The following is a 144179-nucleotide window of genomic DNA, read 5'->3' as shown; positions in this document are numbered from 1 at the left end:
GTTGTCACAGCCAGTCTTAGTACTCATAGTTATGGTTTCCTGTGTCTTCATAGTTTTTCCTAGTTTTACTTTCCCAGTTTAGTCATAGTTTAGTTTGTCACTGCGTTTCTTCCTTGTCTGCACTCCTTGTCACCAGCCACAATAAAGGCTCGCTTTCAGTTAAGTTTACTCCAGTCTACTCTCGTGTGTTCGCACCTGGGTCCACCACACACACCACCGCACGGTCTGCCTCCGCAGATCGTGACATCAGCTAATCCAAAATGCTGCAGCAAGAGTCCTGACAGGGACTAGAAAGAGAGAGCATATTTCTCCTGTTTTGGCTTCCCTTCATTGGCTTCCTGTTAAATCCAGAATTGAATTCAAATCCTGCTCCTCACATACAAGGTCTTAAATAATCAGGCCCCATCTTATCTTAATGACCTTGTAGTACCATATCACCCTATTAGAGCACTTCGCTCTCGCTCTGCAGGCCTACTTGTTGTTCCTAGAGTATTTAAAAGTAGAATGGGAGGGAGAGCCTTCAGTTTGAGTTTTCTGTAAAGTAACCAGCTTACAGTTTCATTTCCTCCACAGCTTCCATCATTCCCATGATGCATTGACTGTTTTTTCTTCAGTCATTTTTTTCACCAAATATGACTCTGCATGGAATCATTACTTGACAGGTGGCATTGAGCAACACTCCACAGAAACCATTAATTTCATTTTGACACTTGAGGACGACTTTATCATTGTCAGTCTCAGCAAACTGACACATATCAAAAGACTATCACGCTGTGATTTGTTGCTAGATTTTTACTTCAAGTTCGATATCTATCCACTATCTCAGCTTTAGTTAAGCACTGATTCACCAAAACTGTGTTATTAATCCAGGTTATGAATTTTGATGAGGTTTAGTTACAAGGAATTAAAATACAGGTATTTTACTGTGATCAATTTTAAACCCATTAAATGTAACTGTATTTTTAAAAAAAGTGTAAAAAGCCAGAATAGATGCAACACAGCTGTATTATAGTGGTTAAAGTTGGATGGCACAAGCCCAAAATAGATCCAACCTGGCTAAAGCTATAATGTGTAAAGACATTTGTAATGTCTCATTTTACAGTATGAGAGCATCTTTTCAGCATGTTGTAACAGCCACTATGGTGTGGTGTCCCTTTAAGACACCCAAGTCGAGGGTTGATGGTGTCATCAGTGTGTGCCACTGGTCTCTCTGCTCTCTCTCTCTGTGATTGTGCGGACATGTGCTTGCACGCTAGTACATGAGGAGGGACGGATTTTATGTTTTACCTCTCCAGACACCTTTGTTTGTAACGTTATGGGTTGTACGAACACTGTGCGCTATGTTTGTTAAGCTGCAGCCGTTCAACCGGGCTTATATGGTTGATGAAGAGAAGGTATATTAAAGAACACACTGTGGAATCCCCAACGCCAGCGTGAGTGTGTATTCTTTTGGCTACCCTGCTAGGTGTTTTGCCGCCTCCTCTCAACCACTAAACGCAACCCGACGTTACAAAATGGCGCCCGAACATCATCTCTTGGACCTCAGTATGCAGTATCTTCGAGCAGTTGATGATTGGTACATAAAAAGGTACGACGCGGCAAAGTGGCTGTCCGCCATGTTTCGCGGGAACGGACCAGGCTGGCCTGGACGAGGACGTCGGGAGGATCAAAGGGTCGCGGCGGTGCATTTCCATGGCAGCGGCTGGAGCTGCCCCAGCATGGTTTGTGGACTGTGGCGCCGTTCTCTGTTTGGCCTCTTCGTCGTGGCTCCATTGGATGCGCGTGGACCTGCGTTTCCTGGGCGTGGGTTCGATGCAGCTTTGCCATAGTTCCTGAATTTGAATTTTTTTTTCTTATGTATTTCGTGTTGGTTACTGTTGTAACATGACTGTTGTTTGGGTTTTCTACAGTACTTTCTGGTACTGTTTTCACATATTATGCTGTCTGTTGCAAGTTTGTGAAGTAGAAGAAACGCAATGAAAGAAAAAGGGAATTTCATTCTGCAATTGTCCTGGCTATCCTAAGTTTATTTTATTTCTATAACATTTATTTAAATGGACATTCACCATGTGGGACACTGTCATGTATGCCAGTTTGTCAATATTGCACTGTACATTTCCCTGTTTTGGTTTTAACTTCTTATCCTGCTGACCATGTATGGAGGCTGGTTAAGTCTGGACTGTACCAATGCTGTACAGGTGTGTAACAATTCCTCCACGACCTGCTTACTACCTAAAGTAGCTATGTGTGGTGAAAGGGGGTAGCGGGAGGAGGGTCGCCTGGGTCCGGCTGAGGGCAGCCTTTGTTTAACCCGGGGGGAATATGTAACAGCCACTATGGTGTGGTGTCCCTTTAAGACACCCAAGTCGAGGGTTGATGGTGTCATCAGTGTGTGCCACTGGTCTCTCTGCTCTCTCTCTCTGTGATTGTGCGGACATGTGCTTGCACGCTAGTACATGAGGAGGGACGGATTTTATGTTTTACCTCTCCAGACACCTTTGTTTGTAACGTTATGGGTTGTACGAACACTGTGCGCTATGTTTGTTAAGCTGCAGCCGTTCAACCGGGCTTATATGGTTGATGAAGAGAAGGTATATTAAAGAACACACTGTGGAATCCCCAACGCCAGCGTGAGTGTGTATTCTTTTGGCTACCCTGCTAGGTGTTTTGCCGCCTCCTCTCAACCACTAAACGCAACCCGACGTTACAATGTAATCGGTAAGAAAGTTTCAGTCCTTTTCAAAAACACAGTCTACTCACTCATCAGAAGTTCATCTTTCAGTCTCAGCACTTACCAAAGTACCTGATAGCTCTGATTAAATCCAGTCCCAGTGGTATACTCATCCAGCCCTCTCCTCTCCTTCCTCTTCTGAGCACTTTCTTTTTTACTTTGGTTACTAAGCCTCAACTAAAAGGTCGCTGCCCTGACAAACTCCTCTATAAGACGCTCGCAGGAGACAAACGGGTGCATAGTTGATGCCAACTGGTTCTCCATTTTACACATATGACATGAAGCAAGGTCTGGAAATTACTGTAATATATTTCCCAGCAAGGCTTTTCAACAACGGTATCTATTTTAATCAGTGTAGGTCAAATGAAATATGCAGTGTATTGTAGGCATGATGTCTCCCTAATAGTCATTGTGACTGGGATACTCTTGAATCGTGAATCATTTTGCTGTGCTGTTGAATATTACGCCTGTGGATCAGAGTAAGTTAATTATTCTTTTTTTCCTCCTTCACTCACAGTCTAATTGTATTGTTGTCAAACGGTAAAGTTGGTGGTTTGTGTGTTTGCCATCACATGCTCTGTAGTCGGTTTCTCCCTCAGTGTCATAGTCATAACAAACTATCATATATTTGAAGATATATTATATTCATTATACAGTTTGGAATTTTATTGACTTACAGTCTAATTATGTGGCTGGAGGAGTCATGAGGATTATTGTGTGCTTTTTAGTCCATTTCCAAATAAAAAGCTCTCCCTTTTGACTCAGAAGATAAACTAAATACACAGAGGTTCTGACTGTTATCAGTCATTTATTGATTTATAGAAGAGAAAATCATAACTGTAGCTAATAATGAAACAAAAAATGCATGTTTGCTCTGAAGGGGAATTCAGGTCTCATTTGGCCAGATTCCTGAAAGACAGCAGAGGAAACAAAGTGAAGGACTGGAGTGAAGTTTTTTGTAGTTTGAAGTGAATTCAGCTACATCTCCCACACCACATTCTAAATCAGAACATCTTTTAACCGTCTTTTTTTGTCTATATCTTTTTCATTCTGATTAGTCGTCGTCCCTGATTCAGACTCTTACATTTACAAAATGAGTGAGAGAGCTGCTTTGGACTTTAAAAGGCTTTTTCCAACCAGCCTGAGTGTACAGCTTCATCTTTCACACTTGGAAGTTTTACAGATGTTTTACACAGTTAGACAGAATACAAAAGACGCTTATCGTGTTGACCTCAGAAAATGTTGTATTGTGAGAACTTGAATTTGATACTTTTCATACATGGGTAACGCAGAGATGGTTGCAAAAGTTCTATTCAGCAAAGTGACCACACTGCTTTTATTACAATATGAGAGCAATACGCTTTGCCAGGTGATGAACTCCATGACCGTGTGATGGAAATGTATTTTATTTTATTTTTTGTATTGGTGATATGTTTTTATTACAGTTTTTTCTGAATGCTTAAACCCTAACTGTGATTCCTGTAGCACAATCTCTAAAACTATTCAGACTTATAGCAAAACCACTCACTGAGTTTGCAAAACTAAAAGCACAAAAACTGCTTTGCACTCAGTTTGCAATTTTGTAACACACACTTTGCAAGACTGTAGGCACAATTCACTGCACAACACTCAATTACCAAATTTCCAACACACTCCTAGCAAAAGTATACACATGTATGGCTATCATTAACACTAATTTGCCAACTGTCTGGCACACTTTCACATGTGAAAACTTTTTTAGATAATTAGTTCACTTTGCAATCAGCCTAAGCACTATAATACAGGTAAGCTGTGTGTGCGGAGTACAATGGAGGGAGCAGAAAGAGTGAGAAGTAGAGGAGGCCGAGGAAGAGGACGTGGAGGTGAAGAAGTAGGATGAAGAGGACGACAAGGACAAGGAGGAGCAAGAGGAAGACGAGGAGGGGGGAGAGGAAGGGTAGGAAGAGTAAGAAATAGAATTGCTGATGACATCAGAGCTACAATAGTGGACCATGTAATCAACCGTGGAATGACCCTGAGGGTAGCTGGCCAACGGGTCCAGCCTAACTCGAGCCGCTACACTGTAGCAAGCATCATAAGGACATCTTGAAATGAGAATCGGTGAGTATAGTCACTTCGCACAAAGATTTGTAGCACTGCCATATGCCAACGAGAAACACACCAATACCATTGATGTAAAAATACTGAAATTGTTACTTTACAGAATTGCTAGATGACCAGATGCTGGGGGCAGAGGAAGCATGTTCACTGCAGACCAAGTAACCCATATAGTCATTATGGCGATTGCAAATAATCCTATACTTGGAAATAAACACTTGTGTTTGTTTTGATGTGTTTGAATAAACACCAGTACTTGAAGTTTGGATCCCTCTATGCTTATGGATCTATGACAGCAGTATGAGCTCAAACTGACATAGCCTACCTTGTGCACAGAGAAAGCAAAAGCCAGATGTGTTTTGTATTCATACCATCAGTGTGCAGTTGGCGCATTGTGTGCTTAGTAGATGATGGCTTGTGTGTACTGTTTGATACGGAAACACCATTTTTACGAAGGTGTGAAGAGTTAATCCAGCTGTGTTTGCTTTTGCAAGAGAACTACAATGTTTTGATGATTGGGTGACGGGTTTTCTTATTTGTGTGAAGAGTTTTGCAAAATTAGCCAATAGTTGCAAAAAAAGGGCTTAAGCAATCAGAAAAAACTGTAATATCAGCTTAGGCATCCACAGGTAATGATGCCCTTTGTTTCATGTCTTTAGGGATGGAAAAAGACATGACGTGTTATATGTGTCACCCCCCTCCCACACACACACACACACACACACACACACACACACACACACACACACACACACACACACACACCACCCTCCGTCTGGAGGGGTCAAATGTGTAAACAACAGCTGTGGAATGTGTATCTGCCAGCTCTGACTAAAAGGCTTAAAGACTACCCTATGATTTGTCCTGTCTCGAACCAGAGTGTTTTCTTTGTAAGAAAAAGGTGGCTGGGAAGGCTTTGGGAGGAAGACATTTGTCAGCTGGATGAATTTACTAATTTACTTCACCTCAGGGTTTTTTTTTTAAATTTTATTTATTTTTTCTTAACTGTGCCTATGTACTGGAGTGCCTAGGGGGGCAGTAGCTTAGAGCCTAAACATCCTGTAAAACAGAATATAAAGAATCTTCTTAGTTGGACTGAGTCACCAGTTATTCCTGCACTAGAAGTCTGTGCTCTCTGTCTAAGAGTATTTTAGTTTACTCACACATGTGTTTGAAGCTTTACAATTAAATAAAAACGAAAAAATTGGACTTTGATTGCAGGTTTATTTTAAGATTTTAGCAGGTGACAAGAGAGCAGCTCAGACAACAGAACAATTCATAAAAAAAAGAAATGGTATAAATCACTTCATTTGAGATGACGGTTGCTGGGCACTGGTTAATCCTCTGGTGTAATTTGCACAAAAATCTGTAAACTCCAGCTTTTCTTCCTGTTATTCCTGCTTCATGGCGACTCATAGAAAAACCCTAAATCCATAGCCGGCTCTGCGCTGGGCAAGAGGGGAAAACAAACTTTTAGAAGTCGAGAAAGAAAAAAATAGATTACTAAAAACTGCACATGGACAAAATGTACTGCAATCCACTGGAAAAGGCCCAAATGAGATGGTTTCATTTTTTCATTTCATTTTTCATCTCTTGTTCGCTCTTTCCCTCTGTACTCTCTTTGTGCGCAGGCTCACACAGCACACACTGCTGGTAACTTTGAGCCTGTCTGATGAATAGAGCCAACTCGAGGACGCGTGTCCGTCAGACCCGAGGCTTTCAACTCTCAACTCAGATTCCTCGTTTCATATATTGATGTATTCACAGTGATTATTCACTTTTAAATACGGCTTTCAGCAGCTCACAAAGGGAAAGTTAATAGTGTGTGACGCATCCTTTTTTTCAAGCTTTTAAATAGTGTGGTGTTGTGCCGTCTGCCTTGTGTCCAAAAAATGATGTGGGCTTTATAGTTTATTGGGAAATTGGGAAACTTTCTGTTGGAAACCAAAAGTAGTCTTGTTGTCCATCCCACTTTGGATGGAGCAGCTCTCATTTTTAGAAATATGGACAAATTTATTAAACCCCCCAAAATATGACTATCCAGAGTTGGGACCAGGAAGCAGCGTTGCAGTCTCACACGCCTCTCTGCAGCTTCTCACGTCCTGTTATCCCCCCAAAACCCATCTCCATTGAGAATGTGTCAGCTCCAAAACCGACAAAAAACTAACTAACAATCAACAAAAAAGACTTACACATAAAAAAAAATCACAAAGAAAGAACAATACAACATCCACATCTGAACCAAAGAGTAAAAACAGTGAGATGTAGTTATTATGTTATTAAACATTAGGTCTCTCCCTTCCAAGTCTCTGTTAGTACATGACTTAATAATTGATCAACAACTTCCTTGTACCAAGACAGAGCAGAAGCTACCTGAATGCTGCTCCAAGTGAGGTTGATTATCTTGTTAATAATTTTACATTTTCAGTACATATGTAATGTATGAATTAGTTAGAAACATCAGCTTTTAAATAAGAGATATGTAAGACATTATGAATGTGCATGTTGCATGGCAGCTTCACGCAAAATGCTACAGGACTGATTAGGGCATAGGTTTTAAGGGTTAAATACAATTGTGAGGTTTTGTGCCTAATGGAACATACTTGATGGTGAGCCATACTTTCTGTTGTGGTCGGTACTGGGGTTCAGGAGTTAAGCTGGGCAGAACCCCCCCTCCTGAACTCAGAAAGCACCAATTATGCAGAAAAAATCTTTGCTTACCTTATTTTTGCAGCTGCTTAGTGCTTTCTGGGTTTCATAGATTGGCAATCCCCACAGGCCCCCGGTTGTCGCCTCAGACTCCTTGTCCCTTCGTCCAGTCGCCAATTGTTGAGTTGCAAATTTTGAAGTCAATATGATAACCTTATCCCACCAACGCTGTGGAGGTCCAGCTTTTCAGATCTAATTAGAATCAAATCACTCAAAAAGATCCTCTGGAAAAGTGAACAATGTTTAGAACTGAGTCTATTAAACAATGTCATATGAATAGCAGAAAAGTACATTTACAGCAGAAATAAGACAAAGAAAGAAAGCAAAACGAACAAAAGTGAAGCAACCTTGGGGTGTAGAGCCTTAAAGCACAAACAGGAAAAAACACACAAAAGACTGACAGGAATGAAGCAGCAGTCCGGGGCATATCGACCCTTCTCTTAAATAGTATCAGCGACCTCTCCTCCTGCCACTGGGTACTCTTTCATGCTTTGTTCTTTCTTTTCATCTTCCACTTCCGATACATACAACCCTACACCATAACGTCTTGCAAATCAGTCTTTCATCCATCATTTAATTGTGTCCTTTTGTCGTTTTGATGGCCAAACTGAGTCCGAAAGTTTGCAAAAAGGCAGTTGATTCGACAATCTTGTTGGGTGTGCATGCCAGATGTAAACTGTTATTTATGCTTAGTAAGAGTTTTTTTTTTGCCTTCTGGCATTTGAGGCGAGAAACAGAATCCCAGACACCTGCCCTGCGAAGGCCAGGTGTTTTTGCTGTACAGCCATTGAAAGGGCCGTACACGTCACGTGAAGCGGTACAGCTAAATACAGCTAAATGCTGAGAAGGGGTCCTATGCACATATTTTAGCAGTACCAGCTGAATTAACCCGATGTTGGACTAGTCACCGTTGGCCATAATACTATCAAATGTTAATTACTGACCCTATCGTTACATTTTCAACCAGCATGTGTTCATACAACAAGTGACACAAACTTTTTCATTAATATAATGGTAGATATTTTTGACCTAAATATATGGGTCATGTGATTTGAACATGCAGGTTAAACGCTTAACACAATGACCTCACTATTTAAGACACTTCATTTTTTTATGTGAGTAATTATGATTGCACGTGTATACAGGTATATATGTCATAATAAAATCCACAACAAAGTGAGCTGTCTTAGAAAAATGATCCACAATGGTTAATATCACAGTGTCACCTGCCAAGGGGGGAAGACCAGTGATGAAATCCAAAGCTATATGGGACCGAGGTTGCCAGGGAGTTGGTAGCAGTCGGAATAGTCCTCCAGGCCGAGAAGTAACAGATTGATTCTAGTCATATACTTGACAGGCTGACACATATCAAGTGCGTCTTTAATGAGCTTAGGCCACCAGAACAATCAATAAAAAAATTCTTTACCAGGATGGCAGGCGAATTTGGCTGTATGTCCCCAATTTGGGACTGAACTGAAGAAGGTACAAACAAAGAGTTAGGGTTAGGTTTGTCTCGCTGCACATTGCAGACCAGTGACTCAATCTCCCAGGTCAGCGAACCAATGGATGCAGGAGGGCAGCAGAATAGTGGTTTTCTCCACTGTGGTGTAATAGCTATACCTCTGAATAGGTGGGACAAAGCATTGGATTTCATGTTCCGAGAGCTGGGTCTGTAAGTGATTAAAAAGTTTACCGTAACCATGCAAAGACGAGAGCCCACCTGGCTTGTCTTGAGTTCAGCTGTTTGGCCACTTTGAGATATGTGATATTCTTGATGTCGGTAAAAGTCAGCAAACCAATAGAAGTGTTGAAACTGCTTCTGAGTAGTTGGCATGGGCCAGTCAATTACCATTTGGATTTTGTCTGGGTCTGTTGTGATCTGCCTCTTCTCTGTGATGTAGCTGAAGAAGGAAATAGAATGACAGTGAAACTCCTATTCTCCCCTTTAACAGCTTACACTCCAGCAGTTGTTGGAACAACACACAGACGTCAGATATGTGTTTTAAAAGAGATTAAAATCAGAATGCCATTCAAGTATATGAAAAAACTCCTGTTGAGGTAGTACCGTCGAATGTCATTTACCAAGGCTTGGAAGACAGCAGAATGACACAGATGAGTGTTAAATGGGGTTTTCCATTCATCTCTATCCTTTTTACACACTAGACGATATGTGCTGCTAAAGTCCAGCTTTGTAAAAATGGTGGCTGTCTGCAAAAGCTCAGAGTCAGAGGAGAGGAGATCCAAAAGATACTTATTCTCTACAGTAATGCAATGCAAACAACAATAGTCTCTGGAGAAAAAAGATAAGACCTCATGATCCTGCACTAAGAAAAACCCTGCAGCTGATGCCAGCAAGCAAAGGAGTCAGCTTCATGCTCACGTTTTGATGAGCTGTACAACCTGCTGGTGGGGAGTGGAGCAGTAGGAAAAAAGTTGATCACGCAGTCATACAGCCGGTAAGGAGGAAGAGACGAGACAAAATTCTTATGAAAAACCTCTGACAAGTAATGGTAGACAGATCAGGTGGTTTGAGTGGTTTTTCTTTTGGAGGCATGGTTCCAGGAGGAAAAGAAGATCTGCTGTTTTTGACTTCGGGCTCATTCAGGGTAACTCCTCTGGAACTGGAAGAGGCTTGGTGCGATGTAATATATCTACATATATTTTATTCACTTACTCACTGACAGAAAAAACACCATAATTTCAATAAAAATAGGTACAAAAGCTAAATGTACCTATTTAACAACCTCCACCTATCCAGGCCCGAACACACCAGACACACACCCCTCTACATTCAATACACACTCCCATACATGAACATAGAGCAAGCATAGGCTTTCAATTGCTGACATGAGAAAGGAAAGCAAAAGTAAACATTCACGTACAGCATTCAGATTGTACATGTGATACGTGCGACCTGTGAACACTGTGGTGGCTGCATGTTCAGGCATATACCATATTTGGGCAAAGGCAGCTTTCCCATTATGACGGACCTTTAAGCATTACCAGATGTGCAGTTGCCCCATATAAACAAGCAGGACAAAGCCCTTTGTTCAGCATGCGACATCTGAACAAACAGCCTATGCCCACGTGCATCAGACAGGTCAAACTGACTGAGAAAAAGTGAGTTTGGAGACCAAGACATTGATTTCTCTCTATATTAGAGTGGATGCTCATATGCTGGACTACCACTCAAAAAAGAACTACAAATCCCAGGGATCCATGTATGCGTGTGTGAATGTTGCTGTGTCTGAACCGTGATGCACTCATACCTAATTAAGATTAAAAATCCTTGTCTTTTACTCATCACTTCTGCAATGATTTATTTGCTTCATCTTATTTTTATCAATGGAATGGGTGTTGTTGATTTACTGTTTAATGCTGTTTCTGCCTTGTTTTCTGCAGATTTAAAAAGAGCAGCAAAGCTTCTGTTCATTCCTCTGAGGCTCATATGATTTTCTTCATGTCATTAAAATGTTCAGAGTCATAGAATAAATGTTAGAAATGTTGCATCTGATAGGTAGCAAGTTTCACTACATCCCACCCTGATTAAATAAAACTGTTTAGCACGAAGGCCTCTGTAGAAACCTTCTCAGTACCAGAAATACCAGGAAGGAAGAAAATACCAGGGTAATGAGTTACTGAGGCAGTTAAACTGAGAAGCATCAGTTTACCACTAGCTCTTGAAATTTTAAGAAATAATATTAATTATGGAATAAATGCTCACACAGTAATGCAGTATTTCAGATATTTCTATGCAAATGTGTATTTTTCTAATCAGAGAAGTTAGGTGAGCTTTGTTGTTTAACAGCCATATCGTCATTATATGTCAAGCAAATTTAGGAAATATTGATTTTCTGTCCTTTTTAAAATAGTTTTTTTTAAAACATCCATCTATCCACACTTTCATCAATCCATCTTCCTGTAACAGCTGTTAATGTGTGATTAAAGAGGTTTAGTATGGTGAAATAAATAATAATAATTAAGTGACAATCTATCAGTAACGTTCTTTTTTTAAATGGATTGTTATTTTTATGTGTTTATTTTAAAGAGGGGGAGGAGATAGAAACAAAACCTGAGCTTGAAAAAGTCAACTATCAGTAACCACCAAAGTCATTATCAAAACCACTACTCTGATTTTATGTTTTCTAAATATAGCGGCTCGGAGGAGCTTCTGCTTGTAAAGAGTAGAGCTGGAGCTGAGAGGGAGGATGACCACTGCTGGGACTGCATCACTCTGCTGCAGGACTCTCCTCTGCATGTGTCTCCTCGTGGTTTGTGCCGCCGAAGGTGAGCTCAGAATTTACACACACGGAGTAAATGCATGGCCATTTGTTTTTTCTTTCTGTGGGTTGGTCAAAAGCACTATTTTTGACTTACCCGCTATCATATGTACTAACTCGTGTGCTGGAAGACAAAATTACAGTTTTCCTCTTTGAAAAGGGAGAAAAAGCTCTTCTTTGGGGGCTATTGGGTTTGGAGATTCCAACATTCACACAGAAGTTTGAATCCTAAACGTGGCACTTTCTTTTGCTTCATTTATATTATTTTTACATGTTATAATACCTCATGAACTTAAAATTTGTGATTAATTATCATTAAAAAAGTGTCTTGGTTGCAGTTTAACAAAAACTGTGAAAGCAAATAGTTAAAACTAAGAGAAATGATCAGAGTATAACAGCTCAGAAACGATGTGGGCTTCATAGATAATTGGCAAACCTTCTGGAGGAAACCTGGTCTTGTTAGGAGAGACGGCATCCATTACACTTTGGATGGAGCAGCTCTCATTTCTAGAAATATGGACAAATTTATTAAACCCCCAAAATATGACTATCCAGAGTTGGGACCAGGAAGCAGAGTTGCAGTTTTACACGCCTCTCTGCAGCTTCTCTCCTCCTGCTACCCCCCCAAAAACCCATCTCCATAGAGACTGTGTCAGCTTCCAAACAGACAAAAAACAAACTAAAAACCAGCAACAAACAACTTAAACATAAACAATTACAAAGAAAGAACAATACAGTATCCACATCTGAACCAAAGAGTAAAACAGTGAAATGTGGATTATTAAATATTAGGTCTCTCTCCTCCAAGTCTCTGTTAGTACATGACTTAATAATTGATCAACAAATTGATTTCCTTTGCCTTACAGAAACCTGGTTGCAGCAGGATGATTATGTTAGTTTAAATGAATCAACACCCCCGAGTCATTCTAACTACCAGAAACCTCGAAGCACAGGCCGAGGGGGCGGTGTGGCAGCAATTTTTCACACCAGCCTATTAATTAATGAAAGACCAAGACAGACTTTTAATTCATTTGAAAGCCTGATGCTTAACATTGTCCACCCCAGCTGTGAAACTCAGAAACCAGTCTTACTTGTTATCATCTATCGTCCACCTGGGCCTTACAGAGTTTCTGTCTGATTTCTCAGACTTTATATCTAATTTAGTTCTGAGCTCAGATAAAATAATTATTGTGGGTGATTTTAACATCCATGTAGATGCTAAAAATGACAGCCTCAACATGGCATTTAATCTGTTATTAGACTCAATTGGTTTCTCTCAAAATGTAAAAGAACCCACTTTAATCACACTCTAGATCTTGTTTTAACATATGGCATAGAAACTGAACATTTAACAGTGTTTCCTGAAAACCCTCTCCTGTCTGATCATTTCCTGATAACATTTACATTTACAATAATTGATTACACAGCAGTGGAGAGTAGACTTTATCAAAGTAGATGTCTTTCTGAAAGCGCTGTAACTAAGTTTAAGAATATAATCCACCCACTGTTATCATCTCCAATGCCCTGTACCAACACAGAGCAGAGCAGCTATCTGAACGCTACCCCAACAGAGGTCGATTATCTTGTTAATAATTTCACCTCCTCACTTCGTACGACTCTGGATACTGTAGCTCCTGTGAAAACTAAGGTCTCTAATCAGAAGTACCTGACTCCGTGGTATAATTCTCAAACACGTAGCCTAAAGCAGATGACTCGTAAGCTGGAGAGGAAATGGCGTGTCACAAATCTAGAGGATCATCATTTAGCCTGGAGAAATAGTTTGCTGCTTTATAAGAAAGCCCTCCGCAAAGCCAGAACATCTTACTATTTATCACTGATTGAAGAAAATAAGAACAACCCCAGGTTTCTCTTCAGCACTGTAGCCAGGCTGACAAAAAGTCAGAGCTCTTTTGAGCCAACCATCCCTTTAACGTTAACTAGTAATGACTTCATGAACTTCTTCACAAATAAAATTTTTATCATTAGAGAAAAAAATACCAATAATCATCCCACAGATGTAATATTATCTACAGCTACTCTTAGTACCATCGATGTTAAGTTAGACTATTTTTCTCCAGTTGATCTTTCTGAGTTAACTTCAATAATTACTTCCTCCAAACCATCAACGTGTCTTTTAGACCCCATTCCTACAAAACTGCTCAAAGAAGTCCTGCCATTAATTAATGCTTCGATCTTAAATATGATCAACCTATCTCTAATAATCGGCTATGTACCACAGGCCTTCAAGCTGGCTGTAGTTAAACCTTTACTCAAAAAGAATCTCTAGACCCAGCAGTCTTAGCTAATTATAGGCCAATCTCCAACTTTCCTTTCATATCAAAAATCCTTGAAAGAGTAGTTGTCAAACAGCCAACAGATCATCTGCAGAGGAATGGTTTATTTGAAGAGTTTCAGTCAGGTTTCAGAGCTCATCACAGCACAGAAACAGCTTTAGTGAAGGTTACAAATGATCTTCTTATGGCCTCTGACAGTGGACTCATCTCTGTGCTTGTCCTGCTACACCTCAGTGTAGCGTTCGATGTTGTTGACCATAATATCCTATTAGAGCGATTAGAACACTCTGTAGGTATTACAGGTACTGCACTGCAGTGGTTTGTATCATATCTATCTAATAGACTCCAATTTGTGCATGTAAATGGAGAGTCCTCTTCACACACTGAGGTTAATTATGGAGTTCCACAGGGTTCAGTGCTAGGACCAATTCTGTTTACATTATACATGCTTCCCTTAGGCAGCATCATTAGAAGACATAGCATAAATTTTCACTGCTATGCAGATGACACCCAGCTCTATCTGTCCATGAAGCCAGATAACACACACCAATTAGTTAAACTGCAGGACTGTCTTAAAGACATAAAGACCTGGATGACCGCTAACTTTCTGCTTCTGAATTCAGATAAAACTGAGGTTATTGTACTCGGCCCTGAAAATCTTAGAAATATGGTATCTAACCAGATTCTTACTCTGGATGGCATTACCTTGGCCTAACGCTGTGAGGAACCTTGGAGTCATCTTTGACCGGGACATGTCCTTCAACGCACATATTAAACAAATATGTAAGGCTGCTTTCTTCCATTTGCGCAACATCTCTAAAAATAGAAATATCCTGTCTCAGAGTGACGCTGAAAAACTAGTTCATGCATTTATTACTTCCAGGCTTGACTACTGTAATTCATTATTATCAGGATGTCCAAAAAACCTGCTGAAAAGCCTTCAGCTGATCCAAAATGCTGCAGCAAGAGTCCTGACAGGGACTAGAAAGAGAGAGCATATTTCTCCTGTTTTGGCTTCCCTTCATTGGCTTCCTGTTAAGTCCAGAATCAAATTCAAAATCCTGCTCCTCACATACAAGGTCTTAAATAATCAGGCCCCATCTTATCTTAATGACCTTGTAGTACCATATCACCCTATTAGAGCACTTCACTCTCGCTCTGCAGGCCTACTTGTTGTTCCTAGAGTATTTAAAAGTAGAATGGGAGGGAGAGCCTTCAGTTTTCAGGCACCTCTTCTGTGGAACCAGCTTCCAGTTTGGATTTGGGAGACAGACACTATCTCTACTTTTAAGATTAGGCTTAAAACTTTCCTTTTTGCTAAAGCATATAGTTAGGACTGGACCAGGTGACCCTGAATCCTCCCTTAGTTATGCTGCAATAGACAATGGCTGCCGGGGATTCCCATGATGCATTGAGTTTTTCCTTTCCAGTCACCTTTCTCACTCACTATGTGTTAATAGACCTCTCTGCATTGAATCATATCTGTTATTAACCTCTGTCTCTCTTCCACAGCATGTCTTTTATCCTGTCTTCCTTCTCTCACCCCAACCGGTCGCAGCAGATGGCCCCGCCCCTCCCTGAGCCTGGTTCTGCCGGAGGTTTCTTCCTGTTAAAAGGGAGTTTTTCCTTCCCACTGTCGCCAAAGTGCTTGCTCATAGGGGGTCATATGATTGTTGGATTTTTCTCTGTATCTATGAAGCGCCTTGAGGCGACTTTTGTTGTGATTTGGCGCTATATAAATAAAATTGAATTGAATTGAATAATAACCTCTAATACTTAAAGTACACTGTAATAAATAACTGCTAAACGTTGAGGTGTTGCTTTTTCTGGTAGTGAGTTAGGTCCAGATTCGAGTCTGTTTTTGTAAAATTGATCTTGCAAAGTCCATCCGCCATCATGGAGTATCCGTAGCACAGATGCCAGGAAACACCAGCAGGCATGTGCACAACGGGATCGCACAACTTGAAGGCTACCAGCCAATTGAGGGAGACCATGGAATAAAAAAACGTTAAGATTATTTAAAATGTCCTATATTATATGGCTATTCTGCCCTCCCCGTACCTTAATGTAGATGCCTGGTTTAGCAGATAGGCAGTTCCTCAAATGGAGAGGCAAAAGCTTTCAGTTGTCATTGCAGGGTTTATTTGTCTCCCTAATGAAAGCACTGTAAAACTACAAACATAATGTGGTGGCGTGAATGCGGGATAACCGATCCCGAGTGTTCCCTAGCTACCAAAGCCCACAGACTCGTTATTAACAGCAGACGTGAGACATGGATGTTACAAATCAAAATTTATTAGGAAGAACTACTAACTTTTTTTCCCTCTTCCTTTCTCCCTTTTCTTTTCCTCATTCAAGTCTGTCCCGTATCTAGCAAGTGAAAATAAAAAATAAGATAAACAATAAAAGGTGAATCAAATAGACCATTACGGCAAGGCTGGGATGGTCTATTTGGTAAAGTAAATCCGTTGGGCATCTTTCTTCGCCTTTAGACAATAATTCTGATGGCAAAAGAGCCAAACGGGACAGGCAAAAAAAGAAAAAAAAAATGAAGAACTAAAAGCAGGGTTGAGACGGCAAGACCGTTAATTAAAACACTTTATGAACAACAGTTGATTAAAATGACCTGACTCACTACCACAGTGCTACCCTAGAACAATCACAGCTTGGTAAAAATAACTAAACAAAATAGTGGAGACTGGCCACTTGAGGAGGCAACCTACAGAGAGGAGTGCCACCAATTACTCACCCGTGTAGTTCCACTGCATGAACGTCATGCTTTGCTTCTTCTAGGCGTTAAATGGATAAGCATGTGTAAGTTTAACTGCCAGCAGGTGGTGCTAATCTATTCAAATCCAACAAATCACTATGAAGTACAATCCAGACTCCTGCTATACCAGGTTGGAAATTTCAGCACTGAGTGCCTAGTGTACCGTGTCTGCTTTTTCACAGTCTCTTTTTGTAGCTCATCATGACGGTTCTGTGCAAATGACACATTTAATGTTGACCTTTTTAACTCTCTGCTGCATATCGGCTCTTCTCTTTCAGTCAAAATAACCATCACAGTGGGACAGACTGTCATTCTGCCGTGTCAAACTCCTATCAACAAAAGCGATCCCATGATAGTTTTAGAGTGGAGCAGACCTGAGCTTGGGACAGAATATGTCCTCTTTTACCGAGACAAGAACTTTGATTTGGACAACCAACATCCATCTTTTAAGAATCGAGTGGATCTACAAGACAGACAGATGAAGGACGGAGATGTCTCTCTGATCCTGAAGGATGTGATGATTAACGACACTGGAACATACGAGTGTCGTGTCGTCCAGGGAAGAACAAATCGCAGGAAGAGATCTAATCTGGATGGTGACCCCATCAGCGTCATCTACCTTCATGTTGATCCTCCAGGTGAGTGAGTAGAGTTGAGTGTGTGTGTGATCAGAGGTGAAGCTGCTTCCTGGTTGTTGATGTTTGTTTCTAAAGATGTTGTTGATGAGACTTTGTAGAAAGCAGCTGGTCTGAGTGATGTGATCAGAGTGCAGTAGATAATGTCTGACAGCAGTTTGAAGAGGAAATGGATTCTGTTCTGTTCTTCACTCATCACCTACCTGACAGCTGACACCTCACACCTGTTTCTCACCTGCAGGTCAGACAGGAGGAGACACAGAGGATGGATCTGTTGGACTGATAGTTAGTCTGAGTGTTTTTATTGTGCTTGTTGCTGCTGTTGTTGGTTTTGTGATCTACAAAAAACACAAACAGAGTCAGGATTCAGAGCATCCAGAGCTTTCTCAAATTTCTAAGAGCTTTTTCCAGATGAAGTCTCCTCCTGCTGAGCAGAGAAGGATGACCTGCGGACAGATAGATAACCTGACTACAAGTGGCATTCAGCAACACTCACTTTGACACTTGAGGAATGACTTCATCAGCCTCAGGAAACAACTGGACTCCATTCAGTGAGGAACCAGAAATCCACCTTAATTGTGTTGTTGTTGTTTTTTGTTTGTTTGTTTGTTTGTTTGTTTGGGGGGGGGGTATATTTTTTATTTTCTGAGGGCGATGGTACATATTTGGGATGAAATTCAACCATTTGTGAAACAGAAAATAATGAGAACATCAGTTGAATAATCAGAACATGGAACAGTTGTCCAACAATCAAGTTTTTTGTCTGCACTAGTGTACACATGACGCACAGAGAGTGTGTGAGAGCGTGAGGGTCAGCACTCTCATTCTCGTCAGATGAGAATTCCTTAAAATCAGGGTCCTCCTCAACACAATCCTCTCTCTCTGACACTTTCTCCTCAATGTCACTTTCACTGTCAAAGAGTTGTGCCAAAACCTCAGTGACAGTGAAGCTTTTCCCAGAGGGCGTTTTTTTGCTTTCTTTACAGGTTTCTTTTACTTTTCTGTTTGTTTGTAAAGACATGGATGCTTGCTGGAGGGCGCCAGCATACCTGGTAAGGTTCCCTGTTATATGTGTGAGTGCAAACACTAAGATTTGAGTATAAAGTCCCATTTAAGTTGCAGTAAGAATTGCAATGCGACATCATGGGTGAGTAACTGGTAGCACTCTATGGGCACTCCTCCCTGTAGATTGCCTCCCCAAGTGGCCTGTCTTCAACCACATTAGCCATTTTGTTCAGATGCATTTTACATTAGTAAAACAGTAAAAATTAAAATACATTTAAAATTAATTCAAATAAAATGTCCTGCTACTTAATTTGCTGTTTTCTATGCTTGCTCTCCGTATTGTTTTCAGTTATTTTATTTAATAGACTTATTTGAATTGACTCACCACACCTCTGCCTTGTCAATAATGAGCATGTGTGCTTTTGCAACTATACAACTTTTTGCACTGGATAATGTAATATTTTTTGGGGTGGAACCGCCCCCTCCCAGGTGGCATTGCCCATTTAGTTGTCTTCTAAGTTTCCTAAGTTCATTCATTAGAGTTAGAATTTAAATTTGAATAATTTTTGTATTTTTTTTAAATTTTTTCCTTATGTACTAATCTTATAATAATATAGCACAACGTATAGTTGCTATTCAAATGCTTAGAATTTTTCTTCAAGGAGCAACTTTTTACTTTGAGTACGTTTCAGAGCCTTCACTTTTTCTTGAGTAAAAGAAGTTGCTTCACTTCTTCAACCTTTACTAGAGTGGGGTAGTTTCTCTTCATCAAACCCAGGTGTAGGCACCATATGAGTTGTTCCTTTTTGACTAAGTGACTTGGTTTAAATGGACTCACTGTATTGGTGCACGGGTGTGGGGCGTGTCTCGTGGGTGTGGTAGATGATAAATGTGGTTGCACTCACCTGTTCACAGTACCTGATGTTGATGAGCAGAAAGGTAGGGTGAGCATGAGGCAAAACTTTCTGTTGACCGCAGCTTGAGCGCAGCTTGAATGATTTTGATGTATTTTGACTGTAACTTGATGGTTTTTGTATATTTATGCACTAACTGATACCATAGGCCAAATTGTAAGTTGGCATAGTAGTTAGTGCAGTTATTGGTGAGTTGCAGTTATTTGTTTGTGCAGTCTGTGCATTTGTTTAATAGTTAATCCCATGTGCTGATTTATATATTGGACATTTGCATGTGGAAATAAAGAAGCAAATGGTACAGAAGTGTATTTTATACGTTTATTGTTGCGCGTCATCTGTGTCCTCATGTTTAGCCGCGGCCATAGGTTGGAAGAGCCGCAACACCAGGTTTAATGAAAATGTTACTTACTTAAAGGTTACTTAAATACTTACACACCACATTCTGAAATCTACTGCACCAAATTCATATTTTCAAAATAGTCAAAATGTGTGTTTTACCCTTGATTAATCCTTTTTGTACTGACTAGAATTTCCAAGGTGGGTTCTCAGTCACCTTTGTGGAAATGTTCTCAGCATTAATCTTATATATGAGGGACAGCCTGATTTTAAGAAAGGGAAAGTAAAAACCCAATTCTTATGTTTGTTTTCACTCCTTCAGGTAACAGAGTGCAATAAAGTTTAATTTTCAGTGTCACATGCAACTGCCTTCCACTAGCGCTTTAATGTAAACAGACGGGGCTCTGAGGCATTTCCTCTCAGGTTTCACTTTCTTGGGCTCATTCTATATCAATCCATGCTTTACAGCATTCAGGGAACAGAACACAATATTTGTCTAAATATATCTAGGAGTTGTGCTCAATAGAAGCTTTTCATACAGTTACAGCTGGATATTACATGCTATACACATACAGCTACTGCAGACTGTTAAAACATCCTTTGTATAAAATGGATCAAATGCAGCAGCAAAATTAGTGCTGCAGATAAATGTTTCCGCAGCTACGGCATTTTTCTTCATTTTTCCGCGTTTTTATTTATTTTTTTTGCTGTGAGAGAATCAAACATTGATGCAGACATGATGATTACAGAGATTTTATCAGCTGGTTAATGTCAGAATCAGTGAAAAAACAAAAGAAACAAACAAAAAAAAACCAAATGTTGAGTTTATCAAAATAAAAGTACAGTTTTATTACAAATGTCAATACTGATGCTAAAGTTAAGACAGCAAAAAGTAAGTTGAGGAGAACTCTCATTAAAGGTGAAGGATGTTTTCTTGTTACGGAGTCAAACTTAAAAAAAAAAAAAGTACCTGTTCAATCATTTTAGATTTTATCATGTGTGAAACCCCCACAGCTTCACTTTCAGCTGACTCTTTTTCACCAGAAACAGGAAACTCAAGAACATGCGAGGTGTTCGCTTTTATTAACCACAGGCTAAAAAAAAGACGATCCTGCTCGCGAACAACAACACCCACCATTACCTGTCATCCACAAACACAGTCCAGCTGTGGTGTTATCTTTTATTGCCTGAAATAATAAAAAATAACTGATTCATATGGGCGAGAGATGGTCTGTACTAAGGATCACAACTAGACTGTTTCTGTTTTTTAAAGAATTAATTCTAAACTTTACTGTCTGTGATATGAAAAAAGAAGTGTTTATATGCTGTTCCAAACAAACCAAACCTGATATTTAATTAGAGTCCCATTCTGCATTTACATTTTATTGAATAAGAGAAACCATGAATGTTAGCAGTACAAAAGTGCAGAGTAATGAAACACACACACAGTTGGCAAATGTAAAATAGAAAGCATTTTTTGGATTACTTCAGCTTTATATTAAAGCAGTGACTTCATGCATTGTTCAGTCACAGCGAACTAATAACAGCTGTCTGACTGATGGAACAGGAACTGTCTGTCATGGCTGTCAACCCTTAGCCAGTCTCTGCTCATCAAGGGTTTGTTGTGCTGCTGTCATGAAGATGAGATTATTTACTGTCAGATGAAGCAATCATAATTTTTTTTGTAATGGAGTCAAAAAGAAAGACGCTTAATAGGTAATTGGGGAGGGTTAGCATCAGAATGTTACCTGTGCCTCTGCTTCTGTATGAAGACACCATGAGGAGAGTGGAGATGAAGTACAGGCAGAACATCACCGGATAAAAGAGCTGCAGGAATGCAACCCGGAGAGAGGTGGAGATAAGGGGAGGAGCTGAGGAGGTGGGCAGGATTTGAGAGTTGGTGGGCATGGCTGTAGCTTGACCTGCAGAGAGAATTCCAACTGCTCAGGTGAACATGTGGATGGAAATAAGAATATAAGGCGAAATCAGAGTGAAGCTCCTCACCTGTGACAGTGATCCAGCTGGATGGAGACTCTCCATGACCGCTGATGTCACACTTGTAGAGGCCTTCATCAGACCTGGAAACATGCTGGATGGTCATGTGACCTGTAGGCTGCTTCCTGATGAGGGAGCCATCTTTATAGAAAGCAGCTGGGAGGTTGGAGGGAGTGGTCTTTGTTTTACAGAGCAGAGTGACGTCATCTCCCTCCATCACAGGGAGGACAGGACTCTGCAGGATCACTGATCCACCTCAACACAGAGACAAACTACAGCATTTCATCCATTTACACACAGCTTCATCAACACTAACTCCACACACTCAGCTTACCAGTGACTGTCAGGTTAACCATGTTACTGATGGGACCCTCTCTGGACTCACACCAGTAAACTCCACTGTCCCACGTGGTGCTGTAGCTGATACTACAGGAAGAATTAGTCAATATTCCCCACCCAGAACCGCACTCTGTCATTTGTTTTCTGCTTGTGTTTCTCTTTACAGTCCATCCAGCAGAGCTGTCGTCCTCCTCACAGCTCAGCAACATAAAGTCTCCTTTAAAGAACTGAGAGCTGCTGGGACTCACAGTCAGACGAGCTGTGAAGAGAATGTATTTTTATGATTTAGTCACTTTTAAGAGCTATGAGGAAAAACTGCCAGGGGAAGGTTTTGATTTTTGCCTAGGGCAGAAATGGTGATCCTGACTACAAGCCCATCGAGTTCAGCCAGCGATTGGAAAAATGGTGGTAAACTGGTTGGTGTAAACTACAGACTCCTATTTCCACCCTAATAACCGTAATAACTAGCCAAAACCCTGATCTGGTCTTCTGGTCTAAGTCCTGTCAGTTTGTCATCATCATTTTTAAAATGAACAGCCCTGTGCTGAAACACCTGCAGCTGAAGTGTTTTCTTTCTATCAGAAACAGGATGCTGGACGACTGCAGAGATGTTAGCTTCAGTTAACCACAGACCACAAACACACAGTCCAGCTCACAGTGAACAACAGTAAGTACAGTGTGAGACTTTAGTCAAAGGAGCTTGCAAAGAAAAGTGTCTGGACTTCTTTAAGTTGCTTGCCCAGGATGTCAGTGGGCCATCCTGGGCCATCTGACCTCAGGAATTTGCATGATAAATTCAAATTCTGTCCCACCTTATTTTGCATGATAAGGTGGGACAGATTTCACAATGAGCCGAAACTCTGGCTGATTGGGACCCACACCCATTTTCACACCTTGGCTCAGGCAATTAGAGGATCATCAGGGGGTCCTTTTGTCCCTCTTAGGGGGGACACTCCCACTAGGTTTAAATCTGGGACTCTCCACCATTTGACCGTCTTCAAGTAACTTAAAGAAGTCCAGACACTTTTCTTTGCAAACTCCTTTGACTACGACGACCTGGATGACTGAGAACCTTCACAGACAGTGTGAGACTTTACAGACAGACGGTTATATTTGACAAAACTGATCAAATTTTACATAAAGAAATAAAATTCATTTATAATCTATAAACATAAACGATTTATTGTGAAAGCATCAAATCATAAAAATCTTTATTTTACTGTTCAACAATCCACAATTTTACACAAACTGAAATAAAAAAATACATGATCACACATAATCCAGAATGTCCTCTTAACCCAACACATCATAATGACAGGCAAGTGTTCATGAACCTATATCTGATTTTATTTTCATATTAAACTAACTTTTAGATTTAAATCTGAGGAGGAAAATGTTTGCTTACACACATTGTTACATGTTTGCAGTTCCCTGACTATCTTCACTCCTACTTTCAAAACATTATCTCAGATTGTAAGGCTGCATTAAAGCCTTTCTAAAAGCAAATCTAACCACTCGGTGTCCTGCCTGGCAACGCCTCTAAACAGATATTTGGGAAGTTTTATTGAAATCTACGGCAAATAGATAGAAAATGTCATTTAAGCTGTGAAGTCTGCACATGAAAGAATGTGTGTGTAAAATCAAAAGATAAAATCTGCGTAAAAATTTGTTATGATGAAAAAAAGAGCCCACTACCTTGGATTTCTCTGGTTGGCTCTTGTTGATTTTTTGATATGTTGATTATACTGCACATGATGTCAGTGATGACTTCATCTTCTCCAGCTTTGTCTTGTTCTGCTAAGATGATCCATTAGATTAACTATCTAAACAGAGATTACATGTTAGAACGTTTGACTGTGATCATAGTGAATGTGAAATTTATTCTACTGAACAAACTCAGACATGAAAGATCAGGAAGTCTGAGTCTCACCTTCAGGTTTCCTGTGAACACATCGCCTCATCAGCAGAACCAGTAACACCAGTAGAACCCCAACACACACTGATCCAACACATGACAACACAGAGAGAGCAGGAGGAGAGAGTGATCGAGGAGGTGTGGATGTAGGTGGAGGTGTGGTGGTGTGTTTGTCTAAAATAAAGCAAACACAGTCATGAAGTTGTCGTCACATTGTGAATGTTGAAAGCTGCAGAAACACAGACAGGTGAGTGTGTCACCTGTGACAGTGATCCAGCTGGATGGAGACTCTCCATGACCGCTGATGTCACACTTGTAGAGGCCTTCATCAGACCTGGAAACATGCTGGATGGTCATGTGACCTGTAGGCTGCTTCCTGATGAGGGAGCCATCTTTATAGAAAGCAGCTGGGAGGTTGGAGGGAGTGGTCTTTGTTTTACAGAGCAGAGTGACGTCATCTCCCTCCATCACAGGGAGGACAGGACTCTGCAGGATCACTGATCCACCTCAACACAGAGACAAACTACAGCATTTCATCCATTTACACACAGCTTCATCAACACTAACTCCACACACTCAGCTTACCAGTGACTGTCAGGTTAACCATGTTACTGATGGGACCCTCTCTGGACTCACACCAGTAAACTCCACTGTCCCACGTGGTGCTGTAGCTGATACTACAGGAAGAATTAGTCAATATTCCCCACCCAGAACCGCACTCTGTCATTTGTTTTCTGCTTGTGTTTCTCTTTACAGTCCATCCAGCAGAGCTGTCGTCCTCCTCACAGCTCAGCAACATAAAGTCTCCTTTAAAGAACTGAGAGCTGCTGGGACTCACAGTCAGACGAGCTGTGAAGAGAATGTATTTTTATGATTTAGTCACTTTTAAGAGCTATGAGGAAAAACTGCCAGGGGAAGGTTTTGATTTTTGCCTAGGGCAGAAATGGTGATCCTGACTACAAGCCCATCGAGTTCAGCCAGCGATTGGAAAAATGGTGGTAAACTGGTTGGTGTAAACTACAGACTCCTATTTCCACCCTAATAACCGTAATAACTAGCCAAAACCCTGATCTGGTCTTCTGGTCTAAGTCCTGTCAGTTTGTCATCATCACTAAGCTGATAGTCCTGTGGGAGAAATGGTAAATGGCCTGTATTTGTATAGCGCTTTTACTAGTCCCACCTAGGGACCCCAAAGAGCTTTACACACCCAGTCATCCAGCCATTCACACACTGGTGGAGGCAGCTACAGTTGTAGACGCAGCTGCCCTGGGGCAGACTGACAGAAGCGAGGCTGCCATATCGCGCCATCGGCCCTTCTGGCCAACACCAGTAGGCGGTAGGTGAAATGTCTTGCCCAAGGACAGAGACTGTCCGAGCCGGGGCTCGAACCGGCAACCTTCCAGTTACAAGGCGAACTCTCAACTTTTGAGCCACGATCGCCCCACATAAGGATATCGATGAGCCATATGAAAGAAATTTAAAAAAACCTAATGATGCACAACTATTTATAAAAATGGCTTTAAGTTTATTAAAAGTTATTGCATTTTTTAATAAAGCTGGAACTCTGCACTTTATATTTTTTGATTAAACCTTCAGCAGCTCCAGGGTTAAATTGATGTAATAATTATATAATTTTACATGAAGGCATGGATCCAGAACCAGAGGACTTACAGTTCATTTTCAGGTTTAAACTGTGACAGAAGAAGGTTACTGACCTTGGTTTGTTGTGCAGCTCAGCAGTGAGATCAGAACTAAAGAGAAATGACACTCAGATCAGTACAAAGTTTAAGATTTAACAAAACAGCAGAGAAAATGCTAAACAATGAATTTGGGAAATGCATGCATGATTGGTTTGGTTGAATTATGCACTGATAAGACAGACAAAGATTGGAAGCAGTTTTCTCTTTTATCGCTTACACTGGAGCATGTCTGCTGGACATTAGGGCCTGAAACATGATTGCACCCATGCTAGTCTAAGTATTTCTATTTTTTTGCACTTTTCTGTTTCGGCTCCACCACAATCTGTATTAAAATATGGTACTGTTACTATTGTAATCTCCATCTATAACACCAAATTGATACACAAATGAATGAATGAACTATTCGCAGGATACTGAGTCCAAAGTTTTTATTCACCAGTTTCTTTTAAAAAAAAGTCCTTAAAGATCTTGTGCATCCTCATTTCATGTCACATATCTGTGTGAGAGTTACAAGTGAATCTAGAAATAATTTTTTCTGCCCTGCATGCATTTCTAATCAAATATTCAGATTTCTTGTCGACCGTCTTCCTTCTTCTTTAGGGTTAGAGTGTCTCCCCCTCTGAAAAACCCAGACTGGATGTTTGTGACATAGAAAGACCTAACAAGAAACTAGAAGAAATAGAGGGTCTCTAGTTTTTTCAGATATGTAATCATTGTACTTACAGAGCAGCCACAGCAGAGATGTTTGCTTCATCCTAACTCTCGGAGGATTTCAGATCAACACTTTGACCAGCTCACAGTTACATCAGTTCAAACCCTCCTCCTCTTTTTCCTCTGTGACAGGATGCCACTGTTGTGGTTATCATCAAAGGGAAACTTTTTTTTTCTCCTTTTTCACTTTGATTGCAACAAAGCACTGAAAATAATTTTTTAAAACAACTATAATCATGGAGGATCATCAGTACTTCACTGGCAAAAACCTGTGACAATCTCAGAATTAAGGAATCAAAGAAACTTGTGGATATTTGAAACTTTGCTTGTGGTGATCATGCTTCAGGTCAATGGAAACGAGTTATTTTTTTCCTGTACCTGACTGTGGTTTAGCTGAGGGGAAGTGAGCTGCAGGTAGTCTGCGTAAGTGAAAGATTTTCAGTTTAACTGCTATTTTAAGACTGTAGTTGTTATTTTTCTGCATGGAGAGGGGCTTTCTGTTACTGAAAGTCAACAACGTTTTTTTTTATTAAACAGACAACCACAAATAAAACAGAGTTAAACCTTTGGATAATATTGTCATGTGACTAGTTTTTTGTTTCTTTTTAAGTCCTTTGAGATCGGTTGGTATCCCGGGGGGTGAAATGTTTGCAGTTCAATGGCAGCATAAGTTTGAATGATCAGGCTCTATCATCGCACTATCATCATGTGAATGTGATCAGTTTTTGCTGCGGGTAATCATATAGGTTGTTACGAGTTCAAAATATTGGGGATGGAGACAAGAGAAAAACCACAATAACAACACTGGTCCGGTCGGGTTGAGTCAAACGATGATTTTTAATGATCACACACGTGGGAGATGGACACTGATGCAGACAGTCTCAGATCTCAAAATGGTGGAGCATTGCTCAAACTTTTATAGCCTCTGGTGCCTCCACCTTATCATAAAAAGCCTAAACATTCACATGCTTTCTCTCACACAGTGCCTAAGCTACAACCTTGGCTCCCTGTTTATCTGCTCCTGCTGAGATGGGGCAGAAAACTCCAGCATATTCTGTTCTCTTCTAATCAGACAAATAAGACAATAACCTTCTGCGAACAGTATTTCTTATAACTCAGCAGTATAATGCATCATAAAACAATATCATTCATTCACAACAAGTCAGCAGTTTAATGTAATGCAAATCAGTTTAACAGCTTCTTCTAACTCAGGAGAATAATGCAAACTAAAACTACATAATAATTCACAATCTTTAATTAGGGGTATAACATGGCATAAAATAATATTATAATCTAACAAGGTCTCACTGGAAACATGCTGATTCAGTTCTATAGAAACCAACAAAGCACCTGAATTCAGCTCCAGGTAAGAGCAGGTGAAAACTACACTGAGACAAACTTCAACACTAAAGGCTTAAAAGGAGCTGATCAGTTTTATCCTCAGGCTGATCTTTATGGAGTGGGTCAGATTTGGCAGATGTTTGGTTCATGCATGGTGTCTGTGAGCGCAACGTGAACATTTATCACCCCGTTAGTTGGTAATCCGAGGCTGGTTATAAGGAACAGCTGTGGCTTACTCCTGTCGTGGCAATTTGCACTCATTCCTGTTCAAGGTGGAGAATATTAGAGGGTTTTTTTAGTATTGCGGATCGGATTCGTGTAACTGTTAAAGGGTGGCCTACACGCTGCTGCTGTCTTGTTGCTTTGTGCATGTGGGATTGTTTCGAGTGTGTGTGTTTGTTCTTTTATTTGTCATTTACTCAGCAGTTTGGAGTATTTCATTTTGCTTTAGTGGAGGCACAGCAGCTTGTTGTGGAGTCTAGGTGGAATTCCCTCTGATGCATGTGAGTGTACACACTGGTAAATAGGTTTAATGCACCGTTTGAGTTGCAGAGAGGCTACACGGGTGAGTAACTGGTGGCCCCCTGGGCACTCCTTCCTGCAGTGGCCGATCTCCCCCATTTTTTTAAAATATTTTACTGAGCTGCTATTTCAACTAGGGCAGTATCATTGCAGCGAACCTTGTTCCTTTAATTGATGTTGGCTAACAAGGTGTCATGATTCACGTTTCTGTATTGCTGGCCCTGCTACCGAAGAAGTTTCTGTTCTGCACTCTACATTCAGTTATTTTGTCTAATAAACGCTGTTTTAATTAAACTGACCTACCTCACCTCTGCTAACGAGCCTGTGTGCCTTTTTCTAACTGTTGCAACCTTTGCACTGGCTATTGTAATCTCTCCTGGGGTGTAACTTCCTCCCCATGTTGCATTGTCAACATCAACTTCACCTGTTTTCTGCCCTCATGCTGCCACATTAAGATGTTGGCTTATTGACCCTGTGCACGAGAAAATGCTAACTTCCTGGTTTGAGACCGGATGTGGGGTTGTACATTTCCGGTAGCTTTACGTTGCGGTCAATCGCTACTGCAAAGATATCCTCCACAATCATGTCCAAAACTCAAAAACAGAAAGCTCGCGTTAAGTTACAAAGAGCAGAAGGTGGGAACACTCACCACTGTTGTGTCATAAAAAATCTAATGATCAGTTTTGACGTTTAAAGCGTTTAGAGCGATCAGTTGTTTACATCACTCAACACAAGCAGAACTGCATCATTACAGCAGACGACACATCGTCCACATTCAGAAGCACATCTCTGTATAGTGACAGTTATTATGATTTAAACAGGCAAATGTTCAGCATTCAAACTACAGGTGAAGAATAGTCAAACCAGATGTTTCCCCTGTTATGTCGAGATCAGCTATTCAAGTACACACCTACACAGCATGTTAACAAACCGTGAAAAAAAGCCACACAAAAAAATGAATGATTGCTGGTAAATGTTTCTATACATTAGTATGTATGAAGGGTATGTTGTGACTTACCTTAAAAATTACAGCGGTCCCTCGCTATAACGCGGTTCACCTTTCACCTCGCTGTTTCGCAGATTTTTTAGTGCAAGTTTGCATGCTTTTTTTTATGTCACATTGTGTCCTGCATCCTGATCGCTGCAGACGATCTCTTCTGTGACGTCTCTCCTGTACAGAATCGCTGCATCGATCGCTAGCAGTGTGACTCTGAAGTGCAGTACTGTATGTCCACGATGTCAACGTAACGTTTTGCACCGTCAAAAAATAAAATTGGCTACTTGATTTCACCTATCGCCGGTTATTTTTAGAACATAACACCCGCGATAAACGAGGGACAGCTGAGAAATATAACATTTGAATCCCTTTTCTCTTTTGCCCTAAGGCGCGGGGAAATTTATCACAAGTCGATGAACATCATTTACAGATATATTGGGTAAATGCCCAAAACATCTATAGAAATGTAAATCGCCGCTTGATTCATTCACTTGCTTAACTTGTTTTGGACCGTAAACCAGCCGCGAATAGGACACCGGAAACAAAGCTCCCCACAGGAGTTTCCGCACCGGAAGTAGCATATGCTAACGTGCACATAGTCTATTCCAACATTTCTGACATGGTTCTCATCCATCTGATGCAAAAAAAAATTCATAAAACAGACTTCACGTCCAGTGAAAGCTGATAAATATTTCCACCTCATTTAACAACAAATGGAAACATGTATTTTGAGTTTCAGTTCCACCTTCTCGAAAGTTTTAAGAGGAATTCTTTTTCCTCGGAGAAAAGACAAACTATCCACCAGGTCTTCTTCTAAAAGCAACAGTACTTTTAGGATTTTGGGAACATGTAATTTCCAAAGCGTCAGCTGAAAATGTTCAGATTTAAGTATCAGTTTGTATCTGCTCTATTCGTTTTCCGTAGTTTGGCTCTCTGAAGCAGATGGGAAATCTTTTTTGTGATCAAAATAAAGCTGCTGATGTTACCTGCATGTGCTAAAAAGAAGAAAAGTCACAAAAAATAAAATAAAACTCTGGATTAAATGGAGTTGAACCTGGAAGTAACACAACATTGTTGCCTCTAACTTTAAAAGACTGTTTCAGACTCCAAATGTGGAGGGGGGTCAGAGTCAGCCACATTCAAATATCCACATTTTAGTGGTTAAAAGCCTTAAGTGAGCTATTTAAAAAGCCTGAGTGTGTGTGTGTGTGTGTCAGAGCAACATGAGGAAATGTATCTTCCTTCTTTTTTCCAGCTTTTTCCCTTTGTCAACAATAACTCATGTGAGCCGTCTGATGTGATGAACGTAACATTTAAATGGTAAATGGCCTGCATTTGTATAGCGCTTTTCTAGTCCCTAAGGACCCCAAAGCGCTTCACACTACATTCAGTCATTCACCCATTCACACACACATTCACACACTGGCGATGGCAAGCTACATTGTAGCCACAGTTGCCCTGGGGCGCACTGACAGAGGCGAGGCTGCTGGACACTGGCGCCACCGGGCCCTCTGACCACCACATTTGAGTCACATCTGGTCCTGACAGCAGCTGTAAGTCACGTTAGACCTGGCTGATGACTTGCTGAGATGAAGATGAGACAAAATACTTTAAGATCTGATCATGAGCTCAGTCATAGCTGACTGCAGGAACCTCCCAGTTAGTATTTCCCAGTTACAACTCAGCTGCACCCTGTAACCATAATTATTGTATTCCAGTCACACTTGGTAGATAAACACTACATCCCATAGCAAAACAACTTTTATGCTTCAGCATTAAGTCAACACTGGAGGCACATAGTAACTGCAAACATAGTGTATTTCCACAGTATCATGAAGCTTAAACTTCAAACTGTTACAGTGATGCAGGATAACTCCAAGCACATGTGAGTCTGTTCATATTCTTTTCTCTGTTTCAGTTCACAGCTAAAAATCAAACTTCTCACAGGAAAACATTTCATTGGAAAAAAATGACACGATGAGTCAGTTTCTAAAGATGGCCAAAAAGGTCACAGCACACTAATAATTGTTGAAATGTTATCAGTAATGAACACAAACAAGTACAAAGTCTCACAGAGAACAAATAAAGCTCACACTGAAACCGTGCACAATGAAAGACATGATTTAACTCACTCAAGATTATTAGCTAATTTTGATCGTCAGATCCCCAGATCAGCCAACGATCTGATTATTTTATTTTTATTTTATTCCCATTATTTTGGAACTGGATTTCATTTCTTTGTTTTTTTTACAGTACAGATGCAAGTGACAAATGGAAATGATGTCACCCTTCTGTGTCCAGCAGCAGCCTGCATTCAGTCCGATTACCTTTAGTCATAAAGTGGCACATCCTAAGGAGTGGTTATCAGAAAAACCCTTTGACCAGCACACATATTTTAAGAACCCTTACTAACTTACTCTGAAAAATGTAACAACTGCAACCTTCAGAGTAACTTTTTTTTTTTTTTTTTTAGCTGAAATCCATGAAGTCCATGATGAGGCAGGAAACCAGAAATAAAACAGCCAGAGTTATACCTGTTTTATTTTGATATTCCCTCACTCCTCGTCTATTCTATTTTTATTTTTATTTTTATTTTTATTTTTTATTCCTATTTATTCTATTTATCCCCTTCGTATATTTTATTTATATTGTCTCTGTATTTATATATATGTGTGTGTGTGTGTGTGTGTGTATATGTATATGTATATATGTATATAATATTCTGTAACTCTGTAACTCTGTAACTTCTGTCGGTGCTGTGCTTTTTTGGAAATCGAATTTCCCAGAGGAACCCACCCGAGGGATTAATAAAGTTCTATCTTATCTTATCTCTTATCTTATTCCCAGGTGTCTCCTCATGTCTATCTTTGTCGTGTTCCCTTCATGCTGTCTGCCTTGTGCGTTTAAGGGGTTCCTCCTTAGCCAACACGTTCTCACTGTTAGTGAGTTTGTAGTTTCTGCATAGCCTGTGTCATTTTGTCTTATGTTTGTTTTATGTTCAAAATAAAGCTGCTGACTTTAACCGACAACAACAACAAAAAAAGTCATCAGAACCCAGAGCAAAGATCGTTCTCCATAACTCAAAAGGACTATTTAAAACTTCAAAAGTTCAACTTCAAAAGTAAGTCAGAGTCAGTCACATTTATATATCCATATTTCAGTGGTTCACAGTCTTTGTAAATGGGCTTCAGGAGGCTGACTATGTGCATCAAAGCAACAATAGAAAAGTTTTCATCCTTTTCTTTTCCCACCTTTGGCTTTGACGGACAGCTTTAACTCAAAGCAAATCTGATTGCCTCAACTTCATGTGAACCCGACATCTCATTAGTTTTAACAGTTGAGCTGCATCTGTTTCACTTGTACCAGTTGCTGTAAGTCTTCTGTGTTGCAGCAAGATTAGATGCAGATGTGGCTGACAGAGAGATTTAAAAACCACCTGCCACCATTATTGCTCTCCAGTAGCACATAAAGACTTCACCCCACAACGTAAAACTTGTGCTTCTGCATTAAATCAACACTGTAGGTACATAGTAACAGCAAGCACACCGCACTGCAATGATACCATGAAGCTTAAACTTCAAACTGGTACATGATAAAGGATGACTCAAATTGCAAAGAACTCTGTGCTCGTTCTCACCACTGTTTCACTTTGTTCACTGTCGAAAGTCAAACTTCTCACAGTAAAACATTTTATTGTATAAAACAATAAATAAAATACAAACAAAAACAAAAGTACATGACAAACACAGCAAATAAAAACCCACAAAAACATTCACACTAAGCTTTAAAACAATCACCAAACAGAGCAGAGGATTTAGCTCATCTTCATTAATTTAAATGACCTTGGTCTACATAACAACTTAACCCACATGGAAATAAAACAGGAATGTGGGCGAAAATTTTTAATAAAATTGTTGAGAAGAATAGGAAACAACTGTGACAGTAATTGTCACAGTTCCTGACTCTGTTTTTATTCTAAGTTCTGGTTCTGGAAGTTACGTGTTCAAGCCACAGTCGTAACTTTTTGGTTTATGTATCATGTTTATGTTTCCACGTCCTCATTTAGTTTTACATGTGTCTGTCTTTGGCTTCAGTCCTTCCTTTTGCCTCTTGTTCCTATGCATTCTTCCAGTTGTGTTGATTATAATTCCTTGGCTCCCCCTAGTGGGGAAACTGTGTACATTTGAATATAAGATTCACATCCTTGGATTAGATGGTTTTAACATTACTGAATCTGCTGTTCAAAAACGACGTGGTCGCTTTTGGCGCTTTCGTCTTTTTTTGTATTCTAGTAAAATCACAAAGCTAACAACAACAAGAAGTAGAACAAAAACTTGCAGAGCAACACCTCCAACCATCTTCCCTCTATCCTTTGTGTGTCCTCCTGTGTGACCTGCAGGTGAGAAACAGGTGTGAGGTGTCAGCTGTCAGGTAGGTGATGAGTGAAGAACAGAACAGAATCCATTTCCTCTTCAAACTGCTGTCAGACATTATCTACTGCACTCTGATCACATCACTCAGACCAGCTGCTTTCTACAAAGTCTCATCAACAACATCTTTAGAAACAAACATCAACAACCAGGAAGCAGCTTCACCTCTGATCACACACACACTCAACTCTACTCACTCACCTGGAGGATCAACAACATGAAGGTAGATGATGCTGATGGGTTCACCACCCAGATTAGCTCTCTTCCTGCGGTTCCCTCCCCTCACAAGGACACGACACTCGTATGTTCCAGTGTCATTAACCGTCACATCCTTCAGAATCAAAGACACGTCTCCATCCTTCATCTGTCTGTCTTGCAGATCCACCCGGTTCTTAAAAGATGGATGCTGGTTGCTTGGAATAACTTTTTCATCCCAGTGAAAAAGGACACGTTCTTGCTCTAGTTCAGGTTGGATCCACTCAACGCCTTTGATGGTTTTGTTGTTTGGAGCTTGACATGGTAGAGTGATGTCCTGTCCAGACTCAGCTGTGATGTTTTTCTGGTCTGAAAAAGGAAACAACACATAGCCGAGATGTTAAAGTAACTAAAACAGCGTCCAGTGAGACAGACACCAGAGCAGAGAGCTCAGGGGGCTGTACAAGGAACTGAAATTCATGAGTTAATGCACTGTTTTGAACTTAAAGTTCCAGTTTTCATTGGCACAGAGGTGGCTCTATTTTAATCCAACCATCCATCCATCCATTCGCTTCCGCTTATCCTTTTCAGGGTCGCGGGGGGCGCTGGAGCCTATCCCAGCTGTCATAGGGCGAAAGGCGGGGTACACCCTGGACAGGTCGCCAGTCTGTCGCAGGGCCAACACACAGGGACAGACAACCATTCACACTCACATTCACTCGCACATTCACACCTAGTGGCAATTTGGATTATCCAATTAACCTATCCCCACAATCTGCATGTCTTTGGACGGTGGGAGGAAGCCGGAGTACCCGGAGAGAACACACGCATATTTTAATCCAGTTCATTTCAATTTGATTTAATTTCATCTTTATAGCCAAAAATTCCAACAACAGTCACCTCATGGGACTTTATATTGTAAGTTAAAGATACTTTAATAATACAGAAACTCTAACAATCAGACGACCACCCTGTGAGCAAGCGCTTTGGCAACAGTGGGAAAGAAAAACTCCCTTTTAACTTGGGGAAACCTCTAGCAGAAGCAGGCTCAGGGAGGTGCGGCTAATTTGAGTTGAGGGGAGAAGGACAGGACAAAAGACATGCTACAGAAGAGAGCCAGAGATTAATAGTAACAAATGCTTAAATGCAGAGAGGTGTACAAACACATAGTAAATGAAGTAAGGAGATTGGAAAGAAAGTGAAAGGACTTCTTTGAGATTTTGAAGATGTTTGAGAAGAAGCTTCTCAGATGAGAGGGGAAACGTCTTCAAGAAACGCAAAGAGGTCCAGTCGCTTTTCTTTCTAAGCTCCTTAGATTACCATGACCTGGATGACTGAGATGCTTCATAGACATATTGAGTGAAGAAGAAACAATGAGTGATCCATAGGAAAGTTTTAAGCCTAATCTTAAAAGTAGAGATAGTGTCTGTCTCCTGAATCCAAACTGGAAGCTGGTTCCACAGAAGAGGGGCCTGAAAACTGAAGGCTCTCCCTCCCATTCTACTTTTAAATACTCTAGGAACAACAAGTAGGCCTGCAGAGCGAGAGCGAAGTGCTCTAATAGGGCTTTGGAGCGTGATGTCACGGGGGTGGGCGTGGAAAGGATTTTGGCCCGATCCGCCATTTTGGGGGTCTAAGTAAGGAGCGAAAGCATAGCCATGGTTCGTACTTGCTGTGCGGTCGGCTGCAATGTTCGATCTTATGACCGGCACGGGAATAAGTTTGGATTGTCTTTTTATGCTTTCCCAACCTGGAAGCAACATGAAGGAGCTCATGTATCGGATATTACCAAACGAAGGCGTCTAGCCTGGATAGCAGCCGTGAGACAAGCTGATATCCAGTTCTGTTACGTCTCCAGATATCAGTTGGTGTGCTCAAGACATTTTCATTCCGGTAAGTTCTAAATATGTTCACATCACACTTTATAGCTGAATAATATCATCGTTGGTGGTCTCGGAAGTTATAGAAATTGCGATCAAACATCGAATGGAGTGACTTGATTGGTTGATGTAAAGACAATAAATGAAATGAGACAGGAAGGACACAAATTGGCGTTAATAATTTGCCCGATTATCAATGTGTTAATTTGCATGTACTTTACAATTACGGGCATATAATATGATAACGATATTTTAGCAGTTCAATGATAAATGTATAACATTAATTATGGTGGGGGGTGGAAAATGGCTATTTCACTCGATGCACTCCAGCTGACTTACTTTGGTATGAATGACGACGTACTCAGAGTTTGGCGGCTTGAAAATAGCCAAATCTTGCACCCAGCTATTTGTAAATTGGATATGCGCCTCCAGTGACTTGTAATTACGAAACTGGTTCGCTGTGTAAGCACTTACTCCACAAACAAGATACGTGAAGATATCGGGGTAGGACAGTGGCGGTAAGTCGTCTGGGTCTTTACTCCACTGCCGTATTTCATATGGGTCCAGATTTGCGATGCACTCTATTTTTTTCAAGTACTGCTGCTTCGCCTCTGGACGCAATCGGTCTCTATACCGTCCGTTTTCTTTTTTAGCTGCTTTTAAGCGTGTTTCTTGTCGTCGTCGTTCCAACACAGTGTGTTTGTTTTGATTCGTAGACCCCGAAAATGGAGCTGCGCTCCCACAATGCATTGCGGCGTGACGTCAACTCCAAAGCCCTATAGGGTGATATGGTACAATGAGGTCTATAAGATGTGACACGGCATACCTTCTGTGACTAGACGAGGTTGGTATGTATGCAGTGGTATGTCACGGTATGGAAAAACAATCTCAGGTATGAGGAAATGAAAAAAAGAGGCCGCGAGAGTCAGATAAAAACCGAGTGTAGCAGGTAGAGTTTTTATTATCTATGTTCCTGGATCCTCATCTGCTGGTTAGAATGTTCTTGAAAAAAGACCTCAAATCATTTTTGATTTAGGTTTGATTCTATGTCCAGTTGAGCTCTGACTGGTCCTTAACCTTAGCTAAATAGAATAAAATAGAGGAGCTACTTTACTCATTATCAGTCAGAACATACACCAACTGATGTATTGTGATGACGCAGTACTAAAACAATATAATAAATCTAAACAAGAAAAAAGAACCAAAGATATTTGCATTATAAAAATGAGTCTTTTAACTGTGCACATAAACATAACAGTAAAACTGTACTGGATCTTAGAAACAAATATATTGAAAGCAATAGATACACAGCAACAAAACCCCATTCCAGATGTGTTTCACTGCCCTAATACAACATGATTTAGGAGAGTCCAGAAACAGAGGCTGTTTAAAACATGAGGGAATCCTGTTTGGTATAAAATGAGTTTAATCTCACCTGCAGAGACGAGTAGGAGGCAGACAGACAGTAAAGTCCAGCAGAGAGACACAGACGCTACAGCAGGCATTTCACACAGATGACCTAGAATGATGTGAATATTTCCAGAGATAAAAACCTCAGTAAACTACAACTTATCAAATAAAGTGAAAGGAACTGAGAGTTTTACCAGGTGTATGCGGGTGGGTGGATGCCTTCAGCTGCTCTCTATGAATGGATTCTGAGAAAGGTGGAGTCAGAGTGATGGAAGTGTTTCGGAGCTGAGCCCTGAGATCCTGTTTTTCAGCTTCTTCCTGGTATGCAGAGATTCCCCTGCATTCTTTGAATCTTTGAGTGACAGTTGAAGACAGAAGCATGACAGGCCATCAGTTTTTCATTGTAACCCTTACAGCTCACCTGGCTGTGACTCTCAGCACTTCTCAGTTTGTTATAATCTGTTTCGTGAAAGTTTGAACTGTTCCTTAAAATGATCAAGAAGTGTTTCAGCAACATGAGCAGGAGTCAGGGCCGGATCCAGTGTTGTGTTTGGGTGGGGAACTAGAAGTAAGAGCTGGGTGTGTTCCTTAATAAACAAAACCTGACCTAGAATAGAAGATTGGTGTGTCAAGATGTAGCAGCTGACTCATTACCTGCACATTTCTTGTTTACAACAGGAACACAGATACACACACAGGCTAATATTTACAACTCTGATTCATCAGAACAACGACAGAGTCACCACTGTACAGACATTTCTATTAAACATGCTGCTTTTTGCTGGGGTACTTTCACATTAAAAGCTCATTAATGAAGGAAGGTGAAAGATTTGTAATGTGAAAGTTCTGGAGTAAGTACTGAGTGTTGGCACTATAGTCAGTGAACTCAGTGAAGTGAGTTTAGGAAAGCCTTTGTGTAATCCTGTCATTGTGTGTTATGTAAACTGCACAGAAACTGTGTGTGTCACTTAGAAACTAACCAACACAAACAAACTAAGATGGCAGATTTTTCAACCTTTAGCTAATTGCTTGATTTAAATTAATTACATGATCACGATCTAGTTTTATGTGACTAAAAAGTCATAATTTTGACTTTTATTTCATAAAAAAAGAAAGTAACCACTTGAACATGTTAGCTTAGATTTATAATTTCATTATATTTGACAGTTGCACTAATTCCAGTCATGTGGTGTAACAGGAAGCAGAGTAAAACTATGGCTATCAGTTTAGAGATCGCTGTTTGGATGTTTGTATTTTAAATGCCCCTCCTCCACGGAGATTCACTCAGTAGTTTAACATGAACACAGAGAGCTGAGATGATTCGGTGTCTGACAAGCTTCAAAAACTCATCAGCTTGTGACTCAAACTGAGCCTGAAGATATTTTTTAAATCGTGTTTTCCTTTTTCCTGAGTCAGCACAAACCCCACACACTCTGTAAACTCCCACTGAGGCTAGTGATGCAGATTCACATTTAAAGTCTTCCGCCATCTGTTGGTAATCTTGGTGTATTACAGCAGAGCGACATATTTCTGCTACAAGAAACATGAAAGTTATTTTAAAATATCCATCCATCCATCCATTTTCAACCGCTTATCCGAGGCCGGGTCGCGGGGGCAGCAGCCTAAGCAAAGAGGCCCAGACCTCCCTCTCCCCAGCCACCTCCTCCAGCTTATCCGGGGGAATACCAAGGCGTTCCCAGGCCAGCCGAGAGATATAATCTCTCCAGCGTGTCCTGGGTCTTCCCCGGGGCCTCCTCCCGGTGGGACAATTTAAAATATATTCTATAATATTTTTAATGATCAGTTCACTGTGGAGTGACACTGATATGCATATTTTATTTTTATTGATCCTGATAATATTGTGCCACAAAGAATTTCTTTTTTCTTTTTCACCACTTAACATTTCATGGACAGATGGGAAAATACTAAACTTTAAAAACGGATACAGTCTTTTTTTAAATCAGAGTTTAGCAACAATCAGGCAACTCAACCCCCCTCATCTTTTCTGATTTTTTTTTACTAGTTTTTCATTTGGCTGGGGTCAGTGTCATTGCTGGTAGCACGAGTCTATACCTGGACCCTACACAGGTTGGCAGTTGGTTGTTGGTCAGTGATGGTCTGGCATATCCTGGATCCTGGGTTCCTCCTGGTGCACAATAATTCCCAGTGCTATGTGGCAAGAGTATGCAGGCAGTTCCTGAAGGCTGAAGAAATTGATGCCACTGACCGGTTCAAAATCCAATTGAACACCTTGGTGACATTAAATTTTCGGTCCACCTCAGATGGTCGAGGAGCTCAGTGATGCCTTATTCCAGGTCTCGGAGGAGACACCATCCATCATTAGCATGACCTGATGTTGTCAGGTAGACATACAAGCACATGGGAGCCATCCAAACTGAGCACCAGTATGAGTTACTGAAAAATGGACCAGCCTTCCACATAATCCTTTCACCTTGATGTTTGATGTTTCTTTAAGTTCAGTCTACTAGATAAGTTTCATTTCCATGAAACTATGTGGCATCCCTTTTAACACGCTACCCACTCCATATCATATACCTGTCTAGCATGAGCTTTGACGTCTGATCTATTTTTAAAGTGCTCCTTTAATTGTTTTAAGCAGTATTTTCATGCGGGAGTCCACAAAACAAGTTTGACAAAAAAAAACGGCAAAACACCTTTCTTTGTCTCTTACTCATCAACTGTAACCAGGCAGAAACAGATGTCAGATAAGATCCAGTAACTCTCTGATCTATCAGAACTGACCTAGTGGTTCAGGTTCACCTCCCCAAATACTTACTTTTTTTTTTTTTTTTTTACAGTGAACAGATTTTAATCCGACTGTGATGGAAATACTTGCATCATTTTTTTCTGCTTTAAACCTTGATCTCAAGATTGTAAACTGTAGGAATCTAAAGAATGTCTAACTGCCTAAGTGCCAGAAAGGTAACAGAGGTAGATTTTATCATTGGTGGGTTTTTCTTTTTTTCAATTTTCTTTCTTTTTGTTTCTTTGTTTTATTTTCACTGCAACTGAAAAGTGCTGACTTTGCCCCTTCATCCAGGTTCTTATCACAGGTTTTTTTTCTGTTCATGGTTTTGTGATCTGAAAGAAATGAGAGTAATAAATATATCACATAATATAATATATAAGTAATCCTAAATAAATAATTTTTTTACAATGAGTGACGAGTGTAGTTTTCATTGTGAGCCAGCATCTTCACAGACAGTCAAAAACCTCACAGCAGGACTTATGAAATCACACTCAACATTAGCACATGTTCACACTTTATTAATAATAAAATAACACAATCGATATAAACTGGGGAAAGGCACAAAAAAATGCATCAAAACTGATGAAGAAAGTTGATAAAACAGGTAACTTCACTACAGAAATGTTCTCATGATCTTCACAAACACAACTCTTTTCCTCCATAGAAAAACATTTAGGCGCTCCAAAGACATTTCCGTGTTCCCCAAAGGAAAACGATGAAAACTGTCATTTTAACTTATTATTATGATGGTTGATTTCTAACTATTTGCAGACTAGACGTATCCACTCCCAAACGCCACCAATCCGAACCAGAAAAACTCCAAAGATGGAAAAAACAAACTCAAGATAAGTTAGACATTTACAGCTGACTACTGTCTGCTGGATTCCCGTCACTGTGAACTCACATCTGTCTTGGAAGCATCTGTCTTTTTGCTACGAAAGGTGGGACGAGTGACACGAGTGGAGCGTTTCAGCTTGCTGCTCGTCTGGGAAGTGCTGTTTTTTTCTCCTTCTGTATTTTCTATCATTTTTATGTAGTATATTATAGTTGCAAAAAGAGCAATAGAAAGCACAATAACAACTGTTAGTCCAACAGCTCCATCCTCTCCGTGTCCTCCTGGCTGACCTGCAGGTGAGAAATAGGTGTGAGGTGTCAGGTATACACAAGCTTCACCTCTGATCACAGGCAACATCTTTTTATGCATTTTGAGTTATCAGTTCACAGCCAAACAACTCTGACAATAACTGAATGCGTCCAAAGCCAAAATGAATTCCACTGACATACCTGGTGAAATAACCTTTAGGTGGATGACGCTGATGGGCTCAGTCTTTAAAATGGCCAACTTTCTACCTTCTCTTACTTCATGGACGACACAACACTCATATGTTCCCCTATCAGCAGTCGTAACATCCTTCAGAATCAAAGACACGCCTCCATCCTTCATCTGTCTGTCCTGCAGATCCACCCGGTTCTTAAAAGATGGATGCTGGTAATATGGAACAAATTGTTTTTCCCAGTACCAAAGCACATATTGTGCCTTCAAGTCACGTCTGCTCCACTCTACACCTGGTATGAGGACAGTGTTTGGCGCTCGACATGTCAGAGTGACGTTCTGTCCAGACTCAGCTGTGATGTTTTTCTGGCCTGAAAGACAAAACAACACAGAGCAGAGAGGTTAAAGGTCTAACTGATCACTATAGCAGCCAAAAAAAAAATGTATCATGTTTATTTTTAACTAGTTCTTCAACATGTAGTCCTTTACCAACTTTGTCTAAGTTACTGTGGCCATCTAAGAAGAACATATGTTTGTCCACTTATGTTCTACAGGCTGCAGCCAGTAGGAAATACAAGGCACAAAGATCCAAGCTTTGGACCTCTGCTACATGTTTAACTCAAAAAACTTCAGACATCAACAACCAGGAAGCAGCTTCAACTCTACTAATAAACTAAACTCTACCAACTCACTTGGAGGAACAACAGTCAGGTAGGTGGTGCTGATGGGGTCACTATCCAGACTGGCTCTCTTCCTGCGGTTCGCTCCTCTCTGGACCACGTAACACTCGTATGCTCCCGAGTCATCAGTCGTCACATCCTTCAGAATCAGAGACATGTCTCCATCCTTCATCTGTCTGTCCTGCAGATCCACCCGGTTCTTAAAAGACGGATGCTGCTCTTCTGTATCAAGCTTATCGTCCCGGTAAAAAAGGACATATTCTTGCTCCAGGTCAGCTCTGCTCCACTCTGCAGCTATGATGGGGTTGCCGCTGTTTGGAGCTCGACATGGCAGAGTGACCGTCTGTCCCGGCACAGCTATGATGATTTTCTGGTCTGAAAGAGGAAACAACAGAGTGGTTAAAGAGATGCAAGTAAAACCAGTCACTACACAGTTGGGAGCTACTGCGAGATAAGTGAGCTTTTTACTGTAAATTGCTTCAGACAAACACAAGGGGCACATTCATTTAAATACATTTCTCTTCAATCAGGCTACCAACTAATATAATTCCCTTACCCATGTTGATCAGCCAATGGGATAGTTTTAGATTTGAAATCAGCTTTTAATGTTGTGTCATATTTCAAATATCAAGTTTCAGAGGAGGTCTACTATGCACTGGTGCACAGCACTAAGTGGTCAACCATCCATTTCTGTGTTTGGGGTCACATCCATTGTATGTGGAAGAAGAGTGAAATGATGAGTCCAACAACTCTCTTTTTTATGTGAAAAGTGAGTGCTCACTGGGCCTGATCAAGAAGAAAAGTTGATGACCTCCATCCAAATGGCCTAGCTTTGCAAGGGAATCCTAATGAATCTCGCTTGCAAAGGTAGGCAGTAAAGCTCAGAACAGCCATTTATGCTTCACTCAAACGACTGATAATGGAGCATTAATCTGGAATCTTGCAGCGAAGTCTACTAAATTCAAGTTTTACATTTTTAAATATCTGTTCTAGCTACTAATGCTGTTTGAAATTCAATGACAGTGACACTTTTCTGTGAATAGTGAAAGGTAAGGTCATGCAGTTAGTTCAAAAATAAAGATCTTTTTTGTCCCAATGAGAAGCTTTTATGAAAGATTATTTTTTTGCCAACTGATTACTGCACCCATCCTTGTGCTAATGACAGACTGCTGTGCAAGAACTGATTCAACCTGACTCGTTATGCTTGAAAAACACAAACTTGTGCAGATAAGCAGATATCAGATGTGCTCTGATGTGAACTTTGACATGACCTGTAGGTATGAGGAAACGAAGCAGGTGTAGCAGGAGGAGAGGACAAGCTCGGGTAAACAGAGTGTTAATGCTGTTAAACGACTCAACTCTCCTCCTGGAAGAAAGCCACATTTCTTTGTGAATCACAGTGTGAAACTGCTCTGGAGCAGGAACAGTCAGAATTAAGCTTTAACTCTTTAACTTTAGGCATATCTGGCAGGTCATACAGTTAAACACACTTTTTTAAACCATGAACAGAATTCTTAAAGAGGTATTATTTTATCAATCAGAAATTCAATCTCACCTGCAGAGACAAACAAGAGGCAGACAGACAGTAAAGTCAGGCAGAGAGATGCAGACGTTACAGCAGACATTGCTTCTTCATTTAAAGTGCGATAAATGTCCAAAAGATGGTGGTATTTTTCAAGAATCACAGAATCCCTGAGTTTAAAATCTGATAAATGAAGCTGAAAGTCTGTGAGTGTGATAGCAGGTATCTATGTTGTTTTTGTCATGGCCATCTGCTGTTTCTCCCTCCTCATTTCTGCCTCTGTCTCTCTCTGCAGGTGAAGAAGAGATTGAGGTTGTCTGGTTCCCTTGTTTGGCCCTGCCCAGAGGCGGAGTCTCTCCTGTTGACCTTGTTACCTGTTTGCCTTAAATTCTTTACTGCAGCGGATTTAAAGACCAGCTTTCGCCTTGTGTCCCCCTCTAGTACTTTGGCATTGCAATGGATACTTCTCCTCTTTCACTTCTACACTAAGAGAAAAAATAGTGATAACCATGTTGAGTTTTATCTCTCCTGATTAATTTTTCTGTGGTTTTACTTTTGCCAGTGTCCTCCATTATCCAGCATGGCATGCCGTTTTCCCTTTTTCATCAGCTTTTGACCTTTATGTCCTTGCGTACTGGAAAATGCATCGAAGGACCAATTTAAAATGTGGCATATTTAAGTTTCTGAAACTCTTCTTTAGCGTGTGAGTAAAATGTAACCATAATACAAAGTAGGTTGATGTTGCCTGCTTGATGTTTGGCTGTTAAACTGCTGTCATTTATAAAGCAGCTGCTCTGCTGTAAAACTTAGATTAACCAGCAGATGGCAGCAGAATTTAAAAGTTATTAGTAATTCCAAAGTTCAATGGTGAGCGGTTTAACAGGAGATTGGTGGTTCAGGAGATGTGGTCGAAAAATAAGTCGGTTCTGATTCACATGAATTCACAAATTTAGTCTGGTGTGGTTTGATGTTTATTTAAGTTTCCGTTTTAAATCTTTTTAGACTCACAGAAACACACGAGGAAAACACGCAAGACGAACACTCAAAGCACTTTCGCTTTCTATTGCAAGTCTCATTCACACATACATTATTGCAAGGATAAATATTGTAATATTCACAGACACACTCATATGCATGCATTGGGGGAAGCTCAAAGTTCAGTATCCTGCCCAAGAATCACCTGACAAACTACCAATCAAATTACCATCTGAACCACAGTCACCAGAACATTTTAACATTTACTGTTCACATTTTAAATTTTAGAGAAAATTCACATAAAAGATAAGATAAAATAATGTATACAAGTTAAATAAAAACATATTAAAAATATATATTGTTAACTTGTGGATCTCTGGTTTGAAGTGCTGGGGAGACCAACTAGAGACCAGCAGCTGGACGTCAGTGGTTGTACTGGTGGACTACTTCAGTGAAGAGTAGACAACGTCTGGCTCTGGTTTAAAGTCTGAACACAAACACACACAGTTCAAACAACAGAAAACATGATTAAAAGCTTTGTAGTTCAATCAAGACCTCGGTTGCTCTCTTATTTACACTCTTACTTACATTATTTACAATCTCCACCTCTCTGCATCACACACAGTCCCAGTTCAGACTGAGCTCGAGATATGATGCAATTATATTAGCTTAGCTTAGCATGATGGTGAGCCGGGGGAGCAGCTAGCTTGTTTAAAGTTAAAGTTAAAGAGCGGCTGTACCTGGTCCTCCTGGCTCTGATGGCTGTTCGTCCATTACTCATATCTTGAGTTTTCACTGCGGAGTAGACTGCAGCTGAGTAACTCTCTGCAAAATAAAAAACCTTTGACATTGTACAAAATCTGTATGACTGTCATATTATTGCAAAGATTGTGCAACATTATGAATAAAACCAATGTAGAGATTGAGCAATAGGTTTTATAAACTGCAGCTTCACACGCTTTTCTTATCTTAACATCTCTGCTATGAAACTGACCACATAAATCTGAAGGATGTTTCTGTGAAAGAGAAAAGAGGACAACCACAAAGCTGCAAACATCTGCTTTTAGTGCACACTGATGCACTTCACCACAGAGCAAAGACCTTCACAACATCAACGCTATTACTGGCCAAACCAAGAGACACTGTGTTGAGAAGTTTCACTATCTTCAGACTACTGTAAACTAGAATCATCAGCAGGATGACTGTATCTGGTCAACATGCCATAAAGAACAAGATAATTATAAACTTTATTATAGCCAGATTCTGATTTTCATTTTCAAGAATTAGAAAGACTGGATTTAAAATGTTAGCATCATAAAACTATAAAAAGACGTCCTTGATGAAATTATTCACTTTGAATTCATGATGGTCTGTGAGCAGAGTTTAAAGAAATCATTTTCCAGATGACGTCTCCATGTTCCTTCCTGTTTTTAAAATGAACAGCCCTGTGCTGAAACACCTGCAGCTGAAGTGTTTTCTTTCTATCAGAAACAGGATGCTGGACGACTGCAGAGATGTTAGCTTCAGTTAACCACAGACCACAAACACACAGTCCAGCTCACAGTGAACAACAGTAAGTACAGTGTGAGACTTTAGTCAAAGGAGCTTGCAAAGAAAAGTGTCTGGACTTCTTTAAGTTGCTTGCCCAGGATGTCAGTGGGCCATCCTGGGCCATCTGACCTCAGGAATTTGCATGATAAATTCAAATTCTGTCCCACCTTATTTTGCATGATAAGGTGGGGCCAGGTTTCACAATGAGCCGAAACTCTGGCTGATTGGGACCCACACCCATTTTCACACCTTGGCTCAGGCGATTAGAGGATCATCAGGGGGTCCTTTTGTCCCTCTTAGGGGGGACACTCCCACTAGGTTTAAATCTGGGACTCTCCACCATTTGACCGTCTTCAAGTAACTTAAAGAAGTCCAGACACTTTTCTTTGCAAACTCCTTTGACTACGACGACCTGGATGACTGAGAACCTTCACAGACAGTGTGAGACTTTACAGACAGACGGTTATATTTGACAAAACTGATCAAATTTTACATAAAGAAATAAAATTCATTTATAATCTATAAACATAAACGATTTATTGTGAAAGCATCAAATCATAAAAATCTTTATTTTACTGTTCAACAATCCACAATTTTACACAAACTGAAATAAAAAAATACATGATCACACATAATCCAGAATGTCCTCTTAACCCAACACATCATAATGACAGGCAAGTGTTCATGAACCTATATCTGATTTTATTTTCATATTAAACTAACTTTTAGATTTAAATCTGAGGAGGAAAATGTTTGCTTACCCACATTGTTACATGTTTGCAGTTCCCTGACTATCTTCACTCCTACTTTCAAAACATTATCTCAGATTGTAAGGCTGCATTAAAGCCTTTCTAAAAGCAAATCTAACCACTCGGTGTCCTGCCTGGCAACGCATCTAAACAGATATTTGGGAAGTTTTATTGAAATCTACGGCAAATAGATAGAAAATGTCATTTAAGCTGTGAAGTCTGCACATGAAAGAATGTGTGTGAAAAATCAAAAGATAAAATCTGCGTAAAAATTTGTTATGATGAAAAAAAGAGCCCACTACCTTGGATTTCTCTGATTGGCTCTTGTTGATTTTTTGATATGTTGATTATACTGCACATGATGTCAGTGATGACTTCATCTTCTCCAGCTTTGTCTTGTTCTGCTAAGATGATCCATTAGATTAACTATCTAAACAGAGATTACATGTTAGAACGTTTCACTGTGATCATAGTGAATGTGAAATTTATTCTACTGAACAAACTCAGACATGAAAGATCAGGAAGTCTGAGTCTCACCTTCAGGTTTCCTGTGAACACATCGTCTCACCAGCAGAACCAGTAACACCAGTAGAACCCCAACACACACTGATCCAACATATGACAACACAGAGAGAGCAGGAGGAGAGAGTGATGGTGGAGGTGTGGATGTAGGTGGAGGTGTGGATGTAGGTGGAGGTGTGGTGGTGTGCTTCTCTAAAATAAAGCAAACACAGTCATTAAGTTGTCGTCACATTGTGAATGTTGAAAGCTGCAGAAACACAGACAGGTGAGTGTGTCACCTGTGACAGTGATCCAGCTGGATGGAGACTCTCCATGGCCGCTGATGTCACACTTGTAGAGGCCTTCATCAGACCTGGAAACATGCTGGATGGTCATGTGACCTGTAGGCTGCTTCCTGATGAGGGAGCCATCTTTATAGAAAGCAGCTGGGAGGTTGGAGGGAGTGGTCTTTGTTTTACAGAGCAGAGTGACGTCATCTCCCTCCATCACAGGGAGGACAGGACTCTGCAGGATCACTGATCCACCTCAACACAGAGACAAACTACAGCATTTCATCCATTTACACACAGCTTCATCAACACTAACTCCACACACTCAGCTTACCAGTGACTGTCAGGTTAACCATGTTACTGATGGGACCCTCTCTGGACTCACACCAGTAAACTCCACTTTCTAATGAGTAGATGTGACTGATGTTACAGGAAGAACCAGCTGGTGTTCCCCATTCCTCACACTCAGCTCTGTTGTCTGTTGCTGTGTTTCTCCTCAGAGTCCATCCAGCAGAGCTGTCGTCCTCCTCACAGCTCAGAGACACAAAATCTCTTTCAAAGAACTGAGAGCTGCTGGGACTCACAGTCAGACGAGCTGTGAGGGTTAAAGTGAAAAACGATTAGATTTTATTTTTTTCTTCAGTTTTATATGTGAGCTCCATTGTGGAACATGAACCCAATCAGGTCATATCTGTGAGCATTTCTCAGGTTTAAACTGTGACAGAAGAAGGTTACTGACCTTGGTTTGTTGTGCAGCTCAGCAGTGAGATCAGAACTAAAGAGAAATGACACTCAGGTTGATTTGAGCTGAAGATAAAGAACAACTCCACACAAACAGCTGACAAACACAGATAATACACTCTTCTGGGTCTAGGGGTCTCAAAAAAACTAAACGTAGAATCTATCTTGACTAATTCAAACAGAATGAACACTGGAACCAATTCCAATAACACATGTCCTGGCACTTTGTCTCTAAATTTGGGCCAATTGTTTAGAAAGATTTGTGTCACATTCAGACCTAAAATCAGCAGTTAACCAAACATCACAACTGACTCGAACCACTGCACCACTGTGACGTGTGTACTGTTAGATATGATTTAAAAAATAAGTTCTCACCACTTTTTCAGCAAATGTGCTGTTGTGCCACTTTAGAATATAATTTACAGATCTTTATATATTGTTTTTGTTAATAATTGAATAGAACAAAAAGTTTTGTTGGTGAATTTGATTTGATTGTTAAACACTCAAAGCAGTTCACACAGGTCGGACTAATTATGTTGACTCTAAGATTATATTTTAAAAAACAACACTTAAAGTTATTGTTTTGATAGTGTGCATTGAATGTTCTAAGTATATATAAAACACTACTTTTACACAGTAAAGTCATGTGTCCACTGTGCAGCTGTGTTGATATAATGAGTGAATGATTTGATCTTTTCACTGCCTGCTGTGTTTCCTCGACTCCTGAGCAAAGATAAAGAGTCAGTTCAGACCTGCAGTTGGTCCTCGTGGTGTTTGAACTTGAATTCAGCCTGATTTGTTTTTCATGTCTTCTCCTCCATCATCAGTTATCAGGAGAGCAGACAGTCAAAGTACAAGAATTCAAACAAACACAGAGATTCTACTTACAGAGCAGACACAGCACAGATGTTTCCTTCATCGTCCTTCTCACTCATTTGAGCTTTTTTTCACTTCTGTCACTGACACCAAGTAAAGCCCGCCCTCTTCCTCTGAGTCTGTGTTTTTTCTGTTGGTACAAAGGCGGTGGTGGGTAACTCGCTTTTTTACTTGTGTACAGATGCCTATGCTAAATTATATTAAAATATAAACTCAATGTCAGTGTCAAAGATTCCCTCAGTCTGGTGTTGATGAGCTGTGATTTCGTTAATGAACAAATTCAAATAACCGTTAAGTGGTTCATTCAATTTTATAATGTGTTAGTGGTTAAAGCTTTCTTTTGGGTGTCATGTTTTTAGTATTTTTGGTTGTGAAGCACTTTTTAATATTTCCCTTTAAAGGGACTGTATAAATAAAATCTTGCTTACCTCACTGATGAGTATGATGTGAAACACAGGAATCGAACGAGGGACGCTGCTGTTATGGAGCTGAACTGGAACCATTCAGACACTGAGGCCCTCTGAACACATTTTAATTACAGCTGTGCAGAGACACACTGATGACTGACTGGAACACTATGATTCACAGATTGTTGAAATGCTACCCTTCAATGTTGCCACTTGAGCGAGATATTTGACTTTAAATCTTGACATGGATACAAGCAGATCATCAGTGAGAGTCACTTAATATTAAAATTAGTACCATCCATTCGCTTCCGCTTATCCTTTCCAGGGTCGCGGGGGGCGCTGGAGCCTATCCCAGCTGTCATAGGGCGAGAGGCGGGGTACACCCTGGACAGGTCGCCAGTCTGTCGCAGAGCCAACACACAGGGACAGACAACCATTCACACTCACATTCATTCGCACATTCACACCTAGTGACAATTTGGATTATCCAATTAACCTATCCCCACAAGCTGCATGTCTTTGGACGGTGGGAGGAAGCCGGAGTACCCGGAGGGAACCCACGCAAACACGGGGAGAACATGCAAACTCCACACAGAAAGACCCCGGCCTGATGTTGGAATTGAACTCAGGACCTTCTTGCTGTGCGGCAACAGTGCTAACCACCGGTCCACCGTGTTAAATTAGTACCATCAGCGTTAATCTTATTAAAAGGACGTTAATATCATAACCGTATTACAGTTTTTCTCAGTCGCTTTGGTGCGTTTCTCAGATCAGAATTGAAATTCTCATAACTATTAGTTCAACCTCCACAACACTCAGTCATTTGTGCACATCATAGTAGCAATTTCTCCTCTCTCTGAACAAACTGCAAATGATTTTGGACATGAATCAGTTGCTTCCATACATTTCCCTGCTGCTTTCTGACATTTCCATTTGCTTATGTCATGTCAGTCAAAAGTAATCATACCTATGGATGCTGAATAGTCATTCCCAATAAAACTAATAGTCATACATCCATTGCTTAAGTCATCACACACAAAATTGTTGAACTAGTTATCACATGCCAAATATTGGCCATCTGTCAAGCAAATCCTATACCTTTCTGTATCATTGTTCCTGGAAATGTCTCCGAAATTGAACAATTGATCTCAGGTGAATTACAGCTGTCACTCATGAGGAGGCTCTACCAAATGGGTGATTTTATGTTTACATGTATTCTACAGTGAACAAGTGACTGTAGCATATTTTTCTTTTGCACAATTCTGTAGGATTACAAACACTTCTACACAATGGAAATGTGAAACGTACGTATTCAGTGTCTCAGTTACTCCCAAGACTCCCATAACATCTACAGTGACTTTACTGCACATTTCAGATGGCTGTACAGGTAGGCCATAGTGCTGTTGTCAGCATTTTCAGGTGTCACCAATTGTTTTTGCAATGGGAAACACTGAAATTATAAACTGTCATAGTGGAAACATGACAATGCCATTTGACTATCTTGTTCATAAAGATGGTGTCAAGACTTTTCATTTTGATGGCACTGACAGTTTCATTGACATGGATACTTGCTTTTGAGGTATGGATAATCAATTCTGTGCATGTGATGTGCTTTTGCAGGCTATCCACTAGGTTTTGCAGTTTGCACTAATTGTTTTGGGAAATGCACTAACTGCTGTGCAAATGTTAATGGTGTTCTGAGAAACGCACCAAAGCGACTGAGAAAAACTGTAACGCAGCAAATCTCAGTTAGCTAGCTATCACGGATCGCCCTGCGCATGGGGCTTGTTGTATTACCTCTTTATTTCCCTTTAACTTATCTCATAATTGTAAGGTAAATAGATTTGTGGGTTAAATAGCAGAGTTGAGTATGTGGGTTGAAACCATCACAAAATTGTCAAATTTTCTCTGGCACAATGTATTGTTACAATCAAAATATAACTGATCAAACACAAATTTCCTTATTCTTTGTGACTTTTTAGGAGTTTATATGTCTATAGTGGTCCTGAAACAGGCTGTGGGCAGTCTTTGTTTAAGGGCTTCCTCATCAGGTTGTGATAAATATTTTTTGGAAATATTTTAATAACTCACACATCCTTGCATTGATATGTTGGCAACACCGAGATTTATACCTCCAGATGAGTCCAGGTGACCTTATAACCCAGGCTTCTGTTTAAACATCCTCACTGTTCTTAAATGTTGGACATCATGACATTTTCATGGCTCAGTGCTTTAAAATAAGAGAACCTGTTGTTCGGTCCCATGATCATCTGACTCATCATTTGACTCTTTGTACACAAAGGTTTCGCCTGATGGCATCTCTGTTCAGTTTGCCCTTTGCTTTGAACTTTACACATATAAAAATCACACAGTCTCATCCTTTACAGATGGCTTTAGTTGGATTCTCAATTTCAATCATCTTTTGCATAAGACCTGTTTCCACAGAGTTTCAGTTCTTTTGTAATTTGGCGTATCGCAGTGTCAAAGAGATTTAGATCCCTAATTGCATTTTATGTATACTGGTATATCATAGTACGCCAAAGCTGGAAGAGAAGAAAATTTGTAACTATTGGAAGGATATTTAAATTCATGACTGCACTTTCAGACTAAAGATATGAACATTAATACCTATGTTTTATCGTCTTTCAAAGAGTAATATTTCTACATTATCGAAGCAAGAAGAAACAATATAGAGCAACCTCATTACATGAGTTTGTGATGCAGTTTTTGCGAGCACTGTTGCATTAAGCCTACAAAGTTCTGGGTTCTAACTTCCTTCAGCTGCTATTATGGGATTGTGTGTTCTCCCACAGTTTAAAAAGATATGCTGTGTGGAAATTAACTGAAAATCTTCCACAGTTTTTACATGAAAAGCTGACATCAATAACACTGTATTATTCATATTAATGTTTTCAACTGGTGGATGTTAAGAGGTTATATTGCTGGCATTTACAAAGCAGCTGCCCTGCTGTAATGCTCAGTGTTGCCAGTAGGTAGAAGCAGACTTGAACTCTGAGTCATGTCCCTTTGTAAATTCACTGAGAAGTTTGAAAGGAGGAGCTCTGTGCTGTGATCCAGAACGAAGTCCAGCCTGGGTCATATAGGTTTGAAGGTTTTCATACAATAAAACACTTCTTTGTCTTCATGGTGAAGTCCTGAGTGTGGTACTACATTTCCATGGAAGAGGAGCATTAAATGCTACCAAATACATTTCTGTATATCCAATCCTTAATCCAAATAAACAGAGTAAAGGGAAAATTTAACTACTTTTGGAAGTTTGTTTTACAGCCACTGAATGGAGTTCCTGCTGTTTTATGTATGTGGCTACAGTTTAACTCATTTTGGGATTCATTTATTTTTCACAATAAACACAAGTGTGTATCAGCCAGAACCAAACCAGCCAAACTTTCCATTTGACTTTCTTTATTAAACCCAAAGAACTACTCAAGGAAAATATCCGACACAATGTAGAGCACTATGTCTGGATAAAACCAAACGCAGGATATCATCACAAATACATCATACTGTACTGTCCACAGTGGTGGAGGGGTGATGATTTTTGGCTTGTTTTGCAGTGACGGGAACGGGTCACCTGAAAGTAATTGAGGCTATCACAAACTTCTCTGTATATTAATATACTCTAGACTAGAGTCATAAATGAGCATCAGCGCCTAGACCTCAACCTGAATGATGCTGTGGTGGGCATAAATTAATGGGTGCAAACCTCACTACATAAACTGATTCCAGTAAATAAATAGATAGATAGATAGATAGATAGATAGATAGATAGATAGATAGATAGATAGATAGATAGATAGATAGATAGATAGATAGATAGATAGATAGATAGATAGATAGATAGATAGATAGATAGATAGATAGATAGATAGATAGAAGAGCTCTATTAGACACACTGAATGACTACAATGTCTTTCTTGCTGCTGTTACAACCAAATTTCCCTTTGTGGGACAATCAAAGGATTATTCTATTCTATTCCATTGTATTCTATTCTACTCTGTTCTGTTCTATTCTATTCTACAAAAGCATAAAGAATAAAAATATTTTTTTTAACGTGTGGTGGGGCCCAGTTAGAGACCAGCAGCTGGACGTCAGTGGCTGGACTGGTTGACAACTTCAGTGAAGAGTAGACAACGTCTGGCTCCGGTTTAAAGTCTGAACACAAACATATACAGTTAAAAAAAACAAAAAAAAACCCAACAGGAAACATGATTACAAGCTTTGTAGTTCAATCAAGACCTTGATGCCTCTCTTATTTACATTTGCATTTGAAGTGTGAACTGGGTCAGAGCTCTGAGCTTCAATCGTGTGTTGTTCTTTTTTTTTTAAGCTTAGCTAAGCATTATTGCTGGAAACAGGGTGAGTTACCTGGCCCTTCTTGTTCTGATAGTTTTTTGTCCATAACTGTCATTTTTAGTTTTCACTGCTGAGTAGACTGCATCTGAATCCGTCTCTGCAGAAGTAAACAATCAGAATTATGTGAAATTACAACAGGTATAACAACTGCACAACTTTTATACTATAGCAGAGCTGTGGGAAACTTTCTACCCTAATTTTGCATCATGAAGAGAATAAGCGACAACTTTAAAAAACCACAGCAGCATTTCATAGTTTTTTTTTAATCTTAATGCCACTGCTATGAAAAAAAAAAAAAGATTGGCCACATGAAGCTGAGGGGCGTTTCTGTGAAAAAGAAAAGCGGACGACCACAAAGCTGCTCCTGCCTTCAGTACAGATTGACTTGCTTCACCTCAGCACAAAGCAAACACTTTCTCACAGTATAACCATTATTACTGTCCAAACTAGGACAAACTGCAGTGAGAAGCAGCTTCAGACTACAGTTAACTGGAATCATCAACATGTGCTCAACGTGTCAGGATGGTACAGAAACTACTAAATTATCAACGTTATAGACGTCAGATTCGTTATAGAGACTGGGAAATGCTTTTAAATTAATTTTAAAATGAACAGTCCTGTGTTGAAACACCTGCAGCTGAAGTGTTTCTTTCTATCAGAAACAGGATGCTGGACGACTGCAGAGCTGTTAGCTTCAGTTAACCACAGACCACAAACACACAGTCCAGCTCACAGTGAACAACACTCACAGTGTGACACTTAAGGCAATTAGAACTGACTAAGCTGACCTATTTTCAGACAAAGGAAACAAGTTCATAACTACACTTAGCAAGTTTTGTTTGCTTGTTTTACTGTTACAACAGTCCACATTTTTACACTTCTGAACTTCCCTCATATGTTCCATAATGTTCCCATAATCATATCATCAAAGTCAGCAACAGTGCTAATCTTCTTCTACCTTCATATTCAACTGTGTGCCTGATACATTTGAAGAGGAAAAAATCAGAGATGTTATTCATCGTCCAAACTATGATCAAAACACACATTCTCAAACATTTCCAGTTCCTTAATTAAACATAAATTTGTTCACATTGTAAAGCTGCATGACAGTCCTTCTAAAAGGAAATCTACCCACTCAGTGGCCTTCCTGGCAATGCCTCCTAACAGATATTTGGGCAGTTTTATTAAAATCTATGACCAAATAGAAAGGAAATGCCATTTAAGCCACAAGGTCACCAGCATGTGAGAAACTGTGTGTGTAAAATCACAAGTCGAATCTGATGAAACCTGCTTAAAAACTTCCTATATTGGAAGACGAGCCCACTACCTCGGATTTCTCTGATTGGCGCTTGTTGATTTTTTGATATGTTGATTATACTGCACATGATGTCAGTAAGGATGTCATCTTCTCCAGTTTTTTCTTGATCTGCTGAAATGATTCAAAATGATCAATAATATAAATTAAAATATGTAAACAGAGATTGCATTTAAGAAAGTTGTTACTGTGATCATCATGAATGCGAACTTTATTCTACCAAATAAACTCAGACATGGAAAATCAGAAAGTCTCACCTTCAGGTTTCCTGTGAACACATCGTTTCACCAGCAGAACCAATAACACCAGTAGAACCACAACACACACTGATCCAACAGATGGCAACACAGAGAGAACAGGAGGAGAGAGTGATCGAGGAGGTGTGGATGTAGGTGGAGGTGTGGTGGTGTTTCTCTCTAAAATAAAGCAAACACAGTCATTAATTGTCGTCACATTGTGAATGTTGAAACCTGCAGAAACACAGACAGGTGAGTGTGTCACCTGTGACAGTGATCCAGCTGGATGGAGACTCTCCATGACCGCTGATGTCACACTTGTAGAGGCCTTCATCAGACCTGGAAACATGCTGGATGGTCATGTGACCTGTAGGCTGCTTCTTGATGAGGGAGCCATCTTTATAGAAAGCAGCTGGGAGGTTGGAGGGAGTGGTCTTTGTTTTACAGAGCAGAGTGACGTCATCTCCCTCCATCACAGGGAGGACAGGACTCTGCAGGATCACTGATCCACCTCAACACAGAGACAAACTACAGCATTTCATCCATTTACACACAGCTTCATCAACACTAACTCCACACACTCAGCTTACCAGTGACTGTGATAGAGATCATCTTGTTACTTGCTTTATTTTTGGATTCACACCAGTAAAGTCCACTGTCAGATGTTGAAATGGAGCTGATGTTACAGGAAGAACCAGCTGGTGTTCCCCATTCCGTTCCACAAAGAGTGATCATAGTTGTTGTTGTGCTTCTTTTCACAGTCCATCCAGCAGAGCTGTCGTCCTCCTCACAGCTCAGAGACACAAAATCTCCTTTAAAAAACTGAGAGCTGCTGGGACTTACAGTCAGACGAGCTGTGAGGGTTAAAATAACAAAACAAACAAACAAACAAACAAAAAAACTGATATATTTTTGTTAGAACTGCAAAGATGAACCCAATCAGGTCATATCAGTGAGCATTTCTCAGGTTTAAACTGTGACAGAAGAAGGTTACTGACCTTGGTTTGTTGTGCAGCTCAGCACTGAGATCAGAACTAAAGAGAAATGACACTCAGGTTGATTTGAGGTGAACATAAAGAACAACTCCACACAAACAGCTGACAAACACACAAACTCTTATCTCCGATATATGTGCTCATTTTCAGCTAAAGCTAAAAAAATCCAAAACAAAACAAAAAGGAAAAACAGCAGATCAATTTGGACTTCATGCACTTCTACTCTAATATGTATCTCAAAAAACAGCTTGTAGTACAATCTACAGGGTGGGCCATTTATATGGATACACCGTAACATGGGAATGGTTGGTGATATTAAAGTCCTGTTTGTGGCACATTAGTATATGTGAAGGGGCAAACTCCTCAAGATGGGTGGTGACCATGGTGGCCATTCAGAAGTCAGCCATCATGGATACAACTTTTGTTTTTTCAATAGGAAGAGGGCCATGTGACACATCAAACTTATTGGTAATGTCACGTCACGTTCTGGGTGGTAACCTGCATGTGCGGCCATATTGGAGGCACTCGGAGGTAACCACTGCAATGGATCAATGTCCGAAACCACAGAAAAGCTCCTCAAAATGCGTTATAGATGCAAAGGTATACAGGGAAGGACTTGGTCCACAGGTAAGGGCACGATATTTGGAAAAGTTAGGTTTTATTTGTGTGCAGATCCAAACGAGTTGGCTCCTTCATCTTGGATCAATGACGAGCCGGAGAGTCTTCCATCTATTGCGTATCTTGATATCAACTACCTGGTTTTCTTGCCCAGAAGACAGCAGACCTCAAATCTTATAAAAGTTTGGAGGCCTATAACCAGATGGTGTGTGGATGGGTGAGGGAGATGCAGTATCAAGTCATCAGTGACAGATGTGTTGTGAATGCCAAAGTAAGTAACGCAATAACATCTTTAATCAGCCAAACCTTAACTGTATGATATCATCCCTTACCAAAAAGTAGCATACTTCGAGTATATTTTATTAAGTATGCTTAACTATAGGAAAGAAATGAGTGGAACAAATTCGGATGTTGTCCAGATTTTTGCCTTGTAGATCCTGGTTTAGCTTCGCTAACCACAACCGCCTCTTTTCCTCTGATAACTTTCGGCATTATTCTCCATGATTTGTAATAACTTTTGGCTGTCTATAAAACTGCACATATTTTTCACATATCAAACGATCACTATGGCATTACTGAGAGTTGAAAAACTGTCTAAAGTCTTTCATCTTTAATAAAATGATCAGCGTTCTGCTCTACCTGTTTGTAGGGTTACTGAAGTTGGGCTAGCTGGTATATAATGATGTGCTACGTGACCGCTAGCGACACAGCTATGTTAGCATAATATAAACAAGCTAACTTTTTTTCCACTCGATAAAAGTTACCGTGAGTGTTCTCGGTGGTCAGGAACAAATGTAATCGCATGGCAGGATGCTGTAAAAGGACCAAACTTCAGCCAGGAGAACAACTGAGATAATCCATCCACAATACGAGGTTAGTCATTCATATACTGCTGCATGGGCTGGGCTGTAGTTACATCCTAAGGTTTTAAAAACTGAGCTTAAATAAATGATTAGTGGTAATAAAAGCCGAGGGAGGTCAACAGTGATCACTGACTGTTTTAGGAGCTTTTTGAGATCAAATAGAAGAAAATACATAACATTAAACATGTTAACAACACAAAAGCCATATTAAACGCAGACTACTTTAGACCCGGAAGTAGGATTCGTCGCGTCATCACTGAACAACCGGATAGGTGTTGACCGCTACTAAAGGTAAAGGCTAAGTTTTCACCCACTAGAGGGTGCTAACGTACCTCGTCATGTTTAGGCAGCGATGCAATAATTTACAAGTTTCACTGTTATATGTTATGTAAGTTCAAGATAATTAATTTGTGATTAATGAATAAGGCAAAGGTGTGTTAAAGGTAACACACTGATTTACTAATGGTCTTACGGGGTGTTCACATACACAGCTGTTTAATAAAAGTATTGTGAACCATCAGTTTGAGAGACCATCTTTTCAACCGGGGATGCTACACACGTATCTAAACAGCATCTCCTAAAAATGATCATTGAAATAATAAACATTTGACTAAACTTTTAGTATATGCAAAACATCCATTACTCTTAAATAACCCTGTAAAGTCATGTGTCCACTGTGCAGCTGTGTTGATATAATGAGTGAATGATTTGATCTTTTCACTGCCTGCTGTGTTTCCTCGACTCCTGAGCAAAGATAAAGAGTCAGTTCAGACCTGCAGTTGGTCCTCGTGGTGTTTTGAACTTGAATTCAGCCTGATTTGTTTTTCATGTCTTCTCCTCCATCATCAGTTATCAGGAGAGCAGACAGTCAAAGTACAAGAATTCAAACAAACACAGAGATTCTACTTACAGAGCAGACACAGCACAGATGTTTCCTTCATCGTCCTTCTCACTCATTTGAGCTTTTTTCATTTCTCTCACTGACACCAAGTAAAGCCCGCCCCCTTCCTCTGAGCACCAGCTTTCTATTGGTTCAAATATAGTGGTGGGAGACTACGAATAATTTTAATTCATCAAGTGAATTAAACACAATAACTATGCGCATTATTTCTTAATTTTTCTGAAGTAAAACATTTGTCAGTTCACACATATGAAAAGAAACATGGCAGAAAATCTCCTCTGCTCTCAGTGATCTGTAGTTTGGTTGATGAAAAAATCCATTTCCATGCAGTGGACGTCCCCCTCAGTGAGAGAGGCAGATATGAGCTGAAACACAGGAATCAAACCAGGGACGCTGCTGTTATGGAGCTGAACTGGAACCATTCAGACACTGAGGCCCTCTGAACACATTTTAATTACAGCTGTGCAGAGACACACTGATGACTGACTGGAACACTATGATTCACATTTTACATGAACACCATCCTCAAACATGTTCATATATGACCACTAGAGGGAGATGTTGGACTTTAAATACGGTACTAACATGGATACTGGCAGATCATTAATGCTTCCATACTCAAAAATACATTTTAACAGCGACAGTCCACAATATCAGATGAGTTTGTACAAGTGACATGATAACATCATGATAAATCATGATGACATGATTTAGTGTGGCATGATTTGTAAACATGACTAAATTGGCATGATTTTGATTATTTCTCATTTCTAATATTTTTAAGTGGCAAGGTTGATGTTTGTTTTCTTAAGACTGATTAAAATTCAGATTATTCTATTTCAGTTTTTCTTTAATTATGATTTTATTTTATTTTTTTAATTCTAAGCACCAAACACTGTAAACAAATTAGAGTAAAAAAATAAGAACATTATAAAGCATAAAATAATACAAAAAAACATTTAAGATATAGACTGAATTACAATGAGCACAAGTATCACCATCATCTTTTTTAATAAAGTCTTTAAAGCAACCACAGCTGGCGCAAAGTGCTATAGATCGGAACTAAATAATAAAAATAACATTTGATTTAATTGAAAGCAAATAAAAGAAAACTAAAATAATTAATTAAATAACACATTTAAATACAAGAGACACTAAGTCTCACTGAGGTCAAAGGCCAAAGGCGTGTTTTAATAGTGGACAGAGATGGGACCTCTCTAAACTCAGGAGCCACGATAGAGAAGGCCCTGTCCCCTCTGAGCTTCCTCCCAGATCTCGGTACTCCAACTAAGCAAGTAAGAGACCAACAGGGTGTGTAGGGATGAAGAAGCTCAGAGAGGTAAGGTGGGGTAAGATTGGGAAAACATTTAAAAACAAACATACACATTTTAAAAGAAACAGACACATATCAACACAGCAACACATGTTCAGTCATTAAAATACAATTTATATTCACAGTTAAGACTTTAAAACACTGTAAAAAGAAACCCAATAAACAGATAAAAATGCATATTGGGTTGGGCGGTGAATCAGGAACTTCAGCTTTAATTTCATTAACATTAACAATAAAATGCATATTAGAAGTAAATATATTGACAAATCCAGACATGTGCAAATACATGTAAGCAGTGCTTAAAAAATGTAATGAATAAAAGCTGCCTAGCTTTTCTTTAAAATGAGAAAACTCTAATAAATATTTAGTAACAATTGCAAGCGACTCAGTTCACAGTTAAAAAGCTCTGAGACATTTTAAATACACTGCTGTTCAACAGGAAGGACGTGTGAATCCTATTTGTGGGGTTTTCTTCTGTAGATCAGAAAACTGACCACAATAAAGACAGTGGAACCAAGTAGACAAAGTATCAGTGGGACAAATCTGCCTCCTCCTGTCTGACCTGCAGGTGAAAAACAGGTGTCAGCTGTCAGGTAGGTGATGAGTGAAGAACAGAACAGAATCCATTTCCTCTTCAAACTGCTGTCAGACATTATCTACTGCACTCTGATCACATCACTCAGACCAGCTGCTTTCTACAAAGTCTCATCAACAACATCTTTAGAAACAAACATCAACAAGCAGGAAGCAGCTTCACCTCTGATCACACACACACACAAATCTACTCACTCACCTGGAGGATCAACATGAAGGTTGATGTTGTTGATGGATTCCCACAAGCGTGTTTCTCTCATGAAGACACGACACTTGTATGTTCCAGTGTCGTTAATCATCACATCCTTCACAATCAAAGACCAGTTTCCATCCTTCATCTGTCTGTTCTGCAGATCCACCCGGTTCTTAAAAGATGGATGCTGCTCATCTGGATCAAACTGCTCGTCTCGGTACGTTAGGACATATTCTTCTCCCAGGTCAGCTCTGCTCCACTCTAAAACAATGATGCGGATGTCCTTGTTTGGAGCTCGACATGGCAGAATGACGTTCTGTCCAGACTTAGATGTTATGTTTTTCTGGTCTGAAAGAGGAAACACAAAGCAAAGAGAATGAAGTAAGTGTTCACCTCTACATCAGCCAATCACTGTGAGGATCAGGGACCACTGAGATGTATATGTTTTGATTGGCACATAAATGTAATATAAAATTTTCCATTCTAGTTTTCCTGTTTTATTACCCCTACTCTATCTCTCCTCTTTTCTACATCATTCTGGAAGAGCTTGAATCCACCTCCGGTGCACCTGGTCTTGCTTCCTTTCCATTTGGTTTGCTGCACATATATATATCTACTTTCTCTCCATTATATGAACCACCTCTCTCCCGTTACACAGTCCCTACATTAAAGTCCCTGCTCTCACCACCAAACTCCTGCTTTTCCTTCTACCTGCCATCTGGGGGCCTTTGTCTTTTAAAGAGCAAGAGAGAGTGAGAGAGCAGAAACTGAACAAATGGGAAAATGGCAAAGTTAGATGGAAAGAGAAAAAACTGTAAGGGTTTACAAATATACGGAGATAAGATAACCCTTTATTAGTCCCACACATGGGAAATTTGTTAAATAAAAAATGCAAGATAATTTAAAGATATATTTCATGGATGTTTTGTGTGCTTTCCAGTAACACCTTTGCACGGGGACATTCTAAATTGAACACATTGACTGATCTGAATGGTAACAGGATTCAAAGCACTCCAAACATGGCTTGAACAGAACGGCTGCCAATGAAATCTATATCTCCAGCCCTGGAGCAGATGTACCCTGTGTTGAGTCTGCACAATAAGAGGAGGGCTTGCATGAAAACTTTACCTTAAGCTGCTCCCCTATCAGTTTGCTTCTCGTCCAGGTGTATGGAGAGGCAGTGTGATTTTTGACTGCTTGATGATATAGTGGACTGTCTCCAAGTACTTTCAAGTCATTTGTAAATGTCACAACTTCATTTTATCATGTGCCATTTGTTGTGCGCTCGTCTTATTTATATTTCTTGTACAGTAGTCGGTTAAATATCGTTGTAGATGTACAATGGGAATTAAAGTCTATTCTGTTCTATTCTCTGTAGTTAAGTGACTGAATCAATGCTGTGCATGTTTTCCCTCTTATCTGTTTCACTACAAATAATTGTTCAAAATACTTTGGAAAATTCTGAAAAACATGACTGACTGTTAACCTGTAGGTTTAATAACTAAAGGGTTCACCTTAACCTGGAAGAGAAATCTGTGAATTGGTTAATTTAATTTTAATTGTAGGCTCTGCACTTAAATATTGATCCTAGAATCAATGATAAGTTAGTTAGATGTCAGTACATAAAAGAAAAGAATACAAAGTGGTTTAAATCAAAGGTGTAGTGAAAGGCAAGTGGTGACGCACTCTCCAAGCAACTAATATGCTGTTATACTGATATTAGATTAATCAGAGTTAGAGACAGACGTTTTCAGGGAACACTTTGTCATTTTTTAAATTTCTTACTTATTAATACTTACAGATACAGATACATTTAACAGGTCAAGTCTCACCTGCACGGACCAAAACAAGGAGGCAGAGCCACAGCTGGGTCCAGCTGAGCAGTACAGATGTTCCAGCGGACATTTCAGATGTAATTCTGAGGTGGTGCTACAGACAACTATTCTGTCTCACTACATGTAAGTTTTCACATAGAGCTGAAAGAGACTGAAAGTCCGTCTAGATGCGTCTCCCTCCCTCAGGATTTGACCCCTCATCTGACTTCTGTCACCACCCGGGACAAGCTGCTGACGTCCCTGCTGATCACGTGATTTTAGGCTAGGGTTGAGAAGAGTCTGGGGACACCCCGGATGGTTGATCATCCGACTAAATTGGCACAAAGAATGTATTTCTTTGTGTGGAGGGGCATCCATAGCATTCCAACAGAAAGGCCATTTCCGCTGTCACATTCCCAACATTTTCCAAGTATGAGTACTCTCCGCTTGTTGTATTGATCGGGATTATGTACTTGTTCCGAGGCTGAAAACAAACGTAAAGGTCACCGCCTACTTACTAGTTGGAGGGATGGGAGACTGCAGAATACAAGCAGCAGAAAGTGATGGGAGATTTCCAGTCCACAAAGAGTTTGTGCACTAATATACACACATGCTACGGTATATAATGTCATCCACAATGTCTTAGGCAAAGACACCATTTTTGTAGGTTTCCCTTTGTTGATCTCCGGAGAGTATTGCAAGTCAATCGATAAATATGTGATTAAGATGAAGTCTTTCAACTTTCATTTCGGGTTTTGCATTATATCTGAATTTTGGTAGCATTTTATAATATGGCACGCAGGCTTAGGGTGTAATTACCCCTAGAATTAAATGGACTTTAATTTACTGATATTTAATGAATAATATCGCACACTGTTTTGTGTATTTTTCCACAGAACCTAATGGAGGCTTACAGCTGTATAACTATTTCTATTCCATGCGTTGTCTTTTATCTTCTGATTTAAGCACGCTTAAAAACTCTGTTTTAAAGTATCTATATAACGTTATTATATCATGTAACTTTACTTTTATATTTTATTCATTCATTCATTCATTCATGAGTGGAACTGCTCTCAGAGCACTTCACTCTGCAGCACTGACAGTTGTGGTCATCTTATTTTCATCGATCTGTCAGTCACTGCTGGATGAAGTACTCAAACCACCAGTAACATGTCCCAGTCAAAACATCTACATATAAGCTCCTGTTGTCTAAACCACTCTGAATCATCAGTACAAAGCTCATCCACTCTTAGTACAAACCACCCTGTTTACCACCATTCCAATCAAAAGAGAAAAGAGGAGCAAACAGAGGTAATAACTGAGTGATTATGACTGAGTTTGACGCTCACAGATCTGCACAGAGACTTTAAGGAACAAGTTCCTTTCCTCTGCAGATTTCACTCAAGTTCACAGCAGCATTCATCTGCAGAGTCCTGAATGCCTCATTTCTACACGAAGACTTTAGTGATTTCTGCTGTTGCACTGAAACAAAGAGTCTCAGTGTGCTGATGACAGTATCTCTATACAGAGTAGAGCTTCTGTTCCATTTCCAGACCTAGTGGTTATGAAATCACAGTCGACTAAAATAAGAACCAGCAATTTGGCGGCTTCAGTTAGCCTTCTGCAGAGCTAACCGAAGCCTCTCTCTCTCTCTCTCTCTCTCTCTGTCTACATATATATATATATATGCATACATACACATGTATATATACACATACACATGTATATATACACATACACATGTATATATAAAAACACCCAGCACGCCCCTGCGGGCGGTTTATCCTTCAAGCTCGGGTCCTCTACCAGAGGCCTGGGAGCTTGAGGGTCCTGCGCAGTATCTTAGCTGTTCCCAGGACTGCGCTCTTCTGGACAGAGATCTCCGATGTTGTTCCCGGGATCTGCTGGAGCCACTCGCCTAGCTTGGGAGTCACCGCACCTAGTGCTCCGATTACCACGGGGACCACCGTTACCTTCATCCTCCACATCCTCTCGAGCTCTTCTCTGAGCCCTTGGTATTTCTCCAGCTTCTCGTGTTCCTTCTTCCTGATATTGCTGTCATTCGGAACCGCTACATCGATCACTACGGCCGTCTTCTTCTGTTTGTCTACCACCACTATGTCCGGTTGGTTAGCCACCACCATTTTGTCCGTCTGTATCTGGAAGTCCCACGGGATCTTAGCTCGGTCATTCTCCACCACCCTTGGGGGCATCTCCCATTTTGACCTCGGGACTTCCAGGTTATACTCGGCACAGATGTTCCTGTACACTATGCCGGCCACTTGGTTATGGCGTTCCATGTATGCCTTGCCTGCTAGCATCTTGCACCCTGCTGTTATGTGCTGGATTGTCTCTGGGGCATCTTTACACAGCCTGCACCTGGGGTCTTGCCTGGTGTGATAGACCCCAGCCTCTATGGATCTTGTACTCAGAGCTTGTTCTTGTGCTGCCATGATTAGTGCCTCTGTGCTGTCTTTCAGTCCAGCTTTGTCCAGCCACTGGTAGGATTTCTGGATATCAGCCACCTCCTCTATCTGCCGGTGGTACATACCGTGCAGGGGCCTGTCCTTCCATGATGGTTCCTCGTCTCCCTCCTCTTTCTTGGGTTTCTGCTGCCTGAGGTATTCACTGAGCACTCGGTCAGGGGCGTGCTGGGTGTTTTTTTTTTTTTTAATATATATATATATATATATGTTTTTCCCTATGTTATTACTGTCCATATGTACATAGCGATGCAGAACTGTACCCCCCCAGCATGTTTACACTGAGTAGGAGATGCTCTGTATCTCATTGTACAACTGTATAGTGACAAGAAAGGCATTCTATTCTATTCTAAAACCCTGCACTCACTTCTTAATTACCTGGAAGCACCTTAAAGACGACCGGTGTTCCAGATCAACTGGCGTTTAGATCAACTGGCGTTGGTCGAACAGATGTGTGGCAGTCTTGCATTTCAGTAGCTCCTACCGACAAACCAGCAAAAAAACGCCAAATGTGTCATCTGTGACACTTGTGAGGTTATCTCAAACACACTCCGTCAGTCTTGATGCTGTTGAACAACAAAATGTTTAAAAATGTGTACCTGGTGATATCCTCATGCGCGACGCGATCGCGAAAACAGCAAACAAGTAACACCACGCTGTTGTTGTTCACAGGACAGCAAGAGTAAACGATCGGGAGACCCTTGTCGTCGTTATCGTTCCACTCGCACGGTTTATTTCACCGAATTCAGCGTTTTTGCTCCACAACTAAAGCGAGCAGTTTGCTCTGTGCACTAACATGGAGTCGAGTCAACCAGCGCCACCTCTGGCCAAGTGCCACAGCCTACAGCCAGATCAACTGGTGACACACATCTGCAGCACGTTTGAATTCGTGTCATGCACATTTGTACCTTTCAATTGTGTGTTTGTGCGTCATGCAAATAAACCTTTGAAATGAATGAAATGATATCATGTATTTATTATCAGCCTACATTTGTACAAAATGCCAAATGACATACACATAGTCATAAGAATCACCATCCTGATATCAACACTTTTGCCCATAAGAAAAATGTCGTGAACAAATATATGACACACCAATATTTCACCAGTGTTGTAACTCACATGTCGCCAGCATAGTCTGCCTGTGTCTCCCCTCTGCAAACGAACATTTCAGAGTTGGATGTGATATACAGTCTGCATAAGTGTGGTCAATCTCATAACGATCCGTAAGGGGATGGCAGCTACGCTGAATGTACAGCAGTCACACAGTGATCAGCAATAAACAGTCCCCAAAACTTGCATATAATCCCCAATGTGGAGCCCATCTACTGACTACCACATAGCAGCTGGACCAGTCCCCAATGCAGGTCAGTCCACTGCTGCCACCTGTGGCCAAGTACCATAGCCTACCACTAGATTAACTTGTGACACACATCTGCACCTGCTGCTATGATCACATTGAGTAAAGGCTGAGTGGCTGCACTCACACGTGGTGCATCTAAATCTACCCACAAATATGTTGAAACATGCAATGCCAGCAATGTGGATTGTCAACACTACAAACAATCAGTAAGCAAAGACTACACGGGTCAATTCCTTCTGTCCATCATCCAGCCAGATATACGTATGACACACATCTGCAGCTGGTCCCATCACCACGTTTGAATATGTTACCTGCACAACACATTTGTAATTGTCAATGTTGTCTTTGCTGTCCCATAAACCATGCAACCACATGAAACACAATTGTGTATCCATTTAAATCCCATCATATACATGAAGTTGTAGACATCACAACTCCTTCTGTTTATGTTATTACCCAACAACAATATGCACTCCACACATAGATCACATAGAAATATGTCATCAGTGTGCTCACAACACACCTTGTCAGAATAGGCTGCCTATGTCTCTACTGTGATTCTGTATATTTCAATTGTGCAACTGGAGTCACATGAGGCAATCGTGTGGTGTTTGCCAGGAACACTGGTAGCCAATATAGGTGATTAAGCAGCACAGCTGGAAAGAATTGGTAGTCATATGCAGTCTATATAAGCCCAGTGAGTACAACCAACATCTGTGGGTTTCGTGAGGTGGTAGCAGTCAGTGAATTTACAGCAGTTAGATAGTGATTAGAAGGCAACTATAGCCAGTGTGGTTGGGAAGAGCTTGTGAGAGAGTGGACTCCTGAAAGTGAGTGACTGAGGTGTGCTAGTTGGTTTGTGTGGTGTGTCTGTTAGTCTGTGTGTTTGTGGTACAGTGGAGTAGGTAGATAGGTGGACAGGTGTAGGTGAGGGAAATGGATCCCAGAATTGTGAGGGAGCTTCTGGAGTTCAAGCTCCACGATCGCTATCCTGAAGGATCAACCAGCAGGGAAAGATATACAATCAAAAGAAGAGCTGAGACCTTCAGGATAAATGGTGAGTACAATGGATAATGTCATGTAAACCATCAGAGTGTAGTATTGTGCGTTAATGTGAACATTCCCTCTTGTCTGTTTGTTCTTGTCTCGCCCCACATGCCCAATGGAGATGGAGACCTGTACTATGTATGCAGGCAGAAGAAGAACAGAACGGAGAACCTGGCAAAAGTGGTCTGCACTGCCAAAGAGGCAAATGACATTTTTGAGGAATTTCATTCCAGCCACTTTGGTGGACACTGTGGATGGGAGAAGACCCACTGTGCCATCATGGCACGCTATTACTGGCCTGGCATGGAGGGTGACATTAAAAAATGGGTGAGCACATTCTGTATGAATGAGCCTCAAACGCATTGTGGAAACCCAAGAACCCCCCCCCCCCCCCCTTTGTTTTTTTTTACATTTGTTTGTTTCTCTGTTGTTCGTATGTCTTGTGTTCGTACCCTGTTGCTCCTAACTAACCCATATAACCTACAGCTCCAAGGCACTTTGCTGATCATTAACATGTAATGTTACTTAATTTGGCAATAGGTTGCTCAGTGCCCACAATGCCAGTGTAAGCAGGCCAATATTAAGGAAAGGAAAGGATACATTCCAATCGAGGTACAGTAACACAGACAGCATATTTGTTACTGTCCAAATACATCAAATGTGACATGTTCTTCTTTACCCCCCTCACAGGTCACAGAGCCCTTTGAGCTCGTTGGAATGGATCTTGTGGGTAAACTGACCTTAACGGATGGTGGTAATCAGTACATTTGTGTGATGGTTGACTATTTCACCAAATGGGCAGAGGCCTACCCACTGAAAAACAAAACTGCAGATGAGGTCACCAGTTGTATTCTGGATTTTTTCTACAAATTTGGTGCACCTAAAAGACTGCTAACAGACCAGGGCTCAGAGTTCTGCAACAAGGTGGGGTATTAGTAGCTCAAGCACATATGTAATGTCAGCTTGGATGACCAATGTGATCACCTTTTCAAGGTCAACTATGGCCTGTGTAAAACCCTGGGCATCCGAAGAAGCCTCTGCTCACCATACCATCCCCAAACCAATGGCTTGGTGGAGAGATTAAATGGCACAATCCAGAGGTACAATACTGTCATTTATATATTGTGCTGTAACTATGTCACAACGATGGCTATTTAGTATATTGTATTCATGCATTGACATTTCAGATCCCTCAATAAACTGGTGAGTGACGAGCCCAAGAACTGGGACAAATTCCTGCAGTCAACCATGTTTGGACTGAGGACAAAAAAGCAGCTGACAACAAAATACAGCCCATATTACCTCATGTTCGGCAGAGAGGCAAGGTATCCATCGGAGATCCCAAAGGCATACAAGGTAAAATGGTGTAATGTACAAGAGAGAAGATGTCTCAATCCTAATCCAGTTACTCAGTCATTGTATTTTGGCAGGTTACAGAAGGCATGGTCACTAAACTCATTTCGAATGAAGACGTGTGTGAGGGCCTAAAATCCCAGGAGGTGGTTTACGCTGACGTAACCAAAAATGTCAAAACCACCCAAGACAAGATCCACAGGGGGAAGGCAGAAAGGGGAGAGGAGGATGGCTTCCAGGTGGGACACATGGTTTTGCGCAAAAATGTGAGGCAGGAACAGAGAAAAGGTGGCAAACTGGATGCTGATATGCTGGGACCCTTGAGGATTGTGAAGCTGGAAGGCAAAAGTGCTGACTTGGTGTCAGGGAAGGGCAAGCGGACTGTGAAGGTCAACGTTGACCAACTGACGCACTACTTCCAGCCTGAGGAGAGGGTCCCAGCAAAGCTAAAGAACCTGTCACCGCCACCCTGCCAGGGGCCATCAGCACCCCCACTGTCACCGCCACCCTGCCAGGGGCCATCAGCACCCCCACTGTCACCGCCACCCTGCCAGGGGCCAGCACTGGTGCAGTCTCGCTGTGACCCCGAAAATGGTGAGTAAGCAGACAATGTACAAATGATATGTCTGACAAGTTCCTGACAATGTTGTCTTCACAGTAATAACCAGAATCTGGGCTGGTGAAAGGGGAAAGGTGCTGTGGTCCAGAATTGGGCCTTACAAGCTATTTGCGGAGAACATTGCAGATTTGGCCCCTGGGAAAGAGTTGGAAAGTGAAGTATGTAGATGTTTTCCACATGAGTGGTCACCTCATTGGACGGGAATGACAATGTACCGTGTGTGCCCCTAGATCATAAATGCATATTTGACACTGGTGGGGCGCCAACACGCTGTATTGATTATGGACTCCTATTTCATGACATCAGTTTGGCAGGGGTCCATGAAAGGTTTCAGGAAGGTGAGTTGGCTTTGACATGTAACCATCCTCATTTACGACTATTCATGATGTAATGCCACGATCTTCACTTTGTAGCTGGATCTGCTGAATTATGACGTGGCAGCTGGGGCAGTCTGTGACAACAGACACTGGACACTCATTGTAAGACGCCACACAACCATCAGAATTTGACGTGAACCTACTAGGTTTAACATGATCTCCATTTGTTTTTCAAGATAATGTATCTGAAAGAAATGCGGGCTGTCTTTGTTGACCCATTTGGGGCAACACAAGCACAACTCGATAGGTGCAGGGATGTGACAAGGTACGCACAACAGGCTAATGTTAACCACAGCAGTCATATTTCTAACTTGTACATGTGGATCACATAAGGCTGCTGCACTGGATGACATTCAGTACCTGTTCCTTTTCTTGTTTTTTGTACCCATCTGTTTTTTCTTTTTTTTAACATTTGAAAGAGCTCTGGTTAGACGGAAATGTCCAGCCATCGGCAAATGGACATGCTCAACTGTTGCCCATCCAAAACAGCAGGACCTAACATCCTGTGGCGTCTTTGTATGCAAGGTTAGTACAATGCTCATGGTGTATTGTACCTAAATGGACAGATTCTGATGAGTAGACAATGTTCAGCTTGCAGAACAAATACTGTCGGGGACAAATATATCTTTCCCTGTTGACGAGGAGGGGGTTGCCAGGCTCAGACTGGAGCTAGCGCTCTCTCTGCTCCAAAACTCAGGTATACCCGGGAAACGGCATTTGGACCTCCATTTGTGACAGTTATGTGTGTATCCACATTGTGACATATGTATTTATAGATGACATTTCCCAGCTATGTCGTGCCTGTGGTGAGGCAAGCTCAGGTGCAGAAACCGATGACTGGGTAAGATGACAGAATCAATACCTAAGATGGACGCACCTTGACTGGGTTACTTCAACATCACTGGGTGACATGTCACTTTGATGCACCAACAGTGGAATTCTAGTTCAGGTGACCTGCATGCCTCTGCACTTCAAAGACACTAGAGCACCTACAGGACGCATGGAAACAGCAAGTGATGCACAGATGAGACTGTTGCACAGAAATATGCAGTATCTGTACACTGTAACATGTTTAGTTGCTTTACTCAAGAGCCTGACTCCAGCTGAATGACACTGACAATCTACTTTTCCTTGCAGATTGAATGCACCTTCTGTGGGAAGTGGTACCACACAGTGTGTGTCGACTTCCCCTCTGCAGTAGGCGACTACAAATGTAGCGGGTGTTGAATGAACACAGAAGGAATTGACCCGTGTAGTCTTTGCTTACTGATTGTTTGTAGTGTTGACAATCCACATTGCTGGCATTGCATGTTTCAACATATTTGTGGGTAGATTTAGATGCACCACGTGTGAGTGCAGCCACTCAGCCTTTACTCAATGTGATCATAGCAGCAGGTGCAGATGTGTGTCACAAGTTAATCTAGTGGTAGGCTATGGTACTTGGCCACAGGTGGCAGCAGTGGACTGACCTGCATTGGGGACTGGTCCAGCTGCTATGTGGTAGTCAGTAGATGGGCTCCACATTGGGGATTATATGCAAGTTTTGGGGACTGTTTATTGCTGATCACTGTGTGACTGCTGTACATTCAGCGTAGCTGCCATCCCCTTACGGATCGTTATGAGATTGACCACACTTATGCAGACTGTATATCACATCCAACTCTGAAATGTTCGTTTGCAGAGGGGAGACACAGGCAGACTATGCTGGCGACATGTGAGTTACAACACTGGTGAAATATTGGTGTGTCATATATTTGTTCACGACATTTTTCTTATGGGCAAAAGTGTTGATATCAGGATGGTGATTCTTATGACTATGTGTATGTCATTTGGCATTTTGTACAAATGTAGGCTGATAATAAATACATGATATCATTTCATTCATTTCAAAGGTTTATTTGCATGACGCACAAACACACAATTGAAAGGTACAAATGTGCATGACACGAATTCAAACGTGCTGCAGATGTGTGTCACCAGTTGATCTGGCTGTAGGCTGTGGCACTTGGCCAGAGGTGGCGCTGGTTGACTCGACTCCATGTTAGTGCACAGAGCAAACTGCTCGCTTTAGTTGTGGAGCAAAAACGCTGAATTCGGTGAAATAAACCGTGCGAGTGGAACGATAACGACGACAAGGGTCTCCCGATCGTTTACTCTTGCTGTCCTGTGAACAACAACGGCGTGGTGTTACTTGTTTGCTGTTTTCGCGATCGCGTCGCGCATGAGGATATCACCAGGTAAACTCGCCACATTTTTAAACATTTTGTTGTTCAACAGCATCAAGACTGACGGAGTGTGTTTGAGATAACCTCACAAGTGTCACAGATGACACATTTGGCGTTTTTTTGCTGGTTTGTCGGTAGGAGCTACTGAAACGCAAGACTGCCACACATCTGTTCGACCAACGCCAGTTGATCTAAACGCCAGTTGATCTGGAACACCGGCCCCTCTCAACAGCTGCGACAAATCATCTGGAGAAATGGTAAGCATAGGAGACCAAACACTGAGGAACAAATCCTCATTTCATCCTATGATAACAGCATTTTCACCATTTCAGCCAATTCCTTTTGCACAATTTGTCTCTTGTGCTCAGGCAACATCTAGGGCCATGAACGCACTTTCACGGCAGACTGCGTTTCAAAGTGGTGCTCCATGAGAGTCATGCAGCCGGGCAGGGGGAAGAACACATCTGCAAACCGCTGTTGCAATGCAGGAACATCTGCTTTGTGTGAGATGTTCATCACAAAGCATCTTAAACACACTCTGTGAAAACTTCATGCCCACATCTTGTTTTTAAGAAAAATCAAACATCTTTGTCCTTGAAGATCATTTCAGAGTTTTTAATGAGCTGCAGGAACCCTGTTCAATGTTAGTGGAGAACAGCCAAGTCTCCTCCTGTGATAAAGCTCCACATGTACCACTGAAAACAGTTAAATTACTTTGAATCTGAAATCAGGGCTCAAACTACTTGTTGTGAGACCATTTCTTTATTTTTCAAAGTTCATCAAATATAGGATCAAAACAAATCACGATTTCATAATACAAACTTCAAATCAACAAGAAAAAGGCTGCAGAACATGTGGATCAAAATGAATTCATAAAAAAACAACATGTGGACTTCAAGAACACAGTAAACACACTAAAGTTAAAGGAGGAGCGAAAAATAGAGGTTTAATAGAATTTGAATTTTTGATCTTGTAACAGTTCTTTGCTGCCAATGTGAATACGAATGTGGTCTTTGCCTAACTGAATAAAGGTTACTCTGACTCACTGCTCCATCTTCTGGTACAAACTGGTATTACATGGAAGTACAGCCCAAAACCAGTTTAGCTTGAGTTTCTTTTTTCTGGACATAAAGTCACAGCAGGTGTTGTTTCAAAGCTGGTGGACAGATTTAGTTCATTTTGGAGGATTTAAGAGCAACTGCTGTGAAAATATTTGCAATTTTGGGAGAAAAGGTTCAAAAGAAGAAACAGCAAAAGTTTGAATATGAATAAAGAATTTAAATTTAACTGAGGTAACACATTAAATGAATACATTTAAAAAAAGAAGTTAATTTTGGAAACACTAAGAAAGTTCAAATGAAAGAAACTGAAATATATATCCATATCTGCAATTTTGATACAAAGTCTGTTTGGTAAAAAAGACATTCCTATAACTTTAATAATACAGTAACAAGTACAACTACTAAACACTACTGTGTCCTAAGGGAACAAAGGTTAAAATGTAACAGGGATAACATTTTAGAGAATTAAAATCCCTCAAAGGAAAAAACAAACTTGATATGCATATCTATACATGCAGCTTCCTAAATGTAACATTCAGGATTATTCACTGCAGGTCCAGAAATCAGAGCTACCTCATCAGATCCTAGTGTGACATCAGCTGACACTCTTTACAGGAGATTCCATCTGAACTCTGTGGAGCCTGATCTCAAGGTCTTTAAGTCTGAGCCTGAAACCAGAAGAGGATCTTTCTCTCTCTTCAGATTCATTGTGATCCAGTGATTTCAGTCCTGCATGATCAGGCTGATGTTTGCACAGAGCAGATAATGAAGTGAAGGCTTTTCCACATTGGTAACAGTGAAACAGTTTATTTACAGTGTGGGATAGTTTGTGTTCGGAGTATGAACTGAGATTCCTGAAACTCTTATCACACTGGTCACAGCTTAAGTTCACTTCCATGTGTGTACGTTCATGTTTGTTACGATGACCTGATTGTGAGAAGCTTTTGTCACAGTGTCTGCACTTGTATGGTGTCTCTCCTGTGTGGATTCGCTTATGGTTTTTCATTGAGGTCATGTCCAGTGGTGAAGGATGACCCACACTGGTCACAGATGTGCTTTTTGACCCCACTGTGGAAGAGTTTTTGTATTTTTAATGTACTTGTGTGTGGAAGCCTCTCCCACATTCTTTGCAGTAGTTCATTTTGTCTCCAGTGTGGATACGTTGATGTGGTTTTAGGTCCCGTTGATGATTGGAAGTTTTTCCTCAAAGGTTAAAAAGAAACTCTTTCCCACCACCACAGTGACGACAGGGTTGAGAACTGGATCCATCTGTGTTGCTCTGCTTTTTTTATTTTTATCCTCAATGTTGCCTGAAACAAAGAGCATCTCTGCCAACGTCCAATTACATTTTACTGTTTACATTATAAGACTGAGTTTACTGAACAAAAATGACTCTTCATTTTTCCCAAACAGTTCATTCAGTATAACTCCGTAAGTTTACTGATCAGACTTGTTCCAAACACTCGGGTTACAATTAAAAGAAAAAAAACGAATACAGCCTCACAGTAACTGCACTTGTAGAGTTACTTTCAGGTGTGGATCCGTCGGTGGTTTCTCATGTGATGTGGAGATTTAAAAGTCTTCTCACACAGGTCACATTTATAAGGTCTCTCCTCAGTGTGGCTAAACATGTGTAGTTGTAACTGTGCGTCTGTTGTAAACAGTTTCCCACACTGATCACAGCAAGAAACATCATTTCCAGTGTGAATCCGTAGGTGACTATTTCGGTACTGTTTGTCGCTGAAACTTTTTCCACAAAAGTTGCAGCTGTACGCCTTAATTCCAGAGTGGGTAACTAGATGCCTCTGTAAGTCCTTTTTTTCAGCAAAAGCCTTACCACACAACTCACAGCTGTGTGCTTTAACTCCACTGTGCACGATACGGTGTGATTTTAAGCTTTGATAATGGGTAAAAGACTTTCCACACAATTTGCAGCTGTAAGGTTTAACTCCACTGTGGACGTGTTGGTGTGTTTTAAAGGATTGAGCGTGGGTAAAAGACTTTCCACACAAGTGACAGTTGTACGCTTTAACTCCACTGTGGATAAGTTTGTGTGATTTTAAGCTTTCAGCCCGGGCAAAATCCTTCCCACACAAGTCACAGCTGTACGCTTTAACTCCACTGTGGATGACTTGGTGTATTTTTAAGCCTCTAGCCCGGGCAAAATCCTTCCCACACAAGTCACAGCTGTAAGGTTTAACTCCATTGTGCATGACTTGGTGTCTTTTTAAGCCTCTAGCCTCGGTAAAAGACTTTCCACACAAGTCACAGCTGTAAGGTTTAACTCCACTGTGGACGAGTTGGTGTTTTTTTAAGATTCGAGCCAGGGTAAAAGACTTTCCACACAACTCACAGCTGTAGGGTTTAACTCCACTGTGGATGAGTTGGTGTGTTTTTAGGCTGTCACTCCGGGTAAAATCCTTCCCACACTCATCACAGCTGTAGGATTTCTCTCCCTTTCTTTGACGTTTGTCAGCCTCCTGAGAGCGCTGACTTCTTGCTCCATGTTGGTCCTGCAGTGACAGAGATAAAAACAGAGGCACTGAGTGAAATGCAGTCGCGGAACGAACTGAAACTCCCTCCGTCAGTGGAAACAAACATGTCAACAAACACATTGTTGGTGTGTTAGCACCACCTTCTGGTGATAGTATCACATTACAATGATGTGACACAATGAGAGGTGTAATGAAAATTACATTATTGAAGAAATATATAAGTGGAGAAAATCTTTTACTTCATAAAATATTTTGAGTTCAACTGATGATATTGTTGTTTCAATATGTGCTGATAAAATATGATCTTTGCATTTTCTTCTAACTTCTGTGGTTTTTGGTTGTGAATGTATATTCTGTATATAAGTAGGAGCCCAGGATGCAAAAGACAAAGCTGCTGTTAATTGTGTTTTAAAAACCAACCAGTTGCACACACAGTTTCAATAACAGTGTAACTGTGATGTTTTTCTCACCTTCTGTGTTGAAGTCATTCTTTCCTCTGTAGTGGCTGAGCTGAGTCCAAATGGCTGAAATTGTCCTTCTACTGCTCCACCAGACTCCTGTTACTCAGCTGGGACACAAAAAGTATATAGACATATTTTACCCCTTACAAAAAGAAGCAGAGCAAATAAACATTACTACACTCCTCAGTGCAGGGCTTGCAAAATCTCAAAATCCCTGGTAACCCTTCGGGCAGGGAAGGGTTTTTGGTAGCCCAAAACAAATTTAAGTAGCCCAAATAAAAAAAGAGAATAATTTTTTGATTGATGTTTTGTTTCCTGTTTTGTTTGCTTTACAATATTATACATTAAAGTATAATATTGTAACAGAAACATTAATCAAAATTTAAAAAAAAAAAAATTACAACACTGTATAAAAATTACAATCATCAACTCAAATACTTGGTTCTAATTGAACAGAAATTTCTATGAACTTGTAAGAACTGTGTAGGACATGAATCAGTCTGTGTCAGATCCTGAATTTAAAATTTCCACTGAAGTCACGGGTAAGAGACAAGTGGAACCAAGATCTAGGCCATTTGCTTTTTTGAAGTTTGCAAAGACTGCTAAATCGTGCCAGTGGTAGTTCACTCTTTGCAACATAGTACGCTGTTCTAAACAGATTTTTCAGGTTTATTTTTAGTATGTTATTTGCAATTGGTGTTTGTTCTGGGAAAGATATTGCAGACTGAGCAATAATGCATTTCTTATGGGTTCTAATGGGGGCCTTTCTTAAAATGAATGGTCCCAGCAACAAAGGCACTTGTCGACTCAGAAATCAAGGGAAAACCAACAACACACCCGGCAGAACATTATGTTATTTACACGGATGCACATAAGTGGTCCGCATGTGCGCATTCGCTGTCAAAATAAAAGATGCAACGCGCGTTTGCGTCCATATAAAAGGCACTGTTTTTGTCTGCTGGAGTGGGATTCTCACGGCACATTCCACACCACATCTCTGTGCGTTCATCATTTGCTTGAAGCCAGCTCACCTCCTGCAACTACTTTTCCGAGAATACGTGCTTCTTTAGTGGTTCGGACTCCTTCTGACATTTCTTCTGCCGTGGAGGAACACGACAGTAATTGCTTAAAGGACCTTGCTTCTTCGACATCTTTAAAAGTTCTAAACAAATGTCTGGCCTCCTCCTGAAAATATTATGAACGCAAACATGCGTTGGAACTTTTCATCTGGTTTTATTTTGACAGCGAATGCGCACCTGCGGACCACTTATGTGCACCCCTGGTTATATAGCTCATCATATTGCAGCCACAGAAATTCTTTTGTCCATGAAACCATAAAGCTGCACTTTCTTTTTGCCTTATAGTCTGATTTGTCATAACTTCTCCGTTTTGTGGTAAGCTTTTCTTTGGCTGTCACTTCTTCACCCTGACCTGTCTTATTTGGCTCTGCAGAACTAAAATATATATCCTGCTGCTTTTACACACGCACTCACATAACGCTCAGCGATTCTCTGTCACTATACACAGTTCGCGCGATTGCAAAGTGAAAGCAAAAAACAAGCGCAAATTCAAACGCGATTTCAATATGTCACATATTGACAGTGGCTCACCGATGCCAATGACATAACTACCCAGCTACATTTCCGAAGGGATGCAAAAGCATTGACATATAGTTTTCCTTCCTACGATAGCCCGATGGGCAGGGCAGCGATAGATTTTGGTAGCCCGACTGGAAAAATCGCTTGCCCCGGGATGTCGGGCTAGCGATTTTGCGAGCCCTGGTATGGATTTGAACGGAACAGATCAACAGCAATAGCATTAATGAATGCTATTGAAAACATTTCATCAGAAAATATAATAATAATATATACTATAGGGGTATTCATTGATTTAAAAAAAAAGCTTTTGACACTCTGCAACACTCCATCTTGATTTCTAAGGCTACGTTCACACTGCAGGTCTTAATACTCAATTCCAATTTTTCGATCAAATCCGATTTTTTTTTGTCTGCTTGTTCACACTACAGATGAAATGTGACAGCAAACACGCTCCTGTGTGAACCCTCAAAAGCGGCCCACATGCGCAAAAGAAGACATTACACAACGCGGTTCAGGCCCAGACCAAACCGTTTGTTTGACTGATGGCCCTTAATATAAAGACTTGTTTTGGACTTTACATTTCCCCAACTTTGCCGTAAGTTATTTTGTTATTTACATATGGCCTAATAATTATCCTTATTGCCGTTTTAGAAATCTGCAGATTATACAGTATAAATAAAATGTTCACGTTGTCCTTCCAACAGTTTCACTAACATCTACACGGGATGGACAGGAAGCGTTCGCGATGTCTTCTCAGGCACTTCTCCAGCGCTGATAATTGGCGTCCATCTTCTGTCAGTGACGTAAAAGATGGATTTAATGCGACATGACCATTCAAACAGCAGTCGCTTTCTAAAACATCAGATATGTATCGGATTCAGTACCACATATGAAAGTGACCCAGATCAGATTTGAGCCGTTCACACTGTCATACCATGATCAGATATGGGTTGCATAGGGTCAAAAAAGTCGGATTTGATGCGCTTTCGCCTGCAGTGTGAACGTAGCCCAAATTAAGTACTTGTGGTGTGAGAGGAATACTATTGAACAGGTTAAGCAGTTATTTAGATAATAGGTTTCAGTATGTGCAGTGTTTAGGCAATTCATGTGATAGAATGAAAATAGAGTGTGGGGTCCCTCAAGGTTCTATTTTAGGACCAGTTTTTAATTTATATATAAACAACGTTTGTGATGTGTCAAAAATGTTCAATTTTGTTGTTTGTAGACAAAACAATTTTTTTCCTGAGAAAACTTGAAAGAAATGGCTAAAATTATGGTTATTGAAATTTAAAAAAAAAAAAATTAAAAATGATTTGATGTAAATAAGCTAACGCTGAATTTGGAAAAAAGACAGTTTATGATATTCAGAAACCATGTAAAGGAGGAAGAGATAATATTATCTATAGAGGGAGCATTAATTGAAAGAATGACAGGTTTCCATTTTCTGGGTGTAATAGTGGATGACAAGTGGAAACCTCATATTGAACATGTTAAAAAAAGTTGGCTAAAAGTATTTACAGTGGGGCAAAAAAGTATTTAGTCAGCCACCGATTGTGCAAGTTCCCCCACTTAAAATGATGACAGAGGTCAGTAATTTGCACCAGAGGTACACTGCAACTGTGAGAGACAGAATGTGAAAAAAAAATCCATGAATTCACATGGTAGGATTTGTAAAGAATTTATTCGTAAATCAGGGTGGAAAATAAGTATTTGGTCACCTTAAACAAGGAAAATCTCTGGCTCTCACAGACCTGTAACATCTTCTGTAAGAAGCTTTTCTGTCCCCCACTCGTTACCTGTATGAATGGCACCTGTTTGAACTCATCATCTGTATAAAAGACACCTGTCCACAGCCTCAAACAGTCAGACTCCAAACTCCGCCATGGCCAAGACCAAAGAGCTTTCGAAGGACACCAGGAAAAGTATTGTAGACCTGCACCAGACTGGGAAGAGTGAATCTACAATAGGCAAGCAGCTTGGTGTGAAAAAAATCAACTGTGGGAGCAATCATCAGAAAATGGAAGACATACAAGACCACTGATAATCTCCCGCGATCTGGGGCTCCACGCAAGATCTCATCCCGTGGGGTCAAAATGATCATGAGAACGGTGAGCAAAGATCCCAGAACCACACGGGGGGACCTGGTGAATGACCTGCAGAGAGCTGGCACCAAAGTAACAAAGGTCACCATCAGTAACACACTACAACGGCAGGGAATCAAATCCCGCAGTGCCAGACGTGTTCCGCAGCTGAAGCCAGTGCATGTCCAGGCCCGTCTGAAGTTTGCCAGAGAGCACATGGATGATACAGTAGAGGATTGGGAGAATGTCATGTGGTCAGATGAAACCAAAGTAGAACTTTTTGGTATAAACTCAACTCGTCGTGTTTGGAGGAAGAAGAATACTGAGTTGCATCCCAAGAACACCATACCTTCTGTGAAGCATGGGGGTGGAAACATCATGCTATGGGGCTGTTTTTCTGCCAAGGGGACAGGACGACTGATCCGTGTTAAGGACAGAATGAATGGGGCCATGTATCGTGAGATTTTGAGCCAAAACCTCCTTCCATCAGTGAGAACTTTGAAGATGAAACGAGGCTGGGTCTTCCAACATGACAATGATCCAAAACACACCGCCCGGGCAACAAAGGAGTGGCTCCGTAAGAAGCATTTGAAAGTCCTGGAGTGGCCTAGCCAGTCTCCAGACCTCAACCCCATAGAAAATCTGTGGCGGGAGTTGAAAGTCCGTGTTGCTCAGCGACAGCCCCAAAACATCACTGCTCTCGAGAAGATCTGCATGGAGGAATGGGCCAAAATACCAGCTACTGTGTGTACAAACCTGGTAAAGACCTATAGTAAACGTTTGACCTCTGTTATTGCCAACAAAGCTTATGTTACAAAGTATTGAGTTGTATTTTTGTTATTGACCAAATACTTATTTTCCACCCTGATTTACGAATAAATTCTTTACAAATCCTACCATGTAGATTCATGGATTTTTTTTTCACATTCTGTCTCTCACAGTTGCAGTGTACCTCTGGTGCAAATTACTGACCTCTGTCATCATTTTAGGTGGGGGAACTAGCACAATCGGTGGCTGACTAAATACTTTTTTGCCCCACTGTATATCCTGGGTAATGTAAGATTGTGTGTGTGTGTGTGTGTGTGTGTGTGTGTGTGTGTATTAAAAAAAAAACCACCCAGCACGCCCCTGCGGGCGGTTTATCCTTCAAGCTCGGGTCCTCTACCAGAGGCCTGGGAGCTTGAGGGTCCTGCGCAGTATCTTAGCTGTTCCCAGGACTGCGCTCTTCTGGACAGAGATCTCCGATGTTATTCCCGGGATATATATATAAATATATTAGTATAGAGAACACAGTAATAGGTTGTATATAAAATCTAAATTATTAAAACTAGAAGATATAGTGAAATTATAGACATTAATTATTATATTTAGGGCAAAAAATAAAACACTACCTCTTAAGTTACAAAGTGTATTTGTATTGTGTTCAGAACATGGGGAGGGAAGAAGGAAGTTTTATTTTAAGCATCGGTTTGCTCGAACCACACAAAGGCAAATGTGTCCAACAGTCATCGGCATAAGAAACTGGAATTCTCTCAATGATCAACTCATGTGTTGTACAAAGGTTTCTCAATTTAAAATCTGCTATAACAATAAAACGATAAACCAATATGAAGAAGTTGAAAATAACAGAATTTAACTGTAGACAAAATTATCCTTTCAGTTTGATATTTAGTGGTATTGCTCAATGTTGAGCATATTGTTCTGTTTGTTTTGTCTTGTTTTGTTTTGCGTAGAATATTGTCTGAGTATAATTTTGGTTGCCTATTTGTATCATCACAGATAGGGGGAAGGTTTTAATGAGGTTTTCCTGCTCCTTTTCCTGCATGGAAACAGTGTTACTTTAATTAACAGGAAGGTTGTGGATAAGAAATGAATTACTGCTGTACAATGTGTGAAACAAAAAATTAAATAAGTAAATATGGACTTCCATAGATCCACAAAGGAGTCCCGCTCAGACTCATCGGTAGCAGTATAAACTCAGCCAACTAAGTTTATACTGAACCTCATTATCATCCTAGGAGTTTAAAAAAAAACCCATTTCAAAAATCCCTTTGTTAATGAGGAATTGAAAAATTTTACAAATGGAGAATTTATTCTACAATTCATTATTCAAGCACAGAATTCTTTATTTCGATGTGCGTGGCTCTTGTTGTCCTCCATATGGGGGTGTCAAAAATCACATTAGAAGTGGCACACATCACACGGGGGTACCTGTTGACGGTGTTAACAACACTTTTACATTCACTTGGTGAACTTGCAAACGCTTAGGATTTAGCTGAACCTGACTTTAGATGTTTCTGAAACAAGAAGGACAAACTGATTTCCTCTCCTGATATTGAGAGTGTAGTATTGATATTTTAACCTTTAACCCTTTACAGCCGATCGGAGCGGGCATGCTCTGTTTTGCGTAACTATTTTTAAATCCCGGTAGCTCTGCAACCACGTAAGCTAGCGCAATCATTTTTTTTTTGCATATGAAACTGGAGGAGTTGTAATTACATCTTATGCCATCAGCTTGTCCTAGGTCACAGTTTCCTTCCACATATAGCTTTGCAAAAACTGCATAAAAATCACTTGCAGCAACAAGAACATGATATTCCAGAAACACGCTTCGCCGATCCGATCAGCTGTTTGTAACACTTCCTACGTCCATCAGCGCGAACTATCACATGACCGCATGACCTGCCCGAAACCGGAAGTGATGTCATTTTGCGGAAATGTAGTTTTTTTACGATCGGGGCCTTATGAGCCTATACTTGTGTTTTTAAAAGTTATGTTTGAGTTTATGACTTTCTGTGTCGTTTCTGGGATGCTCAGGACTCATATTGCACTGCTGGAAATAGTTTATTTTGATGCATATGCTGTTATTTTGCAAATTTGCATTATAATATTTATTTTCGTTTTTCCTGCAGTATATAAAAATTGGTGTATTTCAAAAATAAAACTATGAAGACACTTAAAATAAATTTCCTGTGGTGGGAAACTAGTTTGTGCAACTTTTTTGTATTTACAGTTTTGAGGGATAAGCCTCTTAAATTTCTCTAACTAGAAATATATGTTAAAAAAAACCAAAAACGATTTTCAATTTTTTTTGTAGTTTATTGCACTTTTTTGCAATTTATGTAATTACTATGCACTTAATGCAGACATATTATTAAAGTTTGGGCTATAATGGTTGTATTGATGTATAGCAACTTGAAATGCTCCCAAAAATGGCTCCACAGCATGTAAAAATATAATATAAGCTCTGGCGGACTTGGTTCTATGGTAGGTCTTAAAGGGTTAAGGAGCACAAAATGTATTAATCCTACTAACACATACACGCATGCAATGAAGCTGTGTTTCTGATTTTATGGTTCACTTAGTGGGATGAGAAGCAATATATGAACTAGTGGACTAATATTATATTAGGAAAGATGATTGAATTATAGCAGGGGTGAACAGAATGCAGCAGAGGGATTAAATGAGTGAGACTAGTAGATTCTTAGTTTCTTGTTCCTGGTGTGTGGGGGAGGTTTTACCATGACATACACCTTGTTACTTGGGATTGTTTGCCATTTTTGCAAACGATTCCTTTATCGATTCCAATGACGTCACCACGTTGCGGAGCGTCAGTTACCTGGCAGGAAACACGGCTCAAACGCTCAAAAGTTTGGTTATACTTTATGAGAATGGATGACAACAGGGCAACTTGCAATACTTGCCAAATTTATATTTCATTTAAGGGATACCCTCACCTATGGCCACGAGCTGTGGGTAGTGACCGAAAGAACAAGATCGCGGATACAAGCGGCAGAAATGAGCTTCCTCCGAAGGGTGGCTGGCCTCTCCCTTAGAGATAGGGTGAGAAGTTCGGCCATCCGGGAGGGACTCAGAGTAGAGCCGCTGCTGCTCCACATCGAAAGGAGTCAGTTGAGGTGGTTCGGGCATCTGACAAGGATGCCCCCTGGGTGAGGTGTTCCAGGCATGTCCCACCGGGAGGAGGCCCCGGGGCAGACCCAGGACACGCTGGAGAGATTATATCTCTCGGCTGGCCTGGGAACGCCTTGGTGTTCCCCCGGATAAACTGGAGGAGGTGGCTGAGGAGAGGGAGGTCTGGGCCTCTTTGCTTAGGCTGCTGCCCCCGCGACCCGGCCTCGGATAAAGCGGATGAAGATGGATGGATGGATGGATGGATGGATGGATGGATGGATGGATTAAAACACTACAAATATGCAAAAGCATTTGCTCACAAAACACACGATAACCTTAAATGAATGTCGTGTCTTTAATCCCGCTCCGGACTCGTGAATCAGCAGCAGGGACATTACTAAATATTCTTGTGTAATTGCTACAGAATAATTTATGTTATACTTTGTTATTGCTACAGAAGAATATTTATTTTATTATTTTACATTTACAATTTTTTTTCCTGGGGACCCTGTGACACCTGATTGAAGAGCCGTAGGCTGTGGATCTCTTAACATCTCACTGTTGGGTTTGTAAGGCCATGTTACTCCTAAATTTCTATCTTGTTCAAAGAGAAGATATAAAACAAAGTTCTAAGCTAATCGACCTTAATGTTCTCATTTAAAAAAAAAAAAAAAAAGAATCGATAAGAGAATCGATAAAGAATCGAATCGTTAAACAGAATCGAAACTGGAATCGGAATCGTGAAAATCTTATCAATACCCATCCCTAGATGTATGTATGTTTTTTCAGGAACAGGAAGATGACAGCGACATCCTAGGGTCGCATGAACTTGTGGGCTATGCAGACTTAATCTTGTAATTGTTCATTTCTGTGTGTATTTACCGTGTGCTATGCTATTTTCATGATGTGGTGCCAGATTTCTTTTCCTATGTATTAATAATATCACATTAGTAATAGTAATATTATTTCCTCACTTTAGTGTTCACCAGTTGTATGCATTCACATAGAATGTTATCACAAGTGGGCCCCATGTTATTGCACCTTCACAGTGGACCCATCGTAGACTGGAAGATCTCCAGAAATCCTACTTTAAGGGAGGTGACATGTGGTTGTAATTTTTCTCCGATCCATCCTTTATTTCCCTGCGTTTGAAGGATGGGTGAGATTCAACAATTGTCATAGCGCAACAAATTTCATAGCGCAGTGGTTGGCGTGGATAATTTTTTCGACCCCCCCCCCCCCCCAAAAAAAAAACAAAAACAAACAAACAGCGGATGGTTGATGTGGGGCAGCCGAATAGTAAACTTTTAAAAGTAGGGCTGGGCTATATCATGCCGCTCATGGTAATACCGGTATAATGTTGGGCAACGATAAGAAAATTAAATACCCCGATAAAATAAGGGTAAAACACGCATGCACATTTCCTTTGTTTTCATACGCACATGGCTGGAAAAAGCACAGCGGTGACAGAGAATGAGAAGGGCGAAAGCGGATCGTTGAATGAAACGGATGAACCAGAATTGGTTTGTAAAAATGTTGCAACTTCAATGGCGTGGAACTGGTTTAGCTTTCGTCCATTAGATACACAACAAAGCACTATTTTTGGTAGCGCGTGCTAGCGGGCCACCGTTATTACTGTGTTTTTTGGAAAATACAGCACAACACTAAAATCAATCCTTTGATTTTTCTGAAAATTGACAGTGAAAATAGTGAAAATACATTGACAGTTGTTTTTGGTTTTTTTGCACTAATAAAATTGTGGAGTTGTAAAGTATTTTGTCTAGCGTCAATTATATCATTATCGCAAATTTTCTAATTATATTGTGATAAATATTTTTTAATCATATAGCCCTGCTCTATTTAAAAGTACTGAATGCTATGCCGCTTATTTGATTGCAAATGTTAAAAAACAAAGAACATTAAAACATGACTGTTGGAGAGATGTCAGCAAAGTTATGTGACATTAGTGATGTTTGAACAGGGTGGGCCATTTATATACACCGTAATAAAATGGGAATGGGTGGTGTATCAAGTTACGTTGAAACCAAGCACACCATTGTTTTTTTTTGGGAGACATTACCAATAAGTTTGATGTGTCACATGGCCCTCTTCTTATTGAAAAAACAAAAGTTGTATCCAAGATGGCCGATTTCTAAATGGCCACCATGGTCACCACCCATTTTGAGGAGTTTGCCCCCTCGCATATACTAATGTGCCACAAACAGGACTTTAATATCACCAACCACCATGTACTTTCAGCATTAACATGGTTTTAAAGCCTTCACTGTAAAATATATAGTATGTAAATCTTACAGAGAATGTCTTGATTTTATGGATAATTAAAGCCAGTCATATATCCACAAACACAGCAAGCTGAAATCCACTGAAAACAGTCGACTGAAAACAGTCAACAGCTGACTGTGAGAGAAAGTACTCGGGGCCTTCAAGTTAAACACTATGAAAGGCACATCAACCACACTTATACAGACTGTATATAACAACCAACTCTAAAATGATCATTTGCAGAGGAAAAGACACAGACAGACTCTGCTTACAGGATGTGATGTGACAACACTAATGAAATATTGATGTGTCATATTTGTTCAAGACGTTTTTCTTAACAGGGGTGGTAATTCCCATGACTTTGTGTATATAATTTGGAATTTTTTTTTACAACTGTGGGTCAAAAATAAATACATGATATTATTTCATTCATTCATGGTTGATTCTAGTCCATGTTAGTGCAAACAAAGTAAACTGCACGCTTTAGTTGTGAAGCAAAAACGCTGAAATCGGAGAAATAAAACGTGCGAGGAGAACGATAACGACGACAAGAGTCTCCCGATCGTTTACTCTCGCCTTCCTGTGAACAACACCGGTGTGGTGTTAATTGTTTGACAATATCACCAACTCGCGACATTTTTAAACATTTTGTTGTTCAACAGCATCAAGACTGACGGAGTGTGTTTGAGTTAACCTCACAACTGTCACAGATTACACATTTGGTGTTTTTTTTGCTGGTTTGTCGGTAGCAGCTCCTGAAACGCAAGTCTACCACACATCTGTTCGACCAACGCCAGTTAATCTGGAACACGGGCCGATTTTTTGTCCCAGTCCAGCCCTGGATGCATCTGGAGACGGTCCTATTAAGTCCTATTCTAAAGGCTGATTGCCCTCCCCCACGCTTGTACCTGTGGCTTTCTGTCCTGGGGGTGGGGGCTGGTTGTTCTCCTGCCCTGCAGCCAATCCTTTTGTTCATATTCAAAGACCGTTTTTCTGTATGTATTCTTACCCCCTAAAACCCGTCGTATTGTAATGTTGCAAGCAATCACAAACTCTACAGTCTGTCTAACTCCAATGTATACCAAGCAATCTATTATTATCAACAGAGCTAAAAGCTTACCTTTAGATGAGCCCACAAACCGAGAGAAACTCCGTGATGAAGCTGGAAGTCTTAACAAACAGATCAGGGAGCAGAGACCCACGTGGTTCACGCTGATCTGAGCTAAGATCCAGGAAATAAGGGTGTTCAGATCGATGCAGAAATTGATCCCAACGTTGGTAGTGGTATATGTTCCTGTAAGTTTACTACTTTACTCCAGTTTCATGAAAAAGTAACTCTCTCTGCTCGACACCTCTCCTGCACACACACACAATTTCTCCGCCCCTTTTTCCCGACTCTGCCGTGATTTGTTACTCGGTTTGGTCACATGACTCACTTGCGCAACGTAACCACGCGGGGTGTAATTTCAAAATTAGCGCTTAGCGCTTTGGAGTTGACGTCACGCCGCAATGCATTGTGGGAGCGCAGCGCCATTTTCGGGGTCTACGAATCAAAACAAACACACTGGTTGTGTCCAAATTCATGGGCTGCATCCTCCTTGTCACTACCCGATCCATACCATGGCCGGGAGAGAAAGATGGCGGAATAAGCGGTTGTACAATCTGCGGGTCTGATTAAGAAACGTGATTTTGATGTCCTGTAAAATACTTTACTGACAAACTGTTACTCCAAAGGAAGTAGAACGCAAGCGAAACCCCCTGGAAGTTACTTTAACAGACCTTCAGGCAGACACAAAGATAAACTTAGAGCGATAAAAATGGCTAACCCCAAGCTAACAGGTAGCCTCTCCGACCATGATTACAACCTTGCTGCTATGCGAGAAGCATGTGAGGATGAAGATATAGAAGAGATGGAACTTCAGAAAGAGATCGGAAGACCCATAGGTGACCACACTCCGTTACCAAGTCCCAATCCCAAAAAAATGAAAAGCAAATTAACTGAGAAGCAGGTGAGCATCGAGAATGTATATGAAGTTTTACTTGGCTTCACAAAGAGATGCGAGGAAAGGTTTGATTCGCTTGAGAAGAAGTTGGAAGCCTTCGAACAACGCATTGAAGTAAATACACAGGCGACCCAAAAAAACAGAGAGGAAATTGACAAGCTGACGACGAAGGTGGAGTCGCTGGTGAAGGAAAACAAAGAATTAAAGGAGAGCTGTCGGGAGAGTGCACGTTACCGCAGAAGATGGGACCTCAGAATTTTGGGTCTGACAGAGAAGGACAACGAGAATACACGTGAAACAGTGATCGGCATTCTAACAAGAGTGGTTCCTGTATCAGTGGAAAAACTGCAGCTCATGATTGATACAGTACACCGACTGGGGAAGAAAGACAATGCAGTGAGCAACAAGGTGCCAAGACCAATCATCATACAGTTCACCATGAGGACGGCAAGGGATGAAGTATGGAGGAAATCCAAAGAGGCCAGGGTCTGCAAAGAACTGAACATAAAATTTAAAGAAGACTTCTCCAAAGAAGACCGTGAAGCTCGGATCAAGTTGTGGCCCAAGGTGCAGGAAGCTCGAAAAAACGGCAAAAGAGCATTCCTAAAGGAGGGTTATGCAATAATAGACGGTAAAAGGATCGATCTGTGAGATGCACTTGAAGAAGTCACTACAAGTTAACCATAAAATGTGGGTATGTATGTGTGTATATATATGTTTATATATACATATCTGTTAAAAATACACAAATAAAAAATAGGAGAGGGTCAAAAAGCAAAGCCGTAGTTAAACGTGGGCTATCCAGAGCTAAAATTGCCGCATATATAAAGGGGTAGTACTGTGATAGGGTCGGAGTACTGTTATGATTACATAGGTAGGACACTAGGCTTATTCCTGCTTCAAGCACCTTTTTTTTTCTTCTAGTAAGTGCCAAGGAAGCCGTTACTGTTCTTGTTTTGTATTTTGTTCTTGCGTTTTTGTTTTTTCTTTATCTTATAGATGGCTGTTCTATTAAGTTCCTTAAATGTTCGAGGCTTAAAAAACAATGTCAAACGTAAGGCCATGTTCTTATTCTGCAAGGAAATTAAGGCAAACATTTTGTTTTTACAAGAAACACATTCTGGTAAGGAAGAGGAAACATTTTGGAAACATCAATGGGGAGATAGTATTCTTTATTCACATGGTACTACTCACTCAGCAGGAGTTATGATCTTATTCAACAAATTTGCAGGGAGAGTTATTGATCATAAAAGCAACGGAATGGGGCATTGGATCATGGTGTTGGTAGAAGTCTGTGAACAGAAAATTATTCTTATTAACGTGTATGGAAACAATAACAGGTCACTAAATAGAAATATGATGTCTAACTTAAGTAAATTAATTGCAAAGTGGAGTACTACATATGGTTCTACCCAGGTGATAACTGGAGGCGATTTTAACCTGGCTCCTAACTCATGGCTTGACAGACAACCACAAAGAGGAAATCAACCAGAACACGATAGCATTATTTGTGACTTTTGTACGACAACCAATATGATCGATTATTGGAGGATGACAAACCCAAATACGAAGAAATATACTTGGTTTAGTCCATCAAATAAAAACGTATGTTCAAGATTAGATTATTGGCTTGTCTCCCAAACAGTATCATCATATGTTACGAAATGTGAGACCCAGTCAACCCCACTTACTGATCATTGTCTGATAAGTCTCTTATTATCTCTACGTAAACAACAAAGATCTGACAACATATGGAAATTTAACAATAGTTTATTACAAAACGAAGACTTCTGTAAACAAGTTAAAGAACTTAAATCAGAAATTAACAATATGAGCATGACTAATGTCAGTAAATGGGAATGGTTTAAATATAGTGTGAAACAATTAGCTATAGAAACGGGAAAGAAAGTGTCTGCCCTACGCGTATGTGAACAGAAAAATCTAATTGAACAAATTCATTTATTATGTGGTAAACCCTGTAGGACTGCGGAAGAGTCAGAACGCTTACAATCTTTACAAAATAAGCTAGATGAGGTGTACTTGATTAAAGCTAAAGGAGCGTATGTAAGGTCTAGAGCCAAGTGGATTGAACATGGAGAAAAAAATTCATCTTATTTCTATAGTCTAGAAAAGCGTAGACAAACAAAGAAAAAAATAACTAAATTGAGTAAGGATGGTACTATAATTGAGGAACCAAACAAAATAAGTGAGGAAATTAACATGTTTTATAGTAATCTGTATAAATCAAGAACTGAAAAAGAAAATGCAGATATCTTTTTTGATATGATTAAAGATCAGGTCAAAAAATTGGAAGAGGATGATAAAAATTGGTTAGAAGAAGATTTGAAAATATCCGAATTAGATACAGCTCTAAAACAAATGAAAAATGGAAAATCGCCTGGAATTGATGGTTTAACGATTGAATTTTATAAAACCTTTTGGCAAGACATTAAAGATTTGTTATTTAATGGCTTTTTGGATTGTTTAAAAAATGAAGAACTATCCCCAACAATGAAAACAGGATTAATAACCTTATTACCCAAACCAAACAAAGATTTACAAATGCTAGACAATTGGAGACCCATAACACTTTTATGTAACGACTACAAATTATTAGCCTTAGTATATGCAAATAGGCTTAAAAGCGTCTTAACCAAATTGATTGATGAGTGCCAATCAGCGTTTATTAAAGGAAGGCAGATTCATAATAACATAAGATTAATATTAGATATGATTGACTATCGATCCTTTATTAATTCAGAAAGTTTAATACTATTTATTGACTTTTTTAAAGCATTTGATTCAATAGACCATAATTTTTTATTTAGATCTTTAGAACTTTTTGGATTTGGAAACAAATTTTGCAAAGTGATCAAACTGTTCTACAAGCAAATTTATAGTTATGTTTCGCTCAATCCAGGCATAACATCTAGGATAGACATATTCTGTGGAATTCGACAGGGTTGCCCAATTTCTCCAAAATTATTTATTCTTTGCACTCAATTAATGGCTTACCTCATTGTGAACCATTCAGACATCGAAGGAATAAACATTTTTGATATTGAACTGAAAATAAGTCAGTTTGCAGATGACACAGTAATATTTTTAAAGGATAAATCAATACTCGAGAAAGCATTGAATGTCATTTCAATTTTTTCTAAAGCTTCAGGCTTGTGTCTGAACGAAATGTGAACTTTTGCCACTTTATGATTGTTTGGAAAATAGCATGAGGACGATTCCAGTGAAAAATGAAGTTAAGTATCTAGGCATCTATTTAGACAAAGACATCAACACTAGAGAATCAAAAAACCTAAAAGACAAAATTGATGGCATGTCCAAAACACTAAATCATTGGTTGACGAGAGATATTACAATTTTTGGACGCAATCTATTATCCAAATCAGAGGGCGTCTCAAAGATGGTTTATCCAGCATACTCACTATACATTACCCCGAAAAGTATTAAAAAGATTAACTCTATAATCTATCAATTCATTTGGCGCAATAAAACACATTACATTAAAAAATCACAACTTGTCAAAGATTACGCTAAAGGTGGTATAAAGTCAATTGATTTTCAATCAATGGTTGGAGTATTTAAAATACAACAACAACAACAATCTTTATTTATAGAGCACATTTAAAAGCCTTGGATAAAAATAAACTGGATAAAAGCCTTCCTCTTGAAACCTGACTCCATATGGTTCCATATCCCAAAAAATATTTTCAAAAAGGTGGGAGGGTTGGATTTTCTCCTGAAATGTGATTTTGATATATTGAAGTTGCCTGTGAAACTGTCAGAATATCATAAGCAGGTCTTGTCTTATTGGAAGATGGTGTTTGCCCATAACTTTTCACCACATTGCTCCACCTTGTGGAATAACAGGACAATTACAATTAATAAGAAGTCATTGTTTGTTGAAGAGTGGTTTGAAAAAAACATAATCTTCATAACAGACTTACTTGATGAAAGGGGTCAGTTTCTCTCAGTGGGTGTTTTTAATGCGAAGTTTAACATTCAGTGTTCCCTTAGAGAATATGACAAGGTTTGTAAGGCAATCCCCTTATCTCTGTTGAGTTTGATTCAAGGTTATTTGTATTACTCTAAGGCACAAATTAGTCTACCTTCTTTACATCTAAACCAGATTCCTTTGACGGATAAAAACTGTAATAATAAAACCATGAACAAGATATTTAAAAACAAATTATTTCACGACTTTAACAGTAACACAAAACTAAAAGGGAGTAATGTTAAAATAACGAACAAATATACGCACTTTTTAAAATGGCCTATCCCCCCCAAAGTCAAAGAAATGCAATTTAAAATAATTAATGGATATTACCCAGCAGCTGCAATGCTTAAAAAAAGGTTTGGGTTTGAGGTAGAGCCATGTGGATTTTGTTCACAAAATGCGGAAAGTATTGATCATTTGTTTTTTTCCTGCTCAGTAACAACTGACTTTCGGCAAGATCTAGTAGACTGGTTGAGTATAAGAGTAGATGGGATGACCCCACTGACTCCAACACAAGTTTTATATAATAATGGTGATCCATCTAAGGAACTGTCCATGCTACACAAGGTGGTGATAATTATGGGCAAATACCACATACACAAATGCAAATGGCAAAGTAAAAGACCTTCCCTAACTGTATTGAAAATTGAATTAAAATCTTTTTTGTCATCTTTAGAATTACTGAGGGATTCATGTAAAGAGGCTGCTTTGATATGCGACAATGGGACTCAATCTCTATCCTTTTAATGATTGTGTTTTTGGTGTACTAAGTAAGCCACATGTATGTTAAAGTGTTCGCAGAAAGGAAACTGTTATATGTCATAAAAATGGCCTTCATATATTTATGTATATGTATATATGTGTTTTTGTTTTTTTGTTTTTTTGTTTTGTTTTTTTCGTTTGGTTTCTTATTCAACCTTTTCAAGATGTTGTTGCACAAATGTTGTCTCCCAACGAGAGATTGTAATATGTGCATAAATTTAATTAAAGTATAAAAAAACAAAACAAAAAAAAAAACAATCCGTACCGGAAACCCTTTCGGTACCCCGCATGCGCAAATCTTACGTCACTTCCTCTCTTTGCCAACATTGCGACATTCAATATTTTTGAATGATACCGTTAGCGCCCAGTTAGCTCCTAGCATTTCTCAACAGCTCTGCCTCCTTTTCGACTGCCCGGGACATTTAAGCAATGGATAATCCGTATACAAAGAAATTCATGCTTTTCTCCTCAATAGAGAGCGTCCCCCGATTGAGCAACAGCGCCGTAAAATAAGAAGAATGGCGCCTAATTACAGAGTTAATAATGCAGACTTTGTAATATCTCACGTGTAGATTCATCAGCCAGATTAAGTGTTTACAGTTTGTTTACAGTTTTTTTTTTTACAGTTTCTTAATTGACAGTGACAGCGCACATCATCACTATTCCAACAATCCTCTCCTCACAGACAAGCATAAACACACTCGACTATCGCTAAATCAGATTTAACACACGTTTGTAATGACGCCAATTCAGTTTATAATAGGGTTCATTCGCTCGGTCAGCAGGTGGCGGTATCCTCGTACACTGGGGAGTAAACTGCCATTAAACGAACAGAAGAAGAAGAAAACATCTGCACATGCGCGGTACGGATCGGGTAGACCCGATTTTTTTTTTTTTTAATTAAACTTTATTTACAAACAACAGTTTAACATACAAGGCACCATCATTAATCCGATTATGTTACATCCTCGGTTGAGCATTATAGCAAAACAAACAAACAAACAAAACGAACAAAAAAAAAACCAAAAACAACAACAATAAGCACAAAGTTAAAAGAGTTAGCACAAAAATAAAGAACAGTCATTGAAGGATTCGAACCAAAGGCAAAAACTAACGTGCAAAAAAAGGGCAGTCGTGATTATAAAATAGGGAGTTTTTTGTTTTTTTTAACATAGGTTAAACTCTTTAAATAAAACAACAAGTTTATGGGCTTTCTTGTTATTCACAAGTTTCAGCGATTTAGCCCAGAGTTTAAAGTCATTCAGCCATCTGTTTATACATGGTTTAGCTTTAAAGTATCTGCATTTGTGAATAAAAAATTTTCCCATTAACAAAATCGTCCTAATCAACAGGTCAAAATCTGCATTCTCAGCAAGTATTCCAAATTTTATTACTGTCACCGTCAAATGTGGTAACTGAATTCTCCTGGACTGTAGCCAGCTCCACATGTCAGTCCAGAAGGAGTGCACTGATTCACAGTTGAAAAACAAGTGATCCAGACTTTCAATATCATTTTCACAAAATGTGCAGGCGTTCACATCTAAATTAAATTTCCGTCTTAAGAATTCATTGGTTGGATAAACCTCATTAATGATTTTAAAGTGAACCTCTTTTGCTTTAGGGGAAAGAGGAAGTGAAATATACTTTTTTCTTATCGCCTTAACCTCCATGGTCTCAAATTCTTTAAGGATATAATTTCTTTTAACCGGATTAGGGAAAATTTCGTTTATCAAAATATTCCTGATCACTTTGTTTGTAAACCTGCTGTCACCAAATTCAACTCCAGCTATGCAGAGCTGCCTCAGTCCAGGAGAAATTTTAGAGTGCACAATATCTTCTTTTATCATTGATCTCAAAGGGACTGGAATGGCTTTCACTAGGGATTTATATCTCTTAACAGTACATCTTACATCAAATTTCTCACAAAACGTCTCATGCTTTAATAAGACCCCATTATCATCCATAAAATGAGCTACAGCCCAAATCCCTTTAGATCTCCATTCATCCACGTACACAGATTTCCTACACAAACGAATATACCTGTTGTTCCATATAGGGGTATTGTGAGGACTAAAGTTATGTTTGTAGATTAATTTCCAGTAGAGAAGGACCTGCTGATGGAAAGCTGAGAGTTTAACAGGTAACGAACTGCAATCAAAGTCACAACGTAACAAAAAGTCTATTCCACCCATTTTGCCAAAAATCACACTGGGAATAATGTTCCAAAAGGAATTTTTGTTCCTAATGAAAGATCTTAACCATTTCAATTTTAGTACACCATTCATAACATCAAAGTCAATGGCATTAGCCCCACCCTCTTCATAATTCTTAATCATATCATTTTCCTTTATATAATGACATTTGTTCCTCCATATGAACCTAAAATTAAGATTATTTATAGATTTAATTAGTTTTGGAGATATGGGCAGAGAAAAGGCTGGATAGATTAGTCTGGATAGACTGTCCATTTTGGTTAGCAAAATTCTCCCAAACAGAGTTATGTCCCTTTGCAGCCACCTGTTTAAAATAGACTTACACTTTTCTATATTGGTGCAGATATTCTTATTTTCAGTTGATGTCTTATCCTTGCAAATTACAATGCCCAGATACTTAACCTCTTTTTTAATCTGTATATTATCTATTGCTTTCAGGGTACACTCATGCAGAGCTAGAATTTCGCATTTATTAATATTCAGCTGTAGGCTGATCGCCTGTAAGGCTAAAGGAATCTGGTCTTCATTTTTTAGAAACAGGGTGGTATCATCTGCGAGCTGACTGATTATTATCTGTTCACCCATCACAGTTAACCCCTCAATGTGACTGTTTTTAATCAAAATAGACAACAGCTCAGCAACCATGATGAACAGAAGTGGTGAGCTGCTACATCCCTGCCTTATCCCTCTACCACGCGGGGTGTAATTTCAAAATGAGCGCTTAGCGCTTTGGAGTTGACGTCACGCCGCAATGCATTGTGGGAGCGCAACGTCATTTTCGGGGTCTACGAATCAAAACATACACACGACGATTACAAGATGCTTAAAAGCAGCTCAAAAGAGAATGGATTGTATAGAGACTGATTTCGTTCAGAGGCGAAGCAGCGGTACTTGCAGAAAATGGCGTGCATTGGAAATGTGGACCCGTATGAAATACGGCCGTGGAGTGGAAACCAGGGATGATTTTAGCCCATTTTTGGGGGTGCTTCAACACCCCCAGAAATGAATCAAAGCACCCCCAAAGATTTCTTACTTTGTTGACAATATTTGCTGTTTGTGTGACACACTACTAAAAATATAAAAGCATACAGTACTTGGCTGAGACGTAACACTTTAACAACAAAAATATAGATAACCTCCCCCCTCCCAAAGTGGTTTGTTCCAGCTCGTCTCTCCTACTCTGACTCTAGCGTCCTTTCTGCCAGAGCGATGGTGGCTGAGAGGCAGCGGAGCTGCGGTGTGAGTGCCTGGCTTAAAACAGGACATGTTGGCTGCATTTAACCTTCAGTTACTCTTTATATAGTTAGGTAAGAGTCCGACCATGTTTCTTTTTAGCTGAAAAACATTATAGGTAACCTGCAGTGTTGAAAACGTGTTTTCCGACGATGTTTGCTACCCTGCAATCCGTCCTGCTCTGTAGTAAAATCAGCGACATTTGACCGTCCTGTTGCTAACATTGAAATTTATACAGACTATTTAAAATCTAAAACGTATAATTGTCTGTAGCCTACTGTTGTTACCACTGTCCTGTTTGAAATGGATACTAACTAGCTAACTGACTGAATGCCCATTAACCTTATAACTCCTGTTGTGTGTGTGTGTGTGTGTACAGAGAGACAGCCAGGTTCATAATGGATATAAGGAAGTTTTTTCAAAAAAAGGAGCCACATTCAGGTAAAAGTGTAAAATCAAATGATTCGTTAATCAAGAATAATGTTGGATCAGTGTTTCAATGTTTATATCTTTTATTAGGTGTACATGTGGTTTGGTTATTTCCCTTTTGGTTGAAAGTACACTGAGACAGGACTTTTTTGTTAGTGATCTTAATAGTATTTTTTTATATTAATGTCATTTTTTCATCTAATTGAATACAATCTATTTGTGTATGATTGCCAGTCCAAAGAGGGAGAGAGGAAAGAGGGAACGTGAGGAGAAAGTACAAGGTCAGGATGAACTGTCATTTAATTTCGTTGTCTGTTTAATGTATGGTTTATAACTTATATCACTGTTTTTTACTGGAAAGCACTTTGGTTACCCATGTTGTTTTAAAGTGCTCTATAAATAAAACTGGATTAGATTTGAATGAGGAAGATAACAGAGAGAAAAAAGAATGGAATATGGTGGTGAAGTTAGATGGAAAAACTGTTTATTCAAAAATAACTAAATGAATGTATTGCAAGATACTTTTCTGATAGATTTCATGGATGCTTTGTGTGCTTTTAAAAATGCAGATTGATACATGACTTTATGACTAAGGTACCTGTAAAAGTGTGATCTCAGAATAGCCTGTAATAATTTTTTTAGATATTTTTATATATAGAGATTGAAAATGTGACGTCACTCAGGGGTAAAACCGCAAAGAATTCTGGGAACTCGTGGCAAGAGGTACTAGCGCACGCAGGCTTTCAATTGAAATCAGTTATACAGCGATAAAAAGAAACACAAAAAATGGCAAGAAGCTGTTGTATTATTAACTGCAATAGCCGGTCGCATGACAGCCACGGAAAGCCGACGGGTAAAGAGATCGGCTGTTATCGGATTACGTCGTTGAAGAGAAATTGTTCGAGCCATGTTTCCGAAGTAACAAAGAGGCGACTAGATTGCAGCCATTCAAAGACAAAATATAACATCCCAGAACACTCCAGCTCACAGGTTAGTCTGCTCTAAGCATTTCCACAAAGGTCAGTCTGCTGTTGTAGTTAATGCGTCATTTTTCTTAACATAATTGGTGATGTAGGTTACAACCAAGTCTGGCGCTGAACAGAAATTATTGCGCTATGCTCCTTTGTTTATTGTGCATAAATAGTAAATTGTCCTGACACAATGTTGCGTTTCGCTTCTGTTATTACCATGGTACATTGACAAAAACATATACTTTTATTCACAGGATAAAATAGTTGTTTTGTATCACTAATTGCCCAGTACGATTACAACATACAATATTATTGTCACTGCTACATTTCTGTGATGCGTACCAGAAATTATTTCCACTACTAATTAACCCTTTAAGACCTACCATAGAACCAAGTCCGCCAGAGCTTATATTATATTTTTACATGCTGTAGTGCCATTTTTGGGAGCATTTCAAGTTGCTATACATCAATACAACAATTATAGCCCAGATTTTAATAATATGTATTCATTAAGTGCATAGTAATTACATAAATTGCAAAAAAGTGCAATAAACTACAAAAAAATTGAAAATCGTTTTTGCTTTTTTAACATATATTTCTAGTTAGAGAAATTTAAGAGGCTTATCCCTCAAAACTGTAAATACAAAAAAGTTGCACAAAATAGTTTCCTACCACAGGAAATTTATTTTGAGTGTCTTCATAGTTTTATTTTTGAAATACACCAATTTTTATACACTGCAGGAAAAACGAAAATAAATATTATACTGCAAATTTGCAAAAAAGCAGCATATGCATCAAAATAAACTATTTCCAGCAGTGCAATATGAGTCCTAAGCATCCCAGAAACGACACAGAAAGTCATAAAGTCAAAGATAACTTTTAAAAAAGACCAGTATAGGCCCTGAGGCCCTGATGGTAAAAAAGACTACATTTCCGCAAAAATGACGTCACTTCCGGTTTCGGGCAGGTAATGGCGGACATGCAAAAGTTCGCGCTGACGTCTATTCCAACGTAGGAAGTGTTATGAACAGCTGATCGGATCGGCAAAGCGTGTTTCTGGAATATTATGTTTTTGTTACTGCAAGCGCTTTTTATGCAGTTTTTGCAAAGCTTTATGTGGAAGGAAACCGTGACCTAGGACAAGCTGATGGCATAAGATGTAAGTACAACTCCTCCGGTTTCATATGCAAAAAAATTATTGCGCTAGCTTACGTGGTTGCAGTGCTACCGGGATTTAAAAATAGTTACGTAAAACAGAGCATGCCCGCTCCGACCGGCTCTAAAGGGTTAATTACCGTTGAGCTCAAAGGTCCTATTAATAAACGGTTAACGAATGTGTATTTATGAAGACGATTTGTGAGACTGGTAAACTTATGATATGTACGATGGTCTTTACTTTCTACACGGTGCATTTCAAGGTCCTGCACCCATCCGTCGGTAAACTGTACCTGGGCTTGGTGCAGTGACCTGAAGTTACTAAACTTCACGAGTGTATGCACTCACTCCAAGAACCGTATAATTATAAATCTGAGCGTGGTGAAAGTTGGGCAGCACGCTAACGTATTTTGTCCACTCTGTGTGCTCGTAAGGGTCTGACCCTTTCACTGGTTTGATTTTTTCCTCGTATCTTTTCTTTGACTTTTCATCAAATCTGTCTTTGTACGGACCGGCATTGTTCTCCTTCGTTTTGTACATACCTTTTTGGGGGGCAAAGAAAAAGCAAGAATTTATTGGAACCGAAGAATGAACGTTTTGCGGTGCTGCAAATGCTTTCATTTGATGCAGGTACTTGGATTGTTTTGCCACGAGTTCCCGGCATGCAATGCGCGAAAGTCACGTGGTCTGTCAATCTCTATATATATATTTTTTTTTTTAGTAGAACACTATGCACCTTTGATGATGTTAGGTTGAATTTGTGAAGTGGTGTTGTTCAACATGGACAGTGAAAAGGGAAGGAAAGAAAAGCATGATTACATTTTATTGATTATTTAACTGTCTGTTGCAATCCAGCATCAACCTCTGAGATTTAAAGTAGACTTTAACTGAAGTTCATCATCATTTCACAGAGTGGAGCTGCAACACAGAGATAACCATAAAATGCAGGTTGAGGAGATAATAAACGGATATTTAATATGTTTGCTGTACATGTATTTGTCTTGTTATTCTCACATCATATAAATATTTGTTCCTCTACAGATTGACTTTTGCTGACAAATGTATTTTGTTCAAACATATATAGAAATTCATTTTAAACGTTTTGTAAACAGTAAGGCAATAAACCAAAACACACAGAGCATCCTGAAATTTGAAAGCACTTCACTTGTTCCACAACTTGTTATGTTACAGCCTTATTCCAAAATGGATGAATTTATTTGTTCACAGGCGAGTATGTACAACCTTTGCATCAGCACTAAAAATTGAGCTCACGTGAATCCTGTTTTGGTGCATCTCTTGATTGTTCGTCAAATCTTTCCCAGCTTGATTAGAATCCACCTGTGGACAATTTATTTGATTGGTGATGATTTTATATAAGTTATTATGATTTGATAATATCGTATAGTTGACAGACCATAACCAAGCCAAGAGGTCAAATGAATAGTTTATGTAGACTTCTGAGACACAATTTCATGTAAACAAAAATCTGGGGAAGGGTACAGAACAATTTCTGCAGCACTGGAGGTCCCAGTGAGCACAGAAGTTGCCATCATGATTAAATGGAAGAAGTCTGGAAGAAATCTCTGCCAAACCAATGTGAGCGATGGTAGAAGCTGAGCTGAGGGTAGAAGTTGCCCAAGGGGAAAACAGCATATGCATCAAAATAAACTATTTCCAGCAGTGCAATATGAGTCCTAAGCATCCCAGAAAAGACACAGAAAGTCATAAAGTCAAACATAGCTTTTAAAAACACCAGTATAGGCTCTGAGGGTAAAAAAAAAACCACATTTCTGCAAAATGACATCACTTCCGGTTTCGGGCAGGTAATGGCGGACATGCAAAAGTTCGTGCTGACGTCTATTCCAACGTAGGAAGTGTTATGAACAGCTGATCGGATCGGCAAAGCGTGTTTCTGGAATATTATGTTTTTGTTGCTGCAAGTGCTTTTTATGCAGTTTTTGCAAAGCTATATGTGGAAGGAAACTGTGACCGAGGACAAGCTGATGGCATAAAATCTAAGTGCAACTCCTCCGGTTTCATATGCAAAAAAAATGATTGCGCTAGCTTACGTAGTTGCAGAGCTACCGGGATTTAAAAATAGTTACACAAAACAGAGCGTGCCCGCTCCGACCGGCTCTAAAGGGTTAACACATATCTGTATTTTCCAAATACTGCAAAATTAGAAAAACTGCATTCCCATTAAACAAAGTACATGTGCCACACCCTTCTCTGAACTGTAACATAACACGGCACTGGAAAAAATACACTTCCGGATCACTAATGCAACACCACCATTGAGACAATGTTCACCAGTAAAATTACAGTAGTAAAATTATTACAACATGTCATAGTAGTCATGGGGCTCAAGAGTTGGGAGTTTGCATTGTAATCGGAAGGTTGCTGGTTCGAGCCCCAGCTTGGACAGTCTCGGTCGTTGTGTCCTTGGGCGAGACACTTCACACATTGCCTACTGGTGGTGGTCAGACGGCCCGGTGGCGCCAGTGTCCGGCAGTCTCGCCTCTGTCAGTGCGCCCCAGGGTGGCTGTGGCTACAATGTAGCTTACCATCACCAGTGTGTGGATGACTGGATATGTAAAGCGCTTTGTGTGAGACAACTAATGCACATTTCACATCAAACATGATAAATATGGGTAAATATTAATTTAAATGCCACATAGACAGACAGATTACTCACCACAGTGCAGCATCTAAACTGAAGTCACTCTGCAGGAAAATGAGGAGACAGGATCAAAAACAGGTAGCAGAAAAATGAATTGTTACATCTTTGTGTTAACAAAGTGAGAAAAGACACTAAAGTCAAAATAAACATCTTGGTGTAACCTGTGGAAGATGGAGGTCCAACAAGAAGTGAGCAGCCTACTATTGTGAATGTGAGAAAAATAACATTTCCTAATTTTTTTTATTTTGATACAGCCACATTTACAGTTCATCTGTTTTCAGTAAACAATGTTCTTTTTCTGAGAACATAATGGCTATAAAATATTGATTTACATGTGATGCATTTGAAGTTAGAAGTCATGCAGTGTCAAATCCAGGTCTCTATCAAAAAGCTATACGCACTGTACTTAAAGAGCAGGGCCCTATTTCAGGAAGCCAGTTTAGTGCAAACTCTGAGTAAGTATACCCTGAGTTAACGAAAACTCTGGGTTTTCGGTTTCACAAAGCGAGTTTAGATTAATTCTGAGCGAGTTACTATGACGACACACTCCGTGAAGCTAACCTGCCCCCTAGCAGGTTTACTTCAACTAACCCTAACTTTTTCCGCCTCTTTGTCGGAAACCTGACTGTAGGAAGTGTCAGACATGGCGTGCTCCTTCCTTGAAGAGCCAGTAGATGTTGAAGCCCAAATTCTCCGCAGAGCTCTCCGCTGGGAGAGAGTGATTAGAGCGCGTTTGGACATTTTATCATTTCCTGATGATTTCCTGTGTGAACGTTACCGTTTTTCAGCACAATCTATAATTTATTTGAATAACATCCTCAGGCCTAATATTGCTCATGTGACACATCGCGGACATTGTCTCAGTTCTGTACATATTATTTGTATTGCACTTCGGTTTTTTGCAAACGGGAGCTTTCTGTATAATATTGGTGACGCTGAGCACGTTTCCAAGGCTACCGTCTGTCGGGCAGTCAGGAATGTTACAGTTGCACTGAAATGTCTCCTGTACTCGTTTGTGGTGTTCCCCGGTCATAGACCCACAAGATTTATCAAAGAGGGATTCCACAAAATTGCAGGTATCAGGATGAACAAAACTTAATTCATGATGTGGTGATACTTGAACTACTACTTACATTTTACATTTATTCCCACGGTTCCCAGGCGTGATTGGCTGTATAGATGGCACTCACATTCCAATCATTGCTCCTTCAGTAAATGAAGGAGACTATGTGAACAGGAAGTCTTTCCACAGCATTAATGTACAGGTACATAGTTCCCCGTAGCATTTCAAACTAACAAATTATTTCATTATAGTAATGGATGCTAATTTGTGTTCTCTGCACTGTGAAGATCATATGTGATGCTGCCAACATTATCACAAATGTGGAAGCCAACTGCTCAGCCTCTGTGAGTGGTGGTGGTGGAGGACCCCCACCTGTTTTTCAGGCCTCCGCTTTTTTTCTGTTGGCTATAACGGGTCACATTTGAGCATACAGAGTAAGCAAATATGTACTTGTAATGTGCTCAGATAATTTCAATAAGTGCTTACAGAGGGGAAATTAATGTAGCCTCTAACTGCAATTGATTTACATCGGACAAACAGACCAAGCACTACGGCTCATAATACAATTACACCTTACCTGTTTGGACTATATTTTTATATTTCATTTTTACTTGCTGCCAGGAACGTTTGGGGCCTGTTGGGTTGCACCTGCGCTCACATCACATCACAAAATAAAATGTATGAAATAAAAAATAAAATAAAATATAATAAAATAACGTGTTAAATGGGTGGAAATCCCTAGATCAGTGTTTAAATTAACACTCATGCATTGACTCTGTCGGCCATGTTTTGCCATGCATGCTCCCTTTGTTTTGCAGCTGAGGCTGTGTTACTTTTTTTCCGCAAAATTTGCATGTTATCGCCCACCCCCGTGACATCACGCTCCAAAGCCCTATACTGCCATCAGAATTTCGGCCTCAAGCGCTGTAAAATACATTGACCGCGTCTTCTTTCCCTCCGTCTCCATGGTGACTCGCTTAATCTGTGCTCCACTAATCAGGGCTTTATGTATCCTCGTGCGCGCGCTTAACTTGGGGTTAAAGCAACTCCGCGTTGATTGAACTAATTGTTATCAGCCTTTCTGAAACCGAATATTCCGAGTTGGACAGTTCGGGGTTACTCAACCCTGAGTATCGTTTTTCACTCTGAGTTTTCTAAACCGGCTTCCTGAAATAGGGCCCTGCTCTGCTCCTGTTGACTGTTTTCCACAGAAAGAGGTGTGAGAGCCCATTCCAGTTTGACTTGAGTCCACAGATACTGGAAGGAGTTTCTAACTAGAGGCATGCAGACATGTTTAAAAAAAGATCTGTATGTTGTTTTGTTGTTGTTGGTAGGTGATCGTGGCTCAAGAGTTGGGAGTTCGCCTTGTAATCGAAAGGTTGCCAGCTCGAGCCCCGGCTTGGACAGTCTGGGTCATTGTGTCCTTGGCCAAGACACTTCACCCATTGCCTACTGGTGGCGCCAGTGTCCAGCAGCCTCGCCTCTGTCAGTGCACCCCAGTGTGTGAATGTGTGTGTGAATGGGTGGATGACTGGTTGTGTAAAGTGCTTTGGGGTCCTTAGGGACTAGAAAAGCACTATATAAATACAGGCCATTTACCATTTTGAACAGAAGCCTGAAGATTCTGGGGACATGTGAAACTAAAAGTTCATAAAGTGTTAGGACACAAGACCTTTAAATGTGCATTGTGCAGTAACTTTGTTATTTTGTTACTGTGGATCATCACAAAGTCAACCTTCTGCACAGCCGTATTCTTTTTGTATGTGTGGTCGTTTTTTTCTGCAGACACCGATAAACAGAAACCAAAGAAATATTTTTCCTTCATAATCTAAGTCAAGTAAACTGACCTTTTAAACTGTAGTTTACAGTGTGGACTCTCCAGGTAATAATACAGTTGTTTCATCCCTGCGCCCTCCAGGTTGCATCCTATTAGATCCAGACGTTTCAGATAGGGGGGGTTGGACTTCAGAGCAATGAGCAGAGCAGCACAGCTGTTCTCTGACAAAGTGACGTTCTCAAAGCTGAATAACAATCATGTGAGTTACAAAGTGTTCATTTAACATGACATCACTGCGCATTTCAAACCTAGTAACACCCTTACCCAAAAACTGCGTCATCCCAAAGTCAAACCTCCCTTAAACAGTTCAACCTACATATTGTGCACTGTGACATACTTTGTGTCTGCTCATATCTCTACATAAGGGAGAGAGCCACTCCAAAAACACATGGCACAACATAGAAGAGCCTCCTCGATGCTATTGTCAAGGCTCACATTTTGGACAGAGAAGATAGATGGTTTGAAAGAGAAGTAAAAAAAAATGTCATCCATGTCCACTGAATAACCATCATGGAACGGAGGTGGTGGCTAACAAAACCAACTATTAACCAACTACCATGGTGCCATTTACTGTGATTAGGTTCCCCGGTCCACTGGCTGGAAAACACCCCCAAAGCATTAGGTTCCCACCACCATGTTTGACAGTGGGGATGGTGTTCTTTGGGTTGAAGGCATCTCCTTTTTTATGCCAAATGAAGGAAGCATCATAGTGGTCAAACAATTCTATTCTTGTTTCATCTAACCATAACACAGAAGACCAGTAATCTTTTTCTTTGTCCAGATGAGCATTTCCAAAGGGGCTTTTGTGTGCCTTCTCTGGAGAAGCCGTGTCCTCCGTGGAACCCAGCAGTGTGCAGTGTCCGTTGGACTGTTTGAGACATTGATACCAGCAGAGCACAGATTGACCAGGATTGATGGTGATCCTATGATTCTTCTTCACCTCTATCATTATCATCCTGGCCAGCACAGGTGTCACTTTTGGTTATCAACAATGTTCTCTGAGATTTTCCACAGTGCAAAACTTGTATTTTTGAATAATACTTTGCACTGCAGCCACTGGAACTTGAAAACATTTAGATATGGCTTTTTTACCAGCCACAATACACAGCTGCAGGTCCTCACCAAGCTCCTTTATCTTAGCCATGACTGTCCACAACCCAACTGCAGAGCCCTGTTGAGTTGGTTAAAACAGCTGTTTCCAATTAGTCAGGGTAGGATGCTTTAGAACAGCTTTGACTATTTGGAAAGAACATTGGATTTTCCCAGTGACTGTGACAGTTTGTGATGGGTATGAATAATTTTGGACCTGGCACTTTTTTCTCATATAATAATAATAATAATAATAATAATAATAAATAAAAGCTATTGTCTTTCGATAGAAACCAGATTCAACTAAAGAAAAATACCTGGTTGAACAAAGGTAACTTTTAAGTCAAAATTTACGAGTGCTCTAAATAATTATGGGCTTGACTGTTTATGCACATACATTCATTATACAGTCTCCAAAATCACCTACTAAAATCCAAGTCTTGGTGTGGTGAAGCCAAGGTACCATATTAAATATGTATATAAATATGTTGGATTGGTGCATCCCTGTCCTCCATCCTACATTACTGGAGTTGGATTACTTATTAGTGAAATAACTTTATAAATAACAACAGATTCAGTTTCAGTTAACTGACCTGAGTGTCTCCAGTCTACAGTTTGGATGCCCCAGAGAAGCAAAAAGTTCATCTGCTGGCTCCAGCACAGTGACTGAAATCAGGTGCAGCTCTCTCAGATGGGAGCGGTCTGACGTCAGAGCTGAGGCCACAGCTCCACACCGTTTCCCATAAATATAAACATCATGAAGTCTGTGTTGACACATAATTGCAAATATAATATAATAATAAAAACATGTTATTGTGAAGAAAAAACATTTTATTTATTTTGTGGACTTGATGCAAAACAACTAGATACATTTTTTCCTTCTCTGAAGGAAAGTGCAAGAGTTTATCATTTCTGTGGTTGTCATTTTGTTGTTTGTTGTTTCTTTCTACTTGGGAGCACTTTCCTTAGAATTTCCAGTTTCTAACATTTCTTCCTGTGCTAAACATGGTGACAACATTCAAGAAAACTCTGAAACTATTTCTTAATTACGTCTGTTTTTTCCTGTCCTATCAACACAATTTATAAACTGGTTAATAGTTTGAACTCCCCACTTTCAATGGAGATGCAATGAGGGTGTGTCTTGCTGCTATGTCATCTTAAATCCTTCATGTGATTTGGAAGTGCTGCTGTGCCTGTTAACTCCACAGTGCTAAAATGAAAAGTTGGACTCAGGATCAGTAAAAGTCAATCAAAAAAAGACTGCAGTGTCAGTCTTTGTCTCTGGGGCAGGGTGTTGTTTGTGGCTCAACTGCAAGGGACCAAGGGAAGTCTGGCATGCTAATCATGTTTACCCTATTTCAATTGCTGCTGGGGCCTGAGAAAGGAGTGAGAGTTGAACAACAGGACAGAGCTGTGTACAGAACTGAACTGAAGTGTGCACCTGGAAAGCTGCTAAAAGCAAACTGGTTAAAACACTTTATAAATAAACAAACACTCATCTTGCAACACTACGTGCTTGGGTCCTTCCTATCACAGTCTCATGTGATTAATTTATGACCACTCACTGTGATGTAATTAATATAATAATAATATTATTAAAACTGACTGTACTGAATCACTTGACTGATTTAATTTGTATTGCTGAAAATCAACCACTGTAACAACATGAAGTGTTATCCAATTACTTTAACATTTGGCCACAGTCACTGTTTCAGCTGAAGATGTTTAAAAATGTAATCACCCAAATAATTTTTGGTTAAAAAAACAAAACAAAAAAACATGTTCACAATGTTTCCAATAAATAACTGGAACTATGTAATGAGAAGAGATAATCTTTTAGTATGAATAACTTTAAGAACTAAACTATTAATCTACACTGTTTGATAATGTTAATCAAATCTAGACTCACCGGGCCTTTCTGCAATTCATCACAGCTGGAAGCAGTCTCCATCGTCCTTCCTGTGATGTATTGTATTCTTTCAGATCCAACTCATCATAAAAATTTTCTGACATCTGCAGCATATATGCAAGAGCTGTGCACTCAATTCCAGAGAGTTCCTTCTTTGATTTGTTCTGTGACTTCAGGAACTCTTGGATCTCTTGATGTAGTGAGAGGTCCTTCATTTCCATCAGACAGTGGAAAATGTTTAGGCATCTTTCAGGACACTTGCCATCAGTTCTAAGCTCCTTCAGGTTGTTGATGACTCTCTGGATGGTTTCTGGACTGTTCTCTATCTGACCCAGCAGACCACCTAAAATTCTTTGATTGGACTTCAGAGCGAGGCCATGGAGGAAACGAACAAACAGTTCCAGGTGGTTATTCTCAAGAACCAAGGATTCCTCCATGACTCTGCCCAGAAAATCTTCCAGAGATGAGATGTCCTCTCTCAGGAAGTCCTGCAGTACCTCTGTCTTCCTGTTGGTGTAACAGTGGAACATGTAGACAGCAGCTAGAAACTCCTGAATGCTCAGATGAACAAAGCAGTAAACTGGTTTCTGGAAGATCACAGATTCTCTTTTGAAGATCTCTGTACAAACTCCTGAGTACACCGAGGCCTCTGTAACATCCAGACCACACTGCTCCAAGTCTTCTCTGTAAAACAGGATGTTCTTTTTCTGCAGATGTTCAAATGCTAGCTGCCCCAGCTTCAGAAGAACCTCCCTGTCAGCACTGCTGAGCTCTATTCGTCTCATCTCTTTCCCCGTATGGTACTTGTGATTTTTCTTTATCTGAACCATCAGGAAGTGTGAGTACATGTCAGTCAGGGTCTTGGGCAGCTCTGCTCTCTCCTCTGTAGTCAACATGTGCTCCAGAACTGTAGCAGTGATCCAGCAGTAAACTGGGATTCCACACATAATGTAAAGGCTCCTGGATGTTTTCAAGTGAGAGACGATTCTGCTTGACAGCTCTTTATTTCTGAATCTTCTCCTGAAGTACTCCTGCTTCTGGGAGTCAGTAAAGCCTCGAACTTCTGTCATCCTGTCAACACATTTAGGAGGAATTTGACTTACTTCTGCGGGTCGGGAAGTTATCCAGATGAGAGCAGATGGAAGCAGATTTCCCTCAATGAGATTTGTCAGCAGCTCACTGATGGTGGACTTCTGTGTGACATCAGACAAAAGCTTCCTGTTTGCAAAATCCAACAAAAGTCTGCTTTCATCCAGGCCATCAAAGATGAACAAAAGATTACACACAGTGAGCTTCTCTGCTGTGACGCTCTGTAATGTTGGATAGAAAACATGGATCAGCTCCAGGAGACTGTACTGCTCATCTCTGACCAAGTTCAGCTCTCTGAATGAAAGCACAACCACCGCACTGGTGTGTTGGTTTTCTAAGCCCTCTGCCCAGTCCAGAGTGAACTTCTGCACCAAGAAGGTTTTTCCAATGCCAGCAACACCATATGTCAGAACCACTCTGATGGGTCTCTGTTGGTCAGGCAAGGCTTTAAAGATGTCCTTGCTGCTGATTGGTGTTTCACAGGGGATCTTCTTACAAGCGCTCTCCACCTGCCTCACCTCATGTTGGAAGTGTACAGCTTCACTCTGCTCCTCTGTGATGTAGACCTCAGTGTAGATTAATCTGAGGAGGGCTCCAATTCCTGATTTATCAGGTCCTTCAATCACATGTTCATATCGTGTCCTCAGAGTGACCTTTAATACATCAAAAACTTTTTCTAGATCAGTATCTGTTGAAAGAATGGAAAACAATTAAACAGAGCAAGAAAACTTAAGTTTTCATTTTTGCACAACTGCTCTTACTGGCTGTCTGCTGAAAAGTTCTGGTTCCAGACTTGACTCCACATTGGGGACAGAAGTCTGTAGATGAATCCTTCAGGACATCCTGACACCACACACAACATGACACTGGCTTCTCCAGAAAGAAATTCCTCTTCTTCTCTCTGTGGACACAAACAAAAATTATTCTGACCAAAGAAAGGAAGTAAAAACATTTGTAGACATCATGCAAACACTTGTTTCTGTGGTAGGTTCATAGTAGTGGGCATTCAGTTACTGGTTTTTCCCCTCAGTATCTTTCACTTATTGTGTTTTCTGTTGCCTTTTCGTGTATAAAACAGTGCATTTATTCTTAATCGAAGCAAAACAGTTTTTGTGTGGGTGGCTGTTTGGTCTACTGAAATAAGGAGATTGGCCTTAGGGTTTAGCCTAGCTTCCAAGAATGTTGTCTTGACTTTCAGAAAACTGGTTATTCCGAAATCTGTACTTTGTGCCTGATGATCCAGGTTCATAACTGAATACTCAAGGATAGTCTCTACAAAACCTGCAGCCTCTCATCCAACATCACACACCTCTACCTTTGCCTTCATCTTCACCTCCTCTGCTCGCTAGTTCATCTCTTAAACCTGTTTGTCTGCTGTGCTCAGGATTTCCCTCTCAGTTTGTTCACGTTAATTCTCCATTTTCTGGAGTCTTTTGAGTTCAGCTATGGTTCCCACACTGCTCAGAGGAGCTAGCAATCCGCCTGGTTTCCATGTATTTGGTCACACACACTCCCCAACACTGTTCCCTCTAAGCTGAGCACGTGAGCAATTGCACACTGCTGACACGGTCTCCACACACAGAAAATCAGTAAAATTAAAATAAATACATGTATTTACTTTCATTTCAATTCACACTGGATTATTTTGTGCGCAGCGCAGATGTGTGCGGAGACTGTGTCAGCAGCTTAGAGGGAACACTGCTCCCCAATCTGCTCTGGTTTTGCTTCCTCTTCTTAAAGCAGTACAGTTACATTAATAGGGTGTCTACCATACATGATCACATATCTGAATTCAAAAAGAATCAGATAGTCGACTAGAACACAAATATCAGTGCAAACATTAGGACCTCTCGACATCAGCTGTTAATTATAGCAGAACTCAGGTGGTGAGGGTGGGTAGATGCGTCTCTAACAGTATCAGCATCAACACAGGAGCACCCCAGGGATATGTCCTCTTGCCACTGCTCTACTCAAAGGAGCTTGCAAAGAAAAGCGTCTGGACTTCTTTAAGTTGCTTGAAGACGTTTCACCTCTCATCCGAGAAGCTTCTTCAGTTCTAAGGTCAAATGGTGGAGAGTCTAGTGGGAGTAACCCCCCACGGAGGGACAAAAGGACCCCTTGATGATCCTCTAATCGCCTGAGCCAAGGTGTGAAACTGGGTGTGGGTCCCCATCAGCCAGAGTTTCGGGTGTGTTCATTGTGAAACCTGGCCCACCTTATCATGCGAATTCCTGAGGTCAGATGGCCCAGGATGGGAGTGGGCGTTAAGGCGTCTGGGAAGGGATCTCAAAACTGGATTATAGATGGCAGAGAGTTGGTGTCGTAAACCCCCGCCTCTGTTCAAAGATGGTCGCTCACAGCAGACATAGATGGCTTCTTTCACTCCTCTTTCAAACCATCTGTCCTCTCTGTCCAAAATGTGAACGTTGGCATCCTCGAAAGAGTGACCTTTATCGTTAAGATGCAGATGGACTGCTGAGTCTTGTCCTGTGGAGGTGAGCCACCTCCACAGGACAAGACTGTGTTGTGCCATGCGCTTGTGAAGTGGCTGTTTGGTCTCTCCAATGTAGAGGTCTGAGCATTCCTCGCTGCACTGTACAGCATACACCACATTGTTACGTTTGTGTTTTGGCGTTTTGTCTTTCGGGTGAACCAGTTTTTGTCTGAGCGTGTTGCTGGGTCTGAAATGCACCGGGATGTCATGCTCCCTCTACACAGCAGACTGTGTGGCCCACCACGGCTCAAACATCATTGTGAAGTTTGCTGATGACACAGTGGTATTGGGCGCCATCTCCAACAACGATGAGGCGGCCTACATGGAGGAGGTGAAGAATCTGGCATCATGGTGCCAGGATAACCACCTCCAGCTGCACGTTGGCAAGACCAAGGAGCTGGTGGTGGACTTCAGAAGGAGTCAGCACAGAGACTGGAGTTCCAGTGGAGAGGGGGCAGTCCTTCAAGTATCTCAGTGTCCGTATCTCCTCAGACCTGATATGGTCTGCCCACATTCAGGTCCAGACGAAAAAGGCTAGGCAGCGCCTGTACCACCTACAACAGCTAAGGAAGTTCAGGGTCTCTCCAGTGATCCTCAGGATTTTCAATACAGGCACTATGGAGAGCATCCCCAAACAGAACATTACATCGTGGTTTGGGAACAGCTGTGTTAAGGACCAAAAAGCTCTCCAGAGAGTGATCCGTACAGCAGAACGCTGCTGCAGGATTGCTCTCCCACTGCTTCAGGACACCTACACCAGGAGATGCCAGACTAGAGCAGCGCAGATACTGAAGGACCCGTCCTATCCTGGCAACAAACTGTTCCAACTTCTGCAATCTGGTAGAAAGTTCCACATCATCCGGGCAAGGACAGAGAGACTCAAGAGGAGCTTCTATCCCCAAGCCATCCGGGCCCTAAACCATAACATCACAGATTGCCTCATGTGTGTTATGTCCAGTTTTGCTTCCTCTGTCTAACTAACCAAGGGAACCAGTCTACTCTGAAGTGTTGCATCTGGGCTGTATTTAAGCCAAACACGCAATAGACATTAACACAGCTGTGTTAGTGGTTTTGGGGGAATAATTGCTTAATTGCAAGGGCGTTAAGAGCCTTCTCAGAAAGACTGTGTTTAGCCTCGATCTTTTAAGAATGGTGTCTTTAATGTTTGTAAAAAAAAAACATGTTTGTGGCCACATGTTTTTTTAAATTGCAGTAATTTCATTCCTACCAATCTCTGATCTGCTTCAGAGGAGTATAAGCACAATTCAGTGACTCCACCCTTGCGAACTCCTTTGAAACAATACGAAATACTCGAAAACTAAAATCATCTTCACTCAGTTTATAGCCAGAATCAGCCTCTTACTGTGTGATTGGGGGTCCAGGTTCATGACTGAAGACTGGAGGATAATCTCTGGACATGTCACTGTTCATGGACACAGAGCTGGATTCTGGAAACTCTGCTTGGTGTTTGTGTTGTTTACGTCTGTAAACACAAACATAGAATGAAGAGAATTAACCAACGTGCCATGTTTACAGGGATTTATCAGTTTAGCTGTGAGCACATCCACATAAAGGCAGTTGGCAGCATCAAACCAATCAGTCACAAATAAGTGCACTGGTAGTACAACAGTTATTTTATCAGGAACATAAAACTGCAAAACTTAATGGAAAACAAATATTAGGCGTTCAAACTCATAATACAGGCTGAAAGTAACACAGCTGTGTCAGTGGTTGTTTGAGGAAAAGCACTGTATATGAATGTTTTAATGGTTAAGAGGCTTTTCATAAAGACTATATAATGTTACTAAAGCTTATTGTGTCCACTCACCATTTTCACATAAAGACAGTCTCTTAATTACTTCAAAACTTCATAGGAAAACATTTCAATGGGTTATACACAAGTCAAGGACCCTTGCAGACCCCTTTGAAATAATGTGAAAGACTCGAAAACTAAAATCTTCACTCAGTTTATAGCCGAATCAGTCTCCTACTGTGTGCCTGAAGGTCCAGGTTCATGACTGAAGACTGGAGGATAATCTCTGGACATGTCACTGTTCATGGACACAGAGCTGGATCCTGGAAACTGTGGTCTGTGTTTGTGTTGTTGATGTCTGTAAACACAAACAATGAATCCAGAACAGATTATTCTTCTACATGTGCCTGTTGTTGGGCATTCAGCTGTTTCTCTCTCTCTGTCAGATTTAGGAGACTGAAAAACTCAATTTTCTCTCTACTACTGTACTTTCTGTAGGGCAGGCTGTCACCAGGGTAATCGTTTTTAACTCACTTTCAGATCTTCATTTAATATTTCAGAGCTTTCCATTTAGATTTTTCTGTTATATAAGCAAATAATCTTTCCCTCATCAGTATTCAATCATCTTAACATCAGTTACCAGGATAAGGAGTCACAGCTTGTATTATGTTCCTTCATAAAATAAAATACAAAACTCAATGGAAAACAAATATCAGGAAGTCAAAAACATAATACAGACTGAAATACATAATACAGCGTCAGTGGTTGTTTGAGGAAAATCACTTGATATGAATGTCTTAGTGCTTTAAGAGCATTTTTCAGAAAGACTTTACTATGTTACTAAAGTTTGTCCTCTCCTTTCGCCATTTTCAAATTGCTTATAACAGACACAGTTTCTTACTTTTTGCCTGATGGTCCAAGTTCATGACTGAACACTGGATTATAATCTCCTAATTTGTCACTGTTCATGGACATAGAGCTGGATCCTTGAAACTCTGCCATGTTCCCCTCCAAAACACTTATTTTTAGGCTTCCTGGGAGAGAAACAAGGAACTGTGACTGTGAGCACGGCAGAAAAAAACATCAGAAATATTTTTAAAGAACGCCATAACTGGCAGAACAGGAAACACAGCACACACACACACACACACACACACACACACACACACACACACACAGAGTTAGCTTGTATTAAACCCTCCAGTTTACTCTCCTACAGCTCACTGAGAGACAGCTCAGCACAAGACGTTAAAATGTCAGTCTCACCATTAACCAAAGATATAGTTTCATCCATCATGTTTCATTCTTTTTCGTTCTATGGTGCAACAAACTCGAGTGCAGAAATAGACCATAACAATTTCCAGCTTTTTGTTCCACCTTGAGAAACATTAATGTAATATCTTCCAGTAAGAAATAGTTTTGCTATTTTTCCGACAACCCATAAATGCTCAATAACACTCACCTTTTTTTTTCACTCGTCTGCTTCTATGACTGTAGAAACTGAAATTATAGTACTTTGTTTTCTCCTCACCTCAGCAGAGCAGCTCCTCCCCTCTCCACAGGAACTTGTATGACTACATTCCCAGTGTGCAAGAGAGATATCTTTGCTTGAAAACAACAAATATGAATGTAAATGACTAGACCTCCTAAACACTATCAATTAATATTTAATTCAATTCCCTTCTAGCATCTAATAATAACAACATTCATCTCAAGGCAATTTATATTGTAAGGTAAAGACCATACAATAATAAAGGAAAAAAAAATAACAAAAAAACCCCCTCAAAAATAACATCAAGACAAACTTATTTGAGCAAAGGAAGGTAGGAAGGAAACTCCAGCAGTATTAAGGCACATAGGATAGAACATTCCAGAATATTCCATGTGCTTAACAATTCCCCACCATGTCAATGAAAGCAAAGCAAAAGCATGCCAGTAAAGAGTACTTGCCCAGTCTGTGCATTCTGTGACGTACCTTTGTGTAACCAGTAGACACACAGCTAAATTTAGCCACACAATGAACAAAATAATGCAAACATGGAAAAGCTGATTCTGTGCACATCCAAGTTCAGTGAGTTTTATGACTAAAGTGTAAGTGCAAATAGGCACCATCAGAAGGAAGTAGTGGAATTGAAAGACACTGCACTAGTAGGGATAGTTTCAAAGCTTTATGGATGACAGATTCATGTTTTCAAATGACAGCGAGCAAACACTTCTAGTACATGCACAGGGGAGCAAAAAATGACATACAGTGTCCATGTGGTGTGACAGTGTGTGGTATGTGAGAATACAAGATAAAGATGCAGAGGTAGGAGGAGATTTAAAGAAAAAGTGAGCTCTTTTATTGAGCACATGAAGCTCAATAATCCAAATACAAGGGTGAAACACCAAACATTACAAAAAACAATGTGATGGTTTTAACTCTGACCGTTTAATGGAATGAAACCATTAATAGGAGCTGACACAGTACAAACATACAGTCACAGGAGCTCAGTGTCAGAGAAATAGACAGAGAGGTATTAAAAGTGAGGATAAATAACACAGTTTATCAAGACTTTGCGAATAAAAAAAACAGACAGTGTTGTTCTCTGATAGCTGTGACAGTTTCAACATGTCTCCCAATTCTCCTCTGACTAGGGACAAACACATGAAACTGAAGATCAAACTTGATGGGGGTTTTGTGTGTGCAGAGATACAGTACATTCTTTCTTATATGTATGAATGTATATATTATATTCTTTCTAATATGAGTGTTGGCTATAAAGTGGATAATGGAAGAGAGACCTTATGAAACAGATCATATGATCCACATGTTTTTTACTGAGTGTTACCAAAAGCTGTTGAACTGCATTCCAGTCATGCTAGGACATGTTCACTGAGTTCAGAGATTTTTATTTTCATTTTTAAATTCTGCCCATTCTGGTAGCTTTTGCAATCAGACTTGTGATCTGAATACGCTGTTCTGCCAAACACATTTTGCTTTTCAAAGATCAGCTCTATAAACTTTCTATAGGCTCCTCTAGATTTCTTTTACCTGTTCATTTCATCATTTCAATTTATTTTATTTCAGTTATCTGGTATGTGGTATACAGTATGACAATGACTAAGGCAGGAGAGACAGAAGAGGGGATAGGGAGGCATAGGGGAAGATGTAATAAAAGAATAGAGTAAAAATATAAATGCACAATATATCACCAACTGTCACACCTGCAAGAAAAATGAACATACACCACCTGGATCACAAAAAGTCAGCAATGCATCTTCTTGTGCTGTGTTTCTGTGTGTGATAGAGAGTGTGTGTCTTTGCTGTTCTTACGGCCAAGACGGAGAACGAGGAGGTGGGCTCTAGTAAGGAAGCTCCTGTGGTCCTGGGCTCGCTGAGGACTGGCTACCTTGGAGTTCAGGGCTAAGAAGAGAGCCAATGGTGTGACGGATAAGGGCCGGTGCAGCTGTTAAAAGGAGGACAATGTGCCAGGTGAAGGGGAACGCCTTCACCTGAGCCTGCCAGTTGCCTCCCTGTCGGACGCCTCTAGAGACTCTGTTTGTTGCACACAGCCTGAGTGTTAGTAGTGACAAGTGCACTGGCTGTTTGCCTACACATTGCTCCAGCTTTGTTGTTTTATGTTTTGTGTTTGCCACTGTTAATGCCACTGTTTTGCACATGTCTCAACTCTGTATATTTTTATATATTTTATTTATTGTTGACTCTATTTAATTTGTAAAATATGTGTATACACACACACACACACACACACACACGCAGAAAAACATTTAGTATACACATCCAGAAATTTTTGTTGTTGTTTTTTTTTGCATATACTATTATATATTGTACATATATTTATTAGTTCAGATTTAGCCATTCGTATATTTTGCCTGTTTATGTTATTGTATTTTGCACAACTCTGTTGCTTGTGAAGCTCGCACACAAGAATTTCACTCGCATGTGCTGTACCAGTGTACCTGCACATGTGATGTGACAATAAAAGTGATTTGATTTGATTTGATTTAATAAAGTCCAAACCTCAGACACTGACCGAGTCTCTTGCGTTATCTCCTTTTGTCCCTGAGCTGGGCGGTAACAGCCGTGGACATGTACTTGAGGGTAGGAAGCAAAGAGGCGATGGTTTGGTCTCTTTGATTATAACTTCTTGATGTTTGCAGAATAGATAAAAAATAATATAGAATTAAACAAAAACCACACACACACTTTAAGTTTAATAATGTACAGCACAGTTCAAGCTTGGAAATATTCTTGTGCTGTTCCAATGGGGAGGTGAGTTTTGCTATAATATCACATTATTATTTATATGTATAATGCATTGCTTAAAGTACACTACAAATCTTTTGTTTTGCCTTTTTTTTGTCACCATCAGCTTCAAACAGACCACCACTAACTGTAAGTCATTTTAGGTCCACTTCATGATTCACTGCGAAGAAGATGAGACTGAGAACACTTTATGATCTGTTCACATGATCATGAGCTCAGTTTTAACTATGCAAACCTGTGACTGTAGGAACTGTTGTTAGATAACGTCAGAAAATAATTACATCTCAGCTGTACCATGCAGGCAACATTAGTGCGCTCCAATAGCACATAGTACATAGTAGAGAGGTACAAACTCTAGCTCACCTAACAGTGGATTCATGGTTTTGTATCAACAGTGTAGATGTGTTGTAACTGCAAACATTTCTGTCACACACCATAACTTACGTTTATTTTCTTAGAAATGCAATTACAAATTACTTTGACACATTCAGCAATATAAGCACTGTGTATGAGCGTAAATGTTGACAACAAGGTCGACCTCTTATTTAGAGACGTGGAGGATTGAATTATCACCAGGTTAATTCTCATTGCAGGCTAAAAGGGTTTGAAATCCAGACTTTTATGTTTAAAATGACAGAGTCTATATCTGCTTTTGCTACTAATAAATCATTTTGTATTATTAATCAAACTTAAATCAAAGTTTGAGTGATGATGACTGAGAAATACAGTTAATGTAATGAAATGGTTCTAATACCTGATCTTCTGACAAATCTAATGATTTTGTGTGTGTGCGTGTGTGTGTCTGCTTATGTGCTGTCATTGTTTGTACAGGCGGGGAATTCAACAGTGGCACAGAGCCCAGATCTTGTCTGAGAACTTTAGTGCTTCGTGAGAATGACTAAGCAAATATTCACACAATGTTTAAATTTAACATGTATGATTTAATAAAAGAAATTAAATCATACATGTTTAATGAAAATGTCAGGGTTTTCCTATAGGTCTACAGAGGACCCATATGTGTGACATCATCCCCGAGCAGCTGCTTTGTGAGTGGTTGTTCTTCGCTTACAGACGGGACAGACAGCATGTGCAGCACGCCTGATGATGTTTGAAAGGTTACCAAAGCGCAACTGCAGCTTTTCAAACGAACTGCAAAAGAAATTTCCCCCGTACAGTCTTGGTACTGGTAATTTTTCTCATACAGATGAGATCTTATTTCTGTGCCCTTATTTAATTCCAGAGGTTTTTAAGGTTTATTTTTCCCTTGTTGACATGTAAAAGCCTATATGACATTTCTTTCATTTCACCGTCCATTAACCGCACAAAGAAGGCACCCTGTAAACCCCTTGTGGTGTCCTCGGGTCAAAATTGGTCCCTAGGTGAACGCCAAACAAGTATATGGGAATCCAGAGGACACAGAGTTCTTCATGACTGGGCCAAGTGTCTTCTTTTTTTTAGAAATCAAAATATTGTCACCCTACCATATAGCGTGAAATGGAATAAAAAAATAAAAAAATAAAAACGCCCCCTACTGGTGAAACTAGAAGTTACAGCAAAGGAGCTGCAACTGTAAAACCTGCTGATTTCTAACAAATTGCCACTTAGAGGTAGGGACAGGCTGCATTTTAGCCACATGCTGACTAGTTTCAGTCTTTCTGAAAATATGTGAAATGTGCTTTTTTATTTGTGTGTTTAGTTTGTTTTGTTTTAATATATGTGTTATGTGGGACAAACACATGTTGTTGTTCATATCTTTTGATCGACTTCTCTGTGAAGAGAGGTAACTGGCACCTTTAAGAAACCTTTGAGTCAATCACAATTACGAAGAAAACTCTGACTTTAACCATATGTATATGTTTTATTTAATTCTTGTGGAATTGGTCTATCTATCTATTGCAGTTTCAGTAAAAAACAACTGAAATTTGTTATCATTCCACAGGGTGGTGCTGCAACACAAAGCAATGCAGTAGTAACTGCCGCTTTTACAATAGTTCACAGACAGTGAAGCACTTTTGCGTTCTTTACATGATTGTATATGTTGTTGTGTCATGAATAGAAATAATCTGCAGAATCATTCTGGCTTTGGAATATTTAATTGAATTAAAAGATGAAGTAAAAATAGAGGTAGAGGATATGGGTGTGAAGGAGAAGGTGTGGAGGAGTCGCAGTGTGTCTACAAAGAGTGTGAGAAGGACAGAGCAGCAGCAGAGCAGTCCGCATACATCGATTGACCCTTTGTCAGATTCTGAGTGACACAAAGGGGATGATGCTGGACTCTGCACTGTGTGACAGTGGAGCTGTTCTCAGAGCAGCTCCTGATGTAGGAAATCCAGTATAAAGATCAGCAGGGACTGCAGTCCTTTCAGAGCAGCTGTGTAGTGTAGCCAGCTTCCTTTTAGTCTTGGTCGAGTGAACACAAAAAGTTTAAGTTCAGAGCAGAGATATTTAACATCAAGTGAGTTTCCTCTGTTGATTTTGCTCAAGTCCACAGTTAAAATAATCTGCAGAGAGTCCTGAATGCCTCATTACCGCAAAAAAGATTTAGTGATGGATTTCCTTCTGTTCCACTGAATTCATTTTTCACCTTACAATTCTACACACTATTGACAACGGGAGAAAAAATTCAAGCAAAAACATTCATGAAATTGTTGCACATGTATGTATGTGTGTGTGTTCCTAAAATAAAACATGTATTGAATTGTATTGAAGTATTTACAGTTTTTACCATGACACTCAGAATTGAGCTCAGCTGCACCCTGTTTCTGGTGATCACCTGCCAGATGTTCCTACAACTTGGAGTCCACTTGTGGTAAATTCAGTTTATTAGAAATGGTGTGATTTATAATGATTTGATAGGTTCCCATGTTTGACAGTGTATGTCACAGCACAAATCTAGCTACGAAGTAGTTGTAATTGTAGACAGGATTACATTGATCCATTCTCTTCCACTTATCATAATCAGCATTGCACAGGGCCTATCCCAGCTGCATTGGGGTGAAAGGCAGGGTACACCCTGGCTACATCGCCAGTCTGTTGCATGGCTAACACAGACAACCATTCACACTTACATTCACACCAATAAACCGAGCCCCACTAATTGCAAATCTTTTGACTGTGGGAGAAACACGCAAACTCCAGACAGAAGGGTCACATGACATGATAGACCTTCTGTAAGATAATAATGCTAACCACCCTGCCCCAGGCTAACATGGCAAAATGTAGAACAACTTAAGTGGTGTGAATACTTTATTTTTTACTGCACAATACTTCTTTAACCAAGTACCTGTATTTTCTCTTTGTTGCACGATTACAAAACTGGATTGCCACTTCGACATGACACAAACTTGATTGAACTGTAATATAACACAGCACTGAAAAACACACTGCTGGAGCTTCAAAGAACACCATAAACATGCAACATTAAAATTACTACAAAGTTCCATAGCAAAATAATAAAGTAGGACTGGCCAAGCAATGCCTGGCTTTTAGCTCCAAGACCAGTTAAAGAGCAGCCATAGTACTTCAAAAGCAACATTCAACTCAGGAGAGAGGCAAAAAATAAGTGATCAGTAGTGCAAATAACATGTTCCAGCACTTAATCCAAAGTTTAATGACTCTTCAAGGCACAGTCCTTATTTCTACTTATAGTCCTTATTTCATCCACTGGAGTGTCAATACTGAGTCATCCAGAAAGTAAAGGCAAACAGCAGCAGCTGAAGTGAAAATGACACTGGCACAGTCTGGGGTCAAAGTATTTCCCCTCTGTCTTGTAATCCATCCACTGAAGAGAATTTCAGTAGTTTCTCAAACGCGTATCAATAAGTCAAAGCTTGACACTGAAGTTAAGGCCACACTGTCTTTGTTCCTTCTGGAACAGATTCAGGAAGTCTGGGTAGAGTCAGTCTTTGACTTAAAGAATCCCTCTGCAGACGTCACTGCGTGCCTCGATCTGTTCAAAAGTAAAAGATTTGTCTTAAAATGATTGTTGCGTACTCTTCACTTCTTTAAAGGACACCAAAAGTTTTACTGTATTTTTATTCACACACTGATGGGGTGCATTTAAAACATCATCATTGAAAATAACATTTTTGAGAACACCAAAAAGAAGGATTTAAACAACTACAGTCAATGCAGATTGAATACTCACTAATACCAATAGAAGCAATTACCAATTAATGAAGAGAATGGAGTCTTTTGAGTTATATTCACCAAATAGTGAAATCTTGCATAGATCCATCAAAGAAAACCAGTCTTCGAAAGCTTTGTGCAGAAAAAAAAACATCCACACTAATGCAAGGTATCAATTATATATTAGACCTTGGAATGAAATTTATAATTAAAAAGAGTTATCCTAAAATTACTATGAAAGTGAAAATACATAAATTAATCCCACTAAAAGATCTGAGCAATACTCACCCCAGTACAGCATCTAAAGCAAAGCAGAGGTCAGCCTGTAGGAACACAGTGTGATAGGATCAAGAAAAGCTTGCAAGAAAATGAAATGTTAAACCTTTGTTATATGACAGCCTTGTCCAGAAAAGATGCAGAAAAAGAAGTAATACTAAACAAATAATATTAAAAAGGACTATATACAAAGACACTAGCAGGATTTGCCTTTGAAATTAACTCACTTTTTGTGTTAAACTGTTACTGATCAGCCAGTGTCTCTCTATGTAACTTGTGGGAGGTGTGGGTCCAGTAAGAAGTGAGCAGCTTGCTATTATGAATGTGTTACAAATAACATTTCCAGCACATAACCATAGCCCTTGTGAAATGCATGCCAACAGGGATCTGAACGGGCTTGAATTTTGATGATCCCTAGGTTTTAAATGTGCAATTCAGCATTATTAGATTCTTAATGCTGTGAATAATGTTTAATGTGCACCATGTTTTCCTTAGTCTTTTGCTTTGTTTGCTCTGCAGACTCAGAATGAATGATAGTCACACTGATAAACAAAATTTAAAGAAATGTTTTTCGTTCCTCAGTTGTGGAGTTAACTGACCTTAAGGTCTCCAGTCTACAGTGTGGACTCTCCAGGTAATCACACAGATGTTTCATTCCTGATTCCTGCAGGTTGTCTCCTATTAGAGCCACATGTTTCAGATAGGGGGGGTTGGACTTCAGAGCCCGGACCAGAGCAGCACAGCTGATCTCTGACAAACTGCAATTCTCAAATCTGAATAAAGATTAGAACATGTAGAAAAAATAATTGGTAATGTAATCTGATGTTCTAAGCTTAGTATTATTATGTCCTAATGAATTAGTTTTTTTGAACATAATACATGATTATCATCACGTCAGTCTCCTGCATATATCATCCAGTTATCAGCATACCATCCAAACACCTATTCATCCCAAACACATTAATTGCATGTTGGATTAAATACTGTTTTTTATTATCAAATCAAATTTATTTATATATTACTTTAAAAACAACAACTGTTGACCAAAGTACTGTACAACTGAATAATCAGATAAAATTGAAAAAGAAAGTAAAGTCAAGGATAAGAAAATTATAAGAATAAAATAATGACAGCCTCAAACCGACTTGAAAGCCAAGAAGTAAAAATGGATCTTTAGGCGTGTTTTAAAAGTATCCGTGTTGGGGAGGTTGGGATATGTAATGGTCGTTTATTCCACAGTTTCAGAGCAGTCACAGCAAAAGCCCGATCTCCTCTGTGTTTTAATCTGACAAGTAGAAGCATTTGATTTCCAGATGGACCAAATGCTTCTAGAGACTTATTACACAAGCTTACAAAATCAAGTAAGCATCTAATTTACAGACTTTAGCAAATGGATTAATGCTAAGTGCAACAACTTGCAACATTCAGCAGCACAATCACCTCTCTAGACTGATTATAAATAACCAAACTCCAATTGGCTAGAATTGCTTTTGTGTTTTGTCCATAGCGAGAGAATTGCCAGCCACTCATAGCATTTTTTGACAAGATTCACAATAATTTCAAGACTCCTAGAACATAAAACTGGTAAATAGATCAAAAGAAAAAGAACACACAAAAAAGTTCTCCATACTGGTTTTAAATTATGTTTTTTCCCATTGTGATAATTTTTTTTAGCACAAATAAAAAATAATAACAAAACATACAGTTTGCACAGCCTAAAATGTCATAGAGAATCCATGCTTTAAGAACATTAAAATATATATGTGATATCAATGTTCACTTCATCAATCTGATTCTGAAAGTGGATTGAATAGATTGAATGAAGCATCCAAATTTGAGTTCTTCAACAAGTGCAAGGGTTGCGAAACTTTATCACTTCATTTACCCTGGGATTTTCTTTACTTAGTATCCATGCTGAATAGCCCTACTGTGCTTAAAAGCACACTTCTCCTGTTTATGAAGTTTACAATGTCATTAGCTATGTAACAGCACTCAACTCAGCAACCTGCAGGCTATTAGTCAGCTGCTCTAAACTCTGGTCTTTGTCTTACCCACATTGTCCCCTTCACATTTCCAGTTGTCCCACTTAGGACACCAACTGACCCAGGTTACTTACTGGTGCAATGTTGAGGTGAAGATTATTACATTGCTGTACCTTAGTGTAGAGTTTTCCATTATTATAAGTGCTTTTATAGTTTATAGTTATGGGTATAGTTTGAACTTTGTAGTTAAAACTATTGAAAGACCTTGAGAAATAACAACAGATTCAGTTAACTGACCTGAGTGTCTCCAGTCTGCAGTTTGGTTGCCCAAGACTAGCAAACAGTGTCTCTGCTGAATCCTCCAGGTTGATTGAACTCAGGTGCAGCTCTCTCAGATGGGAGGGGTTGGACATCAGAGCTGAGGTCAGAGTTTTACAGTGGTTCTCTGAGAGCCAAACATCATGAAGTCTGTGTTGACGTATGTGTTAGAACATATGTCATTATGAAAAAGTCACATTATGTTTACTTCATGCACTCGTCAAAAAACAACTGGACACTTTCTCTTCACATCAGTGTTTCCACTGATGTGTTTGTTTGACACAAAAAGTTAATTACCTCAGTCTCTGTCAGACCCACAAATTTTTTATTTTTTATTTTGATTTAATGTGCAGACAAAGGGTTCCAGTCAGGCTTCCACGTGGTTATCCAGTGTAATGTGATCTAGCACCAACTCCTTAACCTTATGTGGTCAAGGTTTAACTGGATGTTTCTGACTACTTTTGATTTTTCCTTTTTATTACCTTAAAAATGATTTAGCTTACTTTAAGTGGACACAGTTTTTTTCAACACAACCTCAGATGTCTGACCTTACAGACAGTTTTTTTTTTTTTTTTTCCACTTTGAAATACAGTGTTTGTCATGGTCCGTGGTCCTGTGTCTGTGGAATGCGTGATGCTCGGGTAGCCACACCCCCGGGCTGGGCCATCACCAGCACACCTGCTCTCCATCACGGTGATTACATGGAGATCCACTTAATCCGGCGCTGACGGATGCTCCACGCCAGTCCGTTAGTCATCCCCACAGTGGTAACCAGACTTCCACGAAAAGTGTGCATTCTCTTCTGCTTGGAACTTTGTTTAACCTGCCTACTTCTGTCCAGGTTTCTACTCGGCGTCTGCTACCTGCCTGTCCTCCGGCTCAACTGGATCTCGCGGTGCTCACCTGGCCCACTCGCCATTCCCACGGACTTCCTGCCCCCACGGACTGCCACACTTCCCTCCCGACCTCCCACGGTCCCGTTCTATCGTAAGCCCCTACTCTAACTCAGTCCTGATATGTTTTCCCCGCTTCCTGGCTCCCTAGTAATCATCTCCCCTTTCTATTGCAGCCCCCCGCCGTCCCGATCCCGGCTTCCTCGTGTCATTGTTTCCCCGGGTTTTTAGTTTCTGTTTTGCTCTCTAATTTCCCCGGGTCGCCTTTCGTTGTTTCAATAAAGTGTATTTCTGTTAGCTCGGAGTCTGCGCCTGGATCCTTTCGTGCCCGCGCACCACGGCCCATGACAGTGTTAATATATTGGACCTAAAATCCCAAACAAAAAACAAAAAATCTGTGAGGTTAAAAAGTAAGTTTTTTAATGGTGAAAACCAGAAACGTGTTTATTGAACTATTTCTAGACCTTGAAATGGAAAAATAAATCATGAAGTTCAAAAACCCATGTGCAAATTTAGAAAGGAAAGAAAGTATACATTACTATTTATATTAAAATTCGGGCAATTCTTTAAGTGTTTTTTTTTTTTGTACAAGTATTTACAAAACAGTCATATGTCACAGTTATTCTGTACCACCCCACAACTGATATCTCATGTCTCTGATGAATCACTGGAACAGTGTAATAAGAATAACAAGTAGGTTTTAGTCAGAATAATTTAAGAACTAACCTACTAATGTACAGTGATTTATAATGTTATTCACATCTGGACTCACCGAGCCTTTCTGCAGTTCTTCACAGCTGCAATTAGTCTTTGCCGTCCCTCCTGTGATGTATCGTAGTTCACCAGGTCCAACTCATCCAAAACATCTGACACGAGAAACATATATGCCAGACCCGAGCACTGAATTCCAGATAGTTCCTTCTTTGATTTGTTCTGTGACTTCAGGAAGTCTTGGATCTCCTGATGTACTGAGAGATCATTCATCTCCATTAGACAGTGGAAAATGTTGATAGTTCTGTTAGGACACTTGTCATAAGTTTTAATCTCCTTCAGGTTGTTGATGACTCTCTGGATGGTTTGTGGACTGCTCTTTGTCTGACCCAGCAAACCTCTTAAGAGTCTCTGGTTGGACTTCAAGGAGAGGCCATGAAGGAAGCGAATAAACAGTTCCAGGTGGCCGTTCTCTATTAGGAAGAATTTCTCCATGGCTCTTATCAGAAAATCTTCCAGAGATGAGATGTCCTCACTCAGGAAGTCCTGCAGCACCTCTGTCTTCCTGTTGGTGTAACAGTGGAACATGTAAACTGCAGCCAGAAACTCCTGAATGCTCAGATGAACAAAGCAGTAAACTGGTTTCTGGAAGATCACAGACTCTCTTTTGAAGATCTCTGTACAAACTCCTGAGTACACCGAGGCCTCTGTCACACCCAGACCACACTGCTCCAAGTCTTCTTGGTAGAACAGGATGTTCTTTTTCTGCAGATGTTCAAATGCTAGCTTCCCCAGCTTCAGAAGAACCTCCCTGTCAGCACTGCTGAGCTCTATTCGTCTCATCTCTTTCCCCGTATGGTACTTGTGCTTTTTCTTTATCTGAACCAGCAGGAAGTGTGAGTACATGTCAGTCAGGGTCTTGGGCAGCTCTGCTCTCTCCTCTGTAGTCAACATGTGCTCCAGAACTGTAGCAGTGATCCAGCAGTAAACTGGGATTCCACACATAATGTAAAGGCTCCTGGATGTTTTCAAGTGGGAGATAATTCTGCTGGAGAATGCTTCATCTCTGAATCTTCTCCTGAAGTACTCCTCCTTCTGAGTATCAGTGAAGCCTCGAACTTCTGTCATCCTGTCAACACATTTAGGAGGAATCTGACTGGCTGCTGCGGGTCGGGAAGTTATCCAGATGAGAGCAGAGGGAAGCAGATTCCCCTCAATGAGATTTGTCAGCAGCTCACTGATGGTTGACTTCTGTGTGACATCAGACACAAGCTTCCTGTTGTTGAAATTTAACAAAAGTCTGCTTTCATCCAGGCCATCAAAGATGAACAAAAGATTACACACAGTGAGCGTCTCTGCTGTGACGCTCTGTAATGTTGGATAGAAATCATGGATCAGCTCCAGGAGACTGTACTGCTCATCTCTGACCAAGTTCAGCTCTCTGAATGAAAGCAGAACCACCGCACTGATGTGTTGGTTTTCTAAGCCCTCTGCCCAGTCCAGAGTGAACTTCTGCACCAAGAAGGTTTTTCCAATGCCAGCAACACCATATGTCAGAACCACTCTGATGGGTCTCTGTTGGTCAGGAAAGGTTTTAAATATGTCCTGGCAGCTGATTGGTGTTTCACAGGGGATCTTCTTACAGGTGCTTTCCACCTGCCACACCTCATGTTGGAAGCAAAATTCTTTATTCTGTCCCTCTATGATATAGAGCTCAGTGTAGATCCTGTGGAGGAGGGTTCCACTTCCTGATTTTTCAGGTCCTTCAGTTACTCGTTCACATCTTCTCCTCAGATTGACCTTTAGTGCATCAGAAACTTTCTGCAGACGCAGATCTGTTGACAGTGAGAAAAACAAGAAAAATAAAGAGCAAGAAAACGCTTTAATGTCTTAGCAAAACAATAGGAAGTCCAGTTTTCCAAAAATGAGTTCATTAGCAGAAAGATGTCAGGTCTTTCTTTGTACACAGCTTCTCTGACTGGCTGTCTGCAGATTACCTCTGATTCTGGACCTTTCTCCACACTGGGGACATGAGGAGTTTCTTGATGAATCCTTCAGGACTTCATGACACGAAGCACAGTAGGGCAGCAACTCTGCCCTTTTTCTTTCTCTGTGGACACCAAGAACCATTTATTCTGACCGAATAAAAGCAGTAAAGTAAAGAAATATCTAAGTTTATTAGTGGCACTGGCTTCCAGAAAAATCTTTATTTCTCTCACTGTACACCTAGTCTGTTTCCCTAAGTATGTTTAATTTCTTCTCATCTTTGAACTCCAGAAGGTTTGTTGTAGTTTATTGTGGAAATCACTTTTTTTTTTTTTGCCAATTCCAGAAATAATATAAACTTTGAGGCAAATGTGAAATTAATTAGTTAAAAAAAAGGCAAAAAAATAATTCTTTGTGGTGAGATCTGACCACCAGCTCAGTTCTGGACAAATAGTATTTTACTTGATGTTTGAAGTACCTAGGACTATTCTTTTAAATCACTTTGAATCTTTAGTTGATTTTCATTAGTTTTGATTTCTGTATAGCAGAGGTGTGGACTCGAGTCACATGACTTGGACTCGAGTCAGACTCGAGTCATTAATTTTATGACTTTAGACTTGACTTGAAAAAATGTTCTAAGACTTGTGACTTGACTTGGACTTTTACACCAATGACTTGGGACTTGAATTGGACTTGAACCGGTTTACTTGAAAAGACTTGATATTTCACCCCAAATATAAAATTTAACATGCATATTATATAGAGATTGAAAATGTGACGTCATTCACGGGTAGAACCGCAAAGGATTCTGGGAACTCGTGGCAAGCGGTACTAGCGCACGCAGGCTTTCAATTAAAATCAGTCACACAGCGATAAAAAGAAACACAAAAATGTCAAGAAGCTGTTGTATTATTAACTGCAATAGCCGGTCACATGACAGCCACGGGAAGCCGACGGGTAAAGAGATCGGTTGTTATCGGATTACGTCGTGGAAGAGAAATTGTTCAAATCATGTTTCCGAAGTAACAAAGAGGCGACTGGATTGCAGCCATTCAAAGACCAATTATAATGTCCCAGAACACTCCAGCTCACAGGTTAGTCTGCTCCAAGCATTTACACAAAGGTCAGTCTGCTGTTGTAGTTAATGCGTCATTTTTCTTAACATAATTGGTGATATAGGTTACAAGCAAGTCTGGCGCTGAACAGAAATTGTCGCGCTATGCTCCTTTATTTATTGTGTATAAATAGTGAATTGTCCTGACACAATATTGCGTTTCGCTTCTGTTATTATGGTACATTGACAAAAACATATACTTTTATTCACAGGATAAAACAGGTTTTTTGTATCACTAATTGTCCAGTACGATTACAGCATACAATATTATTGTCACTGCTACATTTCTGTGATGCTACCAGAAATTATTTCCACTACTAATTAATTACCGTTGAGCTCAAAGGTCCTATTAATAAACGGTTAAGGAATGTGTATTTATGAAGACGATTTGTGAGACTGGTAAACTTATGATACGTACGATGGTCTTTCGTTCTACACGGTGCATTTCAAGGTCCTGCACCCATCCGTCGGTAAACTGTACCTGGGCTTGTTGCAGTGACCGGAAGTTACTAAACTTCATGAGTGTATGCACTCACTCCAAGAACCGTATGATTATAAATATGCATATAAATATGCTAAGATGAGATAGCTGACTTCATCTAACTAGCAAATGTTGTCCAGGCTACGTTGGTGATGCAGTTTTTTTTTTAATGTGTATGATATTTTTGTCATGCGATTTTAAAGCTGGTCCTACAACCGCATCCAAGAATAACATGCAGCGTATCTCAGAACTGTCGGTGAAAATTATTCTTGGAGCTAAGTTTAATTGAGCTGCATTTTAAAGAGGTGCAATTTCACAATTTGTGTATATTTTCTAAGTTCACTATTTTGTATGTGTTGAGAAAAACACAGATTTTAAAATTACATGGTCTAATATTTACATTTAGCATAACTGCAACATTATTTTTTCGTTTGTTTTTTTTAAAGACTCGAAAGGACTTGAAATTCAAAGTTTCAGACTTGTGACTTGACTCGGACTTTTACACCAGTGACTTGAGACTCGACTCTGACTTGCCTGACATTACTTGAGACTTGACTTGAGACTTGAGCATAAAGACTTGAGACTTACTTGAGACTTGCAAAACAATGACTTGGTCCCACCTCTGCTGTATAGTTTTATTCTATTATAAATTGAAGATATCTTTCCTTCGCCTGCATTCGCTAATCCTTACATTGGTAAGCACAATGAGTACTCATGCAAAGCTGGTTAACCAAGTTGCTATGCTAAATCAGGGTTCTTCAGTCGATGTTACAAACTCATTCACATGAAAGGTGTGGTGTAGGGAATGGAGTATGAAGGAAGATAAAACTACAAAAGTTCATAGGAAAAATATTAGGAGGTTGAAACATAATGCAGAATGACAGCAACACAATTGCTGTGTCAGTGGAAATTGAGCTGAAAAAAACAACTTTATATGAATATGTGAGCTGGTTGAAACTTGCAAATACAAAGACTAGAAACAAGCTAGTATAAATTTTAGCCTTTTCTTCCCCAAATCACAGAACATTTTACATAGATCTTTAAAAAATTGTATATTTAGTTTTCATTTAAATTTATTACATTTAATGGAAGAATCTTTATTCATAAATGGGGAGTAACAAAACATCTGAAAGACTGGGCAGAAAAGTACAGGAGAGACTGGTGAAGAGACCATACTGTGAAGTCGGCTAAAAACGAAGCTATATTACTCAACACCAAAAGACATAGTCAGTGAATACTCCTACAGAAAGTGTGTTTTGGAAAAAAAACACTTGAAGATTGTCTTATGAAATGAGCCATTATCTATACTTTTTTATTTAAATTGCTACACAAATTACCTGCAGAAAAATACCACTATGCATTGTAATAGGAAGAGCTGACACCATGTAAAATAAATATTAAAGACTATAAAATCTGAACTCCTCTTCAGTTTAGTTTACTGCAGAAGCAGTCTCTTACATTTTGCCTGAGGTTCCAGGTTCATGACTGAAGAATGGAGGATAATTTCTAGAGTTCTCACTCTTCATGGACATGGAGCTGGATCCTGGAAACTCTCCATTCCGTTGCTGACGTCTGGAAATAAAAACATGGAATGACGACACCACTGTTGATGTGCATGTTCCTTCTGTTGGCCATTAAGAAGCTTCTCTCTTAGTGTCAATTTCATAGGGGCGAAGCACTGGATGTTCTCAAAACTACTGTACCAGCATGTTCACGTAAATGGTTTTGGGTTGCTATATAAGTGTACTCTATGAAAACAGTTATTTTACAAGGGAAGAAAAAATTACAAAATTTCAAGGACAAAAAAAGAAAAAAAAAACAGGCAAAACACATAGTAAAGACTAAGAGCAACACAGCTGCTGTGTGAGTAGAAGTGTGGGAAAACAAACATAAAAACTTAAGTGAAGCTGTGAGATGGTTAAGAGTTTTATTCAGAGTGACTTGAAACCAGCTGATATGTTAATAAAATTTAACCTATTCTGAAAATAATCATGGAGGACAGAAGTGGAGGACCTTGATCATTAGAGAACGGTGTCTTTAATTTCAAGAGCAATACTTCTTCCAAAAGCAGTCATTTTATATATACTGATTCATAATTTCAAACTTAACCTGCTCCTGAGGGGGTTAATGATAATTCAGTGACTCCACTCCCACAAACCCCTTTAAAATAATATGAAAGACTGTAAAATCCAAAATCATCTTCAGTTCAGTTTACTGCAGAAGCAGTCTCTTACATTGTGCCTGAGGTTCCAGGTTCATGACTGAAGAGTGGAGGATAATTTCTAGAGTTGTCACTCTTCATGGACATGGAGCTGGATCCTGGAAACTCTGTTCTGTATTGCTGATGTCTGGAAACACAAACACAGAATCAAGCACATGTTGTTGCTCTATATCTTTGTGTTGTTGGCCATTAGGCAGCTTCTTTCTCTGTCAGATTCATGAAGCTGAAGCACTGGATGTTCTCAAAACTACTGTGCTAGTTATATCAGGAGCTGGAAACAGGGTCATTTTTTTAAACTGATTTTGAATCCCTAGTTAATATTTTTTTAGTTTGGTTTTCTTTTAGGGTTTTTTGTTTGTTTTTTTGGAACAGTTTTTTTCATTCATCTGGAATCACAAATCCTTGAAATAAACTGGTAAAATACTAAATGTGTAATATAAAAAAAATTATCATTGGATCTACTGAAGTAGAACTCACAGAAACAGTATCTTACTTTGTGCCTGAGTGGATAGGTTCATGACTGAAGAGAGGAGGATAATCTCGAGAATTATCATTCTTCATGGACATACTGCTGGATGCTGGAAACTCCTTCACACCTTTAGAGAGTTTGAGCAAAATCAGCAACACTGACTGCGAGTGTGGGACAAAAATCCTCAACATAGAAATATAGAAACCCATGACTTGCAGAACAGGAAATACAACACAGAAATAAACAAACAGAGATACACACATTCAAGTCTACAATAAACCCAGTAGACCCTCCATTGCATAGAGACAGCAGAGAGGCAGAAAAAGAATGACGATGTCCTGTCCATCAATTTGACCAAAAGTTAATTTTTTGTGTCATATTTATTTTTAGTGTCACAAACTCAAGTACCAAAATGGACCAAAAGAGCTTTTAGAGCTTTTGTTCAAACTTGAGAAACACTCATATCTTATTTCCATTCAGGAACCAATCATTCTGACAACACATTAATGCACAAAAAAACTCACCTTGTTTTCGTCCTCCTGCTTTGTAAAAACAGAGTCCGGACTTTGTTTCAAATACTTTGTTTCCTTGTTACCCAAAGAGAGCAGTCCCTCCCTTCTCCAAAGGAAGTTGTATGACTACATTCCTGGTGTGAGACACAGATTGGCCTTTTGAAGTATTATGTATTTGCTTAAAAGCCACAAACATGAATATAATCCAAACATAGACATAGACCTTGTTAAGGTTCACATAATTGAGGAAGGAGAGTACAAACAACCAGGTCCCGAAGATCTTGGTCAAACAATTGATTTTAATGAATACACGCGTGGGAAGACCATTCTGTATGCAGACAGGAATTAATCTTCGACTTAATCAAAGCATACACAGATTTTTATAGCATCAGGGTTTGAATTAACGACGCCCCTTCATACGTCACAGACAGAATACATACATACGTCAAATCAAAACCACAATGACTTTTAACACAGTTTAAAGGAACGTTGTCTTCTATCTTCATGGCCGGTACTTCCTGTCACTGCCAGATGCTCGCTTGTCATCTTGGCACCTCAGCAGCAGTTCTGCGACAAACTGCTCTTTTGCAACCCCAAGCAAAACATGATTAAACTTCCACCTATAAATGATTCTCTCTAACTGAGTGTGTGTGTGTGTGTGTGTGTGTGTGTGTGTGTGTGTGTGTGTGTGTTGTGTGTGTGTGTGTGTGTGTGTGTGTGTGTGTGTGTGTGTGTGTGTCGACCTTAAATGTTCTCTCATCTCACCCGTTGCACTTCTGACCTTTTACCAGACCAGAGGCTCATCCTTATGTGTAATAACCTAACTGAAACTACATGTACTATGTTGAATAAATGTTTTAATCAAGAACCTCTACTAAGAGCTTAGTAAAAGAATATAAAAGTATAACAGACAATTTGAATAACCTAGTAATTCAAATAGCCTCGTCTAACCTGCTCAGAATAACTTTCGGTTTCAGTCCTGCAAACTCTCTGCAACTTCCTGTCAACTGCAACTTAGTCTTTCTAAAAGACACACACACTGTTTAAACCTCTGAATACAATATCAATGCTGCAGATTATATTATTAATGCACTAGTAATGATGATGATTATTTAACAATAGCAGTAAAATAATTTCCCTGCTCCACAACCTACACACCAGTCAGTTGAACTCAATTTATTTTCAATCACAGTCCTCAGACCTCCATCCATAGTGTTTTACTATTGTTTTATTAAATAAAATAAAATAAAATCCAACTGAAAATAAATAGCTATATATCTCGCTATATTGACATTATGTCTGTGTAGCTTTGTGGCTTCAGATAGAGTCTAAGTATACATTTGTGTTAAAATGTGTTGTAGAGTCTTTAGCTGACGTTTTTCTGACTAAAGCAAAACCTGCTGAACTGCATTCCAGTCAAGACATGTTTTCTGGTTGTGTGTCAGAGATGACTAATAGTTGTGTCTTTGATCTGTTACACGACTATTCAGGGGGTTTCTAATATGTTAGTAATGTTTTGGTTTTTTTTTTTAAATCAGCAACTTAAGAAAAAAAATGAAATGAGAGGGAGAAGGAAAGAGTGAAGCTCTCACTGAGCACTTTGTCATTTGGAAAGTTTTCAATATTTATTTTGGGATTTCTGTTATTTAAAACTTGTATTTACATAAAGGTCGTGTGTGTGTGTGTGTGTGTGTGTGTGTGTGTGTGTCACAGAACAACTGTTTCTGTTTGATTTAAAGCCTCTTACAGTGCATTTAACCTTTAGACCAGGCAAAATAGAATGTGATGCTAAAATGCTGTATGATAAGGGTAAAACAGATTAACGGATTAAAAGAGAAATGAGATGAAACAAATAAGTGAACTCTTGGAGTAAAACACAGGACATATGCAATATGTAATTATGTTTTGTTTTGTTTACTTCAGTCCCAAGGAATCAGTAAATGACAGATGTTGGCTGGTCTTGCAGCTGAAACAGTCTTACTTTGATGTCTCAATGTCACAGTTCTTTAATGTGAATGTGATCAGTCTTGGCAGCAAGTAAAGCCTGTCCCCTTCTTCTGAAGATTTCTTCATTAAATGGTAAATGGCCTGTATTTGTACAGTGCTTTATTAGTCCCTAGGGACCCCAAAGCACTTTACACATCCAGTCATCCACCCATTCACTCACACATTCACACACAGGTGATGGCAAGCTGCATTGTAGCCACAGCTGCCCTGGGGCGCACTGACAGAGGCGAGGCTGCCGGACACTGGCGCCACCGGGCCCTCTGACCACCACCAGTAGGCAACGGGTGAAGTGTCTTGCCCAAGGACACAACGACCGAGACTGTCGGAGCCGTGGCTCGAACCGGCAACCTTCCGATTACAAGACAAACTGCCAACTCTTGAGCCACGATCACCCGTAGGCAATTTGGACAAAGATAGTGGTGCATTGGTATTCTTTTTAAGATTCATTTAATAAAACTATTGTAAAATATACCTATAATCACACTGCAATGTGTCTGTTATGATAGAAAATGTTAACTGTAACACAAATATATATATGCCTATAACCATACTTGCATATATTTATGTGTGTGTGTTAAAGCCAATTGCAAGCCCATTGTGGCTACTAAGGTACAGAAATCAAAAGTACTGGTTTGTCATAATTTGCGGTGACCCAGACAATTAAATGGAACTTTATTATAACTTTATTTGGTAAATTTAATTCAAAGACACCCATTCAATTCAAAGACCCGACATCCCTAGCGAGATCAGGAGAAATAGACGAGGTGTCGTGCCGGGAAGGAGCGTCGTCACCCAAAAGGGAGACAAAACACACCATCTCTCCCTTCTGTAATCATGGGAAATGTGTGATTGCTCCCTAATAATATGGACGAGCTAACAGCAGACTGCAATTGCAATCTCTGAGAACCCTTTTTCTAATATCAGGGGACTAAAATCATGCATCTCTGGACTCCACACTGCCCACCTTCACCCTGTATGTGTCATGCCCCACCAGAGACAATAAAACATTGGACTTACTGTATTAAGCCAGCACAAAGGAGGCATACATTTCATCACATCCACCTCTGGGAAGATCCGATCACAGCCTGGTGCACCTTGTCCCTGTGTACAAACCCTTAGTGCGCTGAGAGCCACAAATCAACCGCACAGTGCAGAGATGGTCAGAGGAGAGCGATGAGGTTATTAAGGACTGTTTTGTGTCTAATGTGTGGGAGGTGATCTGTGATGACCAGGGGAAGGACATTGTGACCTGCAATGTCCTTCCCCTGGTCATCTCCTGATAAAAGCCTCAGTTAAAAAAAAAAACACTGTACAACTGAGCCAATCTGTTTTTCCAAGGTGAAATTGCTGTCAAATATAACCCCCAAATTTTTGGCATGCAATTTAATAAAAGGCTCAGGACTTTGCAGGTTAACATGAGAGGTGCTGGAGCTTCTCTTCAGTTAAAGATAGATCTGAGTGTCACTGGCAACAAATGTTATATTTGCTAAAAATTTGACCTAGAGACAGCATATAAATAGAGAATAAATTTGGCCCCAGTATCCCTGGGGGACACCACAACTAGATCTCCAAAGCTCACAGAGGAAGTCCTGTCAGATAGGTATGACTTGTACCACTCTAATGGAATGAGCTTGATGCCGCAATGCTCCAGTCATGAGATCAAGATGCTGTGATCAACAATATCAAAGGCAGCTGTCAGATCCAAAAGCAAAAGCACCGCTGAGTCTCCTGAGTCAGTGGCTAATAAAGATTGTTAAGAACTTTTAAAAGTGCAGTTTCAGGGCTGTGAAGAGCTTTAAAACCAGACTGAAACCTCTTAAGAACATTGTGTCCATTTACAAAAGATTGCAGCTGAACAAATACAATAGTTTCCAAAATTTTAAATAGAAAGGGAAGCTTTGAAATAGGCCTGAAATTTGAGAGGACAGAGGAATCTGTGTATTGAATTTACAAATTTGAGTTTAAGCACATACAGTGGGGCAAAAAAGTATTTAGTCAGCCACCGATTGTGCAAGTTCCCCCACTTAAAATGATGACAGAGGTCAGTAATTTGCACCAGAGGTACACTTCAACTGTGAGAGACAGAATGTGAAAAAAAAATCCATGAATCCACATGGTAGGATTTGTAAAGAATTTTTTCGTAAATCAGGGTGGAAAATAAGTATTTGGTCACCTCAAACAAGGAAAATCTCTGGCTCTCACAGACCTGTAACGTCTTCTGTAAGACGCTTTTCTGTCCCCCACTCGTTACCTGTATGAATGGCACCTGTTTGAACTCATCATCTGTATAAAAGACACCTGTCCACAGCCTCAAACAGTCAGACTCCAAACTCCGCCATGGCCAAGACCAAAGAGCTTTCGAAGGACACCAGGAAAAGTATTGTAGACCTGCACCAGACTGGGAAGAGTGAATCTACAATAGGCAAGCAGCTTGGTGTGAAAAAATCAACTGTGGGAGCAATCATCAGAAAATGGAAGACATACAAGACCACTGATAATCTCCCTCGATCTGGGGCTCCACGCAAGATCTCATCCCGTGGGGTCAAAATGATCATGAGAACGGTGAGCAAAGATCCCAGAACCACACGGGGGGACCTGGTGAATGACCTGCAGAGAGCTGGGACCAAAGTAACAAAGGTCACCATCAGTAACACACTACAACGGCAGGGAATCAAATCCCGCAGTGCCAGACGTGTTCCGCTGCTGAAGCCAGTGCATGTCCAGGCCCGTCTGAAGTTTGCCAGAGAGCACATGGATGATACAGCAGAGGATTGGGAGAATGTCATGTGGTCAGATGAAACCAAAGTAGAACTTTTTGGTATAAACTCAACTCGTTGTGTTTGGAGGAAGAAGAATACTGAGTTGCATCCCAAGAACACCATACCTACTGTGAAGCATGGGGGTGGAAACATCATGCTATGGGGCTGTTTTTCTGCCAAGGGGACAGGACGACTGATCCGTGTTAAGGACAGAATGAATGGGGCCATGTATCGTGAGATTTTGAGCCAAAACCTCCTTCCATCAGTGAGAACTTTGAAGATGAAACAAGGCTGGGTCTTCCAACATGACAATGATCCAAAACACACCGCCCGGGCAACAAAGGAGTGGCTCCGTAAGAAGCATTTGAAAGTCCTGGAGTGGCCTAGCCAGTCTCCAGACCTCAACCCCATAGAAAATCTGTGGCGGGAGTTGAAAGTCCGTGTTGCTCGGCGACAGCCCCAAAACATCACTGCTCTCGAGAAGATCTGCATGGAGGAATGGGCCAAAATACCAGCTACTGTGTGTGCAAACCTGGTAAAGACCTATAGTAAACGTTTGACCTCTGTTATTGCCAACAAAGGTTATGTTACAAAGTATTGAGTTGTATTTTTGTTATTGACCAAATACTTATTTTCCACACTGATTTACGGAAAAATTCTTTACAAATCCTACCATGTGGATTCATGGATTTTTTTTTCACATTCTGTCTCTCACAGTTGAAGTGTACCTCTGGTGCAAGTTACTGACCTCTGTCATCATTTTAAGTGGGGGAACTTGCACAATCGGTGGCTGACTAAATACTTTTTTGCCCCACTGTAAATATGTTCTTTTTAATATTTAATTGTCTGTTGCCTCTAAGATTTAACGTAGGCTTTAACCGAAGTTCACCATTCCACAGTGACGCTGCAACACAGAGATAACCATAAAATGCAGGTTAAGGAGACGATACACAGACATTTAATAGATTTTCTGTGCATGTATTTATCTTGCTATTCTCTAATTATATGTATATCTGTTGGTCTACAGACTGACCTTTGTGACAAATGCATTTTTCATCAACCGAAACATACAGTATGTGACAGGGGAGTATGTGCAGCCCTTTCTGTGACACTCAAAACTGAGCTAGCTGCTTCCTGTTTTATTGATCATCTGTCAGATCTTCACACAACTTGATAAGAATCCACCTGTGGAAAATACATTTGACTGGACATGATTTATGAGTGATTAGGTATTATGATTTATTGTGATTTGATAAGGTCCCATACTTGATAGTGCATGCCAGAAAACAAACCAAGCCTTGAAGTCCAAGGAATTGTATATAGAGTTAATAGACAGAATTGGAACCATTTCTGAAGCTCTCCACCAACATGGTCTGTATCATAGAGTGGTCAGATGGGACCCCCTCCTCAGTAAAAGACACATGATAGCCTGTTTACAGTTTGACAAAAGACAGCTGAAGGACTTGTGGACCATTAGAAACAACATTCACTGATTTGATGAAAAAAAGACTGAACTCTTTGGCTGTTAATATATTTTAGTATATATTCATATTTAAAAAATTGATACATTTGAAACAATTACAAATATTTTTCTGACTTTGTCACTATAGTGCATTGTGTGTAGAGATGAAAATGAATTTAATTCATCTTGGAATAAGACAGTACCATGACATAATGCAGAACCAGTTGAGTGTTCTGAATACCTTCCAGATGGACTGTACTCCTTTAACAAATATATGTATGTTCCATATACTGCAAAATTACAAAACAGGAATCCCATTTAATCCAGTATGTGGTGACAAACCCTTCTCTGAAGTGCAACATAACACACATAACACAAAAAACACTGCTGTATCAGTAATGAATCACCCCAAGCAAGACAATGTTCAACAGTGAAATTACAGCAGTGAAATTATTAAAATGTCTCATCGTAGAATAATAAACAAGGACCTGCACAATGAAAGTCTGCTTTTTAATTTGAAGACTAGCTAGATGGAAGCTATTGTACCTGAAAAGTATCCTTCAACTCAGAAGAGTATCTGGAGGTATGAAACTCAGTTGGTCCTTGGGTGTGAAACGAGTGCAATGAAACCTGTATCACAAGATTGTTCTTGGAAATAAATCAAAACTGAAGACAAAATCTTGTTTAGCTGGGTGAGCTGAATGTTTTAGAGTGTAGGAAAGTCAACAGTCTATTAACGACACACTAACTAGAGTTATACGAGTCATCCATCAAGTAAAGGCATACAGCAGTGGTGAAGTGGAAATTACCTCAGCACACTCTGAGGTGTTTTACCTCAGTCCTGTACTCCATTCACTGAAGAGAAGTTCAGCAGTTTCCAAAGACCTTATCCATGAACTGAAGCTTGACATTGGAGTTAAGGCCACACTGTCTGAGTAGAGTCACACTTTGACCACTGATTTCTTTCAGGGTCACTCTGCAGGAATCACTGCATGACTTGATCGGATTAAGATTAAAAGACTGATACATATGCTTCACATCATTTATTAGGAAAACAGTCATTTCATTTTCACCACAGAGAGGAATGACACATTTGCTTCTTAACTCTGAAAATAAACAGACATCAAACATTTTTGTGATTCATGACCCTGCGACAGACTGGCGATCTGTCCAGGGTGTATCCCGCCTCTCGCCCTATGACAGCTGGGATAGGCTCCAGCGCCCCCCGCGACCCTGAAAAGGATAAGCGGAAGCGAATGGATGGATATATATATATATATATATATATATATATATATATATATATATATATATATATATATATATATATATATATATATATATATATATATATATATATATATATATATATATATATAACAATGATTCATCTTAAAATTATCTTTAATACTCTTGGAATTGACAGTGAAATACATAAATTAATCCCACTACAGTATCTAAATAATACTCACCACAATACAGCATTTAAATTGAGGTCACTCTGCAGGAACACAATGAGACAGGACCAAGAACAGGAGAACATTAATTGTTACATCATATGACAAAAAGTCATACTAATCAAACAACATTAAAACTGAGTATAAGTGCATCCAGGATTTAATAATGGATTGGATTTATATAGCACTTTTCAAGGCACCCAAAGCGCTTTACAATGCCACTATTCATTCACTCTCACATTCACACACTTGCCAGTGTGTGAATGTGAGGCAAACTACAGTTGTAGTCACAGCTGCCCTGGGGCAGACTGACAGAAGCGAGGCTGCCATGTCCCGCCATCGGCTCCTCTGGCCAACACCAGTAGGCGGTAGGGTAAAGTGTCTTGCCCAAGAACACAACGACCAGGACAGAGGGCCCGGGGATCGAACCGGCGACCTTCTGAGCCATGGTCGCCCCAAATGTTTGCAATCAACTCATTGTTGTTACTATTACTGATCAGCCAGTGCTTCTTGGTGTAACCTGTTAAGATGTAGGTCCAGTAAGAAGTGAGCAGCTTGCTATTGTGAATGGGACAGAAGTAACATTTCCTGTCATATTTAGTTTTGATACAGACAAATTCACAGTTCATCTGTTTTCAAGAAGGAATTTTCCGTTTCTGAGAACATAATGGCTATAAAATATTTATTTAAATTTGCCGCATTTGCAGTTAGAAGCCATGCAGTGTCAAATCTCTATCAAAAAGCTATACACACTGTACTTAAAGAGCTGCTCTGCTCCTGTTTACTGTTTTCCACAGAAAGAGGTGGGTGTAGTTCCCATTCCAATTTGACTTGAATCCACAGACACTGAAAGGAGTTTCTAAGGTATGCAGACATGGTTAAAAAAAGATCTTGTGTTGTTTTGGACAGAAGTCCAGAAATATAGATTCTGTGGACATGTGAAACTAACAATTCAGAAACTTTTAGGACACGAGACCTTTAAATGTGCAGTTCAATGTTACCATATAAACTGCACATTTAAAGCTTTTTTCTCTAAAAAGAGGAGTAACTTTTACTTTTGTTACTGTGGATCATCACAAAGTCAGCCTTCTACACGCATCCTTATTCTCTTTCTATGTGTGATTGTTTTTTTCTGCAGACACACTGATAAACAAAAACCAAAGAAATATTTTTCCTTCATAATCCAAGTCAAGTGAACTGACCTTTTAAACTGTAGTTTGCAGTGTGGACTCTCCAGGTAATCATACAGCTGTTTCATTCCTGAGCCCTCCAGGTTGCATCCTATTAGATCCAGACGTTTCAGATAGGGGGGGTTGGACTTCAGAGCACTGAGCAGAGCAGCACAGTTGTTCTCTGACAAAGTGACGTTCTCAAATCTGAATAACAATCATGTGAATTACAGAGTGTTATTTTATTAAATTACCTTTATCTTTTGAGAAACCAAGTAAACAGCTAATTGAGATGCAGACTATTGCAAACTGTACAGAATATTGTCAAGTGCAAACATGCAAAAAAAACCCAAAAACCCCAAAACAAAACCCCACACACACACAAAGTTGGTACTCGGCAAACCCAGTCTTTTGTGTTTTTTGTATTGGTTTCTTATGTTTATATTTTGTTCAAGTAGTGTGCTTTTCTTAAATTTAAGGGTTTAGTTGAGTTTATGAGATAAAGCTAAGTCTTAATATTGTTATTTATTGCCTTAAGTTGTAGTCTAGTTTAAGTCCTTTCATGTCTCCTTAATTATGAGTCTCGTCATGTCCCCTGGTGTAAGTCTGTTCTGGTCTTCTGAGTCATGTTATGTATTTGCTGTTTGTGTGTCAAGCCTGTGTCATGTCTGCATCTCTCTGTGTTTCCTGTTTTGTTTTGTTTAGGTCTTTTGTTCAGTGTGCATTGTTTTAGTTTCACCTTCTCTGTGGTGTCATGACGTTCATTTGTGTCAGTTGTGTCCCCGTGTGTTTCCACTTCCCTTAATTACCTCCTGTGTGTATTTAGTCTATGTACAGTGGACATAATGCGGAACCAGTTCAGTGGAACCCCAAAATTAATTAGTTCCCGAGGGTCTTTCGTAAGTCAAAAATTTTCGTAAGTCGAAGCACCCATTGCGTGTTTTGAGTGATGCGATGCTGAATGATAGGCTATAGGCTAATTGCTAACTAGAACAACAATACGTCGTTCAAGTGGAACAGCGAAGCACAAGAACAGAAGCCAAGGGGTTGTCACATGATTCGGAAGGCATTGTAGGCTCAGCCAATCAGAGCCAGCGGATTTCGTTACTCTGGCATTTTGCAGTAACACGGGCAGAAATATTGCCGTCCAACGCCTTCATAACTTGAATTTTTCGTGAAACGGGGTATTCGTAAGTCGGGGTTCCACTGTATTGTTGTTAGGGTTAATGTGTTGTAGGTTGCCATTTAAAAAGCTAGAATGCTTTTGTTTGCTCCCTATGTAAACCATGCATATGAATATGTGCATGACCTCCATAAAGGAAACAAGCAGCCTTGAGAAGAACAGACTGCACTCAGTGAAGAAGCCACCTGGGTGGACAAGATAACCACAACAACCTAGGCGGGCTGCACTCACATCATATAACCACGCTTGCACAGCACACTTTGTAACCAAATATAGTAATTTGTCTTAGTTAACACTGCAACAAGCTTTATGAATATTCACTCTCTGAAGATATAAACAAGACTTGAACATGCCCCGAACACCATTGTCACACACAATAACATGACATGGGGTGGTACAACAGATGACCTGACACTGACTGGACAGAAAGACACAGACTAAATACACACAGGGGCTGATCAAAATAAAATGAAACACAAAAACACTGGGTCACCCAGAACCGTGACAGGGTTTTTAGTTGTTTCACAGTCTGGTCACTGCTTAGTCAGATATTTAGTTTTGCCCCACGGGTATCTTGCGTTGTATTTTTGTTTCTCATGTTTCAGCTCAATAAAGGCTCGCTTTTTATTCACGTTCAAATTCTGTTCCCCTGTGTCTGCATTTAGGTCCTACACTCATACTCCATATGGTCTGTCCACAGACCATGATAGTAACTATGGAATGCCAGGACTGCCATAATGAATTAATTAAATACACCATTAAATAATTAATTAAATGTGGCAATAATTAATTAAAATTGGAATTAATTAATTAATTAAATAAATAGTTATGATATATGTAATTAATTAATTATTGACACATTTAATTAATTATTTATGTATTTCACGTTTTAATTAATTATTGACACATTTAATTAATTAATTATTGACATATTTAATTAATTATTTATGTATTTCACATTTTAATTCATTATTGACACATTTCATTAATTATTTATGTATTTCACATTTTAATTCATTATTGACACATTTCATTAATTATTGACATATTTAATTAATTATTTATGTATTTCACATTTAATTAATTATTGACACATTTAATTAATTATTGACACATTTAATTAATTATTTAATGATATATTTATTTATTTCATTTTGGCAGTCCTGACGCCTGGCTCTCATCATGAAATAATTTTATCTGTCAGCCTCACCCATCAAACTCAGGGGGCGGGGTTAACGCTGATCGAGTCAAAACCATTGCTTTGGCCTGGTGGCCATTGTTTCTAGCACACAACAACCGGCATGTGGAAGCTAACAGAACTGAGCTTTGAAAAACCCTGTTTGTGTGTTACCAAATACCGTTTTAATATTTTTTTAGCCGAGAATGTAGTGGTTTAATCTTCATGTGTCTGGTCGGTTTGTCAAGATACAGCCTCTTTGCAAAAGTGTTTCGATGATTTCGGAGATGTCGTCCCAGTCTCACGGCAAAGCGTGGGATAGACCCGCTCGCCTCGCAAGCAATCCCACCGACAAAGCGCAGGCCCCGGTACACAGCTGTAGTAACCCCCGCTGACTTCTTTTACTGAGGTTATATTTATCGATGTTTTATTTCCTGATGTTCTTATGTGTCCTACGTGTTTCAGTCGCCAATTCTGAATTATAACTAACATTAAAAACATGTTTAAGGAGGAGAGAGAGCAAATAAATCTGTTTAACATCTGATCTTTGGGTTTTTGTTCAGTAATCAGCATGACCTGTGTATAAACACATAAAAGAGATAACGTTGGTGTTTCCGTCATGTAGTAACTGCTGGCTTTAACTGTACAAAGGTTGTTCGACACTATGAAACACATACAGACTTCATGATGTTCGGCTAATATTTTTATTGTGAATATTAATCATGCTGACCTCGCTCTGTACACCACGCAGCGAGGTCAGCATATCCACGATATCC

The 144179-nt window shown here is 39.9% G+C and overlaps 9 protein-coding genes, 1 long non-coding RNA gene and 1 pseudogene across 12 annotated transcripts in view; 1 reads left to right on the top strand and 10 right to left on the bottom strand.

The window, feature by feature from the left end:
- Positions 1 to 1132: 1132 nt before the first annotated feature.
- On the top strand, positions 1133 to 18974 carry LOC113010720 (uncharacterized). The gene is made up of 5 exons (XM_026149928.1): positions 1133 to 2718; positions 11693 to 11824; positions 17160 to 17519; positions 17758 to 18050; positions 18569 to 18974. Exons 2-4 carry the CDS (start codon positions 11746 to 11748, stop codon positions 18015 to 18017), a joined length of 699 nt encoding a protein of 232 aa, XP_026005713.1. The 5' UTR covers positions 1133 to 2718; positions 11693 to 11745; the 3' UTR covers positions 18018 to 18050; positions 18569 to 18974.
- Positions 18975 to 21357: 2383 nt separating this feature from the next.
- Positions 21358 to 22483, bottom strand: LOC113015169 (Fc receptor-like B). The gene is made up of 5 exons (XM_026157110.1): positions 22480 to 22483; positions 22101 to 22364; positions 21776 to 22021; positions 21520 to 21693; positions 21358 to 21425 (listed from the first exon to the last, which is right to left on the bottom strand). The coding sequence occupies exons 1-5, from the start codon at positions 22481 to 22483 to the stop codon at positions 21358 to 21360; spliced, it is 756 nt and encodes a 251-aa protein (XP_026012895.1).
- Positions 22484 to 23344: 861 nt separating this feature from the next.
- Positions 23345 to 26474, bottom strand: LOC113015165 (Fc receptor-like B). The gene is made up of 5 exons (XM_026157098.1): positions 26444 to 26474; positions 25736 to 25771; positions 24606 to 24869; positions 24288 to 24526; positions 23345 to 23353 (listed from the first exon to the last, which is right to left on the bottom strand). The coding sequence occupies exons 1-5, from the start codon at positions 26472 to 26474 to the stop codon at positions 23345 to 23347; spliced, it is 579 nt and encodes a 192-aa protein (XP_026012883.1).
- Positions 26475 to 34097: 7623 nt separating this feature from the next.
- Positions 34098 to 37438, bottom strand: LOC113011345 (uncharacterized). The gene is made up of 3 exons (XR_003270523.1): positions 37401 to 37438; positions 37232 to 37315; positions 34098 to 34285 (listed from the first exon to the last, which is right to left on the bottom strand). It is a non-coding gene; the product is annotated as an uncharacterized LOC113011345 (long non-coding RNA).
- Positions 37439 to 40490: 3052 nt separating this feature from the next.
- LOC113010603 (matrix remodeling-associated protein 8-like) lies at positions 40491 to 43881 on the bottom strand. The gene is made up of 4 exons (XM_026149758.1): positions 43485 to 43881; positions 41942 to 42304; positions 41261 to 41620; positions 40491 to 41101 (listed from the first exon to the last, which is right to left on the bottom strand). Exons 1-4 carry the CDS (start codon positions 43552 to 43554, stop codon positions 40866 to 40868), a joined length of 1029 nt encoding a protein of 342 aa, XP_026005543.1. The 5' UTR covers positions 43555 to 43881; the 3' UTR covers positions 40491 to 40865.
- Positions 43882 to 44906: 1025 nt separating this feature from the next.
- Positions 44907 to 48122, bottom strand: LOC113015158 (low affinity immunoglobulin gamma Fc region receptor II-like; the record flags this gene model as incomplete). Its single annotated transcript, XM_026157090.1, has 5 exons — positions 44907 to 44913; positions 45167 to 45251; positions 47264 to 47440; positions 47527 to 47772; positions 47852 to 48122. Coding segments are annotated over 5 exons (786 nt in total), but the record flags the coding sequence as incomplete, so codon positions are not given.
- Positions 48123 to 60225: 12103 nt separating this feature from the next.
- LOC113010882 (ICOS ligand-like) lies at positions 60226 to 63003 on the bottom strand. Its single transcript, XM_026150148.1, has 3 exons — positions 62797 to 63003; positions 60971 to 61312; positions 60226 to 60739 (listed from the first exon to the last, which is right to left on the bottom strand). Exons 1-3 carry the CDS (start codon positions 62867 to 62869, stop codon positions 60633 to 60635), a joined length of 522 nt encoding a protein of 173 aa, XP_026005933.1. The 5' UTR covers positions 62870 to 63003; the 3' UTR covers positions 60226 to 60632.
- A 7962-nt stretch (positions 63004 to 70965) lies between these two features.
- Positions 70966 to 87559, bottom strand: LOC113015133 (zinc finger protein 239-like; annotated as a pseudogene).
- Positions 87560 to 101469: 13910 nt separating this feature from the next.
- LOC113010344 (NLR family CARD domain-containing protein 3-like) lies at positions 101470 to 116313 on the bottom strand. 3 transcript variants are annotated; one of them, XM_026149391.1, is made up of 10 exons: positions 114291 to 114509; positions 113730 to 113862; positions 113067 to 113186; positions 112439 to 112558; positions 109343 to 109482; positions 107493 to 109269; positions 106177 to 106347; positions 104505 to 104678; positions 101610 to 101638; positions 101470 to 101498 (listed from the first exon to the last, which is right to left on the bottom strand). In XM_026149391.1, the coding sequence occupies exons 2-9, from the start codon at positions 113828 to 113830 to the stop codon at positions 101623 to 101625; spliced, it is 2619 nt and encodes an 872-aa protein (XP_026005176.1). In that variant the 5' UTR covers positions 113831 to 113862; positions 114291 to 114509; the 3' UTR covers positions 101470 to 101498; positions 101610 to 101622. The 3 variants fall into 3 exon arrangements, with proteins under 3 accessions (XP_026005176.1, XP_026005173.1, XP_026005175.1); XM_026149388.1 differs by lacking the exons at positions 101470 to 101498; positions 101610 to 101638 and adding an exon at positions 116145 to 116313 and having other exon boundaries at positions 104235 to 104678; positions 114291 to 114435; XM_026149390.1 differs by lacking the exons at positions 101470 to 101498; positions 101610 to 101638 and having other exon boundaries at positions 104235 to 104678; positions 114360 to 114509.
- Positions 116314 to 120339: 4026 nt separating this feature from the next.
- On the bottom strand, positions 120340 to 132253 carry LOC113010347 (NLR family CARD domain-containing protein 3-like). Its single transcript, XM_026149398.1, has 10 exons — positions 132202 to 132253; positions 131702 to 131804; positions 131222 to 131335; positions 130446 to 130559; positions 127404 to 127516; positions 125468 to 127241; positions 123782 to 123952; positions 122102 to 122275; positions 121515 to 121549; positions 120340 to 121047 (listed from the first exon to the last, which is right to left on the bottom strand). The coding sequence occupies exons 2-9, from the start codon at positions 131773 to 131775 to the stop codon at positions 121528 to 121530; spliced, it is 2556 nt and encodes an 851-aa protein (XP_026005183.1). The 5' UTR covers positions 131776 to 131804; positions 132202 to 132253; the 3' UTR covers positions 120340 to 121047; positions 121515 to 121527.
- Positions 132254 to 139625: 7372 nt separating this feature from the next.
- Positions 139626 to 144179, bottom strand: part of LOC113010338 (NLR family CARD domain-containing protein 3-like) — an 18576-nt gene continuing 14022 nt past the window's right edge. Inside the window, exons 9-11 of the mRNA XM_026149380.1 lie at positions 141077 to 141250; positions 139890 to 139918; positions 139626 to 139650 (exon numbers count right to left, since the gene is read on the bottom strand). Coding sequence (XP_026005165.1) covers positions 139903 to 139918; positions 141077 to 141250 — 190 coding nt within the window. The 3' untranslated portion in view covers positions 139626 to 139650; positions 139890 to 139902. The remainder of the gene's footprint in view (positions 139651 to 139889; positions 139919 to 141076; positions 141251 to 144179) is intronic.

The sequence above is a fragment of the Astatotilapia calliptera genome, chromosome 3 (assembly GCF_900246225.1).
Source record: "Astatotilapia calliptera chromosome 3, fAstCal1.2, whole genome shotgun sequence".
NCBI classification, from domain to species: Eukaryota; Metazoa; Chordata; class Actinopteri; order Cichliformes; family Cichlidae; genus Astatotilapia; species Astatotilapia calliptera.
The sequence above is the reverse complement of the archived record's forward strand: the minus strand, read 5'-3'. Positions and strand labels throughout refer to the sequence as shown.

Excerpts from the sequence above, each read along its gene's own strand:
- LOC113010720 (XM_026149928.1), top strand. The coding sequence starts at position 11,746 with ATGACCACTGCTGGGACTGCATCACTCTGCTGCAGGACTCTCCTCTGC. Across the intron at positions 11,825-17,159 it reads CGTGGTTTGTGCCGCCGAAG|TCAAAATAACCATCACAGTG; the intron begins GTGAGCTCAGAA and ends CTTCTCTTTCAG. Across the intron at positions 17,520-17,757 it reads CCTTCATGTTGATCCTCCAG|GTCAGACAGGAGGAGACACA; the intron begins GTGAGTGAGTAG and ends TCTCACCTGCAG.
- LOC113015169 (XM_026157110.1), bottom strand. Across the intron at positions 22,022-22,100 it reads GGTTAACCTGACAGTCACTG|GTGGATCAGTGATCCTGCAG; the intron begins GTAAGCTGAGTG and ends CTCTGTGTTGAG. Across the intron at positions 21,694-21,775 it reads CAGCTGGATCACTGTCACAG|GTCAAGCTACAGCCATGCCC; the intron begins GTGAGGAGCTTC and ends TTCTCTCTGCAG.
- LOC113015165 (XM_026157098.1), bottom strand. The coding sequence starts at position 26,474 with ATGAAGCAAACATCTCTGCTGTGGCTGCTCT. Across the intron at positions 24,870-25,735 it reads GAGCTGCACAACAAACCAAG|CTCGTCTGACTGTGAGTCCC; the intron begins GTCAGTAACCTT and ends TTCTCTTCACAG. Across the intron at positions 24,527-24,605 it reads GGTTAACCTGACAGTCACTG|GTGGATCAGTGATCCTGCAG; the intron begins GTAAGCTGAGTG and ends CTCTGTGTTGAG.
- LOC113010603 (XM_026149758.1), bottom strand. The coding sequence starts at position 43,554 with ATGTCTGCTGTAACGTCTGCATCTCTCTGCCTGACTTTACTGTCTGTC. Across the intron at positions 42,305-43,484 it reads CCTCTTGTTTGTCTCTGCAG|ACCAGAAAATCATCATAGCT; the intron begins GTGAGATTGAAT and ends TTCCTCTTTCAG. Across the intron at positions 41,102-41,260 it reads CCTAAAGGTTATTTCACCAG|GTCAGCCAGGAGGACACGGA; the intron begins GTATGTCAGTGG and ends TCTCACCTGCAG.
- LOC113010882 (XM_026150148.1), bottom strand. The coding sequence starts at position 62,869 with ATGTCCGCTGGAACATCTGTACTGCTCAGCTGGACCCAGCTGTGGCTC. Across the intron at positions 61,313-62,796 it reads CCTTGTTTTGGTCCGTGCAG|ACCAGAAAAACATAACATCT; the intron begins GTGAGACTTGAC and ends TTCCTCTTTCAG. Across the intron at positions 60,740-60,970 it reads CCTTCATGTTGATCCTCCAG|GTCAGACAGGAGGAGGCAGA; the intron begins GTGAGTGAGTAG and ends TTTCACCTGCAG.
- LOC113010344 (XM_026149388.1), bottom strand. The coding sequence starts at position 113,830 with ATGGCAGAGTTTCAAGGATCCAGCTCTATGTCCATGAACAGTGACAAA. Across the intron at positions 112,559-113,066 it reads CCTGGACCTTCAGGCACACA|ACGTAAACAACACAAACACC; the intron begins GTAGGAGACTGA and ends TTGTGTTTACAG. Across the intron at positions 109,270-109,342 it reads AACTTTTCAGCAGACAGCCA|ATACTGATCTAGAAAAAGTT; the intron begins GTAAGAGCAGTT and ends TTCTTTCAACAG.
- LOC113010347 (XM_026149398.1), bottom strand. The coding sequence starts at position 131,775 with ATGTCCATGAAGAATGATAATTCTCGAGATTATCCTCCTCTCTTCAGT. Across the intron at positions 127,242-127,403 it reads AGAAAGGTCCAGAATCAGAG|ATCTGCGTCTGCAGAAAGTT; the intron begins GTAATCTGCAGA and ends CACTGTCAACAG. Across the intron at positions 123,953-125,467 it reads AAGAACTGCAGAAAGGCTCG|ACTTCATGATGTTTGGCTCT; the intron begins GTGAGTCCAGAT and ends ACGTCAACACAG.